The sequence below is a fragment of the Lingula anatina genome, chromosome 4, assembly GCF_051362555.1.
Source record: "Lingula anatina isolate TDL-2025a chromosome 4, LinAna3.0, whole genome shotgun sequence".
NCBI classification, from domain to species: domain Eukaryota; kingdom Metazoa; phylum Brachiopoda; class Lingulata; order Lingulida; family Lingulidae; genus Lingula; species Lingula anatina.
The window spans coordinates 1,908,090-2,027,711 of NC_141770.1; the positions used below are offsets into that span (position 1 = coordinate 1,908,090).

General features: G+C 37.7%; 5 protein-coding genes across 10 annotated transcripts; 4 read left to right on the forward strand and 1 right to left on the reverse strand.

The window, feature by feature from the left end:
• Positions 1 to 5,816: 5,816 nt before the first annotated feature.
• Positions 5,817 to 34,807, reverse strand: LOC106181749 (uncharacterized). 2 transcript variants are annotated; one of them, XM_013566220.2, is made up of 4 exons: positions 34,050 to 34,807; positions 30,699 to 31,339; positions 11,197 to 11,297; positions 5,817 to 8,888 (listed from the first exon to the last, which is right to left on the reverse strand). In XM_013566220.2, the coding sequence occupies exons 2-4, from the start codon at positions 30,961 to 30,963 to the stop codon at positions 8,409 to 8,411; spliced, it is 846 nt and encodes a 281-aa protein (XP_013421674.2). In that variant the 5' UTR covers positions 30,964 to 31,339; positions 34,050 to 34,807; the 3' UTR covers positions 5,817 to 8,408. The 2 variants fall into 2 exon arrangements, with proteins under 2 accessions (XP_013421674.2, XP_013421676.2); XM_013566222.3 differs by lacking the exon at positions 34,050 to 34,807 and adding an exon at positions 31,968 to 32,140.
• A 4,159-nt stretch (positions 34,808 to 38,966) lies between these two features.
• LOC147762032 (uncharacterized) lies at positions 38,967 to 50,379 on the forward strand. The gene is made up of 5 exons (XM_087011761.1): positions 38,967 to 39,305; positions 45,255 to 45,474; positions 47,136 to 47,406; positions 49,049 to 49,407; positions 49,707 to 50,379. Exons 1-3 carry the CDS (start codon positions 39,243 to 39,245, stop codon positions 47,231 to 47,233), a joined length of 381 nt encoding a protein of 126 aa, XP_086867887.1. The 5' UTR covers positions 38,967 to 39,242; the 3' UTR covers positions 47,234 to 47,406; positions 49,049 to 49,407; positions 49,707 to 50,379.
• Positions 50,380 to 52,814: 2,435 nt separating this feature from the next.
• LOC106157876 (uncharacterized) lies at positions 52,815 to 81,602 on the forward strand. 3 transcript variants are annotated; one of them, XM_087011756.1, is made up of 5 exons: positions 52,815 to 53,019; positions 60,658 to 60,857; positions 78,920 to 79,191; positions 80,182 to 80,458; positions 80,808 to 81,602. In XM_087011756.1, the coding sequence occupies exons 1-5, from the start codon at positions 52,949 to 52,951 to the stop codon at positions 81,041 to 81,043; spliced, it is 1,056 nt and encodes a 351-aa protein (XP_086867882.1). In that variant the 5' UTR covers positions 52,815 to 52,948; the 3' UTR covers positions 81,044 to 81,602. The 3 variants fall into 3 exon arrangements, with proteins under 3 accessions (XP_086867882.1, XP_086867884.1, XP_086867883.1); XM_087011758.1 differs by lacking the exons at positions 78,920 to 79,191; positions 80,182 to 80,458; positions 80,808 to 81,602 and adding exons at positions 64,101 to 64,372; positions 66,927 to 67,288; positions 67,585 to 68,418 and having other exon boundaries at positions 52,818 to 53,019; XM_087011757.1 differs by lacking the exons at positions 52,815 to 53,019; positions 60,658 to 60,857 and adding an exon at positions 77,301 to 77,601.
• A 12,755-nt stretch (positions 81,603 to 94,357) lies between these two features.
• Positions 94,358 to 105,618, forward strand: LOC147762033 (uncharacterized). 2 transcript variants are annotated; one of them, XM_087011759.1, is made up of 4 exons: positions 94,358 to 94,548; positions 103,241 to 103,509; positions 104,172 to 104,542; positions 104,835 to 105,618. In XM_087011759.1, exons 1-3 carry the CDS (start codon positions 94,368 to 94,370, stop codon positions 104,520 to 104,522), a joined length of 801 nt encoding a protein of 266 aa, XP_086867885.1. In that variant the 5' UTR covers positions 94,358 to 94,367; the 3' UTR covers positions 104,523 to 104,542; positions 104,835 to 105,618. The 2 variants fall into 2 exon arrangements, with proteins under 2 accessions (XP_086867885.1, XP_086867886.1); XM_087011760.1 differs by having other exon boundaries at positions 104,916 to 105,618.
• A 7,068-nt stretch (positions 105,619 to 112,686) lies between these two features.
• On the forward strand, positions 112,687 to 119,306 carry LOC147762034 (zonadhesin-like). 2 transcript variants are annotated; one of them, XM_087011829.1, is made up of 4 exons: positions 112,687 to 112,902; positions 116,859 to 117,127; positions 117,817 to 118,184; positions 118,531 to 119,306. In XM_087011829.1, exons 1-3 carry the CDS (start codon positions 112,722 to 112,724, stop codon positions 118,162 to 118,164), a joined length of 798 nt encoding a protein of 265 aa, XP_086867955.1. In that variant the 5' UTR covers positions 112,687 to 112,721; the 3' UTR covers positions 118,165 to 118,184; positions 118,531 to 119,306. The 2 variants fall into 2 exon arrangements, with proteins under 2 accessions (XP_086867955.1, XP_086867956.1); XM_087011830.1 differs by having other exon boundaries at positions 116,859 to 117,058.
• The last annotated feature ends 316 nt before the right edge of the window (positions 119,307 to 119,622 follow it).

A 119,622-nucleotide genomic window follows, 5' to 3' on the forward strand; every position in this document is an offset into this window, starting at 1 on the left:
GATTGAATGGTCTCTATTCGCAAACTTCTCAAATATTCGGAGAAACGTCAATAGTTTAAATGAAGTCTTCTTTCTTTTGTTTTGTCTCCCTCTCTCCGCTTTTTTTTTTTTTAACTTTTCTCTCTTTAGGCGTTTTAAAGCGCCAGAATATACACATATCCTTTGTATTGTTCTTTCCTTGTTACACCAAGCGTCTTAATATGAAGTCACAACTGTCTGCATTATTTGTTTAACACTATGACCCCACTTAAACAGCGTCTATTTCTGTCCCTTCTGCCGCCCTCTTCCCGCGTGTTCCTTAATAACCTAAGACAAGTCAATCACTTAAGATGAGAGTAACGCTTGCAATTCTCATCAAACTGTAATTTCCAACACGCTCGAGGTCCGTCGTAATGATTTCTCTTTGATGAGGAACCCGTGTTTGCTTTGGGCGGCTTCTCGAACTTTAATTTTTTCAGTAAACAGACGGTCGTCTTCAGTTATGTTGCAGAGAGTGCACAGGATGGGCGCACTTACCTGAAGATGGGGGTTATTTCCAATGACAGACAAGTGACGGAATGGACAGATGTAAAAGCAGGATTGAAACTGCAAGTGCAATTTTTTCAACAGGCTGTATAACATTTTAATAGACCGGGAGATGAAAGGTTTTCTTCTCTGAATTTCTCTCTCTCTCACTCACTCTCTCTTTCACACACACACACACACACACACACACACACACACACACACACTCTCTCTCTCTCTCTCTCTTATTTGATCACTATGTCTAGTGGCAATGCCTAACCATTTATTTATCATCCTCTTTTTCTTCCCCATATTTTGCCGCTAGTTCTGATATGCGGTTTATAAGAACAGATAGCTGCTGCACCCCGCCATATGTGGTATTTACTCCTTGGTTTCTGACGCATTGCCAGAACAGAGGGTTGTTTACAGGACATTTATCTCAAGTTAACAGATAGAGGGCGCACTCAGACACGTGGTGAGACCAAGACCGGTTTGGGTCTAGATTGAATCATCAGACTGGATTACCTGACCAATACATCAGTTGTTTTTATTTCCCAGAGAGTACGTTTCAGTACCTCCATTCATCCCCCCATCCCCCCCCCCCAAGCTGGACCTACAGATTTTCGACGCCGCCAACAAAAATTTCGCTATTTTGAACAGAGAACGGTTTAAGGCAAATAAACTTCTGATACATTACTGTTGCGGTCTGGTCTAAGTCTGAGCACACAATGTTGGTAAATGTTTTTTGGCTTCGACTCATGTCTTAGCCATTAGGGATGATATCTGGTAAGTTGTGATAACGTTACTCATCAAGCCACTGCAAAGACCTTTTTCATCTTCTTTCTTCCTTTTCATGAAATGCTTTGAATACAATTCTTGAAATTCCAAGATTGTTCTTCACTCATGCCGTCCCATTGCTGTCCATTTTCTAGTTCTCTCTTTTACTTTATACAGAAAGCATAATTTGGTTCAGTCGCATTGCCAGGTGTGGCTTTGAACACGAAGCGTTTTGATTCTGTCTGAACGCACAGGTAAATGCTTTTCCTTCGACTCATCGCTTCAGAATCAAGGTAGTTTTTCTTGTTTGTAATTTTGAAGATATGTTCCCTTTCATTCTTCGTTACACATCCACATAATCTTTTTTTCTTACTCGTAGAATGTTTTAATTTGAACTCAATGTTTGAAATTCCAGTACTGTGCGCCATATTTTCAAGGCTTTCTGTTTTCTGATTCTCGCTGTTCACTGTTTTTACAGAAAGCTTAATTAAGCTAATCGTCCGTTTTGTTAGACAACATTGTTATTCTCTCTTCTGCTGCTGATTATCATTGTTGTCTTATTAGAAGAACTAATGTATTGTTCAGAACTACTGACGAATGCGTTGCTAGTAAGCTTTTTCTGGTATTTTAGTTACACAAATATTAACCGAACCAAATGTTATTTTTCGTCTTGATAATTGTGTTGATGTTATTAACTATGATTCAATGATTGAAATTGATATTGAGTTTCATGATCACCACAAGAACAACTTGGCTACTTTCAGGACAATGATAAATAAATAAATAAATAAATAAATAAATAAATATTCAAACAGGATAAAAAGTGATTAAAATATAATAGAAAAAATTAATTAAAATAACAATACTGCTCTAGAATGCAGACAGTCACTTTAACTTTTTTTCTAAAATTCCCCAGGTCTGGAGGACATTTACAGATCTGGGATGGCAAGATTTTCCAGTAATTATTTACCTCAGACTACCAGCGGTGGAGAACATATTTGTACCACCTGGAGCTATTTTGCCGACAACATACAGGTGCGGAGAAAAAATGGTACAGATATTTCCCCCATGCTTACGTCAGTTTCGGCAAATCAGATAGGAATCAGCACAAAAAACGTGGATTAAGAAGCCCTGTAAAAGCAAGCACCAGAGAAAATAAATAGAAGATTGAACTCTACCGAAAGTATGTAAATATTTAGCTACCCGAGCAATTCAAGAGAGATCTAGTTTATCGTAACCCAGTATGCCTCTTCGAGATAAAAAAAGAAAGATAACGAATGCAGAATGTGAATGGCAGTTCAAATCTTATCTACGTCACAATGACGTCATAAGGGCCAAACGAAAGGCAAAAGCTATTAATGCAGCATAGTTTCTAACGTTCATGTGTTGCTTTGCACTCAGCGGTTTCCTTTTATCTTTCCTCTTGCTTTGCAGGGGGTTATCCAACATTATTTCTTTTTTTCTACCGTGCAAGACGATTGGCGTATTTTACGTAATGAAGCCATCACACGCGGTTAGTTTTACGGGATTAAAGATAAGGTGGCACCAAAAAATGATTATATGTATATAGCTTATTCACAGCAATGATTGCAATTCATTGTTAGTAAAACGTGATTACTTTACAATTATGTCTCAGCAACTGATTTTCAACAAAGCTGTTGTATAAGAAAGGGTGTTTTTGTTCAAACAAAATGTCAGCGAGAATTAATATTGTCTGTGATCATCTGTCTCTCGAGTTTTCAAGTCAGGGACCTTCTGAAAGTTTTGAAGATCAGATTTTTACACTTATTTTGAGCTGAGTGATTTTGTTTTAGGATGTGCCTATTTATTTTGTGTATAGATGCAATTTTCACGCGGTTTCAATTCAGCTTAGGAGAGAAATATGCACATTTATCAGCGTATGGACAGACATGATTTTAAATTAAACTGACACTACGAGGACAGTGCAGCGATCTTTCCACAAGTACTGAATAAATTACCAAAGACCGACTCGTCTCCACTGCGGCTGAAATGGAGCAAACCGCAGTCGATCTAGTTCATATCCATCTTTCATTCAATATAATTCGTGTCTCTCCTGTAATCTAATTTTCCGTGCAATCTTGTCATCCCAGAAGTGATAAACGCGCTCGTTGTATTTATCGAGATCTATTCCGAGCACGCGTGGGACTAGTGTCAATAATGCAGGCAAAGACAATAGTGCTCTAAGCAGACCCGCGGGACGCGCCAGTCAAAATATATCAGCCACACATGCCAATATTTTTGGGAAAGTGAGACATAAGCGTTCCAATCAATTTTCAGTTGGTGCTGACGTTTTCGTTTTACTTCATTTCCGAATTGAGTCGGACTGATATAATTTGATTTGGTTGCTTCTATCATGGAGCATTTCGTGTTTATATCAGTCATTTTCACACTGACTTTCAGAGAATTCTGACCACTTAGTTGCAATATCAGTAAATGGAAATTGAAAGTACTACCAGGGTTTCTTGGTATACGGTAGTCTTGGAAACTTGGGGAGATATTTTTTGGAAAGCAAAACATTGACTCATTTGAAGTCGGATTTGCCTGCGCTGGAAAATACATGCATTAGGAAACGAGTTCGATTACTTTAATCTTATTATTCAATGTTTTGTCAATATTTTGGGAAGTGAACCATGTAAAGTGGACAAGTGACAGCGAGATGTTGTCACCAGTAACAAAACAGTGTGTGACCTTCATACTAAAGGACGAACCTGTCAATAGACATCAGCAGTTAAGGTCAGTTTCATTTCAAAAAGAAAAATGAAATCGACACTTATCTAGAGTCTGACAGAGTTTTTCTATATCTGGTATGTCAGATGACTACAGGCGAACATCGTTCAATAAAAACCTCTCCTTCGATGCAAATTTGTTGAAAACGAAACTCCTAATATTCTCTGGCTATCGATCTGGTCCGCTCTAAGGGCAGCATTCTTTTATTCCTGCGCCGTAACTTACTTCAAACCCAATTTTACTTAACAAATTGCATCCTATTTATCTAATCCTCTCTCTTATATCCAGTCTTAAAGATTATCCCCCGAGATACGGCCAATTTCACCACTTTGGTAACCTTGATATGCACTTACAAGACTTAAAGCGATGGATATCAAAACTGTGTCATAGCATTCTCAGACCACCTGGTCCGCTTTTAGCCTGATACAAAGTTATTCCTATACTACCATTCTGTATAATATTTACCCATAAGGGTACCATGACGGTACCATCCCGTGATATCGGATGGTGTCTGGTCATGGTACCCTGTGTGGTACCTTCCCGTGGTATCAGATGGTACCTGGCCATGGTACCCTGTGTGGTACCTTCCCGTGATATCAGATAGTACCTGGTCATGGTACCCTGTGTGGTACCTTGCACTGCGGTTTATCTGTAACCTTAAAGGGTCACATACCTTATCCAGGTAACATACCACGGTCAACGCAATTGAGTTATTTGCTTAATGTTGATCTGGTGGTCAGTGTTTCCCTGATGGTCTTTGGACAGATAAATTATTATCATCACCTGAAGTTGGCTTCACGGACACTCTTCTTGGGCCGCGGTGAAATAATGTAAGGGTGACGCGTGGTAAACGATAAATTAGACTGAGAATAGGACCAAATTGCATTAAAAAGACATAAAGTCTAATTTCTAATAAGTAACATGCTTCTTGCTGCGATAGCTACGGACACTGCTCAAACGCCAATTTTTACAATCAGAGATAATAGAAACAGATCCGCTTTCTCTCCGTATTTCCTCATTTCTGGGAACGGCTTAGAATCAAAAGCAGGCCGGTTACAGAAACAGACCTTATGGTGTGTAACAGAGTTATAGATGCCTGTTGATTTACCAATTGCGTTCTTACAAAAAACTTTATTGATGTAACGTATTTGTGTTCGCTTCTTAATTTGAGCGAAATTGAAGATTTATTTCCTATCAAAAACACCAAAAAGGATGAGTTAAAGTAATCGCAGTCTCACGATATTGAATGACAACTGGCGCCAGATTTCCCCTCTGTAAGATATCGTTTTAAAGTACTTTTACACCAAGGAGAACAAAACTTAAGTGCTGTTGCACCAAGATTCCATATCGCTTTTTATATAACAGGTTTGGATACCGTTGACATTTCTCACTGCGAATGTGGGGCTTCTTTTTTTTTATTAATATTTTTAGCGAAAAAAAGACGGTGGAATTGGATGAAGTAAATGGCATAAAGAACACATGCTGTATTTAAAGGAGTGATGAGAACCTTTGCGTTACAGAATTGCATAATGTAATAGGCAGTGAAATTCAACATGTCAGTCAATTCCAAAATGCCCGAAATCAAGAACGTTGACACTACGGGCACATGGTACGATTTGTTTTTATTTCTTAACATATATGATCTAAATAATCTAAGTATTTACACCATGTTTCCTTATGGTGTTTCAGTTTAAGTTGTAAGGCCAAATTTAATCGAAATGTATTGTCTAAATTAAGACTGGAGATCAAAGGAATTTCCCGGCAATTGACAAACTGAACACCATAAATGATCACATAGCTCCTTTTTTATTAAAACATTCAAGTAGATTCAACATGAGTTTTGTGTAATATGATAAAGTGACGATGTATATATTTAATAACAATAACACACGATCAACAGCAGTAAGAAACAAAGTGACTTAAGACGTACAAATCACGTACAACACCCCATTCTCACTATCTGCCACAGAATACTTGCACATCCTATCTGAATGATTTTACACACAAGTTTATAATTTTCAAGAACTCTTCATATCATTAATCATTATTTCCCATAGTTTTCACTCAAACTTTTTAAAAACTTAACTTAAAAGTCACATTCACGCTAATGATTAACATACCAAACAGAAGAACAACTTGGAACGATGAATAAAAACATCAATATAGTCCTTTGGAGAAAGTATTGCAGTTGTCTCAACTATAAACAAAACATAGTGAACTGATATACACATAAAACATGCCCCTTTAATATGTGATAGGCTCTTCTGCTTGATTTAATATAAGATTCCAGTGCAAATTTACATCACTGGACGCCAAAGGTACCAAACATTTAGAAATTACCATTAAGTAAAACCTAAACATGTTAGTAATTGAATTTGGCTGATGAGCACACTGTACTAGAAGCACTTAGTCCTTGTTAAGCTCACGTACGTAGATTAGCTTTTATATAACCAAAGTGTTATAAAAGTCCGACGGGTTGGTCGAAAATTCTTGGGAGTAATTTCTGGGTGTGGATATAAAAGTGACAGCCCTAATGTGATAAGTATCGGTACTTCAACACGCATGGGCCATTAGGGATTGAGTCGTGAAGTACACGGAACCGAACATTTAGTGATTTACATCTCTTGATAAGCCATCAAAATACCTTACAAATGACCTCTGGAAATGTATCAATGGTTTATTTATGGTGGCCAAATAATACATCGCGTGACCAATGGCATGGGCATGGTCAGTGTCTAAATATCTTGACCAACGAACTTGACCATTGTCATTATCTTATAACATATCGATACAAGTCAGTTCTAGTCTGATGGATGCTGTTAGTAGTCTACCGTTTATAAAACACTTAATACAATGGTAAATCATACACTTGTTACAATATGGCCGCCTCCTTTATACGGTGGATGTTTTGTTCTGATCTGGTATCACAAGAAAACCGCTAATACCATATGGTTTGAAGATATTCGATTCCTACATACATGTACGGTACGACATACATGCAACACGATTAAGGAAACTACAATTCAATTAGAGACAACTTTCTTATTCTGCGTAAATAAAAGCCCTAGTAGGTACATACAGAGCAATTCAAAATAGAGCCAAGAACGTCTCTGTGCCAGAATTGATTACATCTCCACATAGTTTGGAACAGTCAAAACACCAAAACATGCTGCCAGCATCTATCTAATATTTACCTACTGTTTTGCCTCATTTTACAAAGAACGAAAGCAAAGCACTCGGCTTATCTCGTATGATTCCGTATAGAATCAGAACCAGAAAGAGAAATGGGAAATCCTTGGACATTTTGTTCTAGAAGCCAAATATAATGTCAAGGAGTTCGAGATGGAAGACAGAGGATCAATTCTAGGAATAAAATATTTACATTATTCTCAAATTAAAAAGAAACAATTATTACTTTTGCACCACTTAAAGTCAATGTTATGACTTCTTTGTCCTGGTGCGTCTCCTGAATCCGGCTGAAACGCCTGCAAGATGACTTCCGGTTTCCAGAATTTGTTATAACCTCTGTGCAGTCACATCCTGCTTTAGGGAAGGCTGCTATACCTTAACTAATGCAATACCAGAAAATGGCTGGACACAGTGTTTTGTCAGTCAGAGAGTATTTTTAGACCCATATACACGTAGGTCTAACGGAAGACGAAGTGGTAGGAAGAACCCATTTGTTTATATATTATTACAGGAAGACAGTAATCACAATCCTAATGCTTTTGGTAATGTCTTCATTGCACATCTTTTAAATATTATTGTTGCACTTGGTTTCGAAATAATGTCTTGCACAGGATCTTTACAGTGTCATGATGTGTTTCAGTGTCATGATGTATTTCAGTGTCATGAATGTCCGCATATAAAACAATTGCTCAGTTTCACATTATGTTATCCTAATGCAAATCTCCACGTTCCGCCATGACTCCCCACACACCCAAAGCGTCATCTCACTGACCAGCAGTGTCTCTTAAAGCAGTTCTTCGGGTGTGTTTAAAACGTCAGCTTGGTTTCTAACAGTCAGATTAAACAGCAGTTTTCTCCCATGAGATATTTTGGCAACCGTAGGAATTCATCCAACTCATCATGTCAATTGTTGGTTGATTGAATCTCATACACTGAAATTATATTGCAGTGTTATATGTTGGCTGTGCCAAACCTGACTTATTACGCAATCCACTAAGGTCACTTCTGCGTTATTTCAGTAGAGTCTTACAAAAGACGACTGAATCCGACAAAATTAGGCCGACTTCGTGAGAAAAGTCGTATTCTAACGTGTCCCTGTCATGACGTCACGAACCGTTGTCATTACGTCACAATCTGCTGTCATGACGTCACGAGCTGCTGTCATTACGTCACAATCTGCTGTCATGACGTCACGAGCTGCTGTTGACGCTGCTGGAACTGCTGATGGAGTCTAAAGAACTGCTGGTAGAAGACTCCGTCAGCGTGTCTTCCTGCACACCACTGTCGTTCTCTGTGTCACTCACTCCTTCCTCCTGCTCACTCAAAGTCTCCGCGAACTCTGTATAAGTGAAAGGGTCAATCGTCAGGTCGTTCATGCTACTACTGAGCAATTTCGGACAGCGGTCAAGATACGAGCCCCATATTGCGTTACTGCTCGAGGGGCTGTTAGGCTGCAGCGCCATGTTCCAGTCCACGTCCTCAGTCAGCATAAGGTCCGTCATGTCTATGAAGAAATCCGTGTCGTCATCGTCGTCATGGTTACCGTTGAGGTAGTCCACGTCATCGTCGTCGTCATGCTGGTTGTCATGGAGAGAGGAGTCGTGTTTGAAGGGCTTGGGGTCCGTGGTTCGTGATTCGAAGAAGGATAAGACTAGAGGGCTCTGTGATACCTGCAAATATGAACACAATTTGGTCAGTTTTATTAAACATTTCATTTTATAACTATAAAGCACAATTACAAAACACTCAATCACGAAAAGCGGAATTATATCCAATAATCGTGTTCCTATTAAAACCAATAATCCGAGCTTCACCCCAGGATACACAAATCACATTATGAGATATACCTGAAAGCATAGGGAAACATTCGTTTAGAAAAATGATTTTCATTGCTCTCGGGACTAAAACGGCGCTTATAGCTTTCTCTCACTAAATGTTAAGCTCGTAGCGCTACCTCAAATTCATACATTTGTCGATAGCCAATTTAGTAAAAATTAAAATATTCTATTCTTGGGCTCATTTACAGCCATATAATACCTCTCAAACCCTCTCAGTAGCGTTCAGCCACGGTACATGGACTTCGAGAGGCTGAGGTTGAAATGTTCGGGACAAGATTTTTATTATTTCTGCTGTCATAAGGTCAGAAATAAATATCTACTGATAGTTTACCTTTGATAAAACGGAAAGAAAAATAAAATGAGATAGAAAAATATCCACAATTTTGGACAGACACAGACAATCTAATAACAGCGGGGTTTTCTATATAGATTAGGTCTAACAGCAGTAACAAGGCAGAATCTCCACGGCACCTGCTGTAATAAATAACATATATTTAGTGCTGGAAAAAGCTTTTAGCCATCGATGTGTCTGGTAAGATATTTGTACAATTCATCACATTCTGGTTCAAGTGTGGGAGTCTATCTACCCTGATTTTCGGGGTCAGATATTCAGGCTCCGACACAACCTTTATTTCACCATCGCGGCACCCTGAGTGTCAGGACTTTCCGGTCTCAATCTTAATTTTCGCGTTAACCGCCTAGTTTAACGTATATACAAAGGAGGGTGGTTATAAAACAAGGCATGGACGCGTGGAAACTCGGGGTATACTGGTCGAAGCAGCTGCCTTGTGAAATTGGTCTTAGTTTGATTTATTCTCACGCAACCGGCGGGCGGCGGAGATAACCTAGTTACTGAGACTAAGCAGCACGGGATATGAAACCTTGACTACCGCCAGATAAAAAACAAAACGTATGGGAACCAAATACAGAGCATGGGCGGTCGATTTTTTTTTACTGAGCGTCACAATTTGGATTTAATATACATTAGGAAAGGATGAAAAAAGTGTTTAATGCTTTTTGTACGAAGCCCAAATTACACTGAAAGACCAAAAACACACTCCAATTTGTGTAACTGATACGACCAACACAAGAAAAATATCACGCTGTCGATCAATGAATTATTTATCAGTTAGGTCGAAACAGTTGCATTGATAATACAAAAAGAAGGTTTAAAGATGCTTTTTTAACTATAAAAATATATACAAACCGCAAGACGAAATGTCGTGTTTGACGTTATCATTCATGCCAGATTTTTTTCTTTTTTGGTGGTATTTGAAAACTTGAACATGTAAACTATGGCTTTTTAAGCAAAAAAAAAAAAAAAAAAAAAAAAAAATAAAAAAAAATCACTTTTGCCTCAACATAAATATATGGAAGGCATTGCAGCATATCCTGTTTCCCCTTTTCTTTTACGCTCAGTTAACTAACCACCACGCTCTAACACCTTTCTTCGCTTTATTCTCCATCTTAAATGTCAGCTTCCCTACACGCTGTGTGGCTCTCAAGTGGTGCGGCTACTGTGCTTTACTGCCCTTCACGTTCCAAGCGAGCACTCTGGTATGTTTGATAGCGGAAGACTGGTGGCCAAATGAATCAGCCACGGCAATTAGCTGGGCGTACAGAGCTCCCGGGCGCGACCCCGTCCACCTTGCCGCGGATTGAGACCCTGACTGGTTCTGAAGGTGTGAATTATCTGATGGATGGAATCGTTCGCGTATAGCAAAAGAAATTAGGCTATGGCCGCGAACGTGTTTGTGTGCGTGTGCACCCGGCGTTTCAGTCTAAGTCGTTTTTACAAACACATTTACTTGTTTTACTGCCAAAAGACTAAAAAACTCTCCTCTTGACATGAAAATGATGGATGGAAGTTGCCTCTTTTTTGGACGTTTACAAAGCGCAGTTAATTCAATTTCTTAATCTGTAAAATTATATTACACTTCATTTCCTTCCATGAAGTGTATTCAGATGTATACATCTAAAGATCTTTCCGAGCAGAAAACATTAATTGTTGGCGCAGAATTGTTCCTTTCAGGTTATTAATCCGATACTTTGGGCCAAGCATTGAAATAATAGGACGGAACTACAAACAATATTCTATATTTAAGCAATTAAGTGGACGTAAATAATATCTAAGTCTTACCTGTGTTGGGAGAGAGGATATTTGTCTGACAAAACGATTTAGTTGAGGTTCTCGGCCCTCAGCCAGTTTACTGTCGTTCCTCTGAAACATTGATTTTCTTCCTGAAACAAAAAACAAGTGGAGTTCATGTTGGATTCTTATATAATATTTCTAGTCTATTTAATAACGAGAACTGAAATATAAACAGAAATATAGAAATACTTACATAACGAGAGCTGAAACAAAGACGAAAACATTTTTTTCAATTTTAAATCTTACAGTTATTTGGAGTTTTTACTCTTACTTATTTTTCTATGAAAATTAATCAACGAACTTATTAATTTCCTTGCTGATTTATCTCATTATTTACCTATATTTGTTATTCTGTTCTCCCTAGCATTCAATTTCCTATCTCTCTTTAACTAATTCATAAATTCACTCATCATACATGTATACAATATTCAGAAGGTCTGTAGTGCAGACGTCCAGGTGGTCGTGATATGGGAAGGGTTGGGGGGGGGGGGGGAGGCAGAGGGTCTGTGAAGGGGTCTCAGTAAAAATGTTTATCCCTTTTTGAGGGCGTGAGGCCCGTTAATCACACAATCTCGTGAGATAAGACGAGATAGTGATCGTAGACACAAGTGAAGTACTGTTATTGAAATAAATATACCAAACTATTAAGCTATCAATTAATTGAATTTCTGTTATTGTTTTCTCCCACTTTAACTACGTGTATCGTAACATCGCGTGCTGTGAGTCCTTGTGTTTGAAAATGACAAGTTCATCAAAGTCGGTGTGGTCTGTTGGCTTCCCCGCCAAGTTTAAGACAGGGGTTGGGAAGGTTATCGAACAAGATGTCGTATTGAGGTGTACCGCAAGCCTGGGCCACAAATGACGACGACGTTTTGAAATATGGGTGCTGTGAAAATCGAGGTGCAGACTGAAGACGCTCAATATTCCTGTCCCCAAACATATATACATGTACGCCTGCATACATTAACGCATTCGCGTTCACAGAGAGAGAGAGAGAGAGAGAGAGAGAGAGAGAGAGAGAGAATTTATTGTCCGTTTAGGATGTGCCGGTTATTGAATGTCAACCCGTTGATATCTTTATATGACAAGGCGTCCCTAATGGATTGAGAAAATAATCAGCAGTCTTCAGTAAATTAGTCTCCAGTGTCTGAGGCCTTTCATCTTAACCTCTTAATAAGATTACACGGGGGAAAAACACAAATCGTTTCCAGGAAAACTTCATCTTTTCTTTAATTCTCCGTTGGTTAGAGGTTGAGAGACAGCAGATGCGCCGCTGTATATGTAAATGTGTGTACCGACGACCGGGGCAATAAGTGGATTTATTCCACATTTCTGAAATAAATTGAACCATAGAGTGCTATCGACCGTATTCTAGCGCGTCTGTCGCGTCTGATCAATTGGCAAGTGAGGTCTTCCACGAACAAATGAATTCCGTGAAAGAAACAGTACATTGCCATAAACAATTATTCCGGCTGGTCTAACCCTGACAATCTATTTAGTTTTATGCGGCGTTATAGTTCTACTGTGTTTCTTTGCTTTTGCTGTGTCTTCTCTAATTAATGTGGAAAAGAGGTAGTTAACTTTAACTAAAATCCGAACAAGAATGTAATGCCTTCTTGTCACGATGTACGGTAAATATCCCAGTTTACAGACTTATCTATAAAATTCCGAGTTAAAATATGGATGGAATGCATTCCTAGACCCTGGTGCAATATTAATAATCATAAATGTATTGTGTTTTTTAAATAATTATATTGAGTATTCAGAGAATATAGGAACAAAAGGGCCAGGTGGAAATTACTTAGGCCGTGTCACTGTTGTTGTCTGTTGTGATCAATTTTCTTGTGCGGCCTAATTCTAGTCTTGACTACAAGAAAGGTAAAATAATTAAGGAATACCTCAAGTGTTAAGTACATGCTATGATTCCCCCCGTGTCAGTTAGCTCAGATGTGTAGTTAAGACTGGGCAGCAGAGATATGAAGTTAAAATGAGTCATGGGAGAAAATTACAGGGAAGATTTCTTGCCCGGTAGCAGCTCGGGTCTTCTTCTTCACTGAAAATCATTATTATATAAAATCCTATTTACATTTCTGTGAATCGCGATCGATTTTTGGTTGAAAATACCACAATTACAAGTTGAAAATCACTAGTGTCTAACCAAAGGCTACATATGGTCGATATCAGAACGAACTTGTCCTCGTGTGAGCACACACAATTTGGAATAACTGTGCATTTACGTGAAAAAATTAATGTCAAACAAAATTCATGTCAAAAAGCATAGGGAGAAATTTGGCTTGTGGATTTTTTTTCCTACAAGATCTCTGCATGATGCTTAGCATCCTATTTGCGCCTCTTCTGTCTTGTCACACAACGGAGAGAGACAGCTAAGTTGGGTTCAATCTCGTTCGATCCTGGTTCGTGCAATCTTGCAACATGCGAACCGCCGCACCAGTAAGCAAAGTGTAAACTCTGCCATTGGGATAGCGGGCAGTGCCCCCGTAGCAAAGACAACAACATTATTATACAAAACTACTGCTAAACAAAGTAGACAAAACCTAGTGGAACGCTGGTTAAGCCTTTAGATATAGATTTGGCGTCCAAAACCGTCTGACTCATCGGCGCTTAGATCATCTGCCCAGCTGTGGCTGTACAACTGTCACTACATAAAAAACACGAATATTTTTACACTTCATCATCCGTGATGGATGAACTGATTGTCAGGGTTCCGACTGTGTGTTCAGCTGAACTTTCCTTTGATGTATTTTGTACTTGGTGTGCAAAACGGGTGGGGATATTATGTAAGGGGATAGGAGTATCTGGAAAAGTGTGTGAATATTTGAATTTGAGAGAGAGAGAGAGAGAGAGAGAGAGAGACCATGACGAGAAAGTAAAAAACTGGCGTATATCAGGTACCCTGTATTTGACTAAAACTAACCAGTAAAGGGGTCGTTTTCAAAATCAGAGATGGCTCTCGTAGAAAAACAAGTAATCTATATATAAGTTCATGCGATACAAGTTCTTTTACTTCAAACGGAAATCTGTTTTCCAAACACCTTCCACGAAACTTTCATAACATTCGTACAATCATTAAACCATGCTGCATTAAGTCCAGGCGGAACGGAACAGCGTGAAACAATTTTCCAATAACATGATTAATACCAATATAATTTAAATTGAATGAACGATTATCAAGGAAATTCCACTTTACTTCGCTGATTTCACAAAACAAGGCTATTACTAATACATTTCTGCTTACTGCGCTGACACGGTGAAATACGTTGCCCTTACATTAGTGTGATTCGTGATATTTGAAAGATCAAAGAGTAGTAAATGTGAAATATATGTTCTCAGAATTATCCAATTGCTTAGGAAGCCATATGGAGTAATAGATGAGCAGAAACATACGACACACGCACCGTCCCAAAATTATTTGTGAGACTTAACGGTATAATACGTATTCTAAATTGAGCAGATGAGCTGCTATTAATTGCGTCAGTTATATTTTATGGAAGGCATGTGTGCTTAAGCAAGCCTACTCTCAGACTAATAATATTTGAACTTGAGGATAACGTTTTTCATCTCTTTTTGGGGCAAAAATCTCTCGGTGGACAGTACAGAAACGTGTCCAGAAATGTGTTTAGTTAAAAATCTATATAGTGAAATATTCTCTGTGACCCTGTCTGGGGAGAGCTTAGGACAGTTGTCTCTTTAATGTAGTAGATACGTATCTGAAGCACTCTGCAAGTTAAGAGCGTCAGTAAATATTGGAAACGTAATTAATTAATTAATTACCTAATGACCGCGTTCTATTTCATGAATTTATTCAAAGTGCGGGTCAATGAAAGTGAAACAGTCATCTTTATAAGAAACATCACCGCTAATTTCCCTCTCTGAGGTCAAGGCGTCAAGGCTATGGTCGATTATGAGACTTCATAATTAAGATAATAATACACGCCATCGTCCTAACATCTTAATGGGTCAGTATTTAACACTATATCCTCAGGGTGCTAAACGTGGCCAGGGGTAAGAGATGAGACGCTTATAATAGACTTATTATCTAGTGCATGAAACACTCCTGGGAAGCGCTTAATAGAGACATCGCTACCAGTGAAGCCCTTTTGATATCCAGTGCCCTGCTGAAGTGCCTGCCTTTTCAAATTCGTTTATTTCGTATTCATGTCCTAGTTTATCTGGCAGAAGGGGGAGGAGACGCTGAACCCGACATAAAACCGTCACACACCTTGGTGACAATTATAGATTGCTGAGCACTTTTATCACAAACAGCCATCACCGCCGAATCTGATAAATATCATTCGTTGGACGTAGTGCTAGTCGTCCGGCTCAGAAGAGTTTGATGATATTTCAGTCTCTTATTTTAAAATAACACCGTGCTGCATATACTAGGTTGCATGAACTGTCCACATTTTTTTCTCACATTTGCACTGGAAACGGTGTTGAATATTTCATCAAAGGACCTCTGCGTGTAAAAGAAACTCATGAGTTCTACCGTTATAAAAACACAATACTTAGTCTACACAGTGCATGCAATTACGAAAATTGCAGTTCTAGGAAATTAACACCCGAGAATACGATACGAAATTGTCTAATTGGGTAAATATCCGTTATAAAGTTTGCTCATATCAATCAATGACTTGCAGCAGAGAACATACATGTACATAGACACTAAAGGCCTGCCATACTGTTTCTGTGAAAGGAGATGGATGCCATGAAATAAATGACCAGCTGGCATTAAAGCAAAAAAAAAAAAAAAAAAAAAAAAAAAATACATGCCCAGTTGCGTCAATCGAGAACCATTTCTGGCACGCTAGGTGCTAACGGTGATATCAGAATTTTTATGCTCTTTCAATATAAAGTTCTGTGACCGTGCGTGTTTTTACGTGTGTCTGCATGCACGCACCTGCGTCCCTTATTTTATGACCACAATCCATGCTTGTTTGTTACTATCTGTCTCGACTCCCCTCCCCTTAGGCTCTACATGTATGATAAAATAAAACGAGGTGGGACTATGTAAAATGTACAGAGACAAAGATAGCATCACTTTGACATATGAATTTATGACATGGACATCAAGAAGACGACAACTGTCCATGAATAGAAAGGATCGCTTTGTATGTGTTATTTAATACAGAAAGTTACGACCAGTGTACAAGACAGGCAGAGACAGTTGGATACAACGATATGGTTTGATTTACGGTGCCCGCAAGTCAATGTCTATTCTGTAATTATATTTATCCGAAACAAAGATGGCGTTTTCAGGGGCGGTTGAACACAATGCCTTCACAGTTGTCTAACTACTGGGCCCAACAAGCTTTTACTTTAAAGCAGTAAATATGAAAGAAAATCATTTAAGTTCAGTCCATTCCCATTCAGAACCAAGCATTTGTTTCTTTACAAAATGGTGGACTTTTTTCCATGTGTTCAAGACCGTATCATGCGGGAAATGGATGTTGTTGTTTTGTATCTCTTTATCTATCGCCTTGCAACACCGGACTTTTATTTTGTAGATCTCAATATTCCATCAGATAAAAGGAGTTAACTAGCAGAAACACAGATAAACTGTACACAGCAAATTATCGAACCGAAATGACCCTTAACGTTTTTCTCTACAAGGTGCTGGGATCTACTTGGTACTGAGATCAGATTAGGACCAGAAGAAGATAAAATTCTCGTCCTTTGGCAACAATCTACATACTTTCAACAGAAATATATCTATCCTTTTCGATTCACTGCCTATATTTTTTGCAGACTGCAGCCCCATTACATTTCTAGCTAGATGAAAATATTTTTATAGAAAGAAAATGACATATTTGTTTTATTTGCCTATACTATCTGCTCCCTCCCCGCCCCCCTGGTAGAGGGTAGATACGGACTGAGCTCGACCAAGGACGTATATTATACACACATTATACGTCCTTGCCTCGACCAAGTGCTATCTTCATGAATAGCTACAGTGTAGCTCTCAGCACAGGCGGCAGACCGTGGCTCGTTAGGCTGCTACGTGTTCCGCTGGCTGGATATCTCCTTCAAGGGTTCACTGGCGGACATTGGTGCCGTTATGTGAGAGTTAATCTGTTGGAACTGGCCGGACCCGTGCTTAATGACCCGAGCCGAGTTTTAAAAGCTATGTGTGTACAGACACGACCACTTTTAGGCTCGAAAAACGGTCTTAACCCCGTTACTTGCCGAATAGTTATTATTAGGATAACAACGCAAGAAAACATTTCACCTTAGGAGCATTTTCCCGATAAAAATTTCTACACAGACTGTTACTGAGGCAGCGTTGCTGGTCGTGTCAGATATTTGACAAATACACACAACTTCAGATTCATATGTTAGGGAGATAACAAACACCACGTGATGGAGACTATTCTTTAATCACACCCAAAATGTCGGACAGTCTTCTAACATTTCTTCTCTCTATAGTTCAAAGCACTATCCGATTTCGGTGCTTAAAATATCACATTAAACTCAACCTTGGTTCAGACAATGAAGGCACATGAAGTGATACTCGCTGGCTATTGTGTTACTACACAAGGCAGATCTAGTTTAGAAAACCAGTTCTTATAAATACAAATATATATTCCATACCGACCACTTAACAATAATCTGCCGACTTCCAACTTCAAACTTGTCAAAAAAACGACTTTAGAAAAAAGCCCTTAAGATAAAAGGCAGACATGTTCTTTGAAGTTTCGGTACTACTAACGAATACAGTCATAGGCAGCGCAAAAGAAAAATATGTATGTTAAAACGTCTGAAGCGTTTCGCTTTACTTGTTAAGTAAAGAAGGCGTATGCCTGGTATCACGAACCGTAGCGGCCCACCTTTCTGTAGATACGCTAGGAAAGTATGGGCTTTAACGCAAAGAATGTGATAAATACGGTGCATATTTAGATCTCAGTGAACTGACACATTAATATACCGGTAGAGCAGGTAATATATTTCAGGTGTTCTGCAAAGTTTAATGCAACATCCAGCTGCAGCAGCAGGCAATAGACATATACGTGAATTATACAGCAAAAGAACATTCTTATCTTCCTTCTAGCTGGTAAAATTATTTTCAGTCTGGACGAAGACCATGACTCAAATGCGCTTAACCTATTTAAAACTTCAATGTTGTTAATATACACCACTAATATATATTTTCTATATCTATACTGCCAGACGCTCAGGTGTTTTTCACTGAAAGAAGAGCTTATCATCAAAACTTCGTTCTTTGCGTGTAACACATCTCTCTAGTTTTCCAACACAAAAAATTGACAAAAATTAAGAGGAGTAAGTCCGTAAACTACCCAGAAGTTATCTTCACTGAGGCAATACAGTTGCTAGAACAAACATCAGGAACCGGAGTCGTTACGACACACAAAATTCCCTTAAATATCTAAAATATGGCCTTGTCTACAAGATCTTGTATAATTCAATCTTCGGGTTACACGGGGCAGGATCTTGAGTGTTTACTTATATCGATGTTTGTGTATAACTTGAGAGATATTAGGGTTCTTCAACAATGCCGGGATTAATGTCAGAATCATGCACACAACATGTGAAAAATATTTCGTTTACATTTCTTCTCGAGGAGTTTGCATTTCAGATAGGTTAGAAAGCCGAGCCCGTAAGGCGAAAGCTCTATTTAACAGCAAAAGACGCTGTCGTTCTCCTCTGCATCTCGCTACTCTGTCTTTTTGAAGTTTAATGTTCTGCTTCTTCGGTGTACGTTTTAGCCCATGCTTAGTCAAATTTATGGCGTAAATACAAGAAAAAAAAAAACCGTAAAGGGAAGACAGACCCCACTTTAAAAACGCGGAAGGAACGGTGCATTTAGCTTTAACTGCGGTCGTAATGGATGTTCAAATTGCTATAACCGCATTATTTTTGTGAGTAAAAACATTAGGGCGCATTAGGAAGTAGATGGAGGTCATTTTTGAGCGGTGTTTACATAAGCGGCGTAGATATTGTTCTTTACTACCTAAACTGTAGGAACACGCGAGGTAATTTGACCCGGACCTCTTCATTTCCTCGCTCATGTCATTTTATACTCTTTTTTTTCAATGTCTAAATTGTTGAAAGGCATTTGGTACTGGCACTGGTGATGTAGCCAAATGGGATATTGGGTGAGAGAGAGAGAGGTGGAGGGAGAGAGAGAGAGAGAGAGAGGTGGAGGGGTGGAGGGGCGGGGAAAGGGGGGGCTACAAAACATTATTACATCAATTCAGTCAAATGATGGCATCATCTGAAACAACACCTCAAATCAATATTCTAAACTACGCGTTTTGCATTTAGGAAGTCTCGGATAATAAGAAGATACAGCTAATAAGCTTCTTTTATTACGATTTTATCAGGTTTGATTTTTGATTAAAAAATGAATAATTATAATGAAAAAAACTGAGCCACTTAACCCGGCGACTCCAATCACAGTGTTTCTCGCATTTACCTTGTTTAGAATACAGGCAGGTGCTTGCATGGGATGACGTCGAGTAATCCGAACCACTAATTAACAACGGTTAACGTTATTCCAGGCCAGGTGATAGAAAACTTAAAATCAACACCTGTGTAAGCGATTCTTCAGAACTGTTATACAAGAAGGTATGCACCATATGCAACAGGGGGCATAAATAATAAGATGTGGCAGATTTATATTTGTAACAACTGCTGCAGCGTATCTGTTATTCCTTTTGCACAGTTTTTGCAACTACCTAAACTTGCTTAAATGAGAGAGAGAGAGATACAGAGAGAGAGAGAGAGGGAGAGAGAGGGAGAGAGAGGGAGAGTGCGTGTTATATGTCTGAAGATCCGTATCAAGAGTAGACAGAAACACCTTCCTCTCTTTTTCTCCAACAACAATACAGAGTTTCAAAAAGTCTACAATTAAGATGGAGCCAACAGCTGCCTTTGCTTGGCTCTCGTGTTTATTCTGCCTTCCTGAGAAAACAGACTTTAAAACAATGATAACAAGACAAAAACACCTGATATACGCCATGATGGAAAAGAAATCCTTCACGGTGAGAACCTCTCTGATCCTGACCAGAGATTAACGTGCCACAGGAAACACAATAATTACCGTTGACAGTTTTTTTGTGATATAAATCTCAACTTGTAAATCTTCTGTTTCACTTCAGTCATCCCTTCTACAGATGTAAACTAGAGATTCTCTGTAAAAATACACAAGACTTTTTTTAACTTACTGTTTTTCGTCACAACAGTATTTTGCAGTTTTAAAAGATAGCTTCGTATTTTTTAACCTTTACATTCGCTTACAAAAACCAATCTAAGATTACCTAACTGAAGTAACCCCCATGAATAATCTCTTCAACTAAATTATTTCAAACAGAATATCTTACAAAACAATGTTTGGATATTAGCACGTCGAATTAGTGCACATAAGCACCACAGCGATGCCGAGAAATTTTCCCCATTCTTTTAAGAAGCGGTCACCGTGGCAAGTCGACAGTTTCTGAAAAAACGCATTTTAATTACTTACACGTTTTTCACGGGAGGAAAGGGTATATAAATTCGGGATTTCAGACTTAGATGAACATGTATGACATTGGAATGTTTTTCTCATGCTGAAAAAGAAGCCAGTCATTCCAAACAGACAGTTACAAAGCGCATTGCATGGTGCGTCATGAAAGCTGCGAGAATGAATACAGACGGAAGACGTATTATACCAATAGAATGAATAAATCGCAAAACGTAAAATCGTTGTGAAAATGACAATATCACGTGATGACAAGGCATAAGTTTGTAATCTTCCTTTGGATGACAAATAACCCTGCGTTATAGCGCTACTGAATAACACATACCATGACACTAACATTTCCATACCAAAGACGATAGAAGTATTAAGCAAGCACCTTTAAGTGAAACCTTTAAGACAATTGGGGGGAGGTGTGTGTGTGTGTGTGTGTGTGTGTGTGTGTGTGTGTGAGAGAGAGAGAAGGATTTGAAAGAGAGTGATAGAGAGAGCATGGGATGAATATAAAGGCCAGAATGAACTCCAAATTAGAAAAGGTAAAGTAAAGGCAGCCTGGAAGAGAACAATGGGATAGCAAGGTAATAACCCACCGAGAAACCTTGCTCTCTCCGTTAATGTGATACGACAAACAAGGCTTAATCAGGTTTCAACCGGGCAAATAAAGGTCTAAAAGCACCACACCATGAAAAAAACATGACTTCTTGGAGGTGGCGGACTCTTGTTATAGGCAATAGATATCACGTCTGACCGGGGCACAGTGTGTCCGAATAAGATTGTCCGACTGGTGATCGGTAGTGACCCGTGTTTTGTACCGTATGTGGAATATCGATAAATGTAAACCACGTTTTTCCTTGTTTTTGATCTCGACGTTCAGAGTAATGACGTATTACCCTGCCAAGCATGCTGGTTAAAACAATAAAGTCATCAAGACAAAAAGTGAAAACAGGAAGAGCCTTGCCAAGCATGGAAACAAATTGGTTTGGGTAACTGACCCTTAGGATTGAGACCTTAACCGCACCACACAGTTACAAACTCTCTTCTTTTTCTTTCTTTCTTTCTTTCTTTGAAAAAAAAAGCAAAAAAAAAAAGTTCGAGCATTCACATTGGGCCAATATAGAAATCACCAGAACAGAAGACCCGAGGACAAAAGGCAGGTGCGATAGCAGACTCCAAACACTGTTTCTATATTTCGGACGGGTCTTGGGGGGGAGACAGAGAGTGTGTACACGCAGGATACGAGGGGGGGGGGCAGGGGGTGCCCTCTACCAGAGTCACAGATTAATTATGGGCACTTTTCTCTAACACTGTGGAGAAATGTGCCAGGAATTAGCCAGAGACATATCTGTGGTCGTGATAGAGAGTAGGAAGGTGATGGGTACCCCCTTCCAGGGTCACAGGTTGATTTTGCAGTAGATAATCACAGATATGCACATAATTAATCTGCAGTCCTGGTTGAGGGTAGGAGGGGGGTATGGGAGCGTGACACATGGCCTACTGAGTGGCATGACACAATGGTCATTATTCAATGGTCAGTGTACAGTATATACTGGTCAGTATACAGTGTCCAGTTTATAATGGTCAGTATACAGTGTCCAGTTTATAATGGTCAGTATACAATGGTCAGCGTCCAGTGGCCAACATACAGATTACAGAGTCAAGAGGCAATGTCGTCGGACATGAAATAGACCGTATCTCAGCCTCATTTGTCAAATACCCCGTAGATTATCTTATAAGCGCGGTCTCTTTAACCTAGGCTGTGCACTGAGCAGGCTTCCCACGAAGCATCTCTATATTGTTTTAATCACGTTTGAAATAAAGGTCTTTATGAGCCTGGTGTCATCCTTAATGACGGAGATAAATGGCTTTTTAATTATTAATAAGATTCAGGATCAAATCGGAGACGCTGCTTAGAGAGGTTTGTCTTTAAGGTATAACGTCTTGCCAAAATTTTATTTCTAATGCATGGGATATGATAACACGTGAGGAAATCATTTTGATAAAAAATAAACTCTTCATCCAAGCAATATCATACAAATCATGTAGGCCACTTTGCAAAATAACCGGATGTACTCTGAAACTGTCCTTGTTCAAATTAAAATCTTTTTTTCAGCATCTTTACTCAAGAAATGAAATGCTACGACCCACGTTTGAAAACGATCATAATGTGGTTTATATCTTATAAACATCCTTGTTCAAAACACCGATTTCCTCTGACTCAAACCTTCCTTTTTTCGCAATCTCCTTTTTTGTTTTTGTTTTCAAATATATACAACCATCCATTCAACTATAATTTAATTAAGCCCAATGATTCCGGGTCTGCGGTAACTTCCGATGGTGTATATAATAAAGTGAACGATGCCCAAATCTTTACAACTTCTTGCTTAAAAGCAGTATGATGGCAGCTTCACTGGATATGTCCCGGTTTGTTAATTAGATTACACGCTGTTTATGTCAAAACACGGAACTAATCAGGGTTAATTTGGGATTGAGCAGGAGAGGGATCGGCTTTGTCCAGATTGAGGATCTTGCTGTTTATTTCCAGCCTTCATTGATCAACATCTGTTACACTTTCCTCGTTTTTTCTTCATGAAGTGTGGCTTATTCAGCCATAAATAACTTCTATTACTCAAATTCATTTAACCCCCCCTCTCTCTCTCTCTCTCTCTCTCTCTCACACACACACACACACACACATCTAACTCACTATATGGAGGACGCACGCACTCGGAATAAAAAAAAACATTATGCAGGCTCGCGAGAAAAAAATCAGGAGGAATAAAATGTAATCTGGGTCACACGCAAGTTTGATTTCAGTTTTCCTTTCACACCTGTGTTGTCACGCTGACATATAAACCTTGACAAACTCCCCTACGGTAATTATCCCTAAATTTCAAACAACGCATTGCAGTTCACGTACTTTACTTTTTAAAGATTCATCACTTTGTTCTACTATCTAAAATGGAATTTTTTCACTGAATTGAACACGTTTTAACACGTGTTATTCTCAACACAATGTTTTACAGACATCATTCTAAATATTTTATTTGAATATATTGAGCAATTACCTTTCCCGACATTCTCAATCCTCCTGTTATATTCTCACACCCATGTGTATAGTATAATAGCCAGAATATACAGCTATTTACGTGAGAACAGAAGGCTATAGGGCGGTATTCTGTATATAAATGTATACATATACATGTAAGTCTACACCAGAGGCCACAGACAGTGGCGGTATACGTGGCTTACCTAAAGGCTGGGTCACACTGCGCTTGCAACCTTTTGGCAACCTCTTTGCAACCTCAGTCGCAAGGAGGTTGCCATAGGTTTTAAATTGGTCGCATTAGGTTGCAAACAGGTCGCCTGCGATCGTTGACACACGAAGGCCATTTTTTTGGCACCGACAACCAGTGCGACTGATAATGAAAACGATTGGTAACTGAGAGGTTGCCTATAGGTCTCCTCTTGGTTGCCAGTAGGTCGCTGTAACCAGACTAAAACCAGTCGCATACCACCTGTAACTGCACGGTCGATTGACGGTCTTTTGTCGCTTAGTTGCAAACAGGTTACTAACCGGTTGCAAGCGGTGGGCAGCAGCTCGCAAGGAGGTTGCAGTTGAAACTTCATGGTCGATTAACGGTCTTTAGTCGCTTGGTCTCTAACAGGTTTCTTACAGCTCGCATGCACTCGAAAACATGTCGCGAGAAGGTCGCAAGCAACCGTGATAAAATAAGCGTAGGATGGTGGCCACTAAATATATAAATATATTTTTCATTTATATCATGCCATTAAGGCTTTCTAAATACCTTGACAAAAATCGTTATTTCTCAATTAAAACGTAGATTGTATTTGTTGTCATCCTTTTAAATTTATTTAGAAGGTTTTCATAAGTATTTTTTTTCAATAAAATAAATAAATGTATGAGTCCCTATCAGCCACCATACTTGACTAAAAGTGTTGTAAATAGAAGCCGCTGAGCCCGTGTCTTCAGTCCCCAGTATGTCATCCAACAGCGTGGGAAGGGTGGCCAGAATGTATTTTGAGAAAGCAAATGCCCGTGAAGAATGTTCTTCACAAAGTTCCAACACAGACTCTGCTTCCCACGAAGAGGATCAACCGAAAGATGATGAACGCGGAGGAGACAGGGAGCCTAAATTTACTATTAAAGAGGAAGAAGAATTAGTTGATTTTTTTTAAGGTTTTTCTATAACCAACAATTGAAAGACTTTAAAAACAAATCAAATAAAGTGCCAAAACAATCAATAATGATTATCACAATGTAAACGATAAACTGTTATCTTTTTATCCATTCCTATATCATGGCTAATTTTTGACAACTATTGTTGTCAAATCTACTGGAAACATTTTTAATGACTAAAGCAGCCGGAAATATCTTACTTTTTAATTTGCCAAGTCATAATTTGCCAAGTCACAATGGAAGAAAAATTAAGCAAATAGGCGGGCGCAGAGAAAAAAGTAAATAGCAAAGTTTGATTCATACTTTTTACAATAAATTTAATTGTCAGGCATTTTTATAACAGTAAAACAGTGTCACCAATATAAAGAAGGTCAAATAAATACAAATTAACTTCCTCCCAGTACTTAGAATTCGTACCACAAGGACGGAAACAAATTGATGACGCGCAGGATCCTTCACTATTTAAAGATGTTGTATTGTAAGTGTAACGCTTGGGGCTACAAAGACAAAGGGAAAACCACACAATCGGTCGCAAATCAGTTGCTAAGCAGTCGGCGACCTTTTAGCAACCGGTTGGATACCACAAATAGGCTTTTCGGTCGCCAGGAGGTTTTCGGTGCTGCACCGAAAACCGGCGCGACCGGATAGTAACCCAGCGTTCATTTGGAGACCACTTTGCGAGTTGTTGCAACTTGTCGCCCACCTTTCTGCAACCGGTGACAGTTGCAAGTCGCAAGGAGGTTTTATGTTCAGTGTGACCGTAACTGCACAGGCCTTGCGACCTCAAAGATACCAAGTATTGAAAAAAAAACTATGCATGCCTATTATTACATTAATAAGGCTGAAAAAACATCCAAATATGTGTTTTATTACACCACTGGTTTGATATAAATGCCAATATATAGTACAAATATATTTCTTATTTATTATTGTAAGTTTGACAATATTGGTAGTACAGAAATCGACTGTGACGTTATAACAGAATCTCATAGCAGAATCATACTTTAATATTCAAAATATTAAATCATTTGAAGCTGCTACGGAACGGATCCAATCGTTGTATAATAATGTTTAAAATATTCCCTCTGTTGTCATCCGAGAGGGAAATTTACGAGAAGGTAGCTATCGTCACAACTTATAAAATATATATAGTCTGTGCAACCTTGCTGCTACCAGTTGGCAAGCGATCGCTACAGTCCTGCAACCGGTTTTCAGTCTCCAAGTGGTTGCTGACAGGTTGTTTATCGCTCGCCTAACGGTGTGCGACTGGTAACCTCTGACTTGAAGATTGTCTGTAAGAGGTTGCAGATACCATACTGTAACCTTGTTGCAACCGGTTAGCAACTGCTTGCCGATCAAAATATGCAAATTAGGTCGCAAAGTGATCGCAAGCGACCACCAGATTTTGTGGTTGCAAAGAGGTTGCCAAAAGGTTGCAAGCGCAGTGTGACCCAGCCTTTAGATATCTATTTTCATAACATATAAAGCAGATAATGGAGGAGCAACAATCGCAGTTTGATGTAACACCTGCGTGTTTATGGAAGGAAATTCCATCGCCTTTGTAGGTTTATTATTCCTCGCTCACCTGAAGGGCGACTGAACAAGTTAAAGGGTATTCTAAATAGGTCCACTGCAAGACACAAAGACATCAAATGGGAGTTGGGTAACTTTTAATGCTCCGGTTGGGTGGGGGGATTATTAACCTTAGGTTATCTACTAAATCAAGTCCATGAAACTTGTATCCAGTCCCGTCCTAGGTATGACGATCCAGGGAGGTACTATAACACCCCATTCTCATAGATTAGATCGACCTACATTGGATCGACCTAACTCCCTGGGGGTTCACGCTAAATAGCTGTCAGCCGGGCGGACACGAAAGTTAATTACCCCTTAAAGCTTGTAGTAGGCGGGGACGGACACTTAAGGGGGATTATCTGACAGTAATCTAGTGAGACTCCCCGCGGTGATAGATCGATCTAAAAGTTGTGAGAACAGAGCCTATGATGAAGATATCAATCTTTGGCTTTTTTTTCAATTCAAACATCTATGTTAGAATACACCAAATGTATCTAGAAGCTAGAAAAGGAGATGCATTCTTCTGATTTTTATCTTTGGTACAACTACTAAAAAGCCTAAAATATATTGGACGTCCATATAAAACTCCTACGGTATAAGGGGGGAGGGGGCTCTAATATACCCGTACTTGTACTTTTCCAGTCATCTTACATTTCCGTGTCTACTCAGACACTTCAGAGTACTGATAGATAGAGGTGGAGGGGGGGGGGGGGGGGCGGCGGCACTGGTTGCCACAGTAAATATGTAACGACTGGCAGTGTGTGTGTGTGGTATAGACGAGGTGAAAGGGTCGAGCTATTGATCTGAACAAGCCTTACCGTTAATCGAACTGCTTTCACCTCCGAGGCATCGTAAGCGAACCACTTTTATCTTATTCTGGCTCGAGATTGGCTAAATGGAGGAGGATAGCGACTGGAATTGATCTCAATTTCGCTGAAATTAGTTGAAGACTCCAGAGAAATTTAATTTGCAGTTCATGCAGGATCACTTTATACAAACACAGTCTCGTGCGGTCTAGACGGACTTTTTGTTTCAAGTTAATAGTATTATCCGGTCCTCTTTAGAGCGTCTCTCTCTCTTTCTCCTTTTCCTTCCGTTCATTCTCTCTCTCTCTCTCTCTCCTTTTCCTTCCGTTCATTCTCACACTCTCTCTCTCATTTTGTCTCTCTCTCTCTCTCTCTTTCCGTTCATTCTCTCTCTCTCTCTTCTTCTGTTCATTCTCTCTCTCTCTCTCCCTCTCTCTCTCTCTCTCTCTCTCTCTTTCCGTTCATTCTCTCTCTCTCTCTCTCCTTCCGTTCGTTCTCTCTCTCTCCCTCTCTCTCTCTTTCCGTTCATTCTCTCTCCTTCTGTTCATTCTCTCTCTCTCCCTCTCTCTCTCTCTTTCCGTTCATTCTCTCTCTCTCTCTCTCTCCTTCCGTTCATTCTCTCTCTCTCCCCCTCTCTCTCTCTCTTTCCGTTCATTCTCTCTCTCTCCTTCTGTTCATTCTCTCTCTCTCTCTCCTTCCGTTCATTCACCTCTCTCTCTCTCTCTCTCTCTCTCTCTCTCTCTCTCAAACAAATAAATGATATTCGCCATCATCAGGACAGTGCAATCCTAAGTCCTCAGGCGGAAAATAATATCAAGTAACGCCAGCCAGAAATATAACTTTATCAGATAAATCGCGGCAAGACAACCAACCCTCCATTATTCGTTACGTTCATGCTTAGCCATATTTGTATAATGAATACTGGCTGCATACGGCGCAGATGGTATGCTTAAAATATTATACAACAATGTCTATCGAAATCCGTATTAAATATTCTGCACGGCGCTCTTCCGGGTTTTGACCTCATCCCTTTTATTGAGTTCTTAAGATTGAAATGTTACTTTTAACGAACTGCAGTTCTTAGCATGAATGAAATTAGAGTTTCTATTAACTGAAATGTCAGCGAACTCTCGAGAATAACGTGCACGGAGGGGGGGGGGGGGACTCTTCCTTCAAGGTATTCAACCGCTGCAGTATCCATACTAACTTAAATTTTCCATTTAATTATATGTCGTGAAGGGACTTCGTATATCATTTATGGTACGCCTCGAGGCTGTGCCACCGACTGTAAATGAGCTCAAACAGTAATTATGAAGACTACAGAGATCGTGGTGAGACGACCTCGCTGTATTATTCAGGTCCAGATTTCTATGGAAACCCCGGGGGAGAGCTGAGGTGTTCGCTCAATGAATTACACTGAACATCTGTGGTTGAATCGATGTTCTTTTTATCCACTGAAGGACAATGGTTAAGTAGGCCTATATGTCTTAAGAGGGACGTTTAAGCATGTGGTTTGACAACAAGACTTCAAATCTATCCAGTTTTCTTCGCGCGCGCTGACAACCGCAGTGTGTGACAGTAGTGACACTGTTATTATGTTCTAGCATATAAATGATAAACTTGCGTCTGTCGTTCTCTACTTTTTTGGTGCTGGGGGGGGGGGGGGTTGCAGGATAAACATAAGGTTACTAGGAAAGTTGAATTTTTTACTGGTCGACTAGTATGATATCAAGGCTTTAAATCAGCACACATCTATGCCAAAATCGAGTCTAGTTATTTTGCACTTTGTGTGTATTACAGGACTGAGTATGAATTTTTTATTAATGTCTGCGAGACCTTTCAGTATTCAAGTGGGCAAAAATGCTTTACATACTCACACACTTGACATGTGTTATTGTGTTGTTTATTTACTGTGATAACTTGTGTACATACGCCCCCAGCACGTGAATGCACATCTGGCCGTATTGCTGTACCACAACGTGTCTTATGGTGGTAAACGTATGTTGTCTGTACATTAGACTAGTGACATTTACACGGTAGGTTGAGGAATTTCTCCAGATCTCTCTCTCTCTCTCTCTCTCTCTCTCTCTCTCTCTCTCTCTCACACACACACACGCACACATCGACACACGTACAAACACACACTCACACTCACACCACACACGTTTCACTCAATACCGTATCCTAGACCTAATGGCTGATAACAGCCTTCTGCAACAAGAGAGAGAAGTGACAAGACTTTATAAAAGTGCTTTCCCACTTTCCCAAGGAATATAAAATTTGTCCTTGAGCAGTTCGATTAACATGCCAGTTATTTTCCTGTCACACTGTTAGCGGTGACACAATCTTCCTGTGAGTGTCTTATGATTACGTGTTTTGTGTACAGCTGTGTACAAAAAGCACATCCGCTTCCTGCCGTCATTGAAATCATAGTATTAAAATGTGTAAAAGATCAATTAACACGTCCTGAATGTTACCATTTATGACTTACTATATAATTATGAGTCAATATTCATGTCAGTGTATAATAATAGGCCGTTTTGAGTGGGGTCCCGTAGACATCTGGGTTACCTACTCTCCACCAGGGCCTCAGATTAATTTTTCACAAAATATTCACAGAAATGTCTTTAGATAAATAGAGAGCCATTTCATTCTCTGGCTTTTTGAAATTTTCGGTTCCTATAGTATCTGCTACCCTTGTAGAAAGTGCCCTCTACCAGGGCCACAGCTAAATGATGTGCACCTTTCTACAACACAACGGAGAAATGCACCGTGAATTCATTAGATACATATCTGTGAATATATAGTGAAAATAGGCCTTCCGTGGCTCTGGTAGAGCTGAGGATACGAGTTAGCCATCTCTATTGCAGCTAACGGCCTGTACGACACGTATAACGAGATTGGGGGAGGGGTGGGGGGTGGGCAGGAAATTCAATTTTAACCTGAAGATATTCTACACTGGTCCTAGACGGCAGATAAATACGCCTCACGTACGTATGTAACAAATAATACAGCAAACAAATACAACTTAATTCCATTTGTTATCCAGGAATACGGAAGCCATTGTGTGTGTCGGAGATGAAAAATAATCGATCTGAACCTGGAGCAACCGAACACGGTCCTAGATCTGAACGAGCTTAATGTTACATGAAACTAACATTACTGGTCTATTTATAGATTGCACACAGCACGTTAACATCGGTGGCTTTTTTAACAGAAGTATGTTTACCAATACAGGTATTTCTGTGGAAATGAAGGGATATTCTTTGATGGGGGAGGGGGGGGTTAGGGGGCATGGATTCCATGCATAACACAAAGTCCCATGTAAGATTAGACAAATTCCAAGAGCGTGCCAATATAAATCATTAGGTATAAATGTAAATTATATGAATAAATATTGTTATCAACAAGATCTTACCTGACAGCAGGGCCAGCTTCTTGGCTACGACGATAGCTTTTAGTTCATTTCCACAGCATTTCAAAAGTTTATACTGCAGGTTAAGAAAATCCGAGAAAGTCCGTTTTATAAACCGCGTCCTCTCATCAGACCAGCGAACCTCCACTATAAAAGCATAATCCGTTTTCCCCGTCTGCGCGTTCTTGATGGTGGCGAAGCCGTTCACTGACGCCTGTTCTATGGATAAATTACAAAAACTTAGACCGTCCCACGTGTTGGAAGCCATGTCCGATGTGGAGAGTAGCTATATAAACAATTTACACTGAGATACCTTTTCCACAAGGTCGCTTAATCTGTGGCAGGGAATATGACGACAGCGAAGTCAGACGTATTTTATAAGAAAGAGTATGTGGAGAAAAATTCCTCACTCTCCCTTTTGCTTCAACTACGTGCTGAGATGGCGCCTTGCCCAAGATTGCCAGCTTTCTATCTCCCAAAACGCACTGCTTTCCTTTAACTCCAACAATCAATAGAAGCCCTTGGTAGATAACGTTGGAATTTTACTCCGCAGCGGTTTCCGACACTGACAAAAAGGCAACGTTCGGTGTTTCTGAACAACGATCTGCTTATCTTTCCTGGCAAAGTTTAGAATTGATCATAACCTGAAGCAAGAGAAGAGAAATATTAGTCATAAAATTCTGAGTCTGGCACTGTTTTCAGTTACCTTCGTCATAAGAGATACGCAAATGAACCGAATCTTCTGAAGGCCAAATAGCGAACCTCGAGCAAAGTAAGGCCAAGCATATATATTGGTTTGTCTGAAATGCCTTACCTAAAAAAAAAGAACCCTGTGAACGGTTCTATCTTAATTTCAACTGGTATTTATCTTACAGTTGCAAGTCAGAGTCTTATAAGTTCAGTCACAAATTGGGCTTTGGCTGCAGCCGAACCAGAATATATAAAGATCCGGTGTACAGGAAATCCGGTACAAGTTGATCCGCATTGCTTCCGATGGACGCTCAAATCAAAACAAATATGACCCATCCATTAAGCACAATAGAACTACATAAATATATAATTTAGAATCCCAGAATTGTTTTAAAACTAAATATTTCTCATGTTGGATTAGGAATAAAATGGGATTCAATCATGACAGAAACACAATGGAAGTAATTAACCCCAATTCATAACAATAATTTTAATGATGAGTAGCCGGATATTATATATGAGTGTGTAATCCACAATCGAGATCAAGGTTTATTTATTTCCAGCTAAAGGTAATCTTTCTACCTGCTTTCCGGGTTTCTGGTTATTCCACTGGACGAGCCTTTCGTTTCCTCGTAAAGAGTGACATCAGTTGAAGCGAGAGCGAAAACAATATCAGATTTCAGCCCAGAGATACTTAGTCGGAAAACGGACAAATGGCCTCAACTTTTGTGAAGGTTCAAATTTTATTACGGTGTCACGGTGTAAGCTTCATATTTGTGACTGCGGTAATAGGTTTAGAGTGACTGTGTCAGCGTTATTGTTTCACTTACAGTTCTATTATTGTGGGCAGGGCACCTTATGCATCACTGCTGTACGAGAGCAACGATATCGGCACTAAATTACAACAGCGTTTTAACATCACCCAGCGTTTGAAATATTACATTTTTTATATATTATATTATATTTTTCTGCGTCCAAATGGCAGTCTTCGGCTACTGACAGAATGGTCGAAATAATTAGAAATAATTGGAAAACTGCCCTATATCACATTCGTATTCCAAAAAAAAATCTAAAATTCAGTCGAGGGATAGCATTTATGACCCCCCTCCCCTCACTCAACAACGGCCTACCCAATTTCAGGGCCACAAATTGACTTTTCAACAGATATTCACAGATACACGTATGTTTCTGGCTAATTCGTGACGGTTTTCAACTGTTCAGCGAGAATATTTGTCAGTATTAATGTCACCATGCACTCAGCTGGTTTCTACTATTTATTGTACGGAGTATTCCAGTCTCAGGGATTTCTTTCACTGCTCATTATACTTTTAATTCAAGTGACAGTGATCTCACGATGTACCTAACACACGTAACACTGCTATATCATCGCTGCTATTGTTCGGCACCTATCGACCTTGTCACGTAACGTACAGTACTGTACCCACTGGAGCTGTGACAAGACACACCGTGGCCGTCCATAAAACAGCATGGAGTCGCTTGATTGCAATTCCCCTCTTTTCTACCTGAGGCAAGCGGAAGATGGGTTTGATGTGTAAGCTCACAGAGAGAGAGAGAGAGAGAGAGAGAGAGAGAGAGAGAGAGAGAGGTGCAATTAAACACCTACTCCATGAAATAAAAGCTTAACGCTTTTTTTTTGTAAACGCAAATCTGAACGAGATCTACTTATATTGGAGTTGCTCATAGCTGACTCATAGCGACAGTATCATGTTACCAGCCTCGACTTTGACGGGCCCGCTTTCCCAGCAGCGTTACCTGTGGGTCCCCGTACCATACCAGTGACAACTGATATCCATGTGTCACCTACTTCACTGTTAAAACTTCACGTTGACATATTTCTGGAGATGATCGCTACGAGAGTTAGCTGGGTGAAGTAAGTGACGGCACTGCGTTAACCTCGGCACTGAGGGCCATGGGGTAGAAATTTAAAATTTACCACGTTTTTACCGCCAACATACAAACAATCAAACAAACAGACAAACAAAACAAACAAACAAACAATAACTAAATAAATAAATAAATAAAAATAGTATTGAATCCACCTTACAGTTTTTCAAGGTTCAACATATGAAATGTCTCATGACTAGAGCAAAGTATCATTTCCACCTTGTAACTATTATTTACACTATCTACTTCGTTCCACGGGAAATGGTGTCACTGACAATGTACTAAACAACCTATGTAAATACTCGGACCTCTTTTATTCTCAGCTTTTCCTCTTCTACAATTCATTCAGGCCTCTGGCTTCCCACGTCCGTGTTATACTATACTCGAGCACTCCCGTCCAACTTTCATCTTCACTGTTGTGTGGGCGGATACAGGGGGTACTGGGGAAGGGGGGGGCGGGAAGGGTGAAGGGTTCGGTGGGGGGGGGGGGGGGGTCCCCTCACACCCTCTTCCGCCAAATACAAAGTATAAGGACGTTAAGAAAGGCGCAATCTGCAGTGTAACACTGTAATAAAACAGGCAAACTGCCACCAGGCAATGTAGCTCAACCCAAGAACTTAACATAAAACTGAATTGTTTAATCCCTGTCGGAAGCATGAACTGGGAGCCTGGGGGCAACTACATATATACCGTGTTCTAGGTTGTGGGATTATTTACGTGAGAATACAGTAACTTGGTCGCTCTGACAGTCTTACTTACATCATAGTTTTCCTGTAACGGTTGCACATCTCTTTGTTAGTCCATACAGCCGAAAAGGAATTTGATATCGATCACAATTCTAATTCCGTATCCCTCTTTTTCTGCACTCTGGCGTGTCAAACATTGACAAAAATTGATCTTCGTCTGCTTAGGTAATAAGAGGCTTGTTTTTCTCGTCTAAAAACGCCCTTTTCTTCAATGATATTGCAACTTTTTCAACGTACCCCTGTATGCACCGCTAGAAGGTATTCTCGAGTGAATATTCCGCACACTAGCAGCAAGTTGATGATTCAAATATGTAATTTTTTCTTTTCGTCTCTCTCAGTATCCTGTCTTGTTCATGAAGCCTGCATTCTGCTGATGTAGACCTATCTACTGAATATAGCTAACATAAATATGTAATGTGCGGATCCAGCAGTATGATTATAGAACACTAAATCCGTTAATGTCGGTGCCTCCAACCTTCACTCCTCTGACATCATCGGCAAGTATTTCACTGGCGATCACATTACAGTGGGCGACCCCAACACCCGCGCGATCCACTCGACTTCTTCCCCTGGTCAGTGAATCTTCAAGATTAACGAAACCAAAGGGATATTCCAAGTCCAAACTGTTCTGCGATTGTGAAAACTGCGTTTATCAGTAACCGGCAGAACCCTGAGAATTTGAAGGATGTATTTAATCCCGTCGTGGTTAATTAGAGGCAGATCCACTGCAGCAGCGTTCGTTACTGCCTAGCATTAAGTGAGCTTCAACGCCCTCTGCGCTAGCCTCGCATCCCGGCCGCTTCGCTCACTGCGCATCCACCAATCAACACGCTGACGGAATCGTCTGCTTTCCCAGCTGTTAATTCCTCCCAGATGCGTCTCTCTTGGACGCTATTGATTTCATTTCCTAAGGACTAATCACCCCTGGTCCTCACGTGAAATCCTGGGGGACGATGTGAGCGTTTTAAACGGGGTTTTGAGCAGGTGGAGAGGATTAGGAAAACAAGGTCGTCATCCACCGTCCACTGCACGCTTTGTTAACTTTCAGTGCCGTGAATTTTGGTACCTGACATTTTTTAGGGAGAGGGTAAGGTAAATATCATATTTTATTAAAAATTATAATCACAAATGTCAAAACTATGTAGGAAACTTTTATAGAATTTAAAAAAATCGATGGTTTGAATTGTTTGGAATGGGCGAGGCATAAAACGGTGACATTTGTGATGATTATGACAAAAAATTGAATATATCTGTGAATTTACTGTTTCAACAATTAAGATTTTCGTTCATTTATCCTGATTTTTTTGGAAAGGCAGCACACCATGATAGTATTAACATGGGCAGTTTAATTTATTGTTTAATGGTGTTGATATCAAAAGAATAAAAATAAAATACAAAGAAAGAGAAGAAGAAAGCATGAGTTGGTAACTGTAAAGTGAGTGAAAGAAAAAATGTAACTCAATAAAAATGAATAGATGATTAAGTGAACGAATAATTCAATTGATGACAAAGTAAAAGATGAAAGAAAATATGGAATAAAAAAAGGCATAAAAATAAAGAAAAAAGAAAGAAATGAACGTAAATTACTTAGAAAAGCCAAATAAACAAGTAAACAAACAAAGACAGGTTGTAATACCACTCGTGGATCACCAACCTTTGATCTCGTTATTTCATGTAAAGGTTGTGACACGCTTCTCAACTCAGCTGTTAATTTTTCTTGTCCTCTCCCTATAATAGATGAGGACCGCCAGTTTAACCTGGACAAAATACGAAGGTGACACTATATAACGGGATATTCCACGCAAGGGGGGAACCTGTCCTTCGGAATGACGTATGTCTCAGGGCAAACGTTTTCTTCAGTAAGGTAGATGAAGTGTGGATTCCGTTTTGTTTTACAGGCAGCATTCAACACATGGACATACATGCGGATTGACGCTTTTGAATGTACCATTATTAAAAGAATAAAATATGGTATTATAATCAACGATTTAAGCATTTTTTGCTGGTTTTGTGAAATAACCTATATTGTCACTGGGTGTGATATATATGATGCGGGGACTGAAATAACCTGTTAAGTATTAAAGGTATATTTTGTGCGTCTGAAAATTACTCATATAATTTTTGATATCTATATATCCAAACCTTCAGGAGATCTCCACAGATTAAAAAAGTTGAAGCAGTTGCTGTCGTGGATTGTAGGCTCTAAATATGCCATAAGCGTAACCGCAGTCATTGCGATAGATGTGCTACACCCGTGGCAGCAGTCATTGCGTTAGATAAGATAAAAAGCGCAATCCGAACCTGCGATAATCTACGATGACAGGGGGTGCTCACTTGGAATCTAAACACATTCAAACCAAGTGCTTAATTTGGAGTTAAATAAACGGGTATATTGTTTAACAATTCTCGTTGCTGACGAAGGCTGTTTTAGTCGATTTCAAGGTGGAGGCCTGGATTCTCTCTAACCTTTTCCCATGGGATCCTTCCACCCCCCTTCCCCTTTGCAAAAGACAATAGGCTGAACGCTTTAACCCTCTGGGCCCTCTCACTGTGTCGTCCCTTCCCTCAGGACCCCCAGTATATATATATCACAAACAACATCATTTTTACCCTCTAGACCCTCCCACTGCGCTGCTCCTGCCTTTTAAATCCCCAAGTTGCTATACCACGAGCAGTTTTTTTAAAACCACGCAACCCCTGAGTTTTACACTCTTCTGGAGATATTTTCATATTTTTTCTTATATTTATTGTTATAATTTTTATCATTATGATTATTATTATTATTATTATTTTTTTTTTTTTGTTTTTTGACACAGTGGTTTGTTATCAGCCTGAGAACCAGAGCACTGACGGTGGCTCCACCTCTGTCCCACGTCCCACGTTGTCCCTCGTTGTCTTCTCGAACTGGGAATTTACAGCTGACAATTATCATTTCTCTCATTCTTACAATTCCTGTTTTTTATTTCTCCAAAACAAATGTCAACAATAACCACTTTTTACACCCTCTATTCAAAATGTAGCAAAGCTGGAGGATGGAACTAATTGTGTCCCCAGAATTTATTATTAAAAAATATAATACCGTTCATTTTATGTATTTTAAATCTGAGAGTAGACTAATAATTGTTCATTCAAAATTGTCAAACAATTTAATCCCTCTAATTTGTTCTATTTTAATAATAATTGAGTCTACAATAAACCCCTTACAATGCTTATTGTCCGTATTCTTATGGAATTCAGTAAATAATTCAAATATATGGTATTACAATAACCCTTATAGAGGGACCACTGCCACATCTACATAAAACAACTTCAGAATTGTCTTCTATGACACAATAAGTCTGTAACCCTCTGTCTTCTATCGAAATAAATAAATAACATGAAAAAGTAAAATGAACCTATCGGCATAATTTACTGGGCAATTATTCTACTCGAAATCCAATATTTGTTTTAAATAAACCTTGTGTAAATCACATACATCCAATAATCAATAATCTTAATTAGTAAAATAAATCAAATTGTAGTTTGATTCCCCATTTTCATTACTCATTGTCCGTATTCTTATGGAAAACACTGTTTATAGCAATTTATACCTGAGGTGACCATTTGTAAATAAAAGCACATGGAATTGGGGGGTGGGACAACATTTTTGACCTATGTGTGTGTATCTCTCTCTCTCTCTCTCTCTCTCTCTCTCTCTCTCTCTCTCTCTCTCTATATATATATATATATATATGTATATGTGTGCGTGTGTGTGTTCCTCTGTACAAGTATAATTCATGTAGAAGAACGGGGATGCAGAGTGGAAACGAGGGGTGTGGGTTGACTAATATTACCCCTACTTCCAATGCCATGTGGCAGAGCGAATGAGGAGGGGGTTGTAATGGTGAATTGATACAGCCAAAGGGCATTGACCAATTGCATAAACCTCATTATCTAAGGGCGTATTCCCAGAGCATTTAGATCGATCTATCCCCGCGGGGAGTCTCACTAGATTACTGTCAGATAATCCGGCTTAAATGTCATTCCCGCCTACTACAAGCTGTAAGGGGGTAATTAACATTCGTGCCCGCTCGGCTGACAGCTATTTAGCGTGAACCCCCAGGGAGGTAGGTCGATCTAAAGTAGATCGATCTTATCTCTGGAAATGGGGTCTAAGCGTGTATTAACTCCCTATGACGACGAAAACACCGATGTACCTGTAACAGGAATGGTAGTCCTAGGAATAGAAGTCAGGGCTCCCATACGATAAGAATAGTCAGGCCCGTAGCCAGCAATTTCAAAAGGGGGGTTCTTTTTCTGAAAAAGTGGACCTTTTTCCATAAAAACTTTATGTACCTAGGTCAAATTTTACCCAGAGTGGACCTTTTCCCAGCAAAAGGGGCGGTTCTTTCGAACCCCCCGAACCCCCCCTGGCTACGGGCCTGATAGTTAAGGGTTATTTGGGTTATTGGAGTTAGTATATGGGACGAATGTCACCTGTACAAGGTAATGGGTAGCGGAATTCCATTCCTATTACACCGGACCATATCTTGCACTCGTTTTCCCTGACATTTTGAATTATTTCCTTATTCCTTTAACCAAATGGCAGATTCCGCACTTATTCATTCCTGAGACGGAATAATTGCTCTATTGGTGAATCTTTATAAGAAATTATTTTGATTTATTGCATCTTCAAAACTGTCTGAACATCAAGTGAACCATTTGAAGGATTTACCACAAGAAGACAGTTAATTGCTGACAAACTGTCACCTGCTTCACAGATATTATACAGCATACAACATAAAAGCAGCGCTTTACAATATTACACCAGCATATAGCTGCAGATACATTACTCACTGACCACAAATAGGTTAACCCAGTAACAGGTTGCTCATATGGCTTAATACGACTGTGATCTGTTCCATTTCACACATCTACAACGAAGGGTTCTTTGCGATGACACAGGAAATATTCATAAAATGAAATGAAATGTGCTAAATGACCACGAGGGTAGCATTATAGGCAGAGCCAGTTTGACGTGACCTGCATACATGTTAATTTGTTCATCTGTATGATAAAAGACAAATACTGTGATAAAGTGCTGAAAATGAAGAAACTCATGTGAGAACCAAACGGGAAAAACAGATGAAGAAAGGCTACGCAGAAACATTTTAACATTAAAAAAATTCTTATAACCAATCTTAGATGATAGAAATGTCAGATTGAGATGAAGATTCTGGTGTCGATCAGGAGCCTGAAATGTGGATTGAAAATAAAACGCTTACTGGAGGTAAGACAAAGAGAAAATGGTTGAAAACAAGATAAAATATAATTTAATTTTTAAAACAAGAGCTGGTGATGCCAACGTGATACACCCAAGTGAAGCAAGATGGATAGATAGATAGATAGATAAAAATATATTATTTGGTTGGTTCAAAATAGAGGGAAATAAGAGGTCAGTTGATTGTGGTGAAACATAAATAAAAAAGGAGAAATAGTTAAATAAAAGCTACGTAAATATTAAAAAAGGCAACTGGCATTGTAAAATGTCACTTCAGTGACCGGGGAATGACACATTTTGTCAATGAACTAGATGACAGTGATCGAAAATATTCAGTTTTATTCTAGCTTACATTTCAGAGTGATATTATGCTTATAAAACTCTATCAATGATAAATGAAATTGGATTTCCATAAGTATTTATCAATAACCTGATAAAAATGCAGCGCTTTATTTGATGTTTGATGTTTTTAATCTTGAAATTAGATAGCTTACATGAAACCGGTTTTATTATTCACGTTCAAAGATAATGGGAAAATGGAAGCTGTCCGACCTATCCACATAATTAGATATGCGAGGTTATTGCTATTTTCATAGTACCTCTCCACATTTCAAGAAGCTTCAGATAAAAGAGAATACACTCTGAATGCTCTCTGAATATATGTCTGGATACATAACGTGGAGACTAAGAGGTTGGGTGTAAGCTGCTGCTGCTGCTACTACTACTACTACTACTACTACTACTACTATCCACAACCAAGTGGTCGTAATTGTACTATGTTTATTTTCTCCTATTTTTTCCACTTCTGTTGATATTCCGCAGGGTGAAAGCTAGCCGAAGTTAAGTAATGAACACGGCAATGTACGCCTTCGTAGCATTGACTGAAATGACCACATCATTTTTTTAATGATTTTTTTCAGCATATATGCAACACTGATAACACATTTCGAGGAGAACCAATTAGCCTGTTGTCTTGCAACTCACAGGAGTGATCAGTCTGACTAATATACAGATCGAGTTTGAAAAGAAGCTTGATCGGTTTAGTTTTGATGAAGTTATGCCTTTTTTGAATATACATGTAACTGGTTTTTCCTCAATTTTAATTCTTAGGCATGTTAACAGTCTCATTATTGAAATAATTAGATTCGTAGTGTTTTTTTCATTTACATTTTCTGCATCTTAACAGTGTTAGTTGATTATATAAAATGATGGTAAACCTGTTATCGGGTATTGTGTAATTAAGTGTCAAAAATGGAAATAAACTGGTATCATTGCAGTTTGTCAGATTCAATCATTCACTATGTTCAGACTCTCAGCATGGATCAAATTGGACATTTAAAATTGTTCTATTGATATTTTTCCTATCTCGACAATTTTCTTAGTTAATAATAGAAAATATCAGTAAATTGATTATTCTGATTTATGTAAAAAGGTATCGAAAATGGAAATAAACTTTTTTCAGTACAGTTATCTCTTGTTTACATTTTGGCATTTTTAAGGTATGACTCTGAACTTCCATGGGCTTGAAGACTTTTGCTAGTCACATTTTTCTGAATATGCATGATACTTTTATTTTATAATTAAAATTGATGATCATTATGCTGTTAAGCATAATGTAATGTTGCATCAAAATTGAAGAAAACTCTATTTTGGGCACTGCCTCCTTGGTGACCATTAAAGGAAAACCATGTCACTTATTCTACTAAAACTAAAAGGAAAGAAACATAGGACTAGAATACAGCTTCATTTGGAAAATCTGTCTTATTAGTTAATATTCTGGAATTTATATAGTTTTTTGTAAAAATTAAATTTTTACAAATCGGCATTTTCAAGGTGTGAATTTGGACCTCCATGGGCTTGAAGACCTTTGCTAGACACATTTTCTGAATATCCATGATACTTTTGTTTTATTATTAAAAATTGATGGTATTTAGCATGATGTAAATGTAAGGTTTGTTGTGATTGTGTTCGGTGTCGTATATGTTCGTATGTGTACGTGGAGGTCACGGGTTGAAAGACCACGCCCCATAAAATTTGATTTCCACCTGAAAGTCGGACGGAGATGCAGGTTGAATAACTGATAGAGTTATTCCAGTGATCTTGCAGGCAAGTTTAACTGTATTTAATAAGGGACCAATCCATAGTTTAAATTCATACATTTCTAAACTCGTATATTTATTTTATGGTGTTTTTGCCATTGTTATATTTTTGTTTCTTTGTTTTATTAGAAACGTGGCACTAACCGTTTGTATTTAAAATATTGTATCTTACAACATATTGTCATTTAATGCAATAAAATAAAGATATTTAATTCGTAGGACTATTGAAATAAATGACTACGAGGGTGGGGTAAGTCATACCAAGGTTGATATATTCTGCATGCGTGTTAATTGATTCTTTTTTAACGATAAAAGGGAAACGTTGTAATTTTAGTTGTATTTCAAAATGAAAACGATCATGAAAGTCATTATGCCAATCAAGAGGGGGTCGACAGATGTAGAAAGACTGACAGACAAAATTTAATGATCATTTTGAAATTCTAAGCATAAAAATATTTCTGTAGTATTTATAGAGTCGTGATATTTTAAATGAGAGAGTTAGATGGGAAACCGGGAATCAGTTTTGGTGGTCACATCTTTAACAACCTGCGATATGCGAATGACACCGTTCTGATTGCCGAAAATGAGGCGGACTTACACGAATCTCTAAACATCGTGGAAACAAAAAGTGGTGAAAAAGGTCTGGAGTTGAACAGCAAGAAGACGGAAGTAATGGTTGTTAGCCGAAAGAAAGAAATAGCTAACTGTAAAATTTACACAAACGGAACAGAACTAAAACAAAACCCTCTTTTTAAATACCTAGGAACTCGTATTGCAGCCGATGGGTGCAGCGACACGGAAATAAAATCAAGGATTGCTCAAGCAAAGGCAGCTTTTCAAAAAAAAAAAAAAAAAAAATGAAATCAGTTTTAACCAACAAACATCTATCAATTATCACGAGAAAGAAAGTTTTACAATGTTACATCGAACCTATTCTTATGTATGGATGCGAAGCTTGGACCCTAAGTAAACAAATGAAGAAGAAAATCGAAGCAACTGAAATGTGGTTTTACAGACGAATGATGCACATACCTTGGACTGATAGAAAAAAAATACAAATGTGTTGAAAGATGCAGACGCCAAAAGATCGCTCTTTAACAAAATTCGAAAACGACAAGCAAAAATTTTCGGCCACATTATAAGGAATGGGGGTCTTGAGCATCTGACCACTACGGCCAAAATCAATGGGAAAAGAAGCCGCGGAAGACAATGGGAAAAAATCAGAGACGGTCTGGTATCCTGGATGGGACTGGAGACGACAGTTGACTTGCTGAGAGCCACTCGGGACTGAGATGTGCGGAGACATGATCACCAACAGGGCCGTAGCCTGAGCAAAATGCCAGGGGGGGCAGTAAGCGGACACGAGGGGGCAAAGCCCCCCAAGGGGGAGGGGGTGTCCCCCTACCAGTGTGGAAAATTCTAAATCCCAGGGGGGGCAGCTGCCCCCCCTGCCCCCCCGGAGGCTACGGCCCTGACCAAAGCTGAACGGCAGGACACTGAATGATGGTGATGATGATGGTGATATTTTAAAATATCAAATTGTTTTTAAATCACTTGATTGGTTTCTGAAAGATGATTTAAATGAAGATTAACCGTTGATTTTCCATAAATACACAGTTCCATTTGACACGTAAGATGCATTTGATCTCTTGTTTGATAGAACGTAGAAAAGGTGATTTAATTGTTTTGACATTGAAGGTTTCATATTCAAGGTTTGCGGCATAGAGATGCTTTCAGCTGGCTCAAACACTTCATCAAATATGCGACGTCTTTCCCTTTTTCCACCACATTACCTGAGCCCCTAAACGCTAATTAAAATCTTCAGATGGAACTGAATATACTGACAAAAACACAAATGACAACATATGGCAGTTGAAAACAGATTTTGCTATTCAAGAGTCATAACGGAGTGACTGGGGCTGGGGAAACTTACGTACACCAGTGTAACGCGCGTCTTTCTATAGCTAAGACAACACCGTGAAACAGTTTGAATCTCTATATTTTCCAAATTATCATTTGTAAAAGAATTACACGCCCCACAGAAGACCCTCATATCAGTCTCTAGTCACAGCAACGGCCGCTGGTGCGTCTGACATTATCATGCTGCTACCAGGGCTCTCAATCGGCAAGGTATTCTTTGGGATAGGTTTTGTCTGATGTCTGGTCTTTTTAGGATGTCTGTAAACTCTACTTTGGCCACTAAAAGCGGTACAGGTGAAATTTGACAGGTGAAAGTCACGCGGTTTCAGTGTTCTACGCAGAAATAGGTATGGTCCCCAGTTCATTAGAGAAACAGACAACGATGTTTTGCTGTTTACAGTGGCTTTTTCAGAGGTCGTCTGGTTTCTAACTTGATAAAATCTTTCTGGTGTTCATTTTAATCCTTTTTACCTATGACATTTTATAAGATTTATATCGTAAAGAGGAAGACGGGTTATCATGTAACTGTAACTCGAACTGAACATATGAAGGATAAGATGACACGCGTGCGCAGTCTGGAATATTCCTGAACGTAATAAGATGGAAAAAATAAGTCTTACGTAATCTAACCACACAAATTTTTCTGCTTAAGACGGCTGAAACCCGCATTAATTAAGCTAGAATGTCTTCAAAAATACTAAATATTTCAGACATTAAGGTACCTTGTGGTTTAATTAAGAAAGGCTTCTGGGTTTTAGTGGATGAGTCAAAGATTTTCTTAAGTCTCCCTGGGAGGGGGGGGGGAGGTGGGTAGCAACGTGTCATTATTACTCAGTGTCTGCTGATAACGTTATGATAGTGGACGGGGACAAAAAAGAACAATTTTTATATTGTCCTCCCTTTTTGTCAGATGCCTGCTAACACATTCAATTTGTAGATTATAACTCATTGTACCCCCATAAGTAAATAAGTTATTGTAAATGAATATCGAAGGAGAAAAACGCTTCGAAAACTAAATGGCCTATTGAATTGGTAGTAATCGTTGTAGTAATCGTTGTCCGACACGCTACATGTATTAGAAGTGGCCTGGGAATTCAGTGATTTTTGGGTTTGTTTGTTTTGTATAATTTTGCTTTAAGCAAGGCATAAACAACCTTTTCTCACTTTCAATACCAAGGCGTTAAATTATTTCACTAATTAAAATAATGGATAACTAGAAAAACACTCAGAGAGCGCAGACATCCGCCAAGGCAGCAAAGTCTCCATCCAATGCCGTTTCACCCCTAAATTTTCATTCTATAATGATTACGTTTTGATTATTTGATTATTTGATTGATTGATTATTGATCCGGATCACCACCAAAAACTAATCATCTGTTTCTTGGCCCACTTCTGACAGTTCCTGAAAATTTCATCAAAATCGGTCTATAACTTAGTTTTTGATTTTTGATTATTGATTGATTAGTGATCTTACTATTTTGCTCCATATTGGCGTCGCAGTGTACATCATTGGTCAAATGATCGAAGGTTTCTATAACGTCTAGGATAGTTTTGTGCTGGTCGACCAAGTCACGACTTAAAATGTATAAATATGAAATATATGAACTTGATAATTTAACAGTCTTCGCAAAAGATCTCGCATGCAGCGAAATGACAAAGACCACCGAAACATACTTTGAAATTAACAGTAAAAATTGAGTAAGAGAGATATTAAGTGGAGCTTGAGATTCTTCTTTCTCTCTCTCTTATTTCTTTCTTTATTCTTCATTTTTATTTGTAAAACCCACAACTCCTCTGCATCAACCTACGCACATTGTCAGAACGCGCACGCGCACTCTCAGTTTGCTCACGTGGAAAATTGCTGCGTGTCCACCTTTAAAAATTGTATAAATAGGAAGAACGGAGGAAAGAGCGTCGCAGTTGCCCTTTCTACTTCTAGTCTGCTACACATTGGACAAGAAAGGGGACTCTCTTGAAGATGACAGGACAAAGAGGCGTGGCCGTGCTTCTGATCATCGCTTTGACAACGGTGACATCCGTAACTGGCGCGGGTCCCGTCCCCTTTACTCCGCAGGAAGAGGCTCAGAGAGACAATGCTACAGCTGAAATGGCTGACCTTCCAGCCGAGGATCAGGAGCCACTGCCCGCTGGTCCAATACGTAAGTTACGTTTTTTGCAAACGTGACCGAATATGAAAACAAACATTTATCGTTGATGACTTTAACTCAAGTGTTAGCAAGAATGTTATTGAGCTGCACGTTTGTTAATCTAACGCTACTAAATATAGACTTGACATTTTATATGTAATATTTTTTATCAGTTTTTTCTTATTTTGTTTCCCGGTAAATAAAAACAAGGATTAAAATCGTGTTCTAATAATTTCAAATATCTCTTTGATGTCCCTGTGACATCAGTTCATTAAATGAATTCGCCAGAGAAGCAAACAAAAATATATTGCCTATTCTTAGTCGTGCGACAACAATTAAAAGCTATATGTTGGATCTCCATCTTTTCCAAATTATCATCTTTAAAAGAATTACAGTCGCTGTTACGCCTGACCTCATCTGGCTGCACTGCTACCAGAGCTTTCAAGCGGCAAGGCATTTGTCGGGATAGCTTTTTAAAGTTAAGTCTGCAATAACATTCCAGCCATAGGCCTATTTTGTTCAATTTGGTTCGTTTTCGTTGTAGGACATGTAGGCCGTTGATTTGGCGAGTAATGAGCTCCCTACATGTAGTCTATGTGGGCCAAAATTTTGATGACAAAGGTAGCTGCTCATTTCTTTGGGTCTGTAAGTTATCTGATTTTATATGTGCTCTATGTGAACCGGCAATCTTATAGTGCAACCTGAAATTGTTCCTACGGTGCCCGTTATCAAATGGTAGTCAATTTTTTTCCCTAGATTATTCCTTTATTTGATCTGGTTCAGATTTTCAGCAATGACTACCATTGTTTTGGCACCAATGTGGTATCCACTCTAAATACTGAAGCTTTCAATGACCCTAGTAACTTCAGACGCGGCACACACTTCGTCGTAGACCTCTTCAGGATTTCTTTTAACTCTGTTTTGAATAGTTTAGCGGTACAGATGAAATTTGACTTCATTAAAGAAAGCCACGCTGTTTCAGGGTTCTACTCAGAAAAGGTCATAGTCTCTATTTTGCTGTTCACAGTGCTTTCCTCATAGGTATTTTGGTATTCCAACCTGCTGAAACCAGTTTGGTGTTTGCTAAGGGGTCTTGAAAAACGCGTTTTGGTGGCAATTTACCCCTTATTCAGAACACTATGACAGGAAACTGTGTTACATGTACTTATCATTTTGTAACTTAAAAGAATGGATTGACATACATCTCAAGTTGGAAAACCAGCTATATTGGGTTATTACTCCCAAATGTATGACATTTGTTGTGAAGTTTTCATTTTTCTATTCCCGGTATTTTCAAAGTGAAAACTTAAACTTCATGGGCCTGAAGCGTTACGTTAGGTACACATTTTACTTACAACCATATTGCCTGTTTTACATTATTAAAATTTGGTGCTGACCCGTATTAATGTATTATGTCATCAGAATTGACAGTTTTCTGTTTTATGCATCGTTTTTTCCTGGTTTTTGTCTGTACATTTGACATCTTTGTTATCTTATATACCATAGGTCCCAAAGCTTTTCAATACAGAAGTTTTTACTTTTCAAATCCCTCTGTATTGTGTCTAGCGTATCATTCACCTTCAATAAGATCATTAAATGGAGCTTTATGGAGGTACTGGAATGCATCCAAACCAGTTTTCCTTTTTCAATCAAGTTACCCCTGATCATTTCAGCGGCAATCCCGGGTTGTGAATGCCATGCGCACGTGATGTCCGCTATGTTACGTGTGATGGGAAAGTCTTCAGATATAACACCCCGCCCACCGTTATAGGTGTAATGGCAAAGCCTATAATAAGCTGGCTTTGGTATATAATAACGGAACAGGAATTCTTTGATGGAGGACCGAAGACCCGTCTGTCAGCAGTGAAATTCAAGTCCTTTTTTTTCTACGTGAAAATTGAGTACAAAAAGACTATAGATCCAGATGGACTGTACAAAGTAACGGTAAGTCACTCCTCTGCCCCCCCCCCCTCTCTCTCTCTCCCTCTGTCTGTCAGGCCACTTAATATACTGCTTCCAAAAGTTAATATTATACTTGAATAGGGAGACATAAATTGGCAATGTTACCGTGACTTTGAATTTTACATTTGACCTAGTTTCACCATAAACTAAACTTTTTAATAAATTCCGACCCTTATATCTCCAGTACTGGCAGAGATACGCCCGAAGTTATTTGAATAGGTATTCACATATTATCGTCAATCTTAAGGTGATCTTGACCTTTTACCTACTTTTCAGCTAACGTCTGTATAATGTAACCGTGGGACAGTTCAGGTTCGAGACGTGAACTTCGCAAATTTCATCCATTTTATCTCCAGAACTGGCAGAGATACGCCCATAGTTACAATTGAACTTGATTAGGAAGATATATACTGGCAATCTAACTGTGACCTTGAAATGTACCGTTGGCCTTATTTTCACTATTAACTTTGCAATTTTCTCTGATATCTCTGATATCCCCAAAATTGGCAAAATTACCCATATAGTTACTATTGAAATTGAATAGGAAGTCATATTCTGGCAATCTTACTGTGACCTTGAAATTTACCTTTGACCTACTTTTCATGATGAACTGAACTGCAAGTTTTCTGGTAGAGATACGCCCATGTTTACTATTGAACTTAAATAGGAAGTAATGTATTGGCAATCTTACACCTGAATTTAATCTTTAACCTACTAAGATGTTCTTGAATTTGACCTTTGACCTTTGACCTACTTTTTCACCATGGATTGCATATGTTATGCCCCTCATATCTACAAATCTTGGAAATCTTTAATATCAGGTGCAATGTAGGTTATTTGGAACAGATTTTTCAACATTTAATGTGGCACATTATTGTCTTGTTTACGATGTATGATAGATAAATAAATAAAGTAATAGCATGATAAAACTCATTAATTAAATTTTGCAATATCCGGAGGCGGTATCGCGTCTCTGATCCACTAGTCTATCACTGTGTTATCATGAAAGACTAGTATGTCCCTAGACAGAATCGAACCCACATCTGCCTGCTTCGTAGGTAGGCACTCTTACAGCTAGGGGATCCGATAGAAGGATATTCTAATGGTTGGACTCAACCCTTTCCAAAAGTAAACACAGTTGGGTATATGAATAAGGAACCAGAGTAAAATGCACTTTTAAACTATGGTACTAGTAATACGTGTGTGTGTGCGCGTGTGTGAATCATTTACTTTTATTATATAAAATTCGCAATTTTTTTGCTGCATGAGTAATTTTATTTGTTCGTTTGCTTGTTTGTTTCTCTGTTCAGTAGGAAGAGTAATGAACAGATTTTGATAGAATTTTAAGGATAGGTCACAAATGGCCCAAGGAAGAAAGGATTAGATTCCATTAATGAATGAATGAATGAATGAATTGATTAATTATGTACAGATTTTGATGACATTTTCAGGAGAGGATTAAAGAAAAAAAGATCAGATTTTGGTGCTGATCCATTAATTAATTTATGAATTAATAATTACTTTGTTATTTCTTTTGGCAGAGGATGTGCTATCTGAGTCCTTTTTTAGTTATAAATTTAATGCTTATTATTATTATGGTAAGATAACAATATCATCATTGCAGGTGGGAAGTGAATTTGTACCTGGTCTGCCGATATGGGTTGGTTTTGTAAGCCTTGGTCCCGGTGCTGCAGAAGGTGTGATCTTCGAGGGGCGTGGTTTTCGGATTTCGGTAATTCTGAAAGATGGGGATTTCTACATTGAGGTTCGTTGCACGTTCCTGCCACCCGTCCTGTTTGACATTTGGATACTTGTGGCCCGACATTGTCTCCAGATTCACATTCCTCCGATCTGGGACATAGAAGGGATATGTGGGGATTGGAACGGAGATCCAGGAAACGATGTTACGACACTTGTCGCCTGGCCACAGGTGACAGCTATACCGTTTAGGGGATTCCCTTAACAGCAAACCACGCCGATGACGTAAGTGGATTGAAGTTTATCCGTAACATGTATACAAATTGCTTTAGTTACTCTCTCTCTCTCTCTCTCTCTCTCTCTCTCACACACACACACACACACACTTGTGGCATCCCCTAGAAAACGTTTTTCCTAAAAACTTATTTCACATCCGACTTATCAGATTTAATACCATTAATTTTGTATCCTGACTTTCACCCTTTTGTTCTCTTTTACCGGTACATAAATAATTTGTGTGCACCGATCAAAATCATGACAGACGCCAGAAAAAATAATCTTTCTCTTATGTCTCTTTTAACCAGGATGTTACTCGATGATCAATGGCGTGATGACCAAAGAGGATTACCAACAACTCTGTACAAACTGCCTTCTGTCTTCAGTCACTGATGTTCATGTGGAACACGGGAAGCGCTGGACGCCATTTTATGTTTCACAGCCGTTGACATAGGGTTACTACGGACCATGTCACTTTTAAAACACTATTCCCATGGAATCTTTCTGTCTGTTGACTAACAGAACTGAGAAAAGCTGATTTTTGACTCACTTATTGTTCTTTGGTGAACGTCCATGTGAGAGTAGAAAATCGACAAAAGGAACGGAATTATGGACAATGAAACGGAAATTTGTGGGGGTGCACGCTACTCTTTCGGTTCTACGATAACTGTTCTATTTTTTTGTTTGTTTGTATTTATTTTGACAGTGGTCGAAGTGCAAATTCTTGCATGTGGGTTTTTGTAAAGAGATTGAATCAAACATTTTGCCGTAACAAGTTTCTGACATTATTTCGAGGATGTAAACAATTATGGAGAAATCTCCGAACACAAGACTGATCATAGCGGAGAAAAACACATTTGGCACTTAAAACAAATGCAATATGTCGCAAAAGAATAAGAGTAATTCTAGTACTTTTTCTAATTTTCACAAGTCTTGATTGATGGTGAAGTACAGTGGAGACGTCATGCAATGATAATAGCTTCGAAAATTTCAAATGTATTTGTATTTTTAATTTTTGATTTATATTTCTCTTCAATTCGTTTCGCCGTGCTTGTGGCTTTAAAATCGTTATTAAATGATATCATAGAAATCAAATATCTGTAGTTTGTTTTAATTATGTTTAAGAGTATTCCGTTTTTTGGTAAGGAAGGGCTAGGATACAACATGTTAGATCTTAGCGGAGGGGAGGAGGGGGTCACAAGTATGAAATATTACAAACAGACGGCAGGAATAATACCACAATTTGACGGATAAATGCTTCTTTTTTAATTTCTCTTTTAAAAGTGCAAGAAGAGGTATTTCAGAAGCTGAGGGCAGGGCACGTGCCCACTGCCCCTGCCTGACGATGTTTTTATAAGTAATTAATAAATTCAACGGTACGCAGCTATTTAAGGGCTAATACCAAAATCAAATGAAAAAAATTTTCACGTGCAAAAAGTAAAAAGAAATTTTAAGGTATACCTTTGATGAAATCATCCTAAAGAAGAAAATTTCAGTAAAAAAATAAATAAATATATAAATAATGATAACAATAATAATAAACGAAAATAATATAACCAAACTCACCCCTCCCCATTTACTACTCAGATGCAAGTGCATGAGGTCAAGTGAGTTCTTGATTCACAGGAGAGAATGGAGTTTTTTGAATAATTTTAATCGACCATGATTCATATTGTAAAATGCTTTCGTTGACAAGGAGCCTGGAGGAAAAGTGTGTGTGTGTGTGTGTGTGGGTGTGTGTGTGTGTGTGTGTGTGGGGGGGGGGGGGGGGTGAAATGTAGATGACAGGTACTGTACAGTGTCGCCGGAGTCTAGCCTTACCATAAGGCCGCAGGAACTTCCTGCCCTGCACCGCAGGCCCGGGCAATATAGCCTGCATGATGTTTGCAAGGTAGGAAAATCAGCATGTAATGCTGATAGGTCGCCCAAATTTGTCGGTCCAAGGAACTCAAACTACTCCTCAATGACCTCATGCCAGTTTTTTATCGTTAATGCAAAGAGATTGCTATGGACACGAGCAAACTAACGGGTTAAGTTGTATCAGCCACAACGGAAGACTAGAGTGAAAACAGATCGAATAAAAGAACCAGTCATAATTTTAAAAATTATTGATCTCTTGAATCCAGTTGAATTATTTTAAAGAGTCACGACCAACACTTACATAGCTAAAATTAATAATTTTAAAAAGTTAACACATAAAGTAAATAGCAATGTCTCAAATTGTTTCTTATGGCATATGGTGCTTGTTTAAAAGCCAGATGCATGCCTTAATTCCCTCTATGTAATTTCGTTGTTTTTTTTATTTTTCACACTTCTCCAGTCAGATATTTTATGTGAGATCTGAGTTTTTTGAAAAAAAGAACGCATTTTACCTGGGTATACCTTTAAAACTAAAATATTCCATATTAAATCTCAAGCCTGTATATTCCTGAACATAAATGAGCCCCAACTTGTACTAGCAATTTCTGAAAAGTAAACAACATAAAAATATCATTATTCGCACAAGCATTCATACATGAGCACGTAATCGTAAACATACATCCTAACATAAAACAATAGACACGCATGCATGTACACTGTACAAGGCACACACACATACTTGCACTGTAACAAAAAAAAAAAAAAAAAAAAAAGAAAATAATCTGTGCAATTTCGTAATGTGTGACAGGTATCATTTTTGTCAAAAACACTACATCACGTAGCAGGGATTGTTGGGCCAGTGGTAACGTCCTTGGCACCCACACACGGCGGAGTCATTCCCATTCAGTCCCGTTTGTTTCTTTTATTTTTTAATTATTATTATTATTATTATTATTATTATTATTATTATTACTATAATCCTTTATCGTGGTTCAGTGATTGATGTGACGAGTATCAGCTGGTAAAGTTTGTATTGTAAATTGTAACCGCAGGGTGGGCAGAAACCTAAAACATTACTCAGAAAAAAATGCTTGAAATGCCGTGAGTGAGGAGCAGATATCTTTTTCATTAAAGGTTGCTACAATATCTGTCAGATAGTGGCAGTGTCTGTAAGGCTGTAATCGGGGCATTCTGCTCTGTAAACCTGACATCATTCTTCCTTCAGTATGCTGATAGAGGACACTGTTACACTGCCATCTATCGTCATTCTATATGCACTAGTAAGGAGTTAAAATGGTGGATTTTTTTTGGTGAGGTTAACCCACGTTCAATATGTGCATGTGTTTACGCGTTACACCATGCAATTCAGGGGAACAAGGCAAGCATGCATTACCCTCTATCAGGGCGAGTGATTTTTTACAGATATTCACAGATATGTCTCTAGCTAGATAGATGGTCATTTAAAGCTCAACTCACCCTGTTGAGAAATCTCAAGGCTGATTACATGGCCGATAATAGTTTGCATTACTGCTCAGGCACTGCCACTTAGCAGGTCCAGTCTAAGTCTGCGTGACAGCAATCAAGACAGTTAATTACTCTGACTTCAATCACTTGGTCTACTGTGACAGATAAAAGAGCCTTAGACTGGTTGCGTAACGAGCAGTTATCACATCGTTGTGAAGCTCAGCTCATGCAGAGCAAGTACAAAGCCTTTGGCGCGCGCGCAGAGATAATTGTTTCCACATGGGATTCCTCAACAGGGTGAGTTGAGCTTTAAATGACCATCTATTTAGCTAGAGACATATCTGTGAATATCTGTAAAAAATCTATCACTCGCCCTGGTAGAGGGTAAGCATGCATACTGTATTATTTGTTTGAGAAATTATACAGTTATGGCAGAGTTTATGACATTCTTATGTACTATGGTGTAATAGTGGCCGCAAACCCAATTTTGTCAGCTTGCTGAATTATTCAGGCAAAGTTGCTATATTCTGATGCTCAGCAGTTCTGTAAAAATCTAGGTTTATTGGTGAGTCCTTTTAAGAAATTATTGTGATATCTTACATCTCTCAAAATGATCTGAACGTCCAGTGAAACATTTAAAGAATTTACCACGAGAAGACAGTCAATTTCTGACAAACTGATACCTGCTTCACAGATATTATACATCATACAATATAAGAGCAATATATTACACCAGCACGTAGCTGCTGATGAATTTTCCAACTGACCACAAATGGGTTTACCCGGTAACAGGTTGCTCATATGGCTTAATGCGACTCTGATCTGTTCCATTTCATCTACATTTGTATGCCGTATACAACGAAGAGTTCTTTACGATAACAGAGGAAATACTCATGAAATGAAATGCTAAATGACCACGAGGGTATCGAGGCAGAGCAAGTTTGCCGTGACTTGCATACACGGAGATTTCATTTGTTCTTCTGTATGATAAAAGACTCGTACTGTGATTAATGAAAGTGATGACAATGAAGAAACTCACGTGAGAATTAAGTGGAATAAAAACAGATGTAGAATGACTAAGCAGAAACAAGATATTTTAAGCATTAAAAAAAATGAATAACCAATCTAGGATGAAAGCAATGTCGGGATGAGCCCAGAAACATCCAACATCTAAAGTTATGACGGCCGAAGATAATACTGATGTAACGGGACATTGTGGAACTAACATTTGATGTTGAAAAATGTATTGACCATTAAATAAGTTACGGAAATAATCACGTCCACATGTACCACATGTACCTATCATTCATAGAGTTTCGGGTAAAACAAGCTATGGCAATTTGTGTTGGATAAATATGCAATGCTCATATATGGGATTGCAGATTACTGATGACAATGTGCTGTGGATAGGAACGTAATAGATGAAGATGCTGGTGTCGACCAGGAGACTGAAATGTGGATTGAAAATGAAACGCTCACTGGAGGTAAGGCTAAGAGAAAATGGTTGAAAACAAGAATGCGATACCCCCAAAAGTAGTAAGTACAGATAGATAGATAGATAGATAGAGAGAGATAGATAGACAGATAGACAGATAAAAATATATTATTTGGTTGTTTCCAAATAGAGTGAAATAAGAGGTCAGTTATTGTGGTGAAAAAAATTATAAAAACTACGTAAATATTAAAAGAGGCAACTGGCATTGTAAAATGTCACTTCAGTGACCTAGGAATGACACATTTTTGTCAATGAACCAGATGACAGTGATCGTAAATATTCAGTTTTATTCTGGCGTACAATATTTCGGAGTGATATAATGCTTACAAAACTATTTCAATGATAAATGAAATGGGATTTCTATAACTTTTTATCAATAACTTACTAAAAAGCAGCGCTTTATTTGCTGTACGATGTTTTAAATCTTGAAATTAGATAGCTTATCAGATATTTGGATTATCTTACACCATACACAGCAGGCATAGAACGTTGATCCAGCCACGTCAAAACACCGTCATTATGTGACGTTGAATCAACGTTGTATTTTGGTCATTGACACAACCTTGCAGACATGGATTGTAATTGAAAATATTAATTATTGAAAACGTGATACTTTGTTTATCAACTGGATACTGTAACTAACTTTATCAAAATAATAAAAAACGTGTTTTTAAGTAAAAGTGACCGTTGTTTTGTGTCTCATATGGGACCCTAAAATAATCAAACACAGTTAGCAATCTGTGCAGTTAATATTTTTAATAACATGCTTGTGACATCAATTGCACCTTTATATTGGGGTTGGGTGATATATATGTAAGAAAATAACTCTATATATTAATCTAAGCTTTGGAAATTTTAACTTAAAGGCCATACATATATACCCTACATATATTTAGCCATCAAACATGTCCTACTGCTAAACACATCCAGGCTAAAAGAGTGTACCATGCTTAGGTGCTAAGTGCGTTGAAAAAATCAGACAAAGCAGGCACTTGGATGTTTTTAGAGTGTACAGGGCCGTAGCCTCCGGGGGGGCAGGGGGGGGAGCTGCCCCCCTGGGATTTGAGGTGCAAAAAAATAATCGCAAAGGTAAAAAAAATAATTGCAAAGTTGGTATCATTTCTGTGAGAAAATGCACTCATGGCCACAAGACAATCATTCAACAATCTGTTTATAAATGTGTACTGTTTTTAGCCAACTCAGTTCATGCCAAAAAGTTCATCCTCCCTTAGGGAGCTATCCCCCAGGCCAATTTGCATGTTGTGTTAAAAAATGCCTGTACTTATGGCAAAATGAACCCACAATTTCTGACTTCTGATTGAACAATAGATAACAGTTAAAATGCACCAGAATGCAGTTTTATACATAGAGTTTTAAAAAATTTTCCACACCGTGGGAGGGGGACGCCCCCTCCCACCCCCTCCCCCCTCGGGGGCCTCGCCCCCTCGTGTCCGCTTACTGCCCCCCCTGGCATTTTGCTCAGGCTACGGCCCTGGTGTACGTTTTAATTGTGTACCTGTGTTATGTACCAAAAATAAAAAAAAACATTTCAGGTCATTTTAATATCTTTTCATGTAAGGATGTTGTCTAACAACTGGGGTTGATATAATGTTGTTATCTGACGTTGACACAACTTTCAAATCCAATGTTTATCCAACGTATAATCATTGTTATGGTTCAACGTTGGTTCAACGTTAAAACAACATAATTTGCCCGCTGGGAGCAAACTTCAAGCCAACAGATAAATGGCATGTGAAAGGACAACTTCTGTTAGTACAATAACAAATTATGACACTTAATAAACCCTTGCTAAGCTACCACTTAGCGATCATAATCTCCACATTGAAATTAGGCGGCACACCATTTTATATTCCAATGCCTAATGTACAAAAAGGACGAGACACATTTTTATTATATACAGATACATCTGTGTCTAAACATATAGCCATCACCTGCGTCTGCCATCGCTGTTGTCGCCGTTGCTGTCGCCGTCGCCGTCACCGTGCACTTTCACCGATAACACGATAAGTGGTAAACCGTTTTACATGATGGCTTGAAACTTACAGAACTGATGAATATTCATTAAACGCATTTCAAGTTCGAAAGTCAGCGTTTGATCGGGCCATTTTTTTAAAAAAAGTTATGATGTTTTTTCACTTTTTTTCAACATATATATGCAACACTGATAACACATTTCAAGGAGAGCCAATTAGCCTGTTGTCTTGCAATTCACGTAGGAGTGATCAGTCTGACCAATATACAGATCAAATTTGAAAAAAAAAAAAAAGCTTGATCAGTTCAGTTTTGATAAAGTTATACCTTTTTTGAATATACATACAGTGTATATGTAGTTTTTCCTCAGATTTGACTCTTAGGCATGTTAACAGTCTCGTCATTGGATTCGTAGTGTTTTTTGTACATTTTCTGCATCCTAACAATGTTAGTTGATTATAAAAATGATGGTAAAGTTGTTATCGTGTATCGTGTAATAAGTGTCAAAAAATGGAAATATACTAATATCATTGCAGTGAGTCAGATTCAATCATTCACTATGTCCAGACTCTCAGAATGGATCAAATTAGACATTTGAAATTGTTCCATCGACTTTTTTCTATCCCAACAATTTTCTTAGGTAATCATACAGAATATCAGTAAATTGATTATTCTGGTTTATGTAAAAAGGTGCATTTTTAAGATATGACTCTGAACTTCCATGGGCTTGAAGACTTTTGTTAGTCACATTTTCTGAATATTCATGATACTTTTATTTTATTATTAAAATCGATGGTCATCATGCTGTTAAGCATGATGTAATATTGCATCAAAATTGTAGAAAATTTTGGGCACTGTTTTTATAGTGACCATTAAAAAACACATTACTCTTCACAAACATGGCGTAACTTATGGGCCTTTGAAGAATAATACTACCCAAACCCGATCTTCCCAGCTTCCTGTATTATTCGAAGCAGTTACAATTTCTTACGAGGCATTTCCGAAGAAAAAAACGAAGTGTGACTTACTTATCACTAAACATCAGGGCCCAGGGCCCAAGGACGTTTAGCACTTAATTCTCTAAACACTGGTTAACTAAACGGCGGGTAAAACTGTGTTTAATAAACAGCCATTGTTTGGTTGCTATGAACAACTAATCCAGACCATATTAGGAAGTAAAATTTCCAAAAATGCAATGGGTTTCTATAAACAAAATAAAATACCCATATTTAATCCATTGTTCTTTGTGTTTTCTGCTATTCTTTAATGTAATTTGGAAGTGTCAACAATATCTGAGAAAACAAAGAGATGATTGCCAAAGTATAATTAAAAAATCAATAAATAAATAAATAAATAAATAAATAAATAATAATAATAATAATAATAATAATAATAATCATGATAAATAGATAAATAATAATAATAATATCATAAAAAATATTCAAAATGAAACTTATTTTCTTGGAAGAATGATTCTTTTCCGTCTCTGGAGCTAGTTGGTTTTGAAATAAGTTTTCTAAATACAGTATCGAATTTCTACTGAATCTAAATCTTTCAATGAGTTCTTGCTCAGTTGCTCCATCAAAATCAAATATCTGTTTCTTCTCAGTCTAAAAGGTATATGTCTGCGAGGATTTCTGGCAAACTGCAGCAGGTTTGCCATTTTTATCTGGCGTTTAAGGAATTTAACTACCTTCTTCGAGCGTATAAATTTAACCAACCGTTAAGAAGATTTAGCTATTGGTTGGTGCTAAACGACGCTTATGAAACCCGGTTAAACGTCGTGTAATTTTAGCTGTTTTCATAATAAAAACGATAATGAAAGTCATTATGCCAATCAAGAGGGAGTCGACAGATGCAGAAAGACTGACAGACAAAATTTAATGATCATTTTGAAATTCTAAGCATAAAAAAATATTTCTGTAGTATTTATAGATTCGTCAATTTTAAAATATCAAATATTTTTTAAATCACTTGAATGATTTCTGAAACGTGACTTGAATGAAGATTAACCGTTGATTTTCCATAAATACAGAGTTCCATTTGACACATATGATACATTTGATCTCTAATTTGATACAACGTAGAAAAAGTGATTTAGTTGCTTTGACCTTGAAGGTTTCACATTCAAGATTTGCGGCATAGAGATGCTTTCAGCTGGCTCAAACACCTCATCAAATATGCCACGTCGTTGCTTTTTCCACCATATATTACCTGAGCTCCTAAACGCTAATTAAAATCTTCAGATGAAATTGAATACACTGATAAAAACACAAACCACAACATATGGCAGTTGAAAACAGATTTTACTACTCATGAATCATAACGGAGTATCTGGGGATGGGGAAAGCTACGTACGCCAGGGCAAATAAGAAACTAGCAACGCGCGTCTTTTCTTAAGACAACACCGTGAAACAGTTTGAATCTCTAAATTTTCCAAACTGTTATCTGTAAAAGAATTACACGCCCCACAGAAGACCCTCATGTCAGTCTCTAGTCACAGCAACGGTCGCTGGTGCGTCTGACATCATCTGGCAGCAACCAGGGCTCTCAATCGGCAAGGTATTCCTTTGGATACATTTTGTCTGATGTCTGGCCTCTTTAGGATATCTGTAAACTTTAATTTGACCACTTAAGCTGTACAGGTGAAATTTGACCTCAATAAAGAAAGCTACGCTGTTTCAATGTTTTACGCAGAAACAGGTATGGTCCCCAATTCATTAGAGAAACAGACAACTATGTATTGCTGTTTACAGTGGCTTCTTCAAAGGCTGCCTAGTATTCTAACCTAAAAAACAGTACGTTGTTCACTCTTAATCATTTTATCTATGCAATTTTATAAGATTTATATCGTAAAAAGGAAAATGGCTTGTCATATAGCTGTACCTCGAACTGAACATATGAATGATAAGATGACACACGTGTACAGTATGGAATATACCTGGACGTAATAAGATGGAAAAATTAAGTCTTACTTAATCTAGCCGCACAAAATATTTTGCTCATATCGGCTGAAACCCGCATTAATTAAGCTAGAATGTCTTCAAAATACTAAATATTTCAAACATTAGGGTCCCTTGTGGTTTAATTAAGAAAGGCTTCTAGGTTTTACTGGATAAGTCAAAGATTTTCTTAAGTCTCCTTTGGTGGGGGGTGGGGGGGGTGGGGGGGGGGCGAGCAACGTGCCATCATTACTCAGGATCGACTGATATGTGAGTGGACAGGGACAAAATATGAACTATTTGTATTGTCCTCCCTTTTTTGTCAGATGTCATTCAGTTTGTAGATTATAACTCATTGTACCCCCATAAGTAAATACTCGTAAGTTATTTTAAATGCATATCGTAGGAGAAAAACACTTCGAAAACTAAATGGCCAGTTAATGGAATCTTATATATCAAATACCCCTGGAAGTTAAGACGAATTTGCATTAATCGTTGTCTGATACTATTTAAAAACTGGGAATTTAATGATTTTTGGGTAGGTTTGTTTTGCATTATTTTGCTTTACGCAAGACATAAACAACCTTTTCTCACTTTCAATACCAAGACGTTAAATTATTTCGCTAATTAAAATGTTGGATAATTACTGGATTATAGTTTTACATACATACACACCACCGGTCCCCCATTACCACATGGATTTTATTTTGTTAGTAAATTTTTCATTTGACAGGCTAATACGTCCCATATATATATATATATATATATATATATATATATATATATATATATATATATATATATATAAACTAACTGTGACTCAATTAACGAGAAAGGTGTCGTGGTGGGTCTTCAACAAGGATATTCTTGGGTGAGCAATATAGGATCATAAAATTGTGAGGCATTAAAACTGGTTGATAGAAAAAGAAAATGAATGGGGGATGAGCTAGCTCAAAGAAATTACGTTATCATAAAATGGGGTTGACCGGCAAATTCGAGCACCGCTATGACAAAAAGCAATTTCGCCCAGATATTACTTTTCTGCTTCACATTGGGGTAACAGTGTGCATCCTTGCTCTTTTGATCGAAGGTTCCTTGAACGTCTAGGTTAGTTTTGTAGTGGGCGGCCGAGTCATATATGAAACATATGAACTTGATTATTTAACAGTCTTCACAAAAGATCTCACCTGCAGCGAAATGCCCAAGACCCCAATAGCATGCTTTGAAATTAACAGTAAAAATATTTGAGTCAGAGAGGTATTAAATTGAATTTCTTCTTCTCTCTCTCTCTCCTTTTAGTTTTTTATTCTTAATTTTTATTTCTAAAACACACAACGCCTCTGCATCAACCAACGCACATTGTTAGAACGAGCATGCGCACTCTCAGTTTTCCAACGTGGATAAATCGCTGCGTGCCCACCTTAAAAAGTTGTATTTATAAGTAGAACGGAAGAGAGAGTCTCTCAATTGCTCTTTCTCCTTCTTTTCTGCTACATTCGACAAAAGAAAGGTGATTCTCTTGAAGATGACAGGAAAAAGAGGCGTGGCCGTGCTTCTGATAATCTCTTTGACAACGGTGACATCCGTTACTGGCGCTGGTCCCGTCCCCTTTACTCCGGAGGAAGAGGCGCAAAGAGACGATGCTACGGCTGAGATAGCTAACCTTCCAGCCGAGGATCAGGAGCCACTGCCCACCGGTCCAATACGTAAGTTACATTTTTTACCGAGATGGCAAACGTGACCGAATATGAAAACGAACATTTATCGTTGATGTCTTTAACCTATGTAAGTGTTGGCAAGAATGTTATTCAGCTGAAGCTTTTATCACGTTTGTTCATCTAACACTACTATATATATAGACTTGACATTTTATATGTAATGTTTTTTCATCAGTTTTTTTTCTATTTTGCTGCCTGGTAAATAAAAACAAGGATTAAAATGGTCGTATAATAATTTTAATTATCCCTTTGGTGTCATTGTGACATCAATTCATTGAATGAATTCGTCAGAGGAGCAAACAAAAATACATTGCCTATTCTTAGTCGGGTGAGGACCATTAAAATCTATATTTTAGATCTCCATATTTTCCAAATTATCGTCTTTTAAAGAATTGCACGCCCCACAAAGGACCCTCGTTAAATTAAATCTGGCATAACATTCTAGTCATCGGTAAGTTTTGTCCAATTTGGTTCATTTTTGTTTTAAGACATGTAGCCCGTTGATTTGGCGAGTAATGGCCTACCCACATACATGTATTGTCTATGTGGTTCAAATATGGCGATTTTGATGATCAAGGTAGCTGCTCATTCCCTTGGTTCTGTAAGTTATCTGCTGTTAAAAGTGCTCTATGTGAACCGCAATCTTATCGTGCAACCTGAAATTGTTCTTAAGGTGCCCCCTGTCAAATGATAGTCAAGTGGTTCCCAGATAATTATTTTATTTGATCTGGTTCAGCTTTTCCCCAATGACAACCATCGGTGTTGTGGCACCAGTGTGGTATCCACTCAAGATGCTGACGCTGTCAATGGCCCTAGTCACTTTAGACGCGGCACACGTTTCGTCGTAGGCTTCTTCAGGATGTCTGTAAACTCTGTTTTGACTAGATGGGCGGTGCAGGTGAAATCTGACCTCAATAAAGAAAGCCACACGGTTTCAGTGTTCTGAGGTCTTCTGGTATTCTAACCTGGTGAAACCAGTTTGGGGTCACTAAGGGACAAAAACGCGTTTTGGTGGCAATTTGCCCCTAAGATTTTAATTTCTCAAAAGTGTGTTTTACGTAAAATTTGTAAACCTGTATTTCTTGTAACGAAACAAATCCGACATGTTGCCGACAAATTTTATTTTAAATGATTTAAACTCCATTTTTCGAGATCCAGGACTCAATCCGTAACCTAGAGATGTGGTTGAATCCATTACCACCATAAGCATATACATAGTATAAAACATTTTATTTGTAGAAAAAAGCGTTTTAGAAAACCCAACTCAATATACAGAAATAGAGCAACAGATCTGGATCACGTGGTCCTGTGACAACATACAAACCAAGTGTTTTTCGAGAGTCATCTGAGCTACATACTGAATACAGTGAAGTTAGGGAAGGTTATGTTGAACGGAGTTGGGCAATTTTCATTAAGTCTCAGCGTGTTGCCATGAGATGCACAAAAAAAGGATCTGGCGATCTTCTTACTTTGTCTGTGACGGTCTTTCATGACTTTCTGACTAACTTCGGTGACAGGAGATGTGATGCCGCCACAAGTGGTAGAGATAGTATCACTGAAAAGTCTTACAAATCAAGTATCATCAGTAGCCAAGCTTACTAATTGCTGATAAAATGTAAATGCCTGGTAGTTGACCAGCAGCTCCTTAACAATGAAACTCGAAAGAAGGACTCAAAGATAATATACTTCAGGAAATCAGGACTTCGTTAGGTGTTACATCAAAATGTTCTTTGTGTAGAAAGATGACCAATGTCCTCTGTTTATTGTATTACTTAGTGTCCGGAAACGCGAAAGATTTAGCAATGAAATTTACAAACAGGCTCGAAATACGGACACCGTTGCATACTTTTAGGTTGGATATCGACTTAATGCTATATTCCAGATTCGTGGTCAAAATATTTACCTGTAAATCGCTATGAGGGAATCCAACGCTGACAACAGTTACCAGTTTCAATCATTTTATGTTCATTCGTTGCTTGCTTAGGTACAGTCTAGCGATATATGGGGAATCACTCTCCTTTATATTAAAGGAAAACCATGTCACATACATGTGTAGTTTTTCTACACTAAGAAAATATTCAAGGGACTAAAATACAGCTTCAGTTGGAAAACAAGCCTGATTCGTTTCTTCTTCTGGAAGTTATACAGTATTTTGTTTGTGAAATTTTTCAAATTTTCAAAACTTATCACATAAAGGCGTTTTTAAGGTGTGGCCTTGAGCTTCCATGGGCTTGAAGACTTTTGCCAGTCACATTTTTTTAATATTCCTGATACTTTTAGTATGTGATTAAAGAGTGGCGATAATGCTGTTAAGCATTATGTAATATTGCATCAACATTGTAGAAAACCATGTTTTGGTCACTGCCGCCACAATGGTCATAAAAGGCAAACCATGTTACGTATGATTCTCAAACTTACTGAACAGATTCATGGGACTGAAATGTAGTTTGAGTTGGACAACCAGAATGATTGCATTCATTTTTATGCAGTTCTTAATGAAATTTTTATTTTTCACATATTGGTATTTTCCTTGTGTAATTTAGAACTCCCAAAACATAAAGTCGAATGAAATTTATATGACCTGAATTCAAATATTTTGTATAGTAGACAAATTAAAATTTACTGGTGATTATGCTTTTAATAATTATGTTTTACTGTATCATAATTGTCATAAACCTACTTTGTGCACTATCACAAACATTATGACAGGAAAACTTTGTTACATGTACTTATTATTTTGTAACTTAAAAGAATGGATTGACATACATCTCAAGTTAGAAAAGCAGCTTGATTGGGTTATTACATTTTCTCGAATGTATGAAATTTATTGTAAAATTTTCATTTTTTTATTCCAAACCTTCATGGTCCTGAAGCGTTATGTTAGTTCACATTTTACTTATATCCATATTGCCTGTTTTACATAATTAAAATTTTGGTTCTGACTCTGCTGTTAAGATTAACGTATTATTGAATTAACGGTTTCCTATTTCATCATTTTTCTGCTTTTTGTTTGTACATTTGACAGCTTAGCTGTCTTACATATCATATGTCCCAAAGCTTTTCAATACAGAATATTTTACCTTTCACAATCCTCTTTTGATGTATTGGGTCTTGCGTATCATTCACTTTTAATGAGATCTTTTAATGCTGAAGGTGGACCTTTTATGGAGGTACTGGAACGTATCCAAATTAGTGTTCCTTTATCATCCAAGTTGTCCCCGTCCATTTCAGCGCCAATCCCTGCTTGTGAATGCCATGCGCATGGTGATGTCCGCTATGTTACATGTGATGGGAGAGTCTTCAAATATAACACCCCGACCAACGTTTACGGTATCATGGCAAAGTCTAATACAACCTGGTTTTGGTATGTAATAACAAGACAAGAATTCTTTGAAGACACCCCGAAGACTCGTCTGTCAGCAGTGAAATTCAAGATCTTTTCTTACTTCGTGATCGTTGACTACAAAAAGATTTCGAATCCAGATGGACTGTATAGAATAACGGTACGTTTTCTCTTCCTCTTCTCTCTGCCTCCTCTGTTCTCTCTCTCTCTCTCAAACACCTTTCTCTCTCTCCCTCCCCCTCCCGCAATCTCTGTCTCTCTCACACACACCTTTCTCTCCTCCCCCCAACAGTCTCTCTCTCTCTCTCTCTCTCTCTCTCTCTCACACACACACACACCTTTCTCTCTCTCCCTCCCCCTCCCACAATCTCTCTCTCTCTCCCTCTCTCACACACACACCTTTCTCTCTCTCCCTCCCCCTCATAATCTCTCTCTCTCTCTCTCTCTCTCTCTCTCTCTCTCACACACACACACACACACACCTTTCTCTCTCTCCCTCCCCCTCCCACAATCTCTCTCTCTCTCACACACACCTTTCTCTCTCTCCCTCCCCCTCCCACAATCTCCCTCTCTCTCTCACACACATTTCTCTCTCTCCCTCCCCCTCCCACAATCTCTCTCTCTCCCTCTCTCTCTTTCTCTCTCTCTCTCTCTCTCTCTCTCTCTCTCGGACACTTAGGCTTCGTTCACATGCAATGTCTATTTTCTATTTTCTATTTTCTATTTGCGGTATGTCTTATGATCATGGTCTGTGGCCTGAATATCCCGCGGCGTAATTACTGGCAGCGCGAGCCAGTTACTATAAGTTACTATAAGTAACTGGCTCGCGCTGCCAGTAATTACGCGGCGGGATATTCAGGCCACTGACCGTGATAATAAGATAGCGCAAATAGAAAATAGAAATTAGAAAATAGACATTGCATGTGAACGAAGCCTTAATGTACTACTTCCAAAGGTCAGAACATCACTTGCATCCCGTGAGCAATTCAGAAAATTTGTACTCGATGTATATATGGTTGCCATATATATCGGGTTATAGAAACTGATAACGATAACAAGTGTATTCTTATATAACCTCTTACAGAGGAAGATTTCATTTTCATTACCGGGTGTGTTTATTGTTTGTTACTCCGAATTTCGATTTCGAAGTACGTTGGTCATTCTGCTTGTTTGTTTACATGTTTGTTTGTCTGTTCGCACTGTAAAGATCGTAATTTTCATCATATCACTTCCATTTTTCCCTTGAAAAGGTATCGGGAAAATTTTGTGACAGAACTATTTGAAGGTCAATCGGTGCATTTTCCGGAAGGAAGTGGCCATTATTGCCTACACCAAATACTTTTTCTTATTCTAGAATCGTGAAAGCTAGAGGCATATCTTTGTTGCGTTTTGTAGAGCATGTCAAGCCCAATACTGGAAGTGGTGTCCGTTTTTTTTTATTTGACGTATGGTTACGGAATTGCGCTATTTCAAAAGGTACATCATAACAATGCTCAGTGGTGCTAATTTCCCGACCCTTATTTCTCAAAAACTAGCAGGGATACGCCTGTAGTTACTAATGAACTTGAATAGGAAGACATACATTGGCAATCTCACTAAAACATAATATGGGGAAACCAAGCTCACGGTCAGAGGAACGAGCCAGTTCTATTGTCTGTGGAAGACTTTTCTTTTATTCTGGTCTCCATAATACTGTTCCTTTGTTGTTGCAATATGTTGGTATGTATGTGAGATTCATTAATTTATAGTAAGTTCTTTCGCAATTCTTTTCCTTAATGAGCAATTTTGTTTAATTGTTTGCTTGCTTGTTTCTCAGTGTAGGAAAACAAATTGAATGCAAATTACACAAGAATTTGCACCCTCAGATTTCGTAATGTGTTTTCATATCATGTACCTATTATTTCTATGTGTTCTCTGTCCAAATGCCAAAAGTAAACATGTTATCTTACCTTGTTGTGGGGAAAAATCGCTTTTTTTCTCTGTGAGCCCACATGTTCACTCCCATTCACCCCCAGCTAAACATGCCCACTTAGCTTCACGTCTTACACCACTACACGTCACTTCCGGCACAATCCTCCGGTTCCCTTCATTCGTATTCCCGTAACTCTCCTGCCAAGAATGCGCCAGGAGACGCATGTATGTATGAGGTTCGACTCCCAGAATGAGAACAAAATTTCCCTTTTTTAATTATTATAAGCGCAAGATCTAACCAGGTAAATGCTGTCTTTTTTGTTTGACTTTGGAGATCATACATAACGCAAAAGGTAATAAACAGATTTTGTTGAAATTTTCGGGATAGGTCAAAAATAGCACAGTAATTTTAATTCAGTTAGATTTAGATGGCCCGTTTATGGATTATAATTGATAAATGAATGAAATAACTAATTATGTACAGATTTTGATAAAATTTAGGTCTCAAATGGGCAAAGGAAACATAATCAGCTTTTGGTGATAGGATCCGTTGATTAGTTAATCATTTAACTTTTCAGAATGGATAACAAATTGGCCAATTTCATGAATTTTCAGTAGAGGTCAAAAATTGACGAAGAAAGAAATGAGTAAATGTGGTGATGATCCGTTAATTAATAAATAATTCAGTAATAAATTTATTATTTGTCTTGGCAGAGGTTGAGCTATCTGAATCATTTTTAGTTATAAATTTTATGCTTATTATAATGAAAGATAACACTGTCGGGATTTTATTATCATTGCAGGTCGGAAATGATTATGCAGTTGGTCCGATAGCGGTTCTTTATGAAAGTCTTGGTCCTGATACTGTGGTACCTGGTGAAAAGTTCGTGGGGAACGGTTTTAACATCTCGGTAATTGAGAAAGATGGCGATTGGTACATTCAGGTTCGCTGCATACTTCCGCCATCCTCCCTGTTCGATATTTGGATACATGTGGCCCGACATTGTCTCCAGCTTCACATTCCTCCGGTCTGGCAATCCCAGATAGAAGGGATATGTGGGGATTGGGACGGAGATCCAGGGAACGATGTTACGACACTTGACAGCTGGCCACAGGTGACGGCTCCGTTTAGGAGGTTCCCCTAACACCACACGACGCCGATGACGTAAGTTAATTGTATTTTATCTGAAATATCTTTTAAGTTATAACCACGAGATTGTTGTAGTTACTCGCTCTCATTCTCTCTCTCCCACACACATACGAAAGTACGCAAGCGGCATCCCCAGAAAACATTTTTCCTAAAATCATATTTCACACCCAAAAATTTAGATTTAAAAACGTCAATTTTGTATCCTGATTTTTCAGCATTTCGTTCTCCCTTACATAAATAATTTGTTTCTATCAAAATCATGACAGACACCGGCAAATTTATAATATTTGTCTCATTTCTCTTTAAATCAGGATATTACTCGATGATCCATGGCGTGATGACCAAAGAACCAATCAACCAACCGACCAACTCTGTGCAAACTATGTCTTCTTTCTCCAGTGATTGATGTTCATGTGGAACAAGGGAAGCGCTGGACGCCATTTTATGTTTCACAGCCGTATACTTGGACACAGGTTTACTACTGACCATGTCACTTAGACTTCTAAATCCCTATTCCCATGGAATCTCTCTATCTATTGACTGACAGAATTGAGAAAAGTTGATTTTAGACTCACTTACTTATTGTTCTTTGGTGAACGTCCACTGGAGAGTTGAATATCTACAAAAGGAACGGAATCATGGACAATGGAAGTGAAATTTGTGGGGGTGCACGCTACTCTTTTGGTGCTACGATAACTGTTCTATTTTTTGTTTGTTTGTTTGTTTTAATTTTGACAGTGGTCCTAATGCAATTTCTTGCATGTGGATTTTTGTAATGGGGTTGAATGAAATATATTGCCGTATCAGGTGTATGACATTTTTTCGAGGAAGTAAACAAATATGGATAAATTTCCGAACATAAGAATGACCATGACAGAGAAAAACACATTTGGCACTTAAAAAAATGCAATGTGGCGCAAAAGAAAAAAAAAAATACTTCTAGTGCTTTTTATAACTTTTGTTTGATAGAGTTCACCTGGTGAAGTACAGTGGTCACGTGATTTAAATTGGGTACGATGTAGTGACAATAACTTCAAAATGTAATTGTCATTTTAATTTTTGATTTATATTTCTCTTTAATTCGTTTCGCCGTGCTTGTGGCTTTAAAATCGTTATTAAAAGGTATCAATATGATATCAAATGATTGTAGTTTATTTTAATTATGTTAAAGGGGAAAGATAAAGAATTCCGTGGATATTTTCTTATAATTGGTCTAAAGTTTTAATATAAAAACATCTTGATTAAAAAATAAATAAATAAATAAATAAATAAAATCACAAAGCATCGAATATAAAATAGGTCCTTTCGATGCAATGTCATCACTGGTTCTCTGGCCGATGCAGTTTTTTTTGTAATTGAGGGCTAGGATGTAACATCGTACCTGCTCTTAGGGGAGAGGAGGGGGTTACAAGTATGAAAAATTACAAACAGACGACGGCAACATTGCTATATTAATTTGACGGACAAAATGCATCTTTTTTATAGTTAATTTCCCTTTTAAAAGGGCAAGAAGAGATATCTCAGAAGCTGAGGGCAGGGCACGTGCCCACTGCCCCTTCCTGACGATGTTTTTATAACTTATAAATAAATTACACGGCACGCACCCAGTTGAAGGCTAATGGCAAAATCAACTGAATACATTTTCAAGTGCAAAAAGTAAAACTTTAAAGCATCCTTAAGGCATACTTTTGATCCAATCGCCGCATAGAAGAATAATTCGGTGAAAAAGAAAGAAAAAATACCCCAAAAATAATAAACCAAATACACACCTCTTCCATTTTTACTAAGGTCGACCATTGTTTCCAAGAAACTGAGATTTGAAAAACTACTTACTCAGTCAGATGGCAACTGGCTGAAAAACGTAACGTCATGGCGGTTATTTGAAACTTTTCAGTGAGTCCGCGTCACGAAATAGCGCCGTTATTGGACAGCTGCGATGGTTACGAATTTTACAAAATTTCGACCGCGACGTCATCTCAGTGCACGCGCTCCGTTCTGAATATTTTCCTACGCGCAGCCAGTTGCCATATGACTGACTGCACGTACTACAGTGTATCAGTGGCGGATTTAGAGGGGGTCAGGGGGGGTCCTGAAAAATATATCACACAATTTTTCCCTCTTGAAATTAGAATTTGACTAGCTGAATCATAGTTCTAAACAGTGCCAAAGGTCACCGTTTGCCCTCCAAAACACCAAAAATTTTTTTCGGCCCTTGAGCAGACCCCGAACCCCACTCCAAGAGAGCGATGGTCAGCTACGCATCCGAGGCCTGTCGTTCCCAACCCCCCCTTAAAGAATCCTGGATCGGCCCCTGTAATATAAAATCACACCAATGCGCTTTATTTCTTCAATTTGAATTTTTCTGATATGTAATTAAATATTTTTTTTCAAAATTCTCATGATGTGCAGTGTAATAAGTTTATGTAAATTCGCGTATATATGTTTGTTGATTGCATTCAATCATGACATGCCTATTGCATGTGGTTAAGTGAATTCATGATTCACAGAAGAGAATGGCTTTTTTTTTTTTTAATTAAAGTATTCTTAACTGCTGTCATTGCCAAAGGAGTGTAGCAATTAAACCCCGAACCCAGCTCACAGAAAATTGGTTGAGACAGTTATGTTTGCAGAGCCTTGGAATATAAATTGCCTTACGTGCGGCGGCGGTCAATGCGTTGGGTGAGACGTAGAAAACACGATCTGGATCTGCGATTACCCTTAATGCAGTCGCAGTATACACTTACAGCAACAATCAAAATCCTAATCTCCCGTAAAATAAATCAATGATTATTTTGCAGTTGTGCTGCCTTCTGGTTAGCTGTATGATTCTCTAAAATCTTTCCCAAATTTGCCGTCCCACTGCTGGTACTCCCTCCATGCCCCCTCCCCCCTGATCCTGCACAGTGGGTAAACCACAAGTGACAACATATAACCCTCTGGACCCTCCCACTGGTACCCCACTAAATATACCAGACGCGTAAACATTTTAGCCTTCAAGACCCTTCCTTCCTCAAAACAGTTAAACGTAGGGAGGAAAAGGATATCAAAAAAAAAAAAAAAAAAAAAAAAAAACTTTCTCCGTCTTTCTTTATTTTCTTGGTTCTACAGTTGTACCATAAATTTTTATTGTGAATGGTAACTGGAGGATGGACAGAAACGTTAAAAATTTCTCAGCAGATATGCTTAGAATATCATGTATGAGGGGGAGAAACCTTTGGCATTAAAAGTTGCGACAATTTCTGTGGGATAGTGGCGGTGTCTGTAAGGCTGTAATCGGGGCATTCTGCTCTATAAACCTGACATCATTCTTCCTTCAGTATGCTTACAGAGGACACTGCAACACTGCCATCTATCGTCATTCTACTTGTGTTAGTAAGGAGTGTAAATAGTGGATTTTCATGGTGAGGTTGTAGGGGTCCATGTTCCACCCTACCCAGGTTCTTCTAATATTTCGCTTGTCACTGATGCATGGGAGAGGGAATATAACCACAGACTCACATATTCAGTTCCAAGTCTAAAAGTCCTTTAATAAGACCAAGCATTCAGCATTTATACACATTATCTACAGGGAATCTCTCTGCATTCCACAGTGGCAGCAACTCATTTAAATACTAATTGCAATGCAATAGATAACAAGTGAGTGAAAGTTATATCAGTTCTACTTATCAGGTATACCTATACAAAGGATGATGATTTTAGATATTCATTCAAGACTGAAGCAAGGTGAATGATAATGTGCTGACTGATTATATAATCATAACATGTAGATGAGTGAGTTTATCACTTGCCTTCAGTGGACCTTAACATATTCCTTCTTTTCCCACAAATTGAAATATAGATTCCACAGAATACTCAAAGATAACATTTTGACAGCAAAATACTTATACAAAATATCTATGTCATGATTCAACTACAAAAACAATATTATTCTATCAAATATCATTACTTTAACTAACAATTGTAATTAATTCAGTTCATTATCCATTCTATTGCTGTACAAAGACATGTCATTATTGTAATGAAATTAAATTTGAATGTTTATGCTCCCAAAATATTTTGAAAAAGAAAACTGTCCAGTTATCATACAGATGGTTTAAATAACAGCTTTTCTAATGGACTGTACATTTAAAATCTCAGTTGAACAATTCAGTATTAGGTATATCATGAAACTATATTCTTTCTTCTATAATACATATCTTGGGAATCTCCCAACATGTTGGAAATTTACCATTTTTAAATAAACAAAAACTACTGTCACATATTCTTTATAATCCAATTTAACCTTATATGTAAACACAATTTATCTTATTACTTTCAAATATGTAAGTCATGAATCATTTGGTGCAATTTTACTTAAAACATTGAAACAACTTAAGATAAATATCTATAAATCCCATATATCTCATTTTTCCTAACCTACAGTACAGCCCTAACTGATGTATTATCCTTTAAATGAATAAAAAAATCATATCTTAATTTGCAGTTTGGAAGAAGTGTCCATTTTAGTTTCTTTGCCATAAACTTTCTCTGCACCTTTCTGTTGTCTCTGTGAAAGTCCCATTTTATATCTGTCCATTCTTTTGCATTCTCATAAACATTTTCTGTGTCTGAACCTTGTCTGTCTTCATTCTCTACAACTTTAAGTACCTCCTCACTTGCACTTTGTTCTTCATTCTCTTTAACTTTAACTTCCTCCTCGCCTGCACTTTGTTTCACCTCTACTTCAATCAGTTTGTCTCTGTCTGTATCTTTGAAATGAGAAAATCCATTTCCATCGGTTCATCATTAAGTCCTTCATCAGCATTCTTTACATAATCCATTACAGCCTTTTCATCTACACCTAGTTTCTCCACATACTTTGGGTCATCATCATCATCAAGTCCTTCATCCGAATTCTTTACATCATCTGTTAAAGCCTTTTCAACTACATCAGGTTTCTCATAATATTTCAGTTCACCCATTTTACTCTCACTTAATCTGTTGTCATCATCATCATCAGTTTTCTTCCCTAGCTCTTGTTCATAATCTTTCGCGACAGACACTTCTTGTTTCTCCCCTTTTTCGAAATCAGTTCTCTTTCCTACCTCTTGATCATTTACAAAAATAATGTCCTCGCTCAGTTCATTCCCATCTTTTTCTTCACCTACAACTTGTTCCTTCACAATCTCCATCATACATTCATCTTCTTTAGCAGTACTCAATGTCTCGACTTCAGTTCCCTTCTCCATTTCTGATGGTCCATCTACTTTGCTTTGGTTTCTATCTTTAACTTCTTCTGGTTTCATTTCAGATTCTGCACTAATGTCATTATTTTGTTGTTGCAAACAGCCATATTGTTTTTGTAACAAGTCGGCTAGCTTGGATAGGCATTCTACCAGTCTGCCGTTAATATTATAGTCCTTTTCAGAATCCCAGTCATCATCTTCATACACATACTCATTTTCAAAGCTGGATCCGTAGCTGTATCCCTCCCCCGCAGTGACCCTGGTCGAGCTCGCCATTATGTAGGGGTCCATGTTCCACCCTACCCAGGTTCTTCTAATATTTTACCTGTCACTGATGCATGGGAGAGGGAATATAACCACAGACTCACATATTCAGTTCCAAGTCTAAAAGTCCTTTATTAAGACCAAGCATTCAGCATTTATACACATTATCTACAGGGAATCTATCTGCATGCCACAGTGGCAGCAACTCATTTAAATACTAATTGCAATGCAATAGATAACAAGTGAGTGAAAGTTATATCAGTTCTACTTATCAGGTATACCTATACAAAGGATGATGATTTTAGATATTCATTCAAGACTGAAGCAAGGTGAATCATAATTTGCTGACTGATTATATAATCATAACATGTAGATGAGTGAGTTTATCACTTGCCTTCAGTGGACCTTAACAAGGTTATCCCACGTTCAGTATGTGCATGTATTTGCGCGTTACACCACGCAATTCAGGGAAACAAGGGAAGCATATATTACTTGTTTGAGAAATTATACATACAGTTAAAGCACAATTTATGACATTCTTATGTATTATGGTGTAATAGTGGCCGCAAACCCAATTTTACCAGCTTGTTAAATTATTCATTGAAAGCTGCTACATTCTGATGCTCAGAAGTTCTGTAAAAATCTAGGTATACTGGTGAATCGTTTTAAGAAAATACTTTGATATATTACATCTCTCGAAATTATCTGAACGTCCAGTGAAACATTAAAAAAATTTACCACTAGAAGACAGTCAATATTTGACAGACTGTCACCTGTTTCACAGATATTATATATTATACAATATAAAAGCAGCATATTACACCAGCACGTAGCTGCTGATGCATTTTCTCACCGACCACAATTAGGTTTACCCGGTAGCAGGTTGCTAATATGGTGTAATATGACTCTGTTCTGTTCCATTTCACCTACATTTGTATTCTGTATCTACAACGAAGATTTCATTGAGATAAGAGGGAAAATATCCATGAAAAGAATGTGCTAAATAACCAGGAGGGAAGCAGAGCCAGTTTGACGTGACCTGCATACACGTATAGTAGATTTTTTCTTCTGTATGATAAAAGACAAGTACTGTGACTTAAATGAAGTGATGGCAATGAAGAAACTCATGTGAAAACCAACTGGGAGAAAACAGATGTAGAAAGACTAAGCAGAAACAAGTTATTTTGGTCTTATTTTATCTTTTTTTTTTGAGATTTTGATAACCGATGTTAGATGATAGAAATGTCAGGTTGAGTCCTGAAAGATAAAACGTCTAAAGTTATAACAGCTCTGAATTGATGTTTGCTAGGGGTGGGTGGTGGGGGTGGGGTGGGGGGGGGGGGTGGAGTGAAGGGTAACAGGAATGAAGGTCCATTTTTCTCTAATGTCATACATGCGACGATTAAAATGACATTGCATCTGCTAAATTGTTCAGTTTAATAGTTTATGTAAAAGATTGAGAGGTATCCTCTAAAAGTGTTACTCAATTTATGTTACTTGAGGTTTTAAGTAATATTGATACTAACCCAATCTTATTTGTGGACCTTTGAAATACTCTAACTACACACATTGTTCCCAAACATACAACCTATTCAGTTTTCTGAATTATTTGGAGCTGTTACTCAGCAATATCCGGGAAAATGTAAAATGAAGGTGTGTCGATAGAAAAATGTGACTTACTTATCCTTAAAAATAAAAAAGTATACTACATTCGCACATGAAAATTTTTGATAAAACTACGAGGTGAACAAAACCACAGTTTTCAGACCAACACATCAGCTTCACAAGCGACATCCAAATAGTAGAGCTGTTTCCCCAGTACAGGTAAATGTCTCCCTCATCAAATAGGTAACATATAACTTATATGGCTTGATAAGAAACATGGCACTAACAGTTTGTACATAGGTTCTTATTTTAGGATGAATGGGCAACGTTTTTAGTTTAAATGTATTCGAAAATACAAACTATAATGATAGCTAGGACTTAGGCTTGTGCAATTCAAGAGTTGAAGACAGATGTGGAAAGACTGACTTAGGAAGCTTAATGCTTATTTTGAAATGCTAGTTATAAAAAATATTTCTGGAGTATATTTAGGCCCGTCATATTCTAAAACATCATATTGCTTTTAAGTCGCTTGAATGATTTCAGAAACGTGATTTGAATTTTGATTTTCCACAAATGTAGCGTTCCATTTGACACGCAAGATACATTTAATCTCGAATTTAATAAAACGTAGAAAAGTGATCTAATTATTTAGCGATTAAGGGTATTATGCTCAACGTTTACCACAAAAGAAGCTTTCTGGCTCAATCTCTTCATTAAATATGCGACGTCTTTGCTATTGCCATCATAATTTACCTAATCTCTTAAACTCTAATTAAAATCTTCAGATGAAACGGAATACACTGATAAAAAACAGAAATAACAACATATGGCAGTTGAAAACAGATTTTGCTACTCATGAATCATAATGGGGTGACTGGGGACGGGGAAAGCTACGTACGCCAGGGCAAATAAGAAACTCGCAACGCACCTCTTTCAATAGCTGAAACAGCACTATGAAACAGCTTACATGTATGTATGTATGTATCTTAAAAAAAACTTCAGTATCAGGTTAGAACTGAGAGAAGACTGGCCTGATCCCGATCGACTCTGAATTGTTGTTTGCTAGGGGTACGGGGGATGAAGGGAATCTGGAATGAAAGTCCATTTTTCTCTAATGTCCTACAAGCGATGATGAAAATAACATTAAATCTGCTCCATTGTTAAATTCAGTATATGGAAAAGAGTGAGAGGTAGCTTCTAAAAGCATGACGCAATTTGTGTTACTTGACGTATTTTAAGTGATATTTGATACTAACCCAATCTATTCAGCTTGTATTGACGTTTATTAAAAGAAAAGGAGGCGATTGACATCAAAATGTAAGACGTGTATATTCATTGGCCGAGGAAATAAAACGATTATTATGAAAATATGAGAAACGATAATTTTTTTCCGGAGTATTTTTGGCTCGTCATTATCTAAAATGACACGTAGGATACTTGAAATCTCGAATTTGATAGAATGTGGGGAAAGTCATTTAATGATTTTGGCCTTAAGGTTTATGCTCAACGTTTGCGGCAAAGAGATGCTGTCAGCTGGCTCAAACACTTCATTAAATATGTGACGTCTTTCCTATTGCCATCATATTTTACCTCAGCTCCCAAACACTAAATAAAAACTTCAGATAAAACAGAATGCAATGACAAAAACAGAAATGGCAACATATAGCCTTTGAAAGTAAACTTTTGCCTGTCCTGAATCATAATGGAGTGGCTGAGAGATAGACAAATCACAAACCAGCAACGCACTTCTTTCAGTAGCTCAGACAACACCATGAAACAGCTTAAACAAATATAGGATTGGTCAGAAATCGCAACAAAATGGCATGATTAAGAATACAATAGGAGCTGCATATAACTGCAACTCGAACTGAATCTCTGAATGATAAGATGACACGCGTGCACAGTGTGGAATATACCTGAACGTTATAAGATGGAAAAATTGTCTTACGAAACCTTACCACACAGAATTTTCTGCTTAAGACGGCTGACACCCGCATTAATTAAGCTAGAATGTCTTCAAAAATACTAAATATTTCATACATTAGGTAAAGTCACTGATTTAGATTCCATTTCATGGTTCATTGTGGTATAATTAAGAAATTTTCGCGGTTCTCTGAAGTCTCCTTGGGGGGGGGGGGAGGCGGGGGTAGCAACAAGATATCAATACTCAAGGATTGTTGATGTTGATAGTTGATGTGAGAGGACGGAGACAAAATATGAACACTTTTTATGGTATGATTATTTTTGTCCGATGTGTCCGATTTAGTTTGTACTCGTAATATTGTGAGGCATTGAAACTGGTCGATTAAGAAAGAAAAGACGTGGGGATGGGCTACTTCAAAGATATTACGTTATCATCAATTGGGGTTGACTGGCAAATTCGAACACCGTTAAAGCATATAGCAGTTTGGCCCAGAGCGTGAAATTTAAAGTTTCTTTAATGTCTAGGATAATTTTGTAGTACATTGTAAATGAGCAATTTAAGACTTAAATGTATTAATATAAAACATTTGAACTAGATTCAGTCCTGTAGCTAGCAATTTCAAAAGGGTAGTATCTTTTTCTGAAAAGTAGAACTATTAACATAAACCTAAATTAAAATTTTACTCAGCGGGGCTCAAAAAGGGCGGTTCTTTCGAACCCCCCAAGCTACCGGCCTGATATTATTTAACAGTCGTCGCAGAAGATCCCATCTGCAGCGACATGACAAAGATCAGCTTAACATCATTTGAATTTTACTGTAAATATTGAGTGAGAAATGGACCTTGAAATCCTTCCCTATCTCTCCCTTTTTACCTCCCTCTCTGTTTTCCTCTTTCTTTCTTGTTTTTTTAATCTTTATTTTTATTTGTGAAACCCACAACTCCTCTGCATCAACCTACGCATATAGATAGAACACGCATGCGTACTCTCAGTTTGCCAACGTGGAGATTTGCTGCGTGTCCAACTTTAAAAGTTGTATAAATAAGAAGAACGGGGGCATGTGTTTCGCAGTTGCCGTTTCTCCTTCTGCTACACATTCGCCAAGAAAGGATCCTCTCTTGAAGATGACAGGACAAAAAGGCGTGGCCGTGCTTCTGATCATCGCTTTGACAACGGTGACATCCGTTACTGGCGCGGGTCCCATCCCCCTTACTCAGGAGGAAATGGATCAACGAGCCATTGCTGCGGCTGATATGGCTAACCTTCCATTCGCTGATCAGATGTTAGCTGGACTGCCCCCTGGTCCAATACGTAAGTTAAACTTTTCCGTAAAATTGCAAACCTGGCCGAATGTGAAAACGAAGATTTATCGTTGACGACTTTAACCTAGGTGTTGGCAAGAATATCTTTCTGCTGCAGCTTTTAACTAGTTTGGTCATCTAACGCTACTGTACCACATACATATGTTATGAAGTATAAGGTTAAGCTTTTAAGTTATCAAAAGTGTGTTTAACGTAAAATTTGTAAATCTATAGTTCTTGTAACGAAATAAATCCAACATGTTGCCGACAAATTTTGTTTAAAGAAAGAAAGAAAAGGTCAAAGAAAAAATAATTTAGGAAATCAGAACTGAGTAAAACAAAATGTTCTTTTTGTAGAAGCATGACCAATGCCTTCTGTTAACTCTATTACTTAGGTAAATGATATTTCATGTCAATTAGACAAATATTACATAAATTAAGAATTTCAGCCCACTCATTAACGTAAGAAAACGGGAGACAGTAACATACACCGCAATATGAGACGTTGCACACAGTCAATGTAGCACAGAGATTTTAGGTGTATAATTCTATACTGATATGTCCTTGTTATTCCGATTTACGAAATCGTACATAAAGACATACTAATGGATGACACCTTCAGTATACAAATTGACTGGCATCTTCAAACAATGATAAAGAAACTAGAAATCTAGGTAGAGTGTGGATTCTAACACTTTTTCACCAGGAAAAGTTAGCGAAAGGGGCCAGCAGAGGGCTAGGTGTTTTGATAAATAAGATGCATAGTTTGAAAGATTTTAGATTTAATACTTTTGGACAACTGTTCAAATCATGTATCATCCCTATCACTAACTACTGTGCCACTGGGTGGGGGTTTAGGTCATTGACAGCTATGTTGAGAATATACAATTACGAGCTATTAAGTATTATATGGGAGTAACCAGATTTACACCAATATTAGCACTTTAAGGGGACGTCGGTTGGATGCCGCTAGTTTACACTCAATGGATGTTCATAATCAGCCACTGGAATAGATTAATAACTATGGATAACAATAGGGCTACCAAGAGACTGTTTGATTACGTAGACTTAGAGCTGGAACAAGGGAAAATGTTCCGTGTCGTTATGTTTTGACACCACTTTTTATACCATCAGTCACAAAGCTTTTCAACAAAGAAGTTTTTCTTCTTATCAGATTCCTCTTTTGATGTTTTGTTTCTTGAGTATCGGTTGCATTCACCTTTAATGATATAGGCCATTTAATGCTGACGCTGGACCTTTTATGGAGGTGTTGGAAAGTATCCAAATTAGAGCTACTTTATCATTCAAGTTGCCCATGTCCATTTCAGCGGCAATCCCGGCTTGTGAATGCCATGCGCATGGTGATGTCCGCTATGTCACGTGTGATGGGAGAGTCTTCAGATTTGATACCTCGCCCTTAGTTGTAGGTATAATGGCAAAGTCTATTCTTGGATGGCTTTGGTACATAGTAACGGGACAAGAGTTCTTTGATGACGGTCCGAAGACTCGTCTGTCATCAGTGAAATTCAAGATGTTTGATCACTTCGTGAAAATTGAGTACAAAAAGAATCCAGATCCAAGTGGAGTGTACACAATAACGGTAAGTTTTCTCCTCCTATTCTCTCTCCATCCTCTGCTCTCTCTCTCTCTCTCTCTCTCTCTCAGGCTACTTAGTATACCTGTCCCAACAGGTAAGAACTTTGCCCGCGTCCTGTGAACAATTTAGCTACATAAAGTTTTGTACATGTACTCAATATATATATATATATATATATATATATATATATATATATATATGGTTGATAATAAACGGTTTCCACTGTATTCTTATTATTATTACCCCGACAACGGAGGACGTAGTAAGGTAGTACAATGTATTTGTTACCGTTAGTGGGTTTGTTTGATGTTTCTTACTTCGAAATCTTCCACCGAGCTATTTGTCTTGGAAGAGGCTGCGCTCTCTCAGTCCTTTACATCTGACGAGGTTATGTTTTTGTTACCATTGTTACTTCGGAATGCCCCCGAAAGGGATCCCAAAGTATGTTGATCAGTTTTCATGTGTGTGTGTGCGCGTGCGCGCGTGTGTGTGTGTTAGTTTGCAAGTTTTGTATGTCTGTGTGCACTTTCTTGCTCACAATACTGAATATAATGCGGGCCTCTTTGCAACCTCACAAACGAAATTTGTGCAAAATTGTTTGAAAATAATAACATTTGCTGACTCGTCACATCATAATTTTTTAGGATGATGAGTCTTATTTAAAATTTTATATAAAATTTTTATCCCTAAGGCCATAATATTTATTGCAAGCAACAATTTGCTACATTGTTATTATTCTTAAAATTATTAGGATAGTGAGTTAATATAATAAAAGCGGCCTTGTTTGGCCAAATCACGAACAGTCGATAGTCTTTGTTGCCATCTCTCTTGTTATGAATGGGACTATTAAAGTTTGCGGTACACTGGGATGGAGGAGACATAAACTGAATGTATTGTTCTGATTGATTTTGTGAATCACTTGTAAATGGACGTGACCACGTGCTTATTATTATTATGGTAAGATAACGCTATCGGTATTTTATCTCATTGCAGGTAGCAGCTGAAGCTGCACCTGTTCCGCCGATAGCGGTTTTTAATGTACAGCTTGGACCCGGTGCTGTAGGTGGTGTGATCTACGTGGGGAACGGTTTTCATATCTCCGTAATTCTGCATAACGGTGATTGGTACATCCAAGTTAGAAGCACGCGCCTGCCACCCGTCCTGTTCGACATTAGCATACTTGTGGCCCGACATTGTCTCCAGATTCACATTCCTCCGATCTGGAACACCTGGATGGAAGGGATATGTGGAGATTGGAACGGAAATCCAGGTAACGACGTTACGGCTTTTGTCGGCGCTCCACAGGTGACACCTGCGAAGTTTAGGGGATTCCCTTAACAGCACATGACGCCGTGACGTAAGTAGATGGTATTTTATCTGGAATGTGTGTAAATAAATCACACGAGTCGTAGAATGCTAAAGTTACTCTCTCACTCTCACACACACATTCCCCAGAATTCATTTTCTTAAAAACTTATTTCATACCCAATTTATCAGATTTAAAAACATTAATTTTGTATCACAATTTTGTTCTCCCTTACATAAATAATTTGTTTCTACCGAAATGATGACCGACAGCGACAAATATATAATCCTTGTCTCATTTCTTTTTAAACCAGGATGTTACTCGATGATCCATGACGTGATGACCAAAGAGCGACTACCACCAACTCTGTACAAACTCTGTCTTCTTTCTCCAGTCAGTGATGTTCACGTGGAACACGGGATGCGCTGGACGCCATTTCATGTTTCACAGCCGTTGACTTGGACACAGGGTTACTACGGACCATGTCACTTAGACTTTTTAATCCCTATTTCTATGGAATATTTCTATCTGTTGACTAAACAGAATTGATAAAAGCTAACATTTGACTCGCACACTTATTTTTCGTTGGAGAACGTCTATTGGAGAGTCGAAAATTCACAAAAGGAACAGAATCATGGACAATGAAACTTGTGGGGGTGCTTGCTACTCTTTCGGTTCTACGATAACTATTCTATTTTTTGTTTGTTTTTTAATTTTGATATTGATCGAGGTATTTTATGCCTTGAAGTGCAAATTATTGCATGTGGGTTTTTGTAAAGAAGGTTGAGTTAATCATTTTGCTGTAACAGGTGTATGACATTATTTTGAGGATATAAACAAATTTGGAGAAATCTCCGAACACAAGACTGAACATGACAGAGATAAAGACATTTGGCGCTGAAAACATATGCCATGTGTCGCAAAAGAAAATAATTTTCACAAGATTTGATTGATGGCGTTCATCGTGATTTAAATTGGGTACGATATAGTGACAGTAGCTTCAGGTGTTTTTAATGTTTTAATTTTTGATTTATATTTCTCTTTAATTCGTTTCGCCGTGCTTGTAGCTTTAAAATCGTTATTAAATGGTATCATTGATATCAAATAACTGTAGTTTGTTTTAATTATGTTAAAGGGGAAATATAAAGACTTCCGTTGATATTTTCTTATAATTGGTGTAAAGTTTTAATATAAAAACATCTTGGTTAAAAAATAAATAAATAAATAAATAAATAAAAACACAAAGCATCGAATATAAAATATACAATGTCATCACTGGTTCTCTGGCCGATTGAGTTTTTTTGTAATTGAGGGCTAGGATGTAACATCGTACCGGCTGTTAGGGGAGAGGAGGGGGTTACAAGTATGAAATATTACAAACAGACGACGGCAACATTGCTATGTTAATTTGACAGACAAAATGCATCTTTTCTTGTCGTTTAGTTCCCTTTTAAAAGAGGTAGAAGAGATAGCTCAGAAGCTGAGGGCAGGGCACGTGCCCACTGCCCCTTCCTGACGATGTTTTTATAACTTATAAATAAATTACAAGGCACGCACCCAGTTGAAGGCTAATGGCAAAATCAACTGAAAACATTTTCAAGTGCAAAAAGTAAAACTTTAAAGCACCCTTAAGGCATACCTTTGATCCAATCGCCGCATAGAAGAAAAATTCGGTAAAAAAGAAAGAAAAAAAACCCCAAAAATAATAAACCAAATACACACCTCTTCCATTTTTACTAAGGTCGACCATTGTTTCCAAGAAACTGAGATTTGAAAAACTACTTACTGCACGTACTACAGTGTATCAGTGGCGAATTTAGAGGGGGTCAGGGGGGGTCCTGAAAAATATATCACACAATTTTTCCCTCTTGAAATTAGAATTTGACTAGCTGAATTATAGTTCTAAACAGTGTCAAAGGTCACCGTTTGCCCTCCAAAACACCAAAATTTTTTTTCGGCCCTTGAGCAGGCCCCGAACCCCACTCCAAGAGAGCGATGGTCAGCTACGCATCCGAGGCCTGTCGTTCCCAACCCCCCCTTAAAGAATCCTGGATCCGCCCCTGTAATATAAAATCACACCAATGCGCTTTATTTCTTCAATTTGAATTTTTCTGATATGTAATTAAATATTTTTTTTCAAAATTCTCATGATGTGCAGTGTAATAAGTTTATGTAAATTCGCGTATATATGTTTGTTGATTGCATTCAATCATGACATGCCTATTGCATGTGGTTAAGTGAATTCATGATTCACAGAAGAGAATGGCTTTTTTTTTAAATTAAAGTATTCTTAACTGCTGTCATTGCCAAAGGAGTGTAGCAATTAAACCCCGAACCCAGCTCACAGAAAATTGGTTGAGACAGTTATGTTTGCAGAGCCTTGGAATATAAATTGCCTTACGTGCGGCGGCGGTCAATGCGTTGGATGAGACGTAGAAAACACGATCTGGATCTGCGATTACCCTTAATGCAGTCGCAGTATACACTTACAGCAACAATCAAAATCCCAATCTCCCGTAAAATAAATCAATGATTATTTTGCAGTTGTGCTGCCTTCTGGTTAGCTGTATGATTCTCTAAAATATTTCCCAAATTTGTCGTCCCACTGCTGGTACTTACCCCCACCCCCCTATCCTGCACAGTGGGTAAACCGCAAGTGACAACATATAACCCTCTGGACCCTCCCACTGGTACCCCATTGAATATACCAGACGCGAAAACATTTTAGCCTTCAAGACCCTTCCTTCCTCAAAACAGTTAAACGTAGGGAGGAAAAGGATATCAAAAAACTTTCTCCGTCTTTATTTATATTCTTGGTTCTACAGTTGTACCATAAATTTTTATTGTGAATGGTTACTGGAGGATGGGCAGAAAAGTTAAAAATTTCTCAGCAGATATGCTTAAAATATCATGTATGAGGGGGAGAAACTTTGGCATTAAAATTTGCGACAATTTCTGTGGGATAGTTACACCACACAATTCAGGGAAACAAGGGAAGCATATATTACTTGTTTGAGAAACAGATCCAGGAAACAATGTTACGACACTTGACAGCTGGCCACAGGTGACGGCTCCGTTTAGGAGGTTCCCCTAACACCACACGACGCCGATGACGTAAGTTAATTGTATTTTATCTGAAATATCTTTTAAGTTATAAGTTAACCACCAGATTGTTATAGTTACTCTCTCTCATTCTCTCTCTCCCACACACATACGAAAGTACGCAAGCGGCATCCCCAGAAAACATTTTTCCTAAAATCATATTTCACACCCAAAAATTCAGATTTAAAAACGTCAATTTTGTATCCTGATTTTTCATCATTTCGTTCTCCCTTACATAAATAATTTGTTTCTATCGAAATCATGACAGACACCGGCAAATGTATAATGTTTGTCTCATTTCTCTTTAAATCAGGATATTACTCGATGATCCATGGCGTGATGACCAAAGAACCAATCAACCAACCGACCAACTCTATGCAAACTGTGTCTTCTTTCTCCAGTCATTGATGTGCATGTGGAACACAGGAAGCGCTGGACGCCATTTCATGTTTCACAGCCGTTGACTTGGACACAGGGTTACTACGGACCATGTCACTTAGACTTTTAAATCCCTATTTCTGTGGAATATTCCTATCTGTTGACTAACAGAATTGAGAAAAACTGATTTTTAACTAACACACTTATTGTTCTTTGGTGAACGTCCATTGGGGAGTCGAAAATTCACAAAAGGAACAGAATCATGGACAATGAAACTGAAATTTGGGGGGGTGCATGCGAATCTTTCGGTTCTACGATAACTATTCAATTTTTTGATTGTTTCTTTGTCTTTAATTTTGACATTAATCGAGGTATTTTATGCCTTGAAGTGCAAATTGTTGCAAATTGTTTTGGTAAAGAGGTTGAATTAATTAATTTCCGCAACAGGTGATTGGCATTATTTCGAGGATGTAAACAAATTCTGGAAAATCTCCTAACACAAGACTGACCATGACAGAGAAAGACACAATTGGCACTTAAAACAGATGCAATGTGTCGCAAAAGAAAATATTGCTTTTGTTTGACAAGTTTTGTTTGAGCTCCTTTTGGTACAGTGGACACGTGATTTAAATTGAGTACGATGTAGTGACAATAGCTTCAAAATGTTTTTATCGTTTTAATTTTGTCTTACATTTCTTTTGAATTCCTTTGGCGGTGCTTTTGACTAAATTAATTAAATGGTATCATTGATATCAAATATCTGTAGTTTGTTTTAATTATATCTAAAGGGGAAATGTAAAAAATTCCGTTTATAATTTTTGGTAATTGGTCCAACTTTTTTATTTAAAAGCATCTTCGTTCAAAGTTTCAAAAAAAAAAAAAAAAAAAAAAATACAAAATATGTCCTTTTGGTACAATGTCAGTCCTGGTTCTCTGGCGGATTCAATTTTTGTTAAGGGAGGGCTAGGATGTAACATTAGGTTGGCTCTTAGTGGAGGGGAGGTGGTTACAAGTTTGAAAAGTTACTAGTAGACGATGGTGATATTGCTATACTATATTGCTATACAGAATGCATCTTCTTTGTCGTTTAGCTCCCTTTTAAAAGGGCAAGAAGAGATAGCTCAGAAGCTGAGGAGGGACACGCGCCCATTGCTCCTTCCAGACGACGTTTTTATAACTTATTGATAGATTCAACGGTACGCAGCTATTTAAAGGCTAAACCAAAATCAAATGACAAAAAGATTCAAAAGCAAAAATTAAAACTTTTAAGTCTGATTTTCAGGCATAGCTTTGATGAAATCGTCATAAGAAAAGTTCAGTATAAAAAATGAAATTAAATTAAAAAGAAAACGAAAATAATAAACCAAATTCACCCTTCCCCATTTTCTACTAAGGCGCATATGGTCAAGTGAGTTTTTGATTCACTGGAGAGAATGCCATGGCGTTTTTTGAATAATTATAACCGACCATAATTCATAGTCGTAACTGCTTTCGTTGACAAGGAGTCTGGAGGAATTCAATCTTGAAAAATAGGTGTATCTGTGTGTGTGTGTGTGTGGGGGGGATGCAATGTAGATTACAGATACAGTGCCGCTGGAATTTACCCGCACGAAAACGAAGTAGATACTCCAGCGCAGTAGACTACTGCAATCATACTGCAAACATGCTTCAAATCTGCTTCGATGTGGGAGCTAATTAGCATATTTGAAACATGCTTCTATCATGCTGCTAATCTACTGCATTAATGCTGCTCCTCTGTACAACCCTATGTAATTTTTGAAGTAGAATTGCAGTAGGCTATACTGCATTTCTACTGCAAATATGCTCCACACCAGTACTGCGTTAATGCTTCTTTGCTACTTCGATACTACTGCATTTTCTTGCGGGTAGCCTTACCAAATGGCCGCAGGAACTTACTGTCCTGCACCGCATGATGATTGCAAGGTAGGAATATCAGCATGTAATGTCCAAATTTGTCGGTCCAACGAACTCACACCACTCCTCAATATCCTCATGTCAGTTGTCTTTATCGTTAATGCAAAGGCATTGCTATGGACACGAGCAAACAGTAACGGGTTAAGTTGTAACAGCCACAGCAGAAGACTAGAGTGAAGACAGAATAAAACCAGTCATAATTTTAAAACCTTTTGACCACTGAAATCCAGCTAAATCTTAAGAGTCACGACCAACACTTACAAAGCTAAAATATTTAATTTAAAAAAAGTTAACACATAAAGTAAATAGCAATGTCTCAAATTGTTTCTTATAACATGTGGTGCTTGTTTAAAAGCCAGATGCACGCCTTTCCCTCTCGGTCACTGCTGGAATCACCTTCTTCATGTGATTAATGTTTTTATTTTCGCATGCCTCCCGAATGCATTCAACTAGTTCTTTTTGTGGCGTACGTGACGCCCGTACGTACATGTAAGTTGTCATCGGGAATTAGAAAGAAACACGCGCTTAGATGACAGGCTTTGCAATTGTTCTGCACTGTCAAATTAAAATAAATGTCTGTTGGCTGCAAATAACCCACTCCCCGTCCTCTGTATATAAAACAGGCTGGACTTTCAGTACCACATGGCATTGGGAGTAGGGGTGCTATTCGTCAATCCCCACCCCTCGTTTGCCCTCCGCATCCTCGTTCTTCTGCATGAAATATACTGGCATAGAAGAGTGATGGCACGCACACACATGTCTCAGTTTATTCAAAATCAAATAAATATTTACTTAACTCTCACTGAAAATTAATTGAAACAGTTGTGTTTGCAGAGTCTCGGCAAGAATTGTGGTATACACGCGGCGGCGGTCATTGCGTTAGATGAGACGTAGAAAACACAATCTGCATCTGCGATAACCCTTGCTAAAATACCAGCACACACTTACAGCAACAATCAAAATCTTAATTTTTTTAATAAACCGACGATAATTTTGCAGTTGTGCTGTTTTCTGGCTGCGACTGCCTTTGGTAAGCTGTATGATATACACGGGTGGGTTCCCTAAAATATTTTCCCACTTTGTTGTCCCACTGCTGCTATTTCCCCCCAGATCCCCCAGTGAATATCCCACAAGCGGCATAATTTAACCTTGTCAAACCTTTGTCAAATCAGAATCATATTGGAACGTCATTCTCTCTAACTTTCAAGTTATAGTTCCCACGCCGCCGCCTTATTACATGTACCACGCCATTTTTTATATATATATAAAATCTCTTTTGGCCCTCTCTCCATTTACATTATATTCTCCTAGACAATACCGACACTGTATAACATTCATCACAACAACATATAAAGTTTCTATACTTGAGTTTTATTTTAAGCCATCCTCAGTCATTAACAACAATAAATAATTAAATAAAGAAATCATAAACACGAGGAGACCCTCTCCTCACTAATATCTGTATCATTTCTCCCTTTTCTATATAATAAGGAATCACTAGGATATCACATCCCCAACAGCTCATCTTTCCCTTACCTAGGGGATCACCGGGATATCACATCCCGAACATATCTTCCGAGCTCATTTCTCTTGTACATAGGGAAACACGGGGAAACCACCATCAAAACCATTAATCTTATATATTCATGAACATAAATGCGCCCCAACTTGTACTAGCAATTTCTGAAAAGTAAACAACATAAAAATATCATAATTTATACTTTAGAACATAAACCAACAGACACACATGCCCCCACACACACACTTACACACACAAATGCTTGCATTGTAACAAAAAAAAAAAAAAAAAAAAAAAAAGAAAATAATCTGTGCCAGAAAGGCACTAAATCAGACGGACGTTGCCTGACAGATTATTGTGTCAGACGGTGCGCTCCGCACAGTTTTATAGAGTTATGCCCAGGCAGTGGGAAGATAATGGCCGTAGTTTGGATTTGATTATAACCGTTAAAAGTATGTTTTGAAGGCATTTTACAGCCTTCGGCAGTTTCGTTATGTGTGCCAGTTATCATTTTTGTCAAAACACTACATCACATAGCAGGGTTTGCTGACCCAGTGGTAACGTGGCACCCAAACACGGCGGAGTCGGTTCGATTCTCATTCAGTCCCGTTTATTTCTTTAATTTTTTAAATTATTATTATTATTATTATTATTATTATTATTATTATTATTATTATTATAACCCTTTACCATGGTTCACTGACTGATGTGACGGGTATTATCTGGTAAAATGTGTATTGTAAATGCTAACTGGAGGGTGTGCAGAAACGTTAAACATTAGGGGAGGGTGGGGCTAGTCCGCCCTCGGGGCAAGTCCGCACACTCCCCATATATCGAAAGTGACACGATGAATCACGCCCTCCGCCAATTTGAGAAGTCACATTGTATGTGGAAGGGCGCTAAAGTAAAAATCGCGGCCTGTAAAACCACGTAGTGTTCCTCGTCAGTCAAAACTACATGGTAAGTAAATTTTTAGACTCTAATTATTGTCTAATTTTGTCGACAGAGTATAGATTTGCAGTGAGTCATTATATGTATGTTATACAGGGGGTATGGCCTTATCTGCGACATATTATTGGTTTGCATACGTATTGCAAATATTATGCAATCACGTGTTTAACAAAAAAAGTCCTATTGGGGCAAGTCCGCTATTTGCACGGGGCTAGTTCGCTCCAGGGCGGACTTGCCTCATTACATAAAACCTCTTGTTAAACATATTTTCTGATGAAAGTTAACGTTTTTTAAGGATTTATTTTTGACGGGTATTCTCAGAGTATTGGCATGGTGATATTACAGTGGCAAATTTAGAGGGCGGGTCAGGGGGGTCCTGTCCCCCCCCCTTCGATTTCTGGTCCCCTCTTGAAATTAGTATTCTGACTAGCTGAATCATAGTTCTAAACCGTACCAAATGGCACCGTTCGCCCTCTAAAGTACTAGAAAAGCTGTCCAAGAGAATGTAGATGATTTGTTGTTGATAACTGATTTGTTGTTGATAATTTTAATAAACATTTTAATATTTTGGTCAAAACTGCTGTGTTTTCATTGGTGCTGTCGTCTTTAACATTAGTGGCTGCATAAGTTGCTGCTGTTACTCGGTCTTACTGATAAAAATGCACAATGTTGGACAAAAGCACATTTTCTTATGGATTCTAGTATGTGTGTGGACTTGCCCCGGGATGGGGCAAGTTCGCACACTTGGACTAGACCTTTTAAAACTTAATTTACTCTCATATAATTTATAGTGGGCGCCAGATACTTATCTATAAGAAAGGCATTTAAATAACCTTCCTTCTGACAAATTTCTCGGAGCCTGACGATAATAGTATGTCTCTCATGCGAATTTTTATGAAAATGGTGCGGACTAGCCCCACCCTCCCCTACTCAGAAAAAAAAATACTTGAAATGCCTTGAGTTAGGAGGAGAATACTTTTACATTAAATGTTGCTACAGTTTCTGTCAGATAGTGGCAGTGTCTGTTAGGCTGTAATTGGGACATTCTGGTTTGTAAACCTGACATCATTCTTCCTAGTGACAGTATGCAGACAGGGGACAATGCAGCATTCTCATCTGTCGTCATTTTGTATGTACGGCGGACTTTTGGGTGAGGTTATCCCACGTATATTATGTGCATGTATTTGCACGTTACACCATTCAATTCAAGGAAACAAAACAAGCATGTTATATTTGTTTGAGAAATTATACGGTTATAGCGCAATTTATGACATTGTTATGTATGTATTATGGTGTAATATTGACCGCAAACCCATTTGTCAGCTTGCTAAATTATTCATGGAAAGTTGCTATATTCTGATGCTCAGCAGTTTCTGTAAAAAAATCTAGATTTACTGGTGAATCCTTTTAAGAAAAGATTTTGATGTGTTACATCTCTCTAATTTATCTGAACGTCAAGTGAAACATTTGAAGAATTTACCAGCAGAAGACAGTCGATTTCTGACAAACTGATACCTGCTTCACAGATATTATACATCATACAATATAAGAGCAGCATATTACACCAGCGCGTAGCTGCTCAGACATTTCTCATTGACCACAAATATGTTAAGACAGTAGCAGGTTGCTCATATGGCTTAATGCATCACTGTACAGAGCTGTTCCTTTTCATCTATTCTGTATCAACAATGAGGAGTTCTTTGTGATAACAGAGGGAATATTCATGAAATGAAGTCTGCTGAATGACAACGAGGGTAGCATGAGGCAGAGTGAGTTTTATGTGACCTGCATACACGTACCTTACAAGGTAGATGTGTTCACCTATGATAAAAGACAGATACTGTGATTAAGTGATGATAATGAAGCAACTCATATGAGAATCAAATGGAAGAAAAACAGGTGTAGAAAGGGATTAAGCAGAAACAAGCTATTTTGGTCTCATTTTAACATTATGTTTTTTTTAGATTTTGATAATCGATCTAAGATGAAAGAAATGTCAGGTTAATCCCAGTAAGTTCCAACATATAAAGTTATGACCAAGAAGATAATACTGATGGTAAGGGATTTATGGAACTAACATATGATGGTGAAAAAGGTCCTGATCATCAAACAAGTTATCGGAATAATCACGTCCTCGTGTACCTATCATGCATAAGATATAATAAAAATACAAGCTATATCAATTTACAGTGGATAAATATGTACTGACTCATCAATGAGATTGAGGATTACTGATGACAATGTGCTGTGGATAGGAATGTAAGAAATGGAGATACTAATTTCGATCTGAAATGTGGATTGAAAATAAAACGCTCACTGGAGGTAAGGCTATCAGAATATGTTAAAATACAAGATTAAATATAATTTAAATTTTGAAACTAGAACTGGCCAACGCGATACACGACACACCCAATAGATAGATAGACAGATAGATTGATAGATAGATATTGGTTGATTAGTTCAAAATAGTGGAAAATATGAGATCAATATGATTGTGGTGAAACATAATAATAAAAAAGCAGATATAATTAAATAAAAACCAAATAAATGGTAAAAGAGGCAACTGACATTGCCATATGCTGCTTTGGTCACATTTTGTCAATAATGCAGATGACAGTGATCGTAAATATTTAGTTTTTCTGGCTCATATTTCAGAGTAACATACTGTTAAAAAACTATTCCAGTGATAAATGAAATAGGGTTTCTATAGATATTTATCAATAATCTGCCACAAAACGCACCGTTTCATATGCTCTTTGATTTTTTTAAAACTTGAAATTAAATATTAAACCAGTTTAGTTATTCCAGCATTTATGTTAAAAGATTATGGGCAAACAGAAGCTTCAGACACAAGAAAATACACAGTTAGCTGAATCCAAAGATAGAAGCACATTATCTCTGAAAATAGAATAGTGTGACTTACTTATCCCTAAACATCAGAAAACTATACTGCATTTGCACGTGAAAAATCCTGATGAATCTACGTGGTGAACAAAACCACAGTTTTCAAACCAACTCATCACCTTCACAAGTGACGTTCAAATACAAGAGCTGTTTTTCCAGTACAGGTAAATTTTTCCCTCATCAGATAGGTTAACTTAGTATCAGATAACTTAAATGGCTTGATAAATCGAAACATGGCACTAACAGTTTATATTTAAAATACTGCACCTTACAACAGATTGTCATTTAATATAATGAAATAAAAATATTTAACTTTTTTGTTTCACTATTGAAATAAATGACCATGAGGGAGGGGTAAGGTATACCAAGTTTGATCTATTCTGTGTACATGTAAACAGGTTCTTATTTTATGGTAAATGGACAACGTTGTTATTTAAATTGTATTTGAAAATACAAGCGATAATAACAGTTAGGAGTTGGGATAGCTTACATGTATGTGTGTATCGCAAAAAAGGCTTCAGTATCAGTCTATAAGTGAGAAAAGACTGACCCGATCCCCACCGACTCTGAATTGGTGTTTGCCAGGGGTAGGGGAGTTCCTGGAATGATACCAGTACCAGTATAAAATGAAAATTTTAATTAAAAAAAAAATTAACTGCCGATTTTCCATAAATACAGTTTTTCATTTAACACGTAGGATACATGAAATCTCGAATTTGAGAATTTGATAATGACAGGTAGGACTTGGTATTGTGCAAATGAAGAAGTGGAGACGCTCGTGGTAAGATCGACCGAGGAAATTAAATGCTTATTTTGAAATGCTAAATATAAAAACATTTCTGGAGTATTTTTAGGCCCGTCATATTCTAAAATATATTCTTTTAAATTACTTAAATGGTTTCAGAAACGTGATTTAAAAGTTGATTTCCCACAAATGCAGATCGAGTACCATTTGACACGTAAGATGTATTTAATCTCGAATTTGATAGAACGTAGAAAAGTGATTTAATTATTTAGCGATTGAGGGTTTTATGGTGAACGTTTACCACAAAAGAAGCTTTCTGGCTCAGTTTTTTCATTAGATATGCGACGTCTTTGCTATTTCCATCATATTTTACCTCAGCTCCCAAACACTAATTAAAATCTTCAGATAAATCAGAATATATTGGAAAAGAGAAATGGCAACATATGGCCGTTGAAATTAAATTTTTGCCTGTCGTGAATTATAATAGCGTGACTGAGAGATGGACAAATCAAAAACCCGCAACGCACTTCTTTCAATTGCTTAGACAGCACCATGAAACGGCTTAAACAAATATAGAATTGGTCAGAAATAGAAAAACAACATTAAGAATATAATAAAATTTGCATTTCTTAGATTTGCTTCTACACTTGTATTGATTTTTAAAATCCCCCACCTATTCAGGTACCAGTAGAAAATGTAGTTTAAAGTCAATGCGGGCCTTATCTTGTAGTATGTAGTATTAGGGACATGAACGACAGGCACTCTTTATTCGTGATATGTGAGGATTTGTAAAATTAAGGCTCAATTATGGCTCAATTTGTGGAATTATGAAGTTTTATTTTGCAGTTTCTTAATACGACGGCGGATTTACAGAGCGATTCATTCCCGATAATGTATGTATATGTATTCATTGGATAAATGAACCTTTCTCTTATTTTATTTACATTACGGTCATGGTAACCAAATCGATTTAGAAACACTATTAACTATATACATACAATTTACCAGTGAACTGGGTCTATTTATGAACCCGTGGCTTTTAAAAGGATTACGAACATTATATTTTGTTCTCACTATTTTCTTAAATATTTATTTTAAAGGTTACTTGAATCTCATTCCATTTTAATAATTTACCTTTATGTTTCATATATACATGTACGTGTACATTTAGAAATATTACTAAATATTAATTATTTCAATCTATGAAATGTGATGAAATTCATACCGTAAAGAGAACGATGGCAAAGCACATAACTCTAACTGAACATATAAATGGTATGATGTCACGCATGTGCAGCGTGCGCGTATGGGGGGTAATAAGAATTTTAATTGAAAAATTAAGCCTTACGAAACCTTCCCACAGAATTTTCTGCCAAAGACGGCTGACACCCGCATTAATTAAGATAGAATGTCTTCAAAAATACTAAATATTTCAAACATGAGGTAAAATCACTGCTCAAGAATCTATCTCGGGGTTCTTTGTGGTTTAATTAAGAAAGATTTCTCGATTTTAGTGGATTTTCTGAAGTCTCCTTGGGGTGGGGGTGGGGGGCAGCAACAAGACATCAATACTCAAGAATTATTGATGTATATTGTTGATGTGAGTGGACAACACTTTTAATGGTCCCCTCATATGATTATTTATGTCAAATATCTGGGATGACATTAAGTTAGTAAATCATAACTCATTGAGCAACATATTTGTTATATTGTGAGGCATTAAAACTGGTCGATTGAGAAAGAAAAGACGTAGGGATGGGCTAACCTCAAAGACATTACTTTATCATAAAATAGGGTTGACTGGTAAATTTGTACACCTCTATAATATATTGCAGTTTCACCCAGGTCTTAATGTTTAAAGTGTCTTTAATGTCTAGATTAGTATTGTAGTAGATGAGCAATTTACGACTTAGAATGTATTTATATGAAACATTTGAACTATATTCAGACCCGTAGCTAGCAATTTTAGAAGGGGGTTCTTTTTCTGAAAAAAAAAGTGGAACCTCTGTGTGCTTAGATCAAATTTGACTAAGAGGAAACCTTTTCCCGGCAAAAAGGGCGGTTTGTTCGAACCTTGAGATGAACCTTGAGATTTTTCTCTCTCTCTCTTACTTTCTTTTATTCTTTATTTTTATTTGTAAAACCCACAACACTTCTGCATCAAATTACGCACGTTGATAGAACGCGCATGGGCACCCAGTTTGCCAACGAGGAGAAATTGCTGCGTGCCCACCTTTAAAAGTTGTATAAATAAGAAGAACAGAGGGAAGAATATCGCAGTTGCCTTCTGCTACACATTCCTTCTGGTACGCATTAGGCAAGAAAAGAAAGTCTTGAAGATGACAGGACAAGGAGGCATGGCCGTGCTTCTGATCATCGCTTTGACAAAAGTGACATCCGTTACTGGCGCGGGTCCCATCCCTCTTACACCGGAGGAAGAGGCTCAAAGAGAAAATGCAACGGCTGCTATGGCTGACCTTCCTCCTGAAGATCAGATGGAACTGCCCGCCGGTCCAGTAGGTAAGTTACAATTTTCACTAAGATTGTAAACTAAACCGAATATGAAAATGAATATAATAAATAAAGTCATCCAGGCATTTAAAATAAATTAAAACTAGAAATTATAAACTAAAAGACCAAAGCTTTAAAACAAGAAAAACAAGAGCTATAAAACAAGAATTATAAGATATTATTATATTATAATTTGGAGCAGTATTTTACATGAAATGTAAAAGACTGTGCAAAGTATGATTTAAAACGCTCCGTTTTCATTCTTGGTATTAAAATTTGTTGCTGACCCTGAGATTTCTTGGCTTCTTTTCTTTAAACAGATGGTGTAACTTATCAAAATTCTTATCAAAATTTGTGCAATAGTTCTTGAATAAAACGTCTCTTCTCTCCCTCAGAGAGGTGCGATTACTAGTTTGTAGGGCATCCTTGTAAGAATAAAATGGGTAAATAATTCTAAGAGCTCTCCTTTGAACAGTTTCTAAGCATCCACATTGTTCGGCTGTAAGACCAGGCCCCCACACAGGGCATGCACATTCTAGGACTGATCTAATTATTGATTGATATATAACTATTAGATCCTCAGTGTTCAGATTTGCCCTTCTTCAACTGCCTGAGATATAAAAAGCTTGGTACAAGACTTGGGATAAATCAACTGCACATGTTCTGTCCACTTGAGACCAGGGGTCAGAGTTACTCCTAGTAGCTTAAATTTACTCACTTTTTTGACAATTTCTCCATCTACCAATAGTGTTAGGATGGTATCTATACATTTGGTAAAGTTAAAATCCATACATTTTGTCTTCTTAACGTTCAAGTTCATATTGTTTTTTCTAACCCTATTTTCAAGTTGCTCTGTTGCCTGTGGAAGTAGTGACTTTTGGCCAAACTGACAAATCTCATAAATAGATGAGTCATCAATTTTATATCTGGGCAGCAGGTTTTTAGATCATTTATCGTTGCTATAAACAGGGTTGGATCTAACTTTGTCCCCTGAGGTACCCCTCCATTAAACCGAACCCAGTCAGATTTACACTGACCACATTTCACTCTATGATACCTTTAGCATACAAAGGAGTACATGTAAATCCACTTTCCCCTGACTGCCCAGTTTTTCAATTAAGATGCTGTGGTCTATTCTGTCGAACGCCTTAGAAAAATCTGAAAAAAAAAAAAACTTGGGAATAAGATTTGGTTTTAGCAGATGGTTCACGACCTTCTAGTACTTTGTGAGTCAGCTCTAGCAGAGCGTGGGTAGTAGAGCTATTTTGAACTACTCCAAATTGGGACCTATCGATTTGCAGGCCACCCATCACCCATTTTGCCACAAATGACTCCAATATTTTACTCAACACTGGTGTAAGCGATATTGGTCTAAGATCAGCCTCTATCAGTTTTGGTTGGTTAATTTTGAAATGTATAAAGAATGCTATTTAAATTTATAAATATTATATAATTAAAGTAGATAAAAGTCGATCAAATAATTAAAGAATAGTTTCTAAAGATCTGGCAGTTCTAAATTACTGGAAGGCCTCGACATCTATGCATTGTCAATCTTTAACTTACTCAAAATCACCTGATGTCAGGGAAGGCTATGCAAACTTCCGTTAAGTTATTTTACGTGTTGGCAAAAATGGTATTACACCTTTATTGCAGCTTTTGACAAGTTTGGTCATCTAAAGCACTGATAATCTGTTATATATGTAGTATGTTATATATTATGGAGTATAAGATTCAAATTTCAAGTTCTCAAAAGTGTGTTTCGCGAAAATTTTGAGTCGTCAGTATCATTTTTACATATTCCAGATGAAATACAATCTACTTACGCCATCGGCGTCGTTTGCCGTTCAGGGAATCCCCTGCACGGTGCATGTGTCAAGAGCGGAATCTCCATTTTAGTCTAGTGAGATTTTTGAAAAAAGGCTCTGCATAAGAGGCAAGGGGCATTTTGGGGTAAAAGTTGGGAACCAGGCTTATTAGCATAATTTTGGGATGCTGATTCCAATTAACCCGGTTCCCAAGCGAAATTTTGCGTTTTTAACGGTCGAATTCGCAAAAAAACAAAATGGCCGCCAGATTTCCTATTTTCTGCAATATCTTTGGAACTAGACAGGCAAATATGACAAATGAAGTGTCTTTACCTATATTTTCAGGGTCGAGGAACATTATTAAGGTGTTTCTGTTAAAATTAGATGTACGCAATTTTCCTAAATATGCAAATTAGGATCGCCATTACTGAAAAACCGTTTTACTTCTGTATCTCTGTAACTAGGCAAGCAAACATGACAAATGAAGTGTCTACACCTATGTTCTCAGGGTCAGGGAATGTGATAAATCAGATGTCTTGTCTGATGGGTAGCACTGACTTTGTGAATCGTGTCCGAGTAGCACCTTTTATTGTTTCTTCCCTGTATCTGTCAAACACTAGTCAATCTGCTGATAGTTAGAACCTGCCTTCAGAACTGTTCTTACGTACGTGTCAGCCAAACTACCAAAGGTGCATTGTCAGGCTTTCCCAGTGAAATTGCCAGTGCTTGCCAATCAATTATAAGGCAAGGTGAGCAGAGGCGGATCCAGGATTATTTGAAGGGGGGAGTCCGCGGATGCAAAGCCTCCCCCCCCCCCCCCACAATTGGCAACGGGTTAGGGGCCTGTTGAAGGGCCACGAACAATTTTGGTATTTAAGAGGGCGAACGGTGCCATTTGGTATGGTTTACAACTATGATTCAGCTAGTCAAAATTATAATTTCAAGTGGGGGACAAGAATTCGAAGGGGGGGGGGGTCAGGGCCCCCTTGAGCCCACCTCTAAATCCGCCACTTGGTTAGGAGTCATTCAGTTTAATTTCATCAGGGCAGAATACGTCTTCTGTTAACCTTTCTGTTACAGGTTTGGTCTCAGCAAAATCGTTTAGAAGCTTGAGAAACTGCTCAGACTTGCTATTAACACAGGAATGTTTTCCGTATCGTCAATCATTTAATTGGATTCAGTAGAATATCAGAAGATTAAAGTTAAAATTCAAGAAATTTTGTTAATTAAAATGAAACGATACCAACGGGTAACCAGTAATAACTTAATGGAAAAATCGCTGAAATGGATGAGGTGAGATGCCATCGTGTACTTAAAGTATACACATACATATTGACAGTTAATATGGAATATTTTAGTTCAAAAGCAAAGTGTTGATAATAAATTAACTTTTTTAGATAAATTGATCACATACGACAATTGTGATCAGGTATATGTGTAGCCAGGTGTGTTGGTTATTGTTCATTAGGCTGCTTTCTCTGAAGCGCGGTTATATTACGTAATATGTGGCAGTTTCTCTGAGCAGTCCTCTTTGGCTGGTTACAGAATGCGTATAAAAGGGCAGCAGTTCTGCAGAATAAGTCTCTATATTTTGGCAACGTCCAGTCAAATAGTTTGCTGTTTTGCAGACTGTTAGCTGACCTTACGGTATGTGAACTAGCGGCAGCAACTTGCCACACTATTTTTGCATTATGCCAGAATGGACTGAAGGAAACTGCTATTGCCAGACAACTGCATGTGTCCCAGGGAGCAGTTTCCAACGTCTTACAGAAACACGTCCAGACTGGTACATTAACACAGAGACCACGGCCAGCACGTCCTAAAGTCACCACCAGAAGGGAAGACCGCTTGCTTCTGCGGTTATGTCGCAACAACCGGACAAAGACAACTCTTGCTGTAAAAAATGAGTGGCAAATTACCATTCAAAAGCATGTTTCTAGAACTCTAGTGAATGCAAGGCTACTTTTAGTTGGTTACCTCTATTAACAGAGCAACACCAATGTCTGCCTCTGTGGTGGGCTAGACACCATTTGTGGTTCCTGGCACAGCACTGGGTTCATGTAGATTTTTACAGATGAGGCAGGGTTTGAGTTCCACCACCGTGATGGCTGAATCAGTCAGTAGGCTTCCAGACGAGTTACTGCACGAAGATTGTGTCACACTACAGTGACTTGTGGCCGTGGCAGTATCTGTGTATGGGCCGGTTTCCACGCTGGAGCCAAAACACTATTGGTGGCAACTGATGGAAACCTCAACCAGATAAAATAAAGGGACATTTTAGAGAATACTTGCTTGCAATTTGCAAGAAGGTACTTCCAGGACAACTTCATCCTGCAAGATGACAATGCCCGACCACACCGTGCCCATGCAATAACTGCTTTTCTGCAAAACCAAGAGGTAAACCAGTTGCCTTGGCCGACGGAATTCCCCTGACAAGAATTCTATAGAAAACCTGTGGGCATAAATCGTTAGCAGAATCAAGAGCTTACCCGTCCAGCCTACAAATCGGCACAAGCTTAGGCAAGCTCTGACTAATGCATGTAACACAATACTGGATCAAACTCTCAAAAACCTCTCTGCGTGGATCCCTCGCCGAGTGAGAGCTCTGGCTGCAGCTAGAAGAGGCTGCACGCGTTCTTATCAGTTTCCATTTTTCACATTTGTCTTGATGATTCTGTTGTGTAAGAGAAAATCCTTACCAACTGATATTCTTGATAATATCGAGTTCATAAGTATTTAATACCTTGTTGTTATCAGCTATACAATTATCCATGTGCTGTTTATAACGCTGATATGAATACGTATTTAAATTAAATTTTTGAAGATGTATTCACACGGGTTGATTTATTAAAGCCATATCGAACATGATAACAAGTGTTCTTTCATCCATTACTAATATATGGGAAAAAAATCAAAGAAAATATGTTTGAAAAAAACCCATTTAAATGTCAAGTCCGTACATTGCATCACATGAATTACTTGATTCAGCAAATCCCTCCATTGCATTAATAAGGAAATCTTTTTTAAAATCTAGGTAAAAGGGGCAGTTGTGTGATCCAATATGTTTACATCCTAATGGCAGCGCAGTATTTAATTGCAAAATTCAATTCAGATTCGAATAATTGTTACAGTGTGACAGTGTAGCACTCATTGCTGATTTGATTATAGTGAAAATGTCTTAACCACTTTCCCTAACGCTGAAAACATAGGTGTGGGCACTTCATATGTCATGTCTGCTTGCCCAGTTAACGTATGAGCAGTTCTGAAGGCAGGTTCTAACTATCAACAGATTGACTTGTGTTTGACAGCTACAGGGAAGAAACAATAAAAGGTGCTACTCGGACACGATTCACAAAGTTAGTGCTACCCATCAGACAAGACATCTGATTTATCACATTCCCTGACCCTGAGAACATAGGTGTAGACACTTCATTTGTCATGTTTGCTTGCCTTGTTACAGAGATACAGAAGTAAAACGGTTTTTCAGTAATGGCGATCCTAATTTGCATATTTAGGAAAATTGCGTACATCTAATTTTAACAGAAACATCTTAATAATGTTCCTCGACCCTGAAAATATAGGTAAAGACACTTCATTTGTCATATTTGCCTGTCTAGGTCCAGAGATATTGCAGAAAATAGGAAATCTGGCGGCCATTTTGTTTTTTTGCAAATTAGACCGTTAAAAACGCAAAATTTCGCTTGGGAACCGGGTTAATCGGATTCAGCATCCCAAAATTATGCTAATGAGCCTGGTTCCCAACTTTTACCCCAAAATGCCCCTACTATTCATCTTTTGTGGAAATCCCACTAGACTATTTAGGAGATTCTTTTACGCACTATGCAGCGAGAAAAAAGTAGCCTGTAACATAGTTTCTTACGATACGCAAAAGAAACCCAGAAAATAATCTTGGATAAGTTAAGACTTACTCAAACTATATTGAAAATACTTCCAGAGACCGAACTCCCCCCAGTTGCTCGAGAAGTTGTGGTTTCTTTCAGTTAATCGGATTGAACTCAGCGAGACTCCTTGCGAAGTTGAATTGATCTACAAAGAAAGAAAGTTTAATAAGAAATGAACTATTTTTTGGTGGGTGTATGCGCAATTGACCAATAGATATGATTTAAGCATACACCTTCAAATCTAGTCCCTTAGAAAACGCCAAGGTCACATTATAGCCTCATTATCGACAATATAGGCCTGCCTTATGGTAAGAAGGTATACATTGTTACGAAAGGACAAAGAGTTATGCTTTTTACTGACGACTTACGAAAAGTAAGCACATTTAATGTGGTTAACGACCTTTAGTATTTAATACTTTATACATCTTTAACAAAATCTATAAATAAATAATACACTAGCAAAAATGAAAATGTTTTGAAACAATATCGAAGGACACCTTATAGACAAATTTGGATAGTCGCTGTGCAGCCTCCAGCCGGAGTGTCCTTTCTCTTTCCGCCTGTGAGTGCAAACGTCTGAATAGACTAAGAATGGGTTCCCATGGCTAGATCTATCCAACTTCGACCTAACTCCATGGGGATTCACGCTAAATCCTATTAACTTTAGGGGCTTAAATGTCTGACACGCCTACCGAATTGGCTAGTGGGTACTAAACTTTCGTTTACGTTCGGCTTACGGAAGATAATTACCCCCTAACAACATTAGTAGTCGTGACAGATATTTATACGCTTGTTAGTGAGAATCCCCGAGGAGATAGATCGATCCAAAGTTAGTGCGATAATCTCTGGGAATGGTCCCTAAGTGGCCACATATGATTTGATTTGATTTGAATGACATTGTTGAGTACAGAATTATACAAAATTTATCGTGTGACTGTGTAAGATTGATCAGAGTGACACAAAAACTAAGTGAACACCTGGGCGGTTGTCATGGTCCTCTTTCAAATCCTCTTAATTCTGTAAAATGCTAGCAAGGGCTTCAAGCGGATTACTTCTTTTGGATATCCCCCTTTTTTATGTACAAACACAGATGTCTCTGTACATATAGCCGTCACTTGCGTCTGTCGTCCCCGTCGTCGTCGTTGCCGTGCACTTTCAACGATAACTCGATAAGCGGAAAACCGTTTTACATTTTGTCTTTAAACTTGCAAAACTGTTGAATATTCATAAAACGCAGGTCGAGATGGAAAATCAGCATGATTGTTTTTTTTTTTTTAAAGTTATGCTGTTTTTTAGCTTTTTTTCAGCGTGCATGCAACATTGATAACATATTTTAAGGAAAAGCGATTGGACTATTGTCTTGAAAGTCACAAGAATGATTTGTTTTATTAAAATACAGGTCAAGTCTGAAAATCAGCTTGGGCTGACGATTGTACAAAAGTTATGTTGTTCTTTTTTGTTTTTTCAGCATATTTTATCCACCATTATACAGATAGAATGACAAGCGTGTCATATTTTGCTTTAAAACTTGAGGGTCTGATATAAAGGACTAATATACCGATCAAGTTTAAAAATTAGCTTGATAGGTTCAGTTTTAATGAAGTTATGACTTCTTCGTATTTAAGTGTTTTTTTCCTCAAATTAATTTCTTAGGCATGTTAACAGTCAAATAATGGAACTTATTAGATACTAAAAATTGTTTTTTTTTACATTTTCTGCATCTTAACAATATTATTAGTTGATTATATAAAAATAATGGTAAACTTTGCACCATGTTTTGTGTAATTGAGTGTAAACAATGACATTAAACTTAAAGCATCGCAGTTTGTCAGATTCAGTCCTTCGCTATGTTCAGAATCTCAAAATGGAGCAAATTTGACATTTAAAACCGTTATATTGATATTTTCCCATCCCAACAATGTTGATCACATAAAATGAGAGTAAGTTAATCATTTTGTTTTATGTAAAAACGTTTTGAATATATGAAAATAAACCTATTTCAGTACATTTATCTCTTGTTTACATTTTGGCATTTTCAAGATGCGATTTAAAGTTCCATGGGTCTGAAGACCTTTGCTAATCTTGTTTTCTAAATATCCCCGTTATCTGCTGCAGTACATAATACAGGTTTGGTGGTGACTATGTTGTTAAACATTATGTAATATTGCATCAAAATTGAAGATTTTGGGCACTGTCTCCATACTCACAATTTAAGGAAAAACATGTCCACTACTCTTCTCAAACTTACAGGAAAAATACAGCTTCACTTAGAAATCTAGTCTGATTGGCTACTTTTTCTGAAAGTTATAGAGTTGTTTTATGAAAATTTAATCTTTCACACATCAGCATTTCAGGATGTGATTTTGAACTTCGATGGGCTTGAAGCCCTTTGCTAGTCACATTTTCTGACTGTCCATGATACTTATTTGAAAATTGATGGGATAACGCTGTTAGGCACTGTGTTATAGTGAATCAAAATTAAAAATAAAAAACTTTTTGTGCACTGCTTCACTTCATATTCTGGTATGTTCAAAGTATGCACTTGTACTCTCATGGGACTGAAGCCATATGCTTGTTATACATTGTACTTTCATTGGTTACATCGTTTGACTTTGCAATTAAGCATAATGTATTATTGCATCAGAATTGACAGTATCCAATTGTGTGCATTATTATTTTCTGCTTTTTATCTGACATTTGTCAGCTTTGCTGTCTTGATTTTTTTCTTTTTTTTTTTTGGTAGTGTCTTTTTCAATTCCGCTGTTAGTACGGGATGTTTTGAAACGGATTGTCGTTGACCCGAGTCGCTCTTTTGACACCACTTTTTATACCATAGGTCACTCGGTTACTTAAATAAAGACGTTTTGTCTTTTTTTTTCAATCATTTAATGGTGACGTTGTACCTTTTGTGCACTTTTTATGGGTGTACTGGCATGTATCCAAATTATAGTATTAGTGTTCCTTCATTATTCAAGTTGCCCCTGTCCATTTCAGCGCCAATCCCGGCTTGTGAATGCCATGCGCATGGTGATGTCCGCTATGTTACGTGTGATGGGAAAGTCTTCAGATATAACACCCTGCCCACCGATATAGGTATAATGGTAAAGCCTAATATGAGCTGGCTTTGGTATGTACAAACGGAACACGAATTTTTTAGTGGTAAACAGACTCGCCTGGCAGGAGTGAAATTAAAGGCACTTTTTCACTACGCGAAAATTGAGTACAAAAAGACTGCGAATAAAAATGGACTGTTTAGAATAGAGGTAAGTTTAACCGCTCTCTTTCTCTGTCTTCCCTCTCTCCCTATCTCAGGCCACTTAGTATGCTTCCAATATGTAAGGACTTTGTTTGGATCCCGTGAGCAATTCAGCTTCATTAAAATTGGTACTCCATGCATCTATTGTTGTTACATAAAAGACACTGAAAACGATGTCCAGCGTTTTCTTCTTATTACCTCCTACAGCGGAGGAGGTCGTTTTTGTCACCGTTGTTGGGTTTGCCATCGTTTGCACTCAGTTCAGCTGATCGATTTTGTTTGTTCGTTTGTTTGAATGCCAAGCGCATAAAAAGAAATTAACGGATTTTGATGAATTTTTCGGAATAGATCACAAATAGCATAAGGAAGTAATGATTAGAATTTGGTAATGAACCAGTAGTGAATAAATATTAATGAATGAATATATTAATTATGTACGGATTTTAATGAATTTTTTACTGGATAGGTAAGAAATTGGCCACTTTCATAAAATTTGTTAGAGAGGTCAGAAATGGACAAAAAAGAAATGAGAAGATTTGGTGATGATCCATTAATTAATTCATGAATTAATTATAACTTTTTATACGTCATCTGAGCCGTTATCTAGTAATAAATATAACGGTTATTATAATGGTAAGATAACAATATCGGGGGTTTATGTCATTGCAGGTCGGAAAAGAATCTGATCCTGATAACCCTATATGGGAACATGAAGTAAATCTCAACCTCGGTGCTTTACTTCTTCCTTTTGAATTATTGAACAAGTTCGGTTTTGAGATCTCCATAATTGCGAAGGATGGCAGACCGTGCATTGAGGTTCGTTCCACGCTCTTGCCAGCAGTCCTGTTTGAGTTTAAGATACATGCGTTACGACATTGTCTCCAGATTACCATTCCTCCGATCTGGTCTGGCTTCATGGAAGGGATATGTGGAGATTGGGACGGAAATCCAGGGAACGATGTAGTGATTCTTGACAGCTGGCCACAGGTTATGCCAATACCGTTTAGGGGATTCCCTTAACGGCAAACGACGCCGATGATGTAAGTGGATTGCATTTTTACTGGGATATATATAAATTATACCCACGATCTCTCCCTCTCTTTCACACACAAACACACACACACGTGCCTTCCCTCAGAAAACGTTTTTCCTAAAAAAAAATTTTTACATCTGACTAATCAGATTTAGAAATATTAATAATGTTTCCTGATTTTTCAGCCTTTTGTTCTCTCTTATATTTATTTATACGGCAAACGGCATATATATATATATATATATTGTCTCTACTGATATCACGGCAGCAAAAATATAATATTTTTCTCTTCAAACCAGGATGATACTCGATCAGCCATGGCGTGATGACCAAAGAGCGACTATAACCAACTCTGTACATACTGTGTCTTCTTTTTCCAGTCATTGATGTTCATGTGGAACACGAGAAGCGCTGGACGCCATTTAATGTTTCACAGCCATTGACTTAGAGTACTTTACGGACCATGTTACTTGCACTTTCAAAAACCTATTCCCGTGAAATCGTTCTATCTTTTGACTTCCAGAAATGAGTAAAACTGATTATTTGACTCATTTATTGTTCTTTGGTGAACGTCCATGTGAGAGTAAAAAATCGACTAAAGGAACGGAATCATGGACAATGGAACTGAAATTTGTGGGGGTGCACGCTACTCTTTTGGTTCTACGATAACTATTCTATTTTTTTTTGTTTGTTTTTATTTTGACATTGGTCGAAGTGCAAATTCTTGCATGTGGGTTTTTGTAAATAGATTGAATCAAACATTTTGCAGTAACAAGTGTATGGCATTATTTCGGGGATGTTAACAAGTATGGAGAAATCTGTGAACACAAGATTAATCATAGCAGAGAAAATCATATTTAGCACTTAAAACAATTGCAATATGTCGCAAAAGAATAAGAGTAATTCCAGTACTTTTTATAATTTTCACAAGTCTTGGTTAGTGGTGAAGTACAGTAGAAACGTGATGTAATGACAATAGCTTCAAAATTTATTTGTATTTTAAATTTTTGATTTATATTTCTCTTCAATTCATTTCGCTGTGCTTGTAGCTTTAAAATCGTTATTAAATGATATCATCGATATCAAATATCTGTAGTTTGTTTTATTATGTTTAAGGGAAATAAGGTATTCCGTTTTTTAGGTAAGAAAGGGCTAGGATACAACATTATGTCAGATCTTAGCGGACGGGAGGGTGTTTACAAGTATGAAATATTACAAACAGACGACAGGAATAACACCACAATCTGACGGATTAATGCTTCTTTTTGTCGTTAATTTCCCCTTTAAAAGAGGAAGAAGAGATATCTCATAAGCTGACGGCAGGGCACGTGCCCACTGCCCCTTCCTGACGATGTTTTTATAATTTATAAATAAATTACACGGTACGCGGCTATTTAAGGGCTAATACCAAAATCAAATAAAAATAGTTCAAGTTCAAAAAGTAAACATTTTAAGCCTCATTTTAAGGCATACCTTTGATGAAATCATCCTAAAAAAGAAAATTTTAGTATAAAAAAAGTACACACACACACAAAAAAAAAAAAAGAACGAAGATAATAGCCCAAATTCACCCCTCCCCATTTTCCACCATGATTTATGTATGTAATTTCTACATGAGATAATTTATTTTATTTTTCCAATATTTAAGCATGCCACCTCCCCCCCCAAATACTTTCAACTAGTTGTTTTTTGTGGTGTACGTAACGCGCGTAAGTAAGTTGTCATCGGGAATAAGAAAGAAACACGCTTATAGATGACAGGTTCTGCAATCGGTCAGCACGGTCAAATTAAAACAAATGTCTGTTGGCTGCAAATAACCCACTCCCCGTCCTCTGTATGTAAACCAGACTGGACTTTCAGTACCACATGGCATTGGGAGTAGGGGTGCTGTCCGTCACCGCCCACCCCTCGTTTCCCCTCCGCGCCCCGTTCTACCGCATGAAATAAACTGGCACAGAAATACAATAACACGCATACACATATCTCAGTGTTTTAAATCAAATAAGTTTTTATTTTACTCTCGCTGATAATTAATTGAAACAGCTGTGTGTACGGAGTCTTGGCAAGAATTGTGGCATACACGCAGCGGCAGCCATTGCGTTATATGAGACATAGAAAACTAAATCTGCATCTGCGATAACCCTTGCTAAAATACCAGCACACACAGCAACAGTTAAAATCTTAATTTTCTTAATAAACCGACGATAATTTTGCAGTTGTGCTGTTTGCTGGCGGCGACTGCCTTTGGTATTGGAGTCCCTATAACCTTTGCCCACTTTGTTGTCCAACTGCTGCTATTTCCCCCCAGATCCCCCAGTGAATATCCCACAAGCGGCATAAGTTAACCCTGTCAAACCTTTGTCAAATCTGAATCATATTGGAACATCATTGCCTTTAACTTTCAAGTTTGTTCCCACGCCGCCTTTTCCCACGTCATTTTTATCTCTTCCTCATGCAATCTCTTTCGGCCCTCTCTCCATTTACATTACTTTCTCCTAAACAGTACCAACACTGTATAACATTAATCACAAACAACATACATGTATAAAGTGCATATGGACGCAGCGCTCGAGTTTTATTTCAAGCCATCCTCAATCATAAATTAAATAAAGAAATCATAAACACGAGGAGACCCTCTCCTCAATAACATCTGTATCATTTCTGCCTTTTATATAGAATAAGGAATCACTAGGATATCACATCCCCAGCAGCTCATCTTTCCTTACCTAGGGGATCACCGGGATATCACATCCCGAACATATTTTCCGAGCTCATTTCTCTTGTAAATAGGAAAACACGGGGAAACCACCATCAAAACCATTAATCTTATATATTCATGAACATAAATGTGCCCCAACTTGTAGGCCTACTAGCAATATCTGAAAAGTAAACAACATAAAAATATCGTAATTCATACTTTAGAACATAAACCAACAGACACACATGCCCCCCCCCCCACACACTTACACACACAAATGCTTGCATTGTAACAAAAAAAAAAAAAAAAAAAAAAAAAAAAAAAAAAATTAAAATAATCTGTGCCAGAAAGGCACTAAATCAGACGGACGTTGCCTGACAGATTATTGTGTCAGACGGTGCGCTCCGCACAGTTTTATAGAGTTATGCCTAGGCAGTGGGAAGATAATGGCCGTAGTTTGAATTTGATTATAACCGTTAAAAGTATGTTTTGAAAGCATTTTATAGCCTTCGGCAAGTTCGTTATGTGTGCCAGGTATCATTTTTGTCAAAAACACTACATCACATAACACGTTTTGCTGACCCAGTGGCAACGTGGCACCCAAACACGGCGGAGTCGGTTCGATTCTCATTCAGTCCCGTTTGTTTCTTTAATTTTTTAAATTATTATTATTATTATTATTATTATTATTATTATTATTATTATTATTATAACCCTTTACCATGGTTCACTGACTGATGTGACGGGTATCATCTGGTAAAATGTGTATTGTAAATGCTAACTGGTGGGTGTGCAGAAACGTTAAACATTAGGGGAGGGTGGGACTAGTCCGCCCTCGGGGCAAGTCCGCACACCCCCCATATATCGAAAGTGAAATGTTGAATCACGCCCTCCGCCAATTTGAGAAGTCACATTGTATGTGGAAGGGCGCTAAAGTAAACATCGCGGCCTGTAAAACCACGTTGTGTTCCTCGTCAGTCAAAACTACATGTTAATTATTGTCTAATTTTGTCGACAGAGTATAGATTTGCAGTGAGTCATTATATGTATGTTATACAGGGGGTATGGCCTTATCTGCGACATATTATTGGTTTGCATACGTATTGCAAATATTATGCAATCACGTGTTTAACAAAAAAAAGTCCTATTGGGGCAAGTCCGCTATTTGCACGGGGCTGGTTCGCTCCAGGGCGGACTTGCCTCATTACATAAAACCTCTTGTTAAAGATATTTTCCGATGAAAGTTGACGTTTTTTAAGGATTTATTTTTGACGGGTATTCTCAGAGTATTGGCATGGTGATATTACAGTGTGGCAGATTTAGAGGGGGCGGGTCAGGGGGGTCCTGACCTCCCCCCTTCGATTTCTGGTCCCCTCTTGAAATGAGTATTCTGACTAGCTGAATCATAGTTCTAAACCGTACCAAATGGCACCGTTCGCCCTCTAAAGTACTAAAGATTTTCGGGCCCCGTGTGTAGGGGGGAGGGGAGGGGGCCTCGCATCCGAAGACCCCCCCCTTCAAATAAACTGATGGATATAGAAAAGCTGTCCAAGAGAATGTAGATGATTTGTTGTTGATAACTGATTTGTTGTTGATAATTTTAATAAACATTTTGATATTTTGGTCAAAACTGCTGTGTTTTCATTGGTGCTGTCGTCTTTAACATTAGTGGCTGCATAAGTTGCTGCTGTTACTCGGTCTTACTGATAAAAATGCACAATGTTGGACAAAAGCACATTTTCTTATGGATTCTAGTATGTGTGTGGACTTGCCCCGGGATGGGGCACGTTCGCACACTTGGACTAGACCTTTTAAAACTTAATTTACTCTCATATAATTTATAGTGGACGCCAGATACTTATCTATAAGAAAGGCATTTAAATAACCTTCCTTCTGACAAATTTCTCGGAGCCTGACGATAATAGTATGTCTCTCATGCGAATTTTTATGAAAATGGTGCGGACTAGCCCCACCCTCCCCTACTCAGAAAAAAAAAAATACTTGAAATGCCTTGAGTTAGGAGGAGAATACTTTTACAAAAATGTTGCTTCAGTTTCTGTCAGATAGTGTCTGTGGCTGTTAGGCTGTAATTGGGACATTCTGGTTTGTAAACCTGACATCATTCTTCCTAGTGACAGTATGCAGACAGGGGACAATGCAGCATTCTCATCTGTCGTCATTTTGTATGTACGGCGGACTTTTGGGTGAGGTTATCCCACTTATATTATGTGCATGTATTTGCACGTTACACCATTCAATTCAAGGAAACAAGACAAGCATGTTATATTTGTTTGAGAAATTATACGGTTATAGCGCAATTTATGACATTCTTATGTATGTATTATGGTGTAATATTGACCGCAAACCCATTTGTCAGATTGCTAAATTATTCATGGAAAGTTGCTATATTCTGATGCTAAGCAGTTTCTGTAAAAATCTAGATTTACTGGTGAATCCTTTTAAGAAAAGATTTTGATGTGTTACATCTCTCTAATTTATCTGAACGTCAAGTGAAACATTTGAAGAATTTACCAGCAGAAGACAGTCGATTTCTGACAAACTGATACCTGCTTCACAGATATTATACATCATACAATATAAGAGCAGCATATTACACCAGCGCGTAGCTGCTCAGACATTTCTCATTGACCACAAATATGTTAAGACAGTAGCAGGTTGCTCATATGGCTTAATGCATCACTGTACAGAGCTGTTCCTTTTCATCTATTCTGTATCAACAATGAAGAGTTCTTTGTGATAACAGAGGGTATATTCATGAAATGAAGTCTGCTGAATGACAACGAGGGTAGCATGAGGCAGAGTAAGTTTTATGTGACTTGCATACACGTACAAGGTAGATGTGTTCACCTATGCTAAAAGACAGATACTGTGATTAAGTGATGATAATGAAGCAACTCATATGAGAATCAAATGGAAGAAAAACAGGTGTAGAAAGGGATTAAGCAGAAACAAGCTATTTTGGTCTCATTTTAACATTATGTTTTTTAGATTTTGATAATCGATCTAAGATGAAAGAAATGTCAGGTTAATCCCAGTTAGTTCCAACATATAAAGTTATGACGAAGAAGATAATACTGATGGTAAGGGATTTGTGGAACTAACATATGATGGTGAAAAAGGTCCTGATCATCAAACAAGTTATCGGAAGTTATCATGTGGAAAGATCGACCGAGGGAATTAAATGCTTATTTTGAAATGCTAAATATAAAAATATTTTTGGAGTATTTTTAGGCCCGTCATATTCTAAAATATCATATTCTTTTAAATTACTTAAATGGTTTCAGAAACGTGATTTAAAAGTTGATTTTCCAAAAATGCAGAGTACCATTTGACACGTAAGATGTATTTAATCTCGAATTTGATAGAACGTAGAAAAGTGATTTAATTATGTAGCGATTGAGGGTTTTATGGTCAACGTTTACCACAAAAGAAGCTTTCTGGCTCAGTTTTTTCATTAGATATGCGACGTCTTTGCTATTTCCATCATATTTTACCTCACCTCCCAAACACTAATTAAAATCTTCAGATAAATCAGAATACATTGGAAAAGAGAAATGGCAACATATGGCGGTTGAAATTAAATTTTTGCCCATCGTGAATTATAATAGCGTGACTGAGAGATGGACAAATCAAAAACCCTCAACGCACTTCTTTCAATTGCTTAGACAGCACCATGAAACAGCTTAAACAAGTATAGAATTGGTTCGAAATAGAAAAACAACATTAAGAATATAATAAAAGTTGCATTTCTTAGATTTGCTTCTACACTTGTATTGATTTTTAAAATCCCCCACCTATTCAGGTACCAGTAGAAAATGTAGTTTAAAGTCAATGTTGGCCTTATCTTGCAGTATGTAGTATTAGGGACATGAACGACAGGCACTCTTTATTCGTGATATGTGAGGATTTGTAAAATTAAGGCTCAATTATGGCTCAATTTGTGGAATTATGAAGTTTTATTTTGCAGTTTCTTAATACGACGGCGGATTTACAGAGCGATTCATTCCCGATAATGTATGTATATGTATTCATTGGATAAATGAACCTTTCTCTTATTTTATTTACATTACGGTCATGGTAACCAAATCGATTTAGAAACACTATTAACTATATACATACAATTTACCAGTGAACTGGGTCTATTTATGAACCCGTGGCTTTCAAAAGGATGACGAACATTATATTTTGTTCTCACTATTTTCTTAAATATTTATTTTAAAGGTTACTTGAATCTCATTCCATTTTAATAATTTACCTTTATGTTTCATATATACATGTACGTGTACATTTAGAAATATTACTACATATAAATTATTTTAATCTATGAAATGTGATGAAATTCATACCGTAAAGAGAACGATGGCAAAGCACATAACTCTAACTGAACATATAAATGATAAGATGTCACGCATGTGCAGCGTGCGCGTATGGGCGTAATAAGAATTTTAATGGAAAAATTAAGCCTTACGAAACCTTCCCACATAATTTTCTGCCTAAGACGGCTGACACCCGCATTAATTAAGCTAGAATGTCTTCAAAAATACTAAATATTTCAAACATGAGGTAAAATCACTGACCAAGAATCTATTTCGGGGTTCTTTGTGGTTTAATTAAGAAAGATTTCTCGATTTTAGTGGATGGATGGAAGATTTTCTGAAGTCTACTTGGGGGAGGGGGAGGCAACAAGACATCAATACTCAAGGATTATTGATGTACATTGTTGATGTGAGTGGACGGGGACAACACTTTTAATGGTCCCCTCATATGATTATTTATGTCAAATGTCTGGGATGACATTAAGTTAGTAAATCATAACTCATTGAGCAACAGATTTGTTATATTGTGAGGCATTAAAACCGGTCGATTGAGAAAGAAAAAACGTGGGGATGGGCTACCTCAAAGACATTACTTTATCATAAAATAGGGTTGACTGGCAAATTTGTACACCTCTATAATATATTGCAGTTTCACCCAGGTCTCAATGTTTAAAGTGTCTTTAATGTCTAGGTTAGTATTGTAGTAGATGAGCAATTTACGACTTAGAATGTATTTATATGAAACATTTGAACTACATTCAGACCCGTAGCTAGCAATTTTAGAAGGGGGTTCTTTTTCTGAAAAAAAGTGGAACCTCTGTGTGCTTAGATCAAATTTGACTAAGAGGAAACCTTTTCCCGGCAAAAAGGGCGGTTTGTTCGAACCTTGAGATGAACCTTGAGATTCTTCTCTCTCTCTCTTACTTTCTTTTATTATTTATTTTTATTTGTAAAACCCACAACACTTCTGCATCAAATTACGCACGTTGATAGAACGCGCATGCGCACCCAGTTTGCCAACGAGGAGAAATTGCTGCGTGCCCACCTTTAAAAGTTGTATAAATAAGAAGAACTGAGGAAAGAGTATCGCAGTTGCCTTCTGCTACACATCCCTTCTGCTACGCATTAGGCAAGAAAAGAAAGTCTTGAAGATGACAGGACAAGGAGGCATGGCCGTGCTTCTGATCATCGCTTTGACAAAAGTGACATCCGTTACTGGCGCGGGTCCCATCCCTCTCACTCCGGAGGAAGAGGCTCAAAGAGACAATGCCACGGCTGCTATGGCTGACCTTCCACCTGAGGATCAGATGGAACTGCCCGCCGGTCCAGTAGGTAAGTTACAATAAGTTCACTAAGATTGTAAACTAAACCGAATATGAAAATGAATATAATAAATAAAATCATACAGGCATTTAAAATAAATTAAAACTAGAAATTATAAACTAAAAGACCAAAGCTTTAAAACAAGAAAAACAAGAACTACAGGTATAAAACAAGAATTATAAGATATTATTATATTATAATTTGGAGCAGTATTTTACATGAAATGTAAAAGACTGTGCAAAGTATGATTTAAAACGCTCCGTTTTCATTCTTGATTTAAAATCTGTTGCTGACCCTGAGATTTCTTGGATTCTTTTTTTTAAACAGATGGTGTTACTTATCAAAATTCTTATCAAAATTTGTGCAATAGTTCTTGAATAAAACGTCTCTTCTCTCCCTCAGAGAGGTCCGATTACTAGTTTGTAGGGCATCCTTGTAAGAATTAAATGGGTAAATAATTCTAAGAGCTCTCCTTTGAACAGTTTCTAAGCATTCACATTGCTTGGCTGTAAGACCAGGCCCCCACACAGGGCATGCACATTCTAGGACTGATCTAACTTGATTGATATATAACTATTAGATCCTCAGTGTCCAGATTTGCCCTTTTTCAACTGCCTGAGATAAAAAAAGCTTGGCACAAGACTTGGGATAAATCAACTGCACATGTTCTGTCCACTTGAGATCAGGGGTCAGAGTTACTCCTAGTAGCTTAAATGTACTCACTTTTTTGACAATTTCTGCATCTACCAATAGTGTTAGGATAGTATCTATACATTTGGTAAAGTTAAAATCCATACATTCTGTCTGCTTAACGTTCAAATTCATATTGTTTTTCTAACCCAATTTTCAAGTTGCTCTATTGCCTGTGGAAGTAGTGACTTTTGGCCAAACTGACAAATTTCATAAATAGATGAGTCATCAATTTTATATCTGGGCAGCAGGTTTTTAGATCATTTATCGTTGCTATAAACAGGGTTGGACCTACCTTTGTCCCCTGAGGTACCCCTCCATTAAACCGAACCCAGTCAGATTTACACTGACCACATTTCACTCTATGATACCTTTAGCATACAAAGGAGTAAATCCACTTCCTAATAAACTCTGGAATCCCCTGACTGCCCAGTTTTTCAATTAAGATGCTGTGGTCTATTCTGTCGAACGCCTTAGAAAAATCTAAAAAAAAACTTGGGAATAAGATTTGATTTTAGCAGATGGTTCACGACCTTCTGGTACTTTGTGAGTCAGCTCTAGCAGAGCGTGGGTAGTAGAGCTATTTTGAACTACTCCAAATTGGGACATATCGATTTGCAGGCCACCCATCACCCATTTTGCCACAAATGACTCTACTATTTTACTCAACACTGGTGTAAGCGATATTGGTCTAAGATCAGCCTCTATCACTTTTGGTTGGTTAATTTTGAAATGTATAAAGAGTGCTATTTAAACTTATAAATATTATATAATTAAAGTAGATCAAAGTCGATCAAATAATTAAAGAATAGTTTCTAAAGATCTGGCAGTTCTAAATTACTGGAAGGCCTCGACATCTATGCGTTGTCAATCTTTAACTTACTCAAAATCACCTGATGTCAGGGAAGGCTATGCAAACTTCCGTTAAGTTATTTTACGTGTTGGCAAAAATGGTATTACACCTTTATTGTAGCTTTTAACAAGTTTGGTCATCTAAAGCATTGATAATCTGTTATATATGTAGTATGTTATATAGTATGGAGTATAAGATTCAAATTTCAAGTTCTCAAAAGTGTGTTTCGAGAAAATTTTGAGTCGTCAGTATCATTTTTACATATTCCAGATGAAATACAATCTACTTACGCCATCGGCGTCGTTTGCCGTTCAGGGAATCCCCTGCACGGTGCAGGTGTCAAGATCGAGCGGAATCTCCATTTAGGAGATTCTTTTACGCACTATGCAGCGAGAAAAAGTAGCCTGTAACATAGTTTCTTACGATACGCAAAAGAAACCCAGAAAATATTATTGGATAAGTTTAGACTCAAACTATATTGAAAATACTTCCAGAGACCGAACTCCCCCCAGTTGCTCGAGAAGTTGTGGTTTCTTTCAGTAAATCTGATTGAACTCAGCGAGACTCCCTGCGAAGTTGAATTGATCTACAAAGAAAGAAAGTTTAATAAGAAATGAACTATTTTTTGGCGGGTGTACGCGCAATTGACCAATAGATATGATTTAAGCATACACCTTCAAATCTAGTCCCTTAGAAAACGCCAAGGTCACATTAGCCTCATTACCGACAATATAGGCCTGCCTTATAGTAAGAAGGTATACATTGTTACGAAAGGACAAAGAGTTATGCTTTTTACTGACGACTTACGAAAAGTAAGCACATTTTATGTGGTTAACGACCTTCAGTATTTAATACTTTATACATCTTTAACAAAATCTATAAACAGATATTACACTAGCAAAAATGAAAATGGTTTGAAACAATATCGAAGGACACCTTATAGAAAAATTTGGATAGTCGCTGCGCAGCCTCCAGCCGGAGTGTCCTTTCTCTGTCCGCCTGTGAGTGCAAATGTCTGAATAGACTAAGAATGGGTTCCCATGGCTAGATCATGGCTAGATCAAAGGTTTGGTGGTGACTATGTTGTTAAACATTATGCAATATTGCATCAAAATTGAAGATAACTTCATTTTGGGCACTGTCTCCATACTCACAATTTAAGATAAAACATGTCCATTACTCTTCTCAAACTTACAGGAAAAATACAGCTTCACTTAGAAATCTAGTCTGATTGGCTACTTTTTCTGAAAGTTATACAGTTGTTTTATGAAAATGTAATCTTTCACACATCAGCATTTCAGGATGCGATTTTGAACTTCGATGGGCTGGAAGTCCTTTGCTAGTCACATTTTCTGACTGTCCATGATACTTATTTGATAATTGAAAATTGATGGGATAACGCTATTAGGCATTGTGTTATAGTGAATCAAAATTAAAAATAAAAAACTTTTTGTGCACTGCCACCATGATGCAATTAAGGAAAAACCATGTTATCAAACTTAAAAAAGGAAACATATGACTAATAAACTGCAGCCCTAGTTGGAAAAGTAGTCTAATTCACTTCTTTTTCTGGAACATATACCCTTTTGCGAAATTTTCATTTTTTCACATATTGGTATTTCGTTGTGGGGATTAGAATCCCATGGCATGAAGCTTGATGCTAATCAAATTTTCTATATTTCCATGCTATTAGATATTTGAAAATTGCTGTTAATTATATAATATTGCATCAAAATTGCCCAAAATCTACATTGTGCACGGCCACATCGAATGTTATGCAACGAAAACTTTGTGACTTATTGTTTGTTAACTTCCTGATTCTTAGGATTGTATACATATCAAATTAGAAAAACAGCTCTATTGAATTTTATTTTCAAAATTAATATATGCAAATGTTTTGTGAAATCTTCACTTCATATTCTGATATGTTCAAAGTATGCACTTGTACTCTCATGGGACTGAAGCCATATGCTTGTTATACATTGTACTTCCATCGGTTACATCGTTTGACTTTGCAGTTAAGCATAATGTATTATTGCATCAGAATTGACAGTTTCCAATTTTGTGCATTATTATTTTTTGCTTTTTGTCTGACATTTGTCAGCTTTGCTGTCTTGTTTTTTTTTTTGTACTGTCTTTTTCATTTCCGCTGTTAGTACGGGATGTTTTCAAACGGATTGTCGTTGACCTGAGTCGCTCTTTTTGACACCATATTTTATACCATAGGTCACTCGGTAACTTCAATAAAGACATTTTTTCTTTTTTCTTTTCAATTTCTTGCGTATTGGTTGCATTCACCTTGACTTAGATCATTTAATGGTGACGTTGTACCTTTTGTGCACCTTTTATGGATGTACTGGGATGTATCCAAATTATATTATTAGTGTTCCTTCATTATTCAAGTTGCCCCTGTCCATTTCAGCGCCAATCCCGGCTTGTGAATGCCATGCGCATGGTGATGTCCGCTATGTTACGTGTGATGGGGAAATCTTCAGATATAACACCCTGCCCACCGATATAGGTATAATGGCAAAGCCTAATATGAGCTGGCTTTGGTATGTACAAACGGAACACGAATTTTTTAGTGGTAAGAAGACTCGCCTGGCAGGAGTGAAATTAAAGGTATTTTCTTACTACGCGAAAATTGAGTACAAAAAGACTACAAATAAAGATGGACTGTTCAGAATAGAGGTAAGTTTAACCGCTCTCTTTCTCTGTCTTCTCACTCTCTCTGTCTCAGGCCACTTAGTATGCTTCCAATATGTAAGGACATGGATCCCGTGACATGGATCCCGTGAGCAATTTAGCTACATTAAAATTGGTACTCGATGCATCTATGGTTGTTATATAATAGACACTGAAAACGATGTCCAGCGTTTTCTTCTTATTACTTCCTACAGCGGAGGAGGTCGTTTTTGTCACCGTTGTTGGGTTTGCCATCGTTTGCACTCAGTTCAGCTGATCGCTTTTGTTTGTTCGTTTGTTTGAATGCCAAGCGCATAAAAAGAAATTAACGGATTTTGATGAATTTTTCGGAATAGATCACAAATAGCAAAAGGATGTAATTATTAGAATTTGGTAATGAACCAGTAATGAATAAATATTAATGAATGAATATATTAATTATGTACGGATTTTAATGAATTTTTTACTGGATATGTAAGAAATTGGCCACTTTCATAAAATTTGTTAGAGAGGTCAGAAATGGACAAAAAAGAAATGAGAAGATTTGGTGATGATCCATTAATTAATTCATGAATTAATTATTACTTTTTTATTCGTCGTGTCAGAGGTTGCTCTATCTGAGCCGTTATCTAGTAATAAATTTAACGGTTATTATAATGGTAAGATAACAATATCGGGGTTTTGTATCATTGCAGGTCGGAAAAGAATCTGATCCTGATAACCCTATATGGGAAAAGGAAATAAATCTCAATCTCGGTGCTGTACTTCCTCTTGAATTATTCAACAAGTTCGGTTTGAAGATCTCCATAATTGAGAAGGATGGCAAACCGACCATTGAGGTTCGTTCCACGATCTTGCCAGCAGTCCTGTTTGAGTTTAAGATACATGTGTTACGACATTGTCTCCAGATTACCATTCCTCCGATCTGGTCTGGTTTCATGGAAGGCATATGTGGAGATTGGGACGGAAATCCAGGGAACGATGTAGTGATTCTTGACAGCTGGCCACAGGTTATGCCAATACCGTTTAGGGGATTCCCTTAACGGCAAACGACGCCAATGATGTAAGTGGATTGCATTTTAACTGGAATATATATATAAAATATACCCACGACCTCTCTCTCTCTCTCACACACACACACGCAAACACACACACACACACACACACACACACACACACGTGGCATCCCCCAGAAAACGTTTTTCCTAAAAAAATTATTACACATCTGACTAATCAGGTTTAGAAATATTAATTATGTTTCCTGATTTTTGAGCCTTTTGTTCTCTCTCTCTTATATATATATATATATATATATATATATATATATATATATATATATATATATATATATATTTGTCATTACTGATATTCACGGCTGAAAAAATATAATATTTTTCTCTTTAAACCAGGATATAACTCTACGATCCATGACGTGATGACCAAAGAGCGACTACCACAAACTCTATACAAACTATGTCTTCTTTCTCCAGTCATTGATGTTCATGTGGAACACGGGAAGCGCTGGTTTCACAGCCGTTGACTTGGGGTACTATATGGTCCATGTTACTTAAACTTTTAAAAGCCTATTCCCATGGAATCTTTCTATCTTTTGAGTTACAGAATTGAGTAAAACTGATTATATGACTCACATTTTGTTCATTGGTGAACGTCCATGTGAGAGTAGAAAATCGACAAAAGGAACGAAATTATGGACAATGGAACTGAAATTTGTGGGGTGCACGCTCCTCTTTTGGTTCTACGATAACTGTTCTATTTTTTGTTTGTTTGTTTTTATTTTAACATTGGTCGAAGTGCAAATTCTTGCATGTGGGTTTTTGTAAAGAGATTGAATCAAACATTTTGCAGTAACAAGTGTATGACATTATTTCGAGGATGTAAACAAGTATGGAGAAATCTGTGAACACAAGACTGATCATAGCAGAGAAAATCATCTTTGGCACTTAAAACAAATGCAATATGTCGCAAAAGAATAAGAGTAATTCCAGTACTTTTTTATAATTTTCAAAAGTCTTGGTTAGTGGTGAAGTACAGTAGAAACGTGATGTAATGATAATAGCTTCAAAATGTATTTGTATTTTTAATTTTTGATTTATATTTCTCTTCAATTCGTTTCGCCGTGCTTGTAGCTTTAAAATCGTTATAAAATGATATCATCGATATCAAATATCTGTAGTTTGTTTTAAATATGTTTAAGGGAAATATAAGGTATTCCGTTTTTTTTTTTGGGTAAGAAAGGGCTAGCATACAACATTATGTCAGATCTTAGCGGAGGGGAGGGGGTCAAAAGTATGTAATATTACAAACAGACGACAGGATCAATAACACCACAATTTGACGGATAAATGCTTCTTTTTTGTCGTTAATTTTTCTTTTCAAAGAGCAAGAAGAGATAGCTCAGAAGCTGAGGGCAGGGCGCGTGCCCACTGACCCATCCAGATAATGTTCTTATAAGTTATTAATAAATTACACGGTACGCGGCT

Coding starts and splice junctions, on each gene's coding strand:
- LOC106181749 (XM_013566220.2), bottom strand. CDS start 30,963: ATGGCTTCCAACACGTGGGACGGTCTAAGTTTTTGTAATTTATCCATA. Junction 11,298..30,698: donor GAAGCTGGCCCTGCTGTCAG/GTAAGATCTTGT, acceptor TTTTTGTTTCAG/GAAGAAAATCAATGTTTCAG. Junction 8,889..11,196: donor TATCCTCTCTCCCAACACAG/GTAAGACTTAGA, acceptor TCATATTTGCAG/GTATCACAGAGCCCTCTAGT.
- LOC147762032 (XM_087011761.1), top strand. CDS start 39,243: ATGAAGATTCTGGTGTCGATCAGGAGCCTGAAATGTGGATTGAAAATA. Junction 39,306..45,254: donor AAATAAAACGCTTACTGGAG/GTAAGACAAAGA, acceptor TTCTACTTCTAG/TCTGCTACACATTGGACAAG. Junction 45,475..47,135: donor ACTGCCCGCTGGTCCAATAC/GTAAGTTACGTT, acceptor TGATCATTTCAG/CGGCAATCCCGGGTTGTGAA.
- LOC106157876 (XM_087011756.1), top strand. CDS start 52,949: ATGCAGAGCAAGTACAAAGCCTTTGGCGCGCGCGCAGAGATAATTGTT. Junction 60,858..78,919: donor ACTGCCCACCGGTCCAATAC/GTAAGTTACATT, acceptor TGTCCATTTCAG/CGGCAATCCCGGCTTGTGAA. Junction 79,192..80,181: donor GTGGAGTGTACACAATAACG/GTAAGTTTTCTC, acceptor ATCTCATTGCAG/GTAGCAGCTGAAGCTGCACC.
- LOC147762033 (XM_087011759.1), top strand. CDS start 94,368: ATGACAGGACAAGGAGGCATGGCCGTGCTTCTGATCATCGCTTTGACA. Junction 94,549..103,240: donor ACTGCCCGCCGGTCCAGTAG/GTAAGTTACAAT, acceptor TGTCCATTTCAG/CGCCAATCCCGGCTTGTGAA. Junction 103,510..104,171: donor ATGGACTGTTTAGAATAGAG/GTAAGTTTAACC, acceptor ATGTCATTGCAG/GTCGGAAAAGAATCTGATCC.
- LOC147762034 (XM_087011829.1), top strand. CDS start 112,722: ATGACAGGACAAGGAGGCATGGCCGTGCTTCTGATCATCGCTTTGACA. Junction 112,903..116,858: donor ACTGCCCGCCGGTCCAGTAG/GTAAGTTACAAT, acceptor TGTCCATTTCAG/CGCCAATCCCGGCTTGTGAA. Junction 117,128..117,816: donor ATGGACTGTTCAGAATAGAG/GTAAGTTTAACC, acceptor GTATCATTGCAG/GTCGGAAAAGAATCTGATCC.